Source organism: Oncorhynchus mykiss, chromosome 23 (assembly GCF_013265735.2).
Source record: "Oncorhynchus mykiss isolate Arlee chromosome 23, USDA_OmykA_1.1, whole genome shotgun sequence".
Taxonomy (NCBI): Eukaryota; Metazoa; Chordata; class Actinopteri; order Salmoniformes; family Salmonidae; genus Oncorhynchus; species Oncorhynchus mykiss.
In genome coordinates, this window is record NC_048587.1 from 40,341,655 (window position 1) to 40,471,625 (window position 129,971).

Sequence of the window (129,971 nt, forward strand, 5' to 3'; positions counted from 1 at the left end):
TTGCCCCAGTTGTGGCACAGTGGTATAAGGCACTGTATCTCAGTGCAAGAGGTGTCACTACAGTCCCTGGTTTCGAATCAAGGCTGTATCACATCTGGCTGTGATTGGGAGTCCCATAGGGCAGCACACATTTGGCCCAGCGTTGGCCGGGGTAAGCTGTCAATATAAATAAGAATTTGTTCCTAACTGAATTGCCTAGTTAAATTTTAAAAAGTTGGGTGGTGGACCATTCTTTATACACATGAGAAATTGTTGAGTGTGAAAAACCCAGCAGCTTTGCAGTTCTTGACACAAACCAGGGTGCATGGCACTTACTATCATACCCCATTCAAAGGCACTCAAATATGTTGTCTTGCTCAATCACTCTCTGATTGGCACACATACACAATCCATGTCTCAAGGCTTAGAAATCCTTCTTTAACTTGTGTCCTCCCCTCAATAAGGGATCTTAGCTTTCACTTGGTCAGTATATGTCATGGAAAGAGCAGGTGCTCTTAATTGTTTTTATACTCAGTGTGTGTCTCTATAATGCGTGAGAATACTTTGGAACAGATTAAAAAAATTCAAATCAATCGGAGCTGATATGTTGTTTTTACAGTATTTTATGTCCAAAAATAAATAATACTTTTATTCTGGCTCAGAAAACTTTGGGGGGGGGGGCAAATAAAATCACTTGCGGGGCAAATTCTTTCATTACTATGCGTGGGAATACTTCGGAACATATTTTGCTAAATTAAATACATGTTTTATTTTTGACTCAGAAAATTTGGGGAACCCTTGCCAGTTTGGGAACTCTGGTTCTAGTTTCAAACATGTATTTTTAAACCTAAACCTCGTATAAAACAGCGTTTTCCTAAAGGAGATAACTGATTGGTCTTGTCACCTGTCAGACCAGAACGCGTCACCGTCAACTTTAAAAACTTAGCCCAGTTGATTTGAACACACATGCAAGACTTCTTTTGTGGGTGCAGTTCAAGCACAGTTACTTGATTTCAACGTTTCTGTGAGGACCTTACTCGAAGCACAAGTGAAAGGTTTCAGCTAACAGAAAGTAAATTGTCACAGTGACACGCCGTGCGAATTAGTCTGTCTAATTTATTTTCGCTTGTTTATTGACCACGTTTCATTTCTTTGTTGTGACTGTATCTGTGGGAATATTTGATCAGCGGCAATATTATGTCAAATCTCCGGCCTAGACTTTGTGTTTTAGGAAAGGGGTCGAATGGCTACGGCTTTCATCTGCACGGTGAGAAAGGGAAAACCGGACAGTTTATCCGACTCGTAGAACCAGACTCTCCCGCCGCCGCCGCCGGTCTCTTCGCCGGGGACCTACTGACGTTCGTTAACGGGGACAGCGTGGAGAGCGAGAGCCACCAGCAGGTCGTTGCCCGGATACGAGCCACAGTGGGCAGCCTCGAGCTGATCGTGGTAGACGCTAAAACGGCAGAGGTACTAAATAAGCACAGCTTAAAGTGCCGTAAAGAGTATGTCACGGAGGGCATCCCGTTACCAGGGGAAGCAGCGAAAAGCAACGGGACCTCGAGAGAGACGACCCCTATACCGGCAGAGAACGGAAACCTCTCCCTACAGAGGCTAAGTGTCAACACCAAGGTAAAAGGGACTTCAAGAAAAGTTTTTTATTTATTTTTATCTCCCTTAGGTTAATTTCGCGGAATTACATTTTATGTGGGCAATTTTCATAGGCCCTGTCATGGGATTGGATAGCTGACCAGGGGGCTACCACTTGCTGTCAACACATTGAACTGCAATAGAGATGTAGCCTACATCCTACCCTTGTAGTATGTAGGCTACATTGTGAACCATATTTTACCTACAGTGTTATGAATTAAGTGTGGTTTCCACTGCACACACAACGTTAGCCTTTCTAAGGTCCAACAGGTGCCTGCCTATATTTTACTTACTCTCATTTTACTTACTCTTACTCTCCACCCTGCACAGCCAGAAGAGGACTGGCCACCCCTCATAGCCTGGTTCCTCTAGGTTTCTTCCTAGGTTTTGGCCTTTCTATGGAGTTTTTCCTAGCCACTGTGCTTCTACACCTGCATTGCTTGCTGTTTGGGGGTTTAGGCTGGGTTTCTGTACAGCACTTTGATATATCAGCTAATGTAAGGGCTATATAAATAAATTAGATTTGATTGTGTGACAAGGACAGACACGGGTAGTGATGTATGCATATTTCTATCTAATTTGATCTATCGAAACATTTTTATAAAAGCTTTTAATCTCTTATCAGAAGGCTATACAGACAACAACCACATACCTGATATTTCCTTATCTGAGCTGGAGTGTTTGGTTAAAAGGCATGCTTGTCAGAGACCTCAGTGGAATGCCACTGAACAGTTCTGTCTACCTGTTGGGTACTCATTGTGTTAAATGGGTTCCTATTCTCTTCTAAAGCCCATGTTCAGGTTTGGCTTGTCAGACCAGATCTAGAGCCATGGCCCTGATGTTCCAAGCACTCCTGATGTCATGTTCATGTCTTCTGTCGGGATTGTAACATGAGCTGTTTTATGAGCCTTTGGCTAAACTGGCAACACTTGAGATGCTGGTACAGCAGACCTATATCTGTTTTATGCAAATGATATTCCCTCTGGGTATGCTGTCTAAATCTAGGGTTTGTTGGTTCTGTGTCTGTCACTAGAAGCTAGGCCATATTTGTAAGCTCCAAATGTCGCGTTGAAGTCAGAAGTTTAAATGCACTTAGGTTGGAGCCTTCTGATAGACTAATTCACATCATTTGAGTCAATTGGAGGTGTACCTGTGGATGTATTTCAAGGCCTACCTTCAAACTCAGTGCCTCTTTGTTTGACATCATGGGAAAATTAAAAGAAATCAGCCAAGACCTCAGAACATTTTTTTAGACCGCAAGTCTGGTTCATCGTTGGGAGCAATTCCCAAATGCCTGAAGGTACCACATTCCTCTGCACAAACAATAGTACGCAAGTATAAACACCATGGGACCACGCAGCCGTCATACCGCTCAGGAAGGAGACGTGTTCTGTCTCCTAGAGATGAATGTGCTTTGGTGCAAAAAGTGCAAATCAATCCCAGAACAACAGCAAAGGACCTTGTGAAGATGCTGGAGGAAACGGGTACAAAAGTATCTATATCCACAGTAAAACGAGTCCTATGTCGACACAACCTGAAAGGCCGCTCACTGCTCAAAAACCGCCATTAAAAAAGCCAGACTACAGTTTGCAACTGCACATGGGGACAAAGATGGTACTTTTTGGAGAAATGTCCTCTGGTCTGATGAAACTAAAATAGAACTGTTTGGCCATAATGACCAATGTTATGTTTGGAGGAAAAAGGGGGAGGCTTGCAAGCCCGAAGACCACCATCCCAACCGTGAAGCACAGGGGTGGCAGCATCATGTTGTGTGGGTGCTTTGCTGCAGGAGGGACTGGTGCACTTCACAAAATAGATGGCATCATGAGGCAGGAAAATTATGTGGAGCTATTGAAGCAACATCTCAAGACATCAGTTAAAGCTTGGTCGCAAATGGGTCTTCCAAATGGACAATGACCCCAAGCATACTTCCACAGTTGTGGCAAAAGGGCTTAAGGACAACAAAGTCAAGGTATTGGAATGGCCATCACAATGCCCTGACCTCAATCTCAAAGAAAATGTGTGGGCAGAACTGAAAAAGCGAGTGCGAGCAAGGAGGCCTACAAACCTGACTCAGTAACACCAGCTCTGTCAGGAGGAATGGGCCAAAATTCACCCAACTTATTGTGGAATGCTACCCAAAACTTTTGACCCAAGTTAAACAATGTATAGGCAATGCTACCAAATACTAATTGAGTGTATGTAAACTTCTGACCCACTGGGAATGTGATTAAAGAAATAAATAAAAGCTGAAATCATTATCTTTACTATTATTCTGACATTTCACATTCTTAAAATAAAGTGGTGACCCTAACTGCCCTAAAACAGGGAATTTTTACTAGGATTAAATGTCAGGAATTGTGAAACTGAGTTTAAATGTTTTTAGCTGTGTGTGTATATAAACTTCTGACTTCAACTGTATGTTTGTATTGTGTAGAGCATCAACAGACCGATATGCTTACAGGGCTGTTATTCTGTTAGAGAGAACTGAACCGACCACATAACCATCATGTCCCTTAACAGTCCATAAAGTTAGAGACAACACCTGTCTGCTTACTGTCCCAATAAGCAATGTGATCAGCACAACACAGACACTATGAATATGGCTCTTATTTCCTGAGTCGGAATGCTCATTTAGGATCAGGTCCCCCCCCAGTCCATGTCGTCTTATTCAATTTAATCTAAAAGGCAACTTTGATCACAGATCAGCACTAGTACTTTGAGATGGTTTATGAATATGTGCCCAGCACAAAATGGCTATCAATCCATCTTTAACGATCATATTTTTTTTTTTTTTTTTTATTTTTTTTTAACCTTTATTTAACCAGGCAAGTCAGTTAAGAACAAATTCTTATTTTCAATGACGGCCTAGGAACAGTGGGTTAACTGCCTGTTCAGGGGCAGAACGACAGATTTGTACCATGTCAGCTCGGGGGTTTGAACTCGCAACCTTCCGGTTACTAGTCCAACGCTCTAACCACTAGGCTACCCTACATTTGTCAGCCAGAAAGCTCCTTGTTTTCCCAAGGTCGGAATATCAGGAAACTTTTATCTCTGAGAAAGTGACAGCTGAGCTCTAACATACTGACTCCTCCCTGGCTCCATCCCTCAACCTCTGTACCTCACCAGCCTCATACAGTGGGTTATGAAATACCTTTTTTTATATTGTAATTCATCTGTGAGTGTGCAGAGGTCAGTCACATAGGCAGATCTTGTACAACGTATTTGTGTATCCGTGTTAGGCAGTGCAAGGTCTACCTTCCTGATTTATAGTTATTGTGCCACTGTTGCACAAATGGGAAATGAAGAAATCAGATCACTCTCGGGCTTGCCTTGATGTGTAGCTAGTGTTTCCCCTGAATCATAGTTTGCATCCCAAATGGCACACTATTCATGTACTGTAGGGATTAGTGTGCCATTTGGGACAAACACGAAAGGTCTTGTAAATAGTGGGTCCCACAAGGGCCTTGAGTTTTTCCTTACCACATGACCTGAACAGAACAAACTCTGGCTTCTGTAAATAGGAGGGTTTCCTGGTCTGTTCATCCTGATCTGTCAGATTCTGTCTCTGATGTGTTCCGACCATAGAGATCTCTACTTGGAAATAATCTGTTTTTGCATGGGCATTGCCATTGACAGCTTCCACAATTTTTTTTAAGTAGTCAACTGGGTGGAGATTCCTATGGGTTGGGAGCGATCAGCCAATAATCAAAGCATTGTCTTCAAATTGGTTTGTCTAGTTTGTAAATGGCTTTAAGCTATATTACATTTTAGTCATTTAGCAGATGCTCTTATTCAGAGGGACTTAGTTAATGCATTCATTTTAAGATAGCTAACTAGGCGTATGGCGCAAGTCACTACTTCACAGGAGATGGATTTGCACATAAACTGTTTATTTTTGATCAAAATGTGTTTTTTTTTGGCAGGAATGCCTTCTGGAACATGTGAATGTTCATGTGCCTTAATAACAAACTTGTATGGCATTTGTAGCTAGCTACATGTCTAACCAAGAATCCACTATGCAAGTAACAATTTTACTGTACCGTTTACACCTGTATCCTGTGCATGTGACGACTAAACTTTTAAAAATTTGATCTAGTGTGTGTTTACCAGAGATGGTATTGTGAAGAACAACATGCACCAAAGTCAAATTAGGATATAACGTTAGGCGGTGGCCAAGTTCTAAAATTCTCTGGTTGAATGCCCTGCTTTTTATTTTGTCACACTCACAACAGTAAGCTATTTTCTGTAGTTAACTTGTAATTAATGATCTTGTTGTGTTTATTTTCCTGTAATAATGAAAACAAATTAGCTGAAGTTAAGACGTTGTCCACTATGATATGGGCATTATTTGAACTGGCTAACCAGTTAACTTAACATGAGCTAACTAACAAGCTAGAAACAAACCAGAACATTGTTTAGAAAGTTGCTTTTAGTTGCCTGGTTTGCTAGATTGACATACTAAATTCACTTTTAAATAGATGGGTTAATTTGTGTTAAAATACAGATATGCTATTTTGGACCACCAGGCTGCTGATGTCATGCAGCCTGTCGTTTTTGTGTTTTATACTTTTTCATAACGACAAGTTGGATGTTGGACGGCAATAGAATGTTCATGTCGATTTTAGAAGTAGTATCAACCAGCCTTTAGTCTTAATCTTTGGTTGTTTAGTACACTACCATACTCACTCTGTTTAGCACATGGCCTCATGTTAGTCCTTAAAGAGATGGGTGGGGCTAAGGCTTAAGAGGGTGTGAATGATGCTGAATGGGTATAGACAAAGAAGAGCTCTCCAGTAGGTGTACCAAAACAGTCACGGGCCAAGTGGGGTTACAAGTTTATCACCTTTCAAAGCAGAATACTTTCCCATTATTTTATCAACTGTAGTGTTTGATATACAATTTTCAGTCTGAGTCGATACTTTTATCAAATGTAATAAATAAATCAAAAACTTTAGATTGAGCTGGTCGGTCATATCAGTCATAGTAAGTACATTTTTCCTCAAAGTAGCTATCAGCAAAGTCCGAGCTAGAAAGGGGGTAAAATGGTAGTATTAATGGTTGTAGCTTTTTTTTTTTGGGGGGGGGGGAGGGAAAGTGTTCTATGGTATTATTTAGGATACTCTTTGAAGAGGTAGGGTTTCAGTTTCTGGAAGATTGGTAGGGACCTGTCCTAGCTTCAGGGGAAAACTGGTTCCACCGTTGAGGTGCCAGGACAGGAAAGAGCTTGGACTGGGCTGAGCAGGAGCTGCTGTCCTGTAGGGGTGGGAGGGCCAGGAGATCAGAGGTGACAGACCGGCGTACTCCAGTTGGGGTGTAGGGTTTGAGCATAGCCTGAAGGTATGGAGGGGCAGTTCCTCTTGCTGCTCCGTAGGCAAGTACCATGGTCTTGTTGTGGATGCGAGCTTCAACTGGAAGCCAGTGGAGTGTGTGTGGAAGAGAGCGATGACATGGTAGAACTTGAAGGTGTTACCAGGCAGGCTGCAGCATTCTGGAGAAGTTCCATTTAACCCTTGCAACAAGTGGGCAGCCCAGCCAACAGCGAATTGCTGTAGTTCAGACGAGAGATGACAAGTGCCTGGATTAGGACCTGTGCCGCTTCATGTGAGGTAGGGTCGTACTTTACGGATGTTGTAGTACATGAACCTGCAGTAGGGAGTCACTGATTTGATGTTAACAGAGAACGTTAGGGTGTTGTCCAGGGCCACGCCCTGGACAAAACCCACGGTGAGTGACTTGATGTATAGAGCGAAGAAGAGGGTCTAGAGCTGAGGCCTCTCCTCGTCACCTGGTATGAGCGGTCTGCCAGGTAGGATGCATTCCAAGAGTGTGCAGAGCTTGAGACACCCAGCCCTGGGGAGGGAGAGCTCTCAAGTGTTTTGTGAAGAAAATAAAGGAGACTGCTCATCTCTGTATCACAGAGGCTTTCTGCACTGACAAAGCGTACTCTCCTCTTTTCTCATCCTTCTAGGTTTGTAGTTTTTCACGTCAGAGGAGTCGAGTGTTGGTTTCTTGAGGTGAGTGACTCGGGCCATTTTAAAGTCTGAGGGTACGCAGCCTCTGGTCAGCGATGAGGGAAGTGAGGAATGGGATTTGGTCTCTGGAAGAGGGAATGGTGTCAAGCGGGCAGGTTGCCGGGTGGCCTGACCTCACTAGTTGCAGGATTTCATCTGGAGAAAGAGGTCAAGTGTGAATGGGACCAGTGGACTCAATATGCTGAGTAAATGAAGAGCGGATGTTGTCAACCTTCTTTTCAAAGTGGTTGACAAAGTCATCCGTGGAGGATTAAGGCAGGAGGAGAAGGTGGAAAATACTTTCCAAGGGCTAGAGGCAGAACCCTTGACATTTAGGGTGATTTAAAAAGTGTCTTTAGCAGCTGATGGAGGATGAGAAGTTAGGGAGTAAAAGGGTGATGGGTCCTCCGGATGTCTAGTTTTCCTCCAATTTCACTCAGCTGCCCGCAGCCCTGTTCTGTAAGTTTGCAATGAGTCACTCCGCAACAGAGCAGAAGGGCCGAGTCGGCCGGGAGGAGAGTAGAGTCGAAGGGGCAGAATCAGAAGACTGGGAGGAGAAGGGAGAGAATGAAGATTGCGACGGCCTTATTACCATCTGGGTAGGGGCTGAGTGGCTAGGGTTGGAGGAGACAGAAAAGGAAGCAAAGTACTGACCAGAGACCTAGAGGTTGCAGTGAGATGACGAATAGCCTCTAGTAAAGATGAGGTAAAGCATATTGCCAGCCTTGGGAGGGAACTGGGAAAGGGTTAGGTCAAGAGGCAAGGAGGGGAAAGAGTTTGAAATAATTGAATCGAAGGCGGACGTCTGGAGGTTGATGTCGCCAAGTACAAAGAGTGGTGATCCATGTCTCCGTTAGAGCGAAGTCAAGGGACTGAAGGTCAGCATAGTCTGAAATGAACTTGGCGTTCTTGACCGCAGGTCGGCAGTTCCAAATGCTGCCAGTGACCAGGAATTCCACATGGGTTATGTGCAGGGTACACTAAATATCACCATCTAATGGCCACTAAGTAAATGACAAGATTTGGTTCAAGACCCCAATGCTGCAATATCAAAAGAAGAAAATGAACTACTTTAAAATGGAGATAGCCTCAATGGAGCTGCCCATTCTCTTACAGATGCCATAATGGGACGGATACAAAGTTGGGACCTCTATCCATATCTATGATTCTGACCTTACCTTGATCCATGGCTCTGTCCAAAATGGCACCCTATTTTTAATTTTAATTTAACCTTAACTGACTTGCCTAGTTAAATAATAACGTTCTTATTTACAATGACGGCCTAGAAACAGTGGGTTAACTGCCTTGTTCAGGGGCAGAACGACAGATTTTTACCATGTCAGCTCAGGGATTCGATCTAGCAACCTTTTGGTTACTAGTCCAAAACTCTAACTACTAACCACCAGTGCAACTAATGCACTGATACCTTTAACTAATCTTCTGTGATCAAGTGACCGGAGGCCCAGAAAGGCCGTGGCTCTCTAAAGGTGCTGCATTCCTTCCTGATGGGACACTTGGTAGGACCTGGCTGATACTGGTCTAATATGGCCTACAATCCAAATGGTACCCTATTTCCTACAATGGTGCACTACTTTTGACCAGCTCCCATTGGTCACTAGTCAGAAGTAGTACATTTTAATTGGGAATAGGGTGCAATTTGGGACAAAACCTGATTGTGTTTATCAATGGTGTCAAGTTTACTGCATGGAAATGATGACTAATAATAACTGCCACCTTGGACTTTCTCTTGGTTTCCCTGTAGAACCCCGAGGAGAAGAATGTGGCATTATCTGTGGTGTTTGTTTGGGGATAAAAGGAGGAAAGGAGGACTCATGCCTTTCTAAGCACCTAAGGCTGACACTGAAATACCTTACCCCTTTCTCACCACACACACACACACTCAATAGGGTCTCGTACTCAACCGTGTGCGAGCCTGAGGGATTAAACCGCATTAGTCTTTGAAAGAAAAAACGTCAAAGACCGATGCTCATTAGTTTGAGTAAGATGAAGGCAGAAGAGAGCTGTTAAGATGGTATGACCATTACATAATCAAACGAAGGGATGACCATGACAAGGCCTTTCTCCTCTTTAAAAAAATTAAATAAAAATAAACAATTATTTTCATGAAATGTCTTTCTTCCTTCATCCTGAGTATACTGCCTCCCAGTAGTGTGTGTCCCAAATGGCACCCTATTTGACCAGTGCCCTCAAAAGTAGTGCACTATATAGGGGTCCATTTGAGACGCAGACCCAGTCTCTACTGGCTATGGTGGCTCTGGAGGACCTTAGACTTCAGACTGAGGGAGACACGGAGGGTGCACTATCTAACCGCATTGTTGGTCAATCTGAGATGGCACCCTATTGCCTATTTAGCGCACTAGGGACTATAGGGTTCTGGTAAATAGTTGTACACCATGGGAATAGGGTGCTGTTTGGGAGTTGGCATTCGGTGACATCAACCTTTGTCCTATTGCCATTATGTACTCCTAAAACATTGGGATATACGATGGTATTGACCCCTATTGGCCACCCCCTATGAGTTTTTAAGTTAAAACCACTGGTCTGTAGTGCGAAATCGCATGCTACAACTGGACTAATCATGACGATATAATGTTGTTGAAAGCCTGGGCAGCAGCTTTGTGTAGGCAAATCTTTTCTAATATTCCTTTCTCCACCCTTTAGAAAAAAGGTGCTACGTAGAACGATATAGGGTTCTTTGTTTTTTCCCCTTGTGTAGAGTTTTACCTAGGACCCTTTATCAAAGGAGGCTGGTGGGAGAAGCATAAGGAGGACAGGCTTATTGCAATGGCTGGATATTAGCTTTTAAGTTAACTCTTTATGACAATACATTACTTATCATAAGGCCTTTCTTTAATGGCCTAGTTATTCCCGAACAGTGGTGTTAGGAAACTCTTGGTTTACAGGCTTGCAAGTCACATATATGCTGGCTTGCAAAGTGATGTGTAATTTCCAGAGTGAGGATATCCAAAAATGTGAACTTTTAATCACCCACAACCTGCATTCAGAATGACTGCCAGGGTAGGGCAGATTGATTAGTGGGACTACCTAAATCATTTAAACTGGAACAAACATCTCAGTAACAACGGGTGCAAAAAAAAGTCCAACTAGAAGTCCAACTTTATCTTTGCGTAGCATAAGATTAATCAACCAACCGGTGTACATGCAAACAGATGTTGACACAAACAATTCTGAAAATCAACCTTCAATAGAGCATGCTGGGAAATATGATAATAACGGGCGTGGTTTTGTGTTGTACTCTACACAGAGTAAAAATCACACCATCACATGACTTTGGTTATTAACACCAACACGGGTTATTTTACACCACTGAGTGTGAAGTTAATTTAACTCCTGAAACAACGCTAGAAATGTTACACAGAAAAATCAACAGTAGGTTAAACTTGTTGCTGTGTACCATACAATATACTGCTGGTTCACTCATACTCCCTTTTTTCCTTCTCCATGCTCAATAAAATCACAGAAAATATACATTTGAAAGACCAAAATCATGGCAAACATGTCAGTACTGTATGTAAAATGATTCCTAGAGTACCAGAAGCATGCAAATATTTCCATATAGGTACGGTTTAAAACATTGATGCCTATTTTTACTCAAACTCCTGATGTTAATGTTTAAACACTGAGGTAAACACTAATGCTCAGGCACTATTTAAAAGATACAAATAGAACCCATCTGAATTGGCATTTTTATGTAGAAACCTTGCCTTCCAAACAATCATCAAAGAACCCTTTCTTCCAAAAATGTCAGCTTGCCTTTAACTGACCTCTCTTTTGAAACGGCTATGTCAAGCTTGGACGCAGTGTTGCAGTGAGATAATCTCAAGCAAATTTGCTGATGCACAAAGCAACACGAACAACATTTGAAGTTCCATAAATTATGTATACAAATAATTTTGTCATCTCCTGTTTTCGCATGTCTCTTCTGTTGCAGTTCGTAGCAGCGCTGATCGATGTGTTGACATGACAACTGCGTCAGTTTTGAACTACCCACCACCCGTTTGTTCCGTGCTGGCTGAAGACCTAGCTAGCCAGTAACTAGCGAACACCAGACACAAAAGAAAGGGGAAACCTTCAATACATGACCAAAAATATACATGAACACCTGCTCGTCAAACAACTCATTACAAAATCATGGAGTTGGTCCCCCTTTGCTTCTAAAAAAGCATCCACTCCTCTGGGAAGGCTTTCCACTAGATGTTGGAACATTGCTGCGGGGACTTAGTGAGGTTGGGCACTGATGTTGGGCGATTAGGCCTGGCTCGCAGTTTGCGGTCCAGTTCATCCCAAAGGTGTTTGATGAGGTCAGGGTTCAGTGCAGGCCAATCAAGTTCTTCCACACTGATCTCGACAAACCATTTCTGTATGGACCTCGCTTTGTGCACGGGCGCATTGTCATGCTGAAACCGGAAAGGGCCTTCCCCAAAATATTACCACAAAGTTGGAAGCAAAGAATCGTCTAGAATGTAATTGTATACTACAGCGTTACTGGAACTAAGGGGCCTACCATGGAAAAACAGCCCAAGCCCTTTATTCCTCATCCACCAAACTTTATAGTTGGCATACATTTGCGCAGGTAGCGTTCTCCTGGCATCCTCCAAACCCATATTCATCTGTCGGACTGCCAGATGGTGAAGCGAACTGACTTGTTGGAAAGGTGGCATCCTATGACGGTGCCATGTTGCAAGTTACTGAGCTCTTCTTTTTGAAATTGGGTAGGGGCCAGCAAGTTAATGATCAAACTTTATCGATATAGTCATTTTTCATGTTCTGCTTTCATCAAAATATCACCCAACTTGTTAATCTTGATTTTGACTGTTCAGGACCTTTTAAGTTGCCCTTTTACCTATGTACCGACAGTTATAACTGTAGTAACATTGTATTAACATGCAGTTACCTAATAATACAAAAGTGGGTCTTTTGTGTGGTACCCATGGATTTTAATGTGTAGAAATAAACTTGAACTTGATTGACCCGTCTTGTCTCTTATATCCAAGGTGGCAAAGAGTTGACATGCTGTGTAACCTGTTACCATGGAGATCTTTATTTGTGTCACTATAACAACTAGTACCCACAAGCCCCTGGACAATGTTGACATCATCTCACGGAGCTATTTACTGCTCTGGGTTGTTTACTCAGTGACACACAACACACGCGCACACTGGGCTGAGTGCCAGGAGATCACTACCAAAGAGGGTTCAACACACTCCTCCCAGACTGTTCTGTTACTCATAACAACCTCAAACAAATCATGTCATTGTATTACTCATTCATTTGTGTAATGGTAAGGTTTTTGTTTTGATTTTCAACTTTGAGGCCCTCCATTTGAGAGTTCATCAACACTTGCCGCACCACACACTCTACGGCCCTTCATTTAACCCAGGCTCACCTTTGGTTGTCCAACTGGTCGTCTACTAGAGATGGAGAATTACTACATCCAGTTTAATGGTGATTTCACTTGGCTTAGATTAGGCTGTAAGTTCTTAATGAGAGTGGAGCCTTGGTTCTCTGTTTTTCTGTGAGGTTTCAGGCTCTGTACACGGCTCCTCTAATCATTCAGAAGTAACACTGCTAAATTGAGCGTTTACAAAATGTCACTGTCAACATCACTAAGCAGGCGTTGTTTGCCACTTTGTATGTGTACAGTTGCAATATTGTAAGTGTGTGACTGTTTGGCGAAAGGCATGTGGTTTGCTGGTAGTATTGCTCTGTGGAGATTCTAGGGCCAGTAGGGAGTACAGTAGGTTAGGCCATGTGCTGTACATGCTGCTTGCTAGAGATTTTCTGGGCCAATGATAACTATTTGGTTCATAGGAGATGCCATTCATTTGTATCTGACTGTCTAGACTGTTTGAATTGTCAGCTTTCATTATGTTCTCTACAGGTATTAACCTTGTTTGAAGCCAACTCAGAACCATGTATAAAGACAGTCCGTTGATAATGAGCCATCTAGCTTCTGGTGTTTGAGGTTTAGGGTGGAGCTGCATCATCAGTCTATCTGAGAGCGAAATAAACACTTCCTGTGTGTTCTGAGCTGGTTGCCATGGCGCCAGAACAGGAAAGAAAAGACTGAGTGAGACAGACAATGTTTGTTCTGCTGGTTGATTGATAGACAGGAGATGGTAGTCATAATGTATATTGTGTCAGAACACACAGCTCTCTGTGTGGGTAAGCAGATTGTCTGATATGAGTCACAACAAAGGAAGATAAAGTCCATGGTAGTTCAAGTTGTGTTTATCATATAGTATAACATGTACAGTGCATTTGGAAATTATTTAGACCCCTTTTTTCCACATTTTGTAACGTTACAGCTGTATTCTAAACTTGATTAAATCATTTTATTTTTCCTTGTCAAGCTTCACACAATACCCCATAATGACAAAGTGAAAATATTTGCAAATGTGTTAAAAATAAAAACATAAGTATGTGTATCCTGTTTCCATTGGTCATCCTTGATGTTTCTACAACTTGATTGGTGTCCACCTGTGGTAAATTCAATTGATTGGACATGATTTGGAAAGGTGCACACCTGTACAGTTGCATGTCGGAGCAAAAACCAAGCCGTGAGGTTGAAGGAATTGTCCATAGAGCTCAGAGACAGGAGTGTGTCAAGGCACAGCTCTGGGGAAGGATACGAAAAAATGTCTGCAGCATTGAAGTCCTCCAATAACACAGGCCTCCATCATTCTTAAATGGAAGCAATTTGGAACCGCCAAGACTCTACCTAGAGCTGGCTGCCTAGCCAAACTCTGCAATCGGGGGGGAAAGGCCTTGGTCAGGGAGGTGCCAAGAACCTGATGGTCACTCTTACAGAGCTCCGGAGTTCCTCTGTGGAGATGGGACAAACTTCCAGAACATCAAACCATCTCAGCAGCACACTACCAATCAGGCCTTTATGATAGAAAGGCCTAACGGAAGCCAGCCAGTAACTGGAACATGACAGCCCACTTGGAGTTTGCCAAAAGGCACCTAAAGGACTCTCAGACCATGAAAAACAAGATTCTCTGGTCTGATGAAACCAAGATTGAACTCTTTGGCCTGAATGCCAAGCGTCCTGTCGGGAGGAAACCTGGCACCATCCCTATGGTGAAGCATGGTGGTGGCAGCATCATGCTGTGGGGATGTTTTTCAGCGGCAAGAACTGTGAGACTAGTCAGGATCGAGGGAAAGATGAATGGAGAAAATTTAGAGATCCTTGATGAAAACCTGCTCCAGAGCACTCAGGTGACGGTTCACCTTCCAACCTGACAACGAACCTAAGCACAGAGCCAATACAACGCAGGGGTGGCTTCTGGACAGGTCTCAATGTCCATGAGTGGACTTGAACCAGATCGAATATCTCTGGAGAGACCTGTAAATAGCTGTGCAGCGAAATTCCCGATCCAACCTGACGGAGCTTGAGATCTCCAAATACAGGTGTACTAAGCTTGTAGCGTCATACCCAAGATGACTCGAGGCTGTAATTTCTGCCAAAGGTGCTTCAACAAAGTACTGAGTAAAGGTTCTGAATACTTATGTACTTACATTTTTTTATTTTTTTAACACTGTCAAACGTCTATAAACCAGTTATTGCTTTGTCATTATGGGGCATTGTGTGTAGATTGAGGGGGGGAAAAACAATTTAATCAATTTTAGAATAAGGCTGTAATGTGGAAAAAGTCAAGAAGTCTAAATACTTTCCGACTGCACTATATATGGGTTTAGTTCTGAAAAGCCAGCTTCTCTTGTGAACTTCAGACTTGTTTTCAGAGAGTGAGACTAAATGTTATGTGATGTAAGAGGCATGGTAATGTTGTGGTCATGACATGTAGCTCCAACAGGCTGTTCCTGTTTACTGCATTTTCTCTTTGACTGGAGCACAGGTGAAAGGACTCGCTGTAGCTAGCAGCACATTGTTGCTCTGTTCAGATTCAGTCGACCATGAGGCCATGCCCAGTTAGATGGCCTGCTCTAGGTATGATCTAAAAGGATGGGAGAGACCCACCCCCAGTCCTCCTGTCTGACTCTGTCCCCCTGTCTACCTGCCTGTGTGTCTGATGCATTGATACGGACACTCATATTTTCGAACACAGGCCTAATCAGTGCTCTATCCTCAGATGTTACCAGGTGGTGTCAGATAAGAGGTGCTTTTGGATGACTGACTGTGTTGAATTATTGTTGAAGAAGTGTCTTATGGATGCCTCCCAAATGGCACCCTTTTCCTTACGCAGTGCCCTATGGGCCCTGGTCAAAAGTAGTACATTATATAGGGAATAGGATACCATTTGGGGACAACCTGTGTCTTCACTTGACACTAACTTGTCTACTGCTATAAGCACATATCTCTTCGAAGAAGGTCCTCTCTAGTGTGGACTAGACTGTCAGGCTGATTTGACTTGGATTTGCATCTTTCTGTAGTTAGTTGATTTCTATCTGGGTGGTTATGCAAGATGACAGTGCAGATCTAAGTTCAATGGTTTCACACAAACTCTTAATACTCAACACTAATAAAACACCCCAAAAATCTTCAAGTATGGGCTAAATGTTTGTTTGCCCTCTTGCCACTGTAGATATCCATCTCTTTCTTCACAATGATAGTCATAAAGACTCATTAAAACAACAGGACTTTAGAATTCCCCCAATGAGAACTGTAAGACATAACTTCACACATCTCTTGTGGCTAAGTTTGGTGTGTGTGTGGTCTCCAGTCCTGTGTCCCCTAGATCATGGGTTTTCAAACTGTTCTCCCATGTACCCCTGCCCTGGCAAACTGGCAACTAATGGAACCACATCACATGTTAGCAAAAAAAAACAGTTGCAAGTAAAAGTAATCAACATTTATTTAAAATTAATAGATTTTGGTAGGCTATTTATTTTGACTTCACCAAAGTTCATTGGTAGAGAAAGTGTAAACTAAACCGTCTATTAGCTAGAAAGGTATCTTGGCGGCGTAGAGAAAAAATTGCTTTTGTAAATCCCTTTATCTACTTCCCCAGAGTCGGATGAACAAGAACAGCTAGCATGCTAACTGTTCCTGTCGACTTCGTCATTGCGCTAACGCTAGTTAGCTTTTGGCTCATGAAACTACTTCTAACTTTCTTCATACTGGATACAGGGACATACAAATTATATCCACAATGGTATTCTGTTGCAGATAGCGATATTCATTTTTCACAAAATAAATAGTTAAAAATATCCCAGTTTGAAGACACCATCCTGTGCAGAGCGATAGTTAGCAAGGTAGGGATAGAGATCTCTGGTGAGTCAGTGTTAACATTAACCTTTGAGATGCAGGACAAAGGAATGTTTGACATCCGCAGGTGACACACACTCTAGTATTATGAAGACACTCTGCCACAATAAGGGAAGTGAAGTCAGTCGTTTTGACACAGCCCCCAATGCTTCCTGTTAGCAGTAGGCCTACTACTGTACCTGACCCAATAAGTGCTCTGTTCTGTGGTTTTACGCCCTGATGCTCAGCGCCTATGAGCAGACAGAGAGAATGAGAGCAAGAGAGAAGTGGGTGAGAGGGTGAAAGAGATGTGTTGCGATGTTACACCCCTGTTACTGGCTACAGGGTGGAGTGTGAGAGAGTGATGTAGGCCCATGTGTACTAGTGCTTCCTTTTATATTTCCTATGTGTGGCACAAAGACTGCAAACAGCATCATTTTCAGTTGAAAGAAACCAATTAAAGCCTACAAAATGTATGGTAAACAAAATGCAACCTAGAAGCTAAGTGGGGGAGCTTGCATAATGGTAGGGGAAAGACTCTTTATCTTCACTCCGTACATCACAAACACAAAACAACTATTTGTCTTGTCTTCCTCTCATCTTGTTCTGATATCTCATTGTATTTAACGACTGTTTTGAAAGTGTGGGATTCTCCTTAGAGCATTACAGCAATGTAACACACTTCCTGACGTGGCTGGATGGTAGTTATATTCTCCTTTTTCAATAAAGCCTGTAGAGGAATAGAGGGCTATCTGGGTTTACTTTAGTCCGCTTCAGCAAACACTACTACAGTGTTTTCAGGACCAGGACAAATACTACAGAGTAATATTTTCCTGAAAATCTACCAAGTTTCAATACCGGGATTAATTCATATTTATCCTGGGAAATACAGCAAAAATTGGAATTGCACTAGATATGAACAAGATATGTTCACTATGCCAGGGTTCTCCCCAAAAGAGGGGCGCTGTGTCACCTTGTAAGCTTAGCTGTGCCACTATTTTAAAGATTTCAGAGCGAACTAAACTGATAGAGTAACTATCATTACTAAATATTTTGATTGCCAATAACATTATGAACAGCCTGTTCTGCAATTCGCAAATTCAGAGTGTTATGTTCCACAATTAATTCCACGCATTTCAAGTAGTAGGCTATCGACACAGCGTGCACTCAGGACGCACAGAGTGCACTCTGTGTATAGTGTTGTCTAATCATACACACTTTGTAACGGCAGTCAAACAAAAGTCAAATGGACCAAATTTGCTAAGCTTACTAGATATTCTGTCATTATTTGGAGGTTATCTCCTAATTGAGTTAATGATACCAGATCAGCTCTTGAAAAAAACGGGTATTAAGAGAACTTGATATTTTCACAATTTAATCTTAACGGGGACCAACTCTGTTTAAAAAAAACAGTATCTACACTCATACCGTTTGTCGATCTCACACGTACTGGGCGTATGTTAATGTGTTCCCAGGACAGGCCTGGGATCCCAGTTATCCATGTTAATCCATATAGTGGACTACTTTTGACCAGAGCCCTATGACAATATATAGGGAATAGGGTGCAATTTGGGACACCAAGAGACAGTCATACTGCTGCTGGCTGGTTGACTGCATATGAGCTCAGTGCCCTGTTACTCTGCTATAAAGTGCATTGAAATTGAATGTGATCTTTAATAGACAAGCAGTTGTTTTTGGATGATTTTAGCTTTGTTTGAGCATTGTCATTTAAATCTGCACTTCTAGCATTACGAAAGTTCAAAGCAAACAGCTCAAATCATCCCCCAAAACATCAATCCATTTACAACCGTTTGCCTATCAAAGATTGAGAATCTTTGCTGTAGCTGTCTGAGGACACAACTCTCGGTGTTTAGAGTGCAGGTCTTTGCTGTGACAGCGGCTGGCTAGGGATCATAGGCTCAGGCCCCTTCGTCTCCCCAGGACAAAGCATCTTATTGTCAGCCTCCCAGACCCCCTGAGGACCGCCTGAGGCTGGAGCTGGGCGTGGTGACGGACACTAGCAGGATGTGTGGGGGGTGTAAAGTCCTTGTGGTGTGTAATTATAAGAGCCAGTGTTATTCTATCTTTCCTTGGGCAGAATTATTCTCTAAGCCAACATCAATGTCTGAGAGTCCCAGCAAGGACCTACACCAACAGTACCAACCTTAACCTGTCTATCTGCCAAACATGGTCATACTGACATAGTGAAGAGAATGATGAAAGAATGCGAGAGATGCACTATATATACAAAGGTATGTGGACACCCCTTCAAATGAGTGGATTTGACTATTTCAGGCACATATAAAATGGAGCACACAGCCATGCAATCTCCATAGACCAACGTTGGCAGTAGAATGGCCTTACTGAGAGCTCAGTGATTTTCAACGTGGCACCGTCATAGGATGCCACCTTTCGGGGTTGGGTTAATTGCGGAAGACACATTTCAGTTAAAGGCATTCAGTTGTACAACTGACAAGTTATCCTTGTTTTCCCTTTCCAACAAGTCAGTTTGTCAAATTTCTGTCCAGCAAGCGCTGTCCCAGTCAACTGTAATTGCTGTTATTGTGATGTGGAAATGTCTAGGAGCAAAAACGGCTAAGCTGAGAAGTGGTAGGTCACCCAATATCACAGAACGGGACCACCGAGTGCTGAAGCGCGTAGTTTGTAAAAATCATCTGTCCTCCATTGCAACACTCCCTATCGAGTTCCAAACTGCCTCTGGAAGCAACGTCAGCACAAGAACTGTTCATTGGGAGATTCATGAAATGGGTTTCTGTGGCCGAGAAGCCGCACACAAGCCTAAGATCACCATGTGCAATTCCAAGCGTCGGCTGGGATGGTGTAAAGCTCGCCGCCATTGGACTCTGGAGCAGTGGAAACGCCTTCTCTGGAGTGATGAATCACGCTTCACCATCTGGCAGTCTGATGGACGAATCTGGGTTTGGTGGATGCTAGGAGAACGCTACCTGCCCTAATGCATAGTGCTAACTGGAAAGTTGGAGGAATAATGATCTGGGGCTGTTTTTCATGTTTCGGGCTAGGCCCCTTAGTTCCAGTGAAGGGAAATCTTAACGCTACAGCATACATTGACATTCTAGATTATTTTGTGCTTCCAACTTTGTGGCAACAGTTGAGGAAGCCCATTCCTGTCTCAGCATGACAATGCACCCATGCACAAAGCAAGTTCCATACAGAAATGGTTTGTCAAGATCGGTGTGGAAGAACTGCACAGCATATACCCATCAAATACCTTTTGGGATGAATTGGAACGCCGACTGCGAGCCAGGCCTAATCGCCCAACATCAGTGCCCGACCTCACTAATGATCTTGTGACTGCTGCAGGGACTTGCTTCCATTCAATGTTCCAACAACTGGTGGAAAGCCTTCCCAGAAGAGTGGAGGCTGTTTATAGCAGGAAAGGGGGGACCAAGTTCATATTAATGCCCATGATTTTGGAATGAGATTATTGATGAGCAGGTGTCTACATACTTGTTTACAACAGTTTGCAGTTCTCCCAGGGTCAGCTCGATGAGTTGAAACAGGAGAACGGCAAGATTACAGCAATTGGTAAGTCATTTCTGTGAATGTGAATCCATGATAACAATGACGGATAAATCAGACTCGAGGGACAATCAAGGCAAAACAACAGGGTTCTGGACGGAAATGCAGAATCTCCACACGAGACCTGAACTGAGTCTGAGGACAAAGTGAGGGAAATTACCTCTGATAACTTGAAGATTGACCATAGGAAGATTTGAGGTGGAACGCGCCCACATGACTGGAAAACCTACCACTGTAATTAGTGCTTGCAATCTGGTTCAGGTTATTCATTAACACTACAGGAACAAGATCATCCACATGAATCGATCACATTTTTATAAATACTGTAGATCTTTGTTCTAAAGCTGTATCCTTACCCACTGGATGCAGTGGCTATATCCAGGAAAGCCACAGATCTGAAAGCTGGGCCTAAAATGGTATATAAGAGATCATACCAAGGATTTTGCTGTGACACTCATGTGGATGACAATAAAAATGTGTTTTATGAAATTGCTTATTCCAATTATTAATAAACATGCACCTGTTAAGAAGCTGTTAAGGCTCAATGGATTGATGAGGAATTGAAAAACTGTATAGTTGAACGAGATTGCCCTAAAGGAGTGGCTAATAAGTCTGGCTGCACATCTGACTGGCTGACTTCCTGCAAATTGAGAAATTGTGACTAAACTCAACAAAAATAAAACTATTTTGAAGCCAAGATCAATGATGGAACAAAAACTTGAGTACTTTTTAAATTAAATTATGGGAAGAAAGACATTGAACTCCGTCTTTCATTGAATCAGATGGCTTATTCATCACAACCATTTGTTGCCAATTATTTGAATGATTACTTCATTGGCAAACAGGCAGAAAATGCCAACAATGAACAAGTGAGCTGTCGTATTCATGCATTAGAAGGAAAAAAAAATGAAAAAAGCTTTGGAAGTTTGAGTTTTGTGAAGTTAGTGTGGGAGAGCTGTAAATTGTATCGGTCAAAAATGACAAAAGTCCCAGGATTGAGAACTTAGATGAAAAGCTACTGAGGATGGAAGCTGACTCTATAGCCACTCATATCTGTCATATCTAATTAATCTGACCACTTCTAATAAGAATGTGGTCAGATGAAGCAGATGCTAAGCTACAGGACTGTTTTGCTATCACAGACTGGAATATGTTCCGGGATTCTTCCGATGGCATTGAGTACACCACATCTGTCACTGGCTTCATCAGTAAGTGCATAGATGATGTCGTCCCCATGGTGACCGTATGTGCATACCCCAACCAGAAGCCATGGATTAGAGGCAACATTCACACTGAGCTAAAGGGTACAGCTACCACTTTCAAGGAGTGGGTCTCTAACCTGGAAGCTTATAAGAAATCCCGCTATACCTTCTGACGAACCATCAAACAGGCAAAGCGTCAATACAGAACTAACATCGAAGCGTACTACACTGGCTCTGACACTCGTCGGATGTGGCAGGGCTTGCAAACTATTACAGACTACAAAGGGAAGCACAACCGAGCGCTGCCCAGTGACACAAGCCTACCAGGCGAGCTAAATAACTTCTATGCTCACTTCGAGGCAAGTAACACTGAAACATGCATGAGAACATCAGCTGTTCCGGACGACTGTGTGATCACGTTCTCCGTAGCCGACGTGAGTAAGACCTTTAAACAGGCCAACATTCACAAGGCCGCAGGGCCAGACAGATTACCAGGACGTGTACTCTGAGCATGCGCTGACCAACTAGCAAGTGTCTTCACTGACATTTTCAAACTGTCCCTGACGGATTCTGTAATACCAACATGTTTCAAACAGACCACTATAGTCCCTGTGCCCAAGAACATGAAGGTAACCTGCCTAAATGACTACCGACCCATAGCACTCACGTCTGTAGCCATGAAGTGCATTGAAAAGCTGGTCATGGCTCACAACACCATTAACCCAGAAACACTAAACCCATTCCAATTTGCATACCACCCCAACAGATCCACAGATGATGCAATCTCTATTGCACTCAACACTTCCCTTTTCCACCTGGACAAAAGGAACACCTATGAGAATGCTAATCATTGACTACAGCTCAGCGTGCCCTCAAAGCTCATCACTAAGCTAAGACCCTGGGACTAAACACCCCCCCCCCCCCCCTCTGCAACTGGATCCTGGACTTCCTTATGGGCAGCCCCTAGGTTGTAAGGTTCGGTAACAACACATCCGCCACTCTGATCCTCAACATGGGGGCCCCTTAGGGGTGCGTGCGCAGTCCCCTCCTGTACTCCCTGTTGACTCATGACTGCATGGCCAGGCACAACTCCAACACCAGCATCAAATTTGCTCATGACACAACTGTGGTAGGCCTGATCACCAACAATGATGAGACCGCCTATAGGAAGGAGGTCCGAGACCTGGCAGTGTGGTGCCAGGACAACAACCTCTCCCTCAACATGATCAAGACAAAGGAGATTGTGGAATACAGGAAAAAGAGGACCAAGCACACCCCCATTCTCATCGACGTGGCTGCAATGGAGACTATTGAGAGCTTCCAGTTCCTTGGTGTCCACATCACCAACAACCTATCATGGTCCAAACACACTAAGACAGTTGTAAAGAGGGCACGACAAAACCTATTCATTGACTACAGCTCAGCGTTCAACACCATAGTAACCTCAAAGCTTATCACCAAGCTAAGGACCCTGGGACTAAACACCTCCCTCTGCAACTGGATCCTGGACTTCCTGACCGACCTCGTCCTCTGCGTTGCTTCCTTTTGCGAATAATCGGGATGTCTGCCCTGTGGGGTGTTTGGAGAATATCTTGTGAGTCCTGCTTGTTGTTGCTGAAGAAATCTTTGTCTAATCCGAGGTGAGTGATCGCTGTCCTGATATCCAAAAGCTATTTTCTTCCGTAAAATACGGTTGCAGGAACATTATGTACAAAATAATTTACAAATATTGCGAAAAAACACCACATAATAACACAATTGGTTAGGAGACTGTAAAACGGCGGCCATCTCCTCTGGCACCATTTCTACTTTGACTCTCTTCTGGTACCCCCTGTATATAGCCTAGCTATTGCTATTGTTATTTTACTGCTGCTGTTAAATTATTTGTTACTTAAAAATGTGTTAAGTTAACCAACAATGCTTTAAGTAACTTTTTTTTTTAAGTAAGAATTTCACTATACTGTTGTATTCGGTGCATGTGACAAATAAAATTTGTATTTGATTTATTTTTAGTCTGAGTCGAGAGAAAAGTCTTTGTCCTCAGGCCTAGAGGGAACCCAAAGTAATTATATTACCCAAGAGTGGTAAAGCGGCCTTTACTGGTTCTATCAGCAGACCTATAAGCTTGCTGCCAGCTCTTAGCAAACTGTTGGGAAAAACTTGCAGTCCTCATGACATCTGCAGTCCTCATGACTCCTTGGAGCATGTTCACGCAGATGAGCAGGGACCCTGGGCATCTTTCTTTTGGTGTTTTTCAGAGTCCGTAGAAAGGCCTCTTTAGTGTCCTAAGTTTTCATAACTGACCTTAATTGCCTACCATCTGTAAGCTGTTAGTATCTTAACGACCGTTCCACAGGTGCATGTTCATTAATTGTTTATGATTCATTGAACAAGCATGGGAAACCGTGTTTAAACCCTTTACAATGAAGATCTGTGAAGTTATTTGGATTTTTACTAATTGTCTTTGAACGACAGGGTCCTGAAACGTTTTCATTTTTTGCTGAGTTTATAAAAATACAATTTATTTGCAGGATCCATGTCCTGACTTTCAAGAATGGCTGAATTGTTTAGCCTTTTCTGGTTGGCTGGATGCAAGTTTCACCATCTAATTATTTCAGATCTACAGGAGTGCAAATTTCACCATGGCCCGTGGCAATATGTTTGCACATGAGAATTATTCAAATATGGCAAATAAGAGTTCATTCTTGCATTCAATCCATGTTGGCTTTCACGGACTACCTGAGACATGAAACAGGTGGGTGGGAGGGCATACAGGCTATCGCCAATGTATTAATGCGCAATTGGCCTAAAATGGGTAATGTAAACACTTCAACTACTTAATTTTTATTTGACACTGGGTTTCTGTGAAGAAGTACCATTTTTTTTAGGTGTGACATCATTACCTCCATCTGTTTTTATCGACAGAAGTTTCTAAAATGGAAATGCACCGCAACAGGCAATTGTCACATCTGTTTTCTATGCAAACTGTCTAAATGTCTTCAAAAAGTTAATAGAAACATGGCTACTGTTTCCCTTTTGAAATGTGATCACGCCCCTGTAAAGAAAATGTTGTGAACATTGTTAACAAACTTTTCTGATATTAGTGAAATCAAGCAACAATATTATTTTCATGGATATATCCAATTACATTTCTATAGAAAAGCTATGAAAACAGAGGAACACTGAGCATTTGCTGCCCTTCCAGCTGTATAGTTTGTAGCTTTAGTTAGCTAAATGAGATTAGTTACTCAGCCTGCATAGGAACCATTTTTTAAAAGCATAGCAACCAATTTTTAAAAGCATAGGAACCAATGTTTTAAAGCATAGCAACCATTTTTTAAATGTTTTTTTGGTTTTGGTCCTCAAATGGAAGGTTTAAAGCTGCTATTTAACCTTTTGGGCTATTTGATGAAATTCACATTGACTGAGCTATAACACACATTCTTTCTCAATGAAAGCAAGTCTTAGAAGCGGGAGATCTGTTCTGTGTGGTATTTCTATACTTCCTGTTTTAAATTTAGTTTGTCTGACTTTCAGTTTTGTACAACAGCTTCAAACAGTTGAAAATACATTATTTTTGGTTATTGAATAGGTGTTGTACAACACAGCGGTTTAGATGCAATGTATAGTATAGCGAATCATTGTATGTTTTGTCACAAACTGAAATTAGGCAAACTAGGAAATGGAGGAGCGATTTCTGCATTTTGGACTTTAATTTTTGTTTGTTTTAAATCGTATGAATTTACTTATCAAACATGCAGAAAGCATTACAGGCATCAGGAGCAAATGTAAATGAAGTGAAAGTGCCGCTTTTGATTGGACAGTGAGTTTGAGGCATTGTTCTTGATCTGTTTCACATTGAGGAGGCTCTAAGGATGCTCTTAGCCCAGGGCTAAGGTGCAGTGTGAACATGCCTGTTGTGTATTTGCTCTCCTGCTGTGTGTCTGTCTTGGGCTGATTCTCTCTATAGTGGTGGTGGTAGTAGTAACTGGATTAAAGAGCTCACATTGCCTTCAGGTGTCCATTTCAAACACCTTTCCAGAAACCATGCTGCTAAGAGATTTTAGATGGCTCTCGGTGCTTTCTTCTGCGTTTTGTGTACACCAGCAAACTGTGTCTCCCACACATTCAAAGTCTTGTTTGTTTGACATCATTGCTGTTGAAATGACAGTCTGGGATATGAGGTTTTCCGGGCCTCCACCCATTCTATTGTGAGTTCTAATAATTTATCATTCAGTACTGAAGCTGTCATTCTGCCCATGTTGATTTTCCTCAACAGTCAATGATTATGAAGCCAAGTGTGACTCAATAAAACATAAAATAATGACCTTCCATATTCATCCCAGGCAAACTGTCTCCATTTCATATATACTGAGTTTATTTTCTACAAGTGTACAAGTATTCTACAGCAGGGAGACACCCATCATGGGTGGCCGATCAGGATGCAAAGGTTGCTCTTAAGTGTTGGTAACAGAGAATCATTAACAGGTGACTAACAAGAACACAGCTGTAATCTCTGGAACAACCCTCTTTATCAGTAAATGGGAGGAGGGACGCTTCATTTTTATTAGGGCTCATGATGTTCTCCACTATTGCTTATATATCCTCTGGTCATAAAATGTCTCCAACTTTCCCTTATCTGTTCTTTTAGGGAAGACTGAAATGGAATGTATCATTATTACAGGATCCTCCAAGATGTCGCTAATAACCAGCGTGTTTTTGTTTCACAACGTTTTGTCCTCTATCTGACTACCTGTCTTCCCTTGCTATTCCCATTTAATGTTTAGCCGTATATATTTAAAGAATTCGCCAATCTTTGTTTGGGATTTAGAAATCTAATTGATGCCATATTGGCACCAAAAGTTCAAAGATGAACTGTATTGTAGTCTGGTTCTAAATGAGAATGTTTGCCATAGAGGGTTTGGTTGGTGCCAACATGGAGGTTAGGTTTCCAACATCTCTCTGGCCCTGGTAATGATGACCTCATTCCCCTTTCTGCTGCTACACAGTAGAATCTCCTATGTAGCTGTTATCCTGTCTCTAGTTGGATTAAATGCTTAACCCAGCGTATGGCCACTCCTGGATTAGCCCGTTATACTAAACATCAGTCAGTGCTCAGCTAGACACTCCTGGAAGCCTTGTCACTCACGAGTTTAACATACATGCTGTACTGTGTGGACTATTTGCATTGACCCCCACACACTTTACACTATGCATGGATACTTTACCCCCATCTACAGTTGCAGTCGGAAGTTTACATACACTTAGATTGGAGTCATTAAAACTCGTTTTTCAACCACTCCACAGATTTCTTGTTAACAAACTATAGTTTTGGAAAGTCTGTGTCATGCAAAGTGAATGACCCAAGTCATTTTTCCAATAATTGTTTACAGACAGATTATTTCACATATAATTCAGTGTATCACAATTCCAGTGGGTCAGAAGTTTACATACACTAAGTAGATTGTGCCTTTAAACAACTTTGAAAATGTCAGAAAATGATGTCATGGCTTTAGAAGCTTCTGATAGGCTAATTGACATAATTTGAGTCAATTGCAGGTGTACCTGTGGATGTATTTCAAGGCCTACCTTCAAACTCTGTGTCTATTTGCTTGACATCATGGGGAAATCAAAAGAAATCAGACACAACCTCAGGAAAAAAATGGTAGATCTCCACAAGTCTGGTTTATCCTAGAGATAAACGTTCTTTGGTGCGAAAAGTGCAAATCAATTCCAGAACAACAGCAAAGGACCCTGTGAAGATGCTGGAGGAAACGGGTACAAAAATACCTATATCCACAGTAAAGAGTCCTATATTGGCATAACCTGAAAGGCCGATCAGCAAGGAAAAAGCCACTGCTCCAAAACCGCCAGCCAGACTACGGTTTGCAACTGCACATGGGGACAAAGATCGTTCTTTTTGGAGAAATGTCCTCTGGTCTGATGAAACAAATTAGACCTGTTTGGCCATAATGACCATTTTATGTTTTGAAGGAAAAAGGGGAAGGCTTGCAAGCCGAAGACCACCATCCCAACCGGGAAGCACGGGGGTGGCAACATGTTGTGGGGGTGCTTTGCTGCAGGAGGGACTGGTGCACTTCACAAAATAGATGACATCATTAGGAAGGAAAATTATGTGGATATATTGAAGCAACATCTCAAGACATCAGTCAGCAAGTTAAAAGCTTGGTCTCAAATGGGTCTTCCAAATGGACAATGACCCCATGCATACTTCCAAAGTTGTGGCAAAATGGCCTAAGGACAACTCAGTCAAGGTATTGGAGTGGCCATCACAAAGCCCTGACCTAAACCCTACAGAAAATGTGTGGGCAGAACTGAAAAAGCGTGTGCGAGTAAGTTACACCAGCTCTGTCAGGAGGAATGGGCCAAAATTCACCCAACTTATTGTGGGAAGCTTGTGGAAGGCTACCCGACACGTTTGAGTGTTAAACTATTTAAAGGCAACGCTACCAAATACTAATTGAGTGCATGTAAACTTCTGACCCACTGGGAATATGATGAAAGAAATAAAAGCTGAAATAAATCATTCTCTGTACTATTATTCTGACATTTCACATTCTTCAAATAGTGGTGATCCTAACTGACCTAAAACAGGGAATGTTTACTAGGATTAAATGTCAGGAATTGTGAAACTGAGTTTAAATGTATTTGGCTAAGGTGTATATAAACTTCTGACTTCAACTGTACATATTACCTTGACTAACCTATACCCCTTTACTTGGTATATAGCCTCTTTTATTTTACTTGAAAAAATATTTACTAATATAATAAATAAATAAAACATAACTGCATTGTTGGTTAATAAGAGCTTTTAAGCATTTCACGGTAAGGTAATACCTGTTGTATTGGGCGTATGTGACAAATAAAATTTAGATTTGATAGTATGTAGAAGCAAGTACAGTGGGGCAAAAAAGTATTTAGTCAGCCACCAATTGTGCAAGTTCTCCCACTTAAAAAGATGAGGCCTGTAATTTTCATCATAGGTACACTTCAACTATAACAGACAAAATGAGGAAAAAAAATCCAGGAAATCACATTGTAGGATTTTTAATGAATTTATTTGCAAATTATGGTGGAAAATAAGTATTTGGTCACCTACAAACAAGCAAGATTTCTGGCTCTCACAGACCTGTAACTTCTTTAAGAGGCTCCTCTGTCCTCCACTCGTTACCTGTATTAATGGCACCTGTTTGAACTTGTTATCAGGATAAAAGACGCCTGTCCACAATCTCAAACAGTCACACTCCAAACTCCACTATGGCCAAGACCAAAGAGCTGTCAAAGAACACCAGAAACAAAATTGTAGACCTGCACCAAGCTGGGAAGACTGAATCTGCAATAGGTAAGCAGCTTAGTTTGAAGAAATCAACTGTGGAAGCAATTATTAGGAAATGGAAGACATACAAGACCACTGATAATCTCCCTCGATCTGGGGCTCCATGCAAGGTCTCACCCCGTGGGGTCAAAATGATCACAAGAACGGTGAGCAAACATCCCAGAACTACACGGGGGGACCTAGTGAATGACCTGCAGAGAGCTGGGTCAAAAGTAACAAAGCCTACTATCAGTAACACACTACGCCGCCAGGGACTCAAATCCTGCAGTGCCAGATGTGTCCTCCTGCTTAAGCCAGTACATGTCCAGGTCCGTCTGAAGTTTGCTAGAGAGCATTTGGGTGATCCAGAAGAAGATTGGGAGAATGTCATATGGTCAGATGAAACCAAAATATAACTTTTTGGTAAAAACTCAACTCGTCGTGTTTGGAGGACAAAGAATGCTGAGTTGCATCCAAAGAACACCATACCTACTGTGAAGCATAGGGGTGGAAACATCATGCTTTGGGGCTGTTTTTCTGCAAAGAGACCAGGACGACTGATCCGTGTAAAGGAAAGAAGGAATGGGGTCATGTATCGTGAGATTTTGAGTGAAAACCTCCTTCCATCAGCAAGGGCATTGAAGATGAAATGTGGCTGGGTCTTTCAGCATGACAATGATCCCAAACACACCACCCGGGCAATGAAGGAGTGGCTTCGTAAGAAGCATTTCAAGGTCCTGGAGTGGCCTAGCCAGTCTCCAGATCTCAACCCCATAGAAAATCTTTGGAGGGAGTTGAAAGTCCGTGTTGCCCAGCAACAGCCCCAAAACATCACTGCTCTAGAGGAGTTCTGCATGGAGGAATGGGCCAAAATACCAGCAACAGTGTGTGAAAACCTTGTGAAGACTTACAGAAAACGTTTGACCTCTGTCATTGCCAACAAAGGGTATATAACATATTATTGAGAAACTTTTGTTATTGACCAAATACTTATTTTCCACCATAATTTGCAAGTAAATTCATTGTACGATTTTTAATGTGATTTTCTGGATTTTTTTTCCCTCATTTTGTCTGTCATAGTTGAAGTGTACCTATGATGAAAATTACAGGCCTCATCTTTTTTAAGTGGGAGAACTTGCACAATTGGTGGCTGACTAAATACTTTTTTTGCCCCACTGTATATAGCTTGGAGCAAGTATTCTTAGAATTAAACTGCACTATGCTTGCTTGGTCAGTGACTACTAACAGCAGTTGGTCCAATATTGTTAATGTCTATTTTCCTTGCTATCTGTCTCTGTTCCTCATTTCCACTAATAAAAAACTGGGGGAAGTTTTCCTTTTCCCAGATCCCTCTCTGTGGCGTCAACCTGTCAGGGAATGTTCCCTCTGTTCTTTAGTACATTGAGAACACAAACTTTGCTTCTTGGTCTTTGGATGGTTGCTGAATGCTACAACACTCTGTCTCTGGATATTTGTCACACTAATGGTGTTCTAACCTGATTTTAAGATCTCCATTTCATGTCAACTGTTGCTTTATCATTTGGAGTTGTTGGGTGCTTATTTTTTTTCTTTGCTAATCACAATCTGTTTTGAGGAATACGTCTCTGAGTGACAAGATGGGATATGTCTCTGATTGGCCAGATCTGCTCACTCCATGTAACAGTGTAGATGTGCTGAATTAGACATTCTCTCTCTCATCGATCTGTGTGCTTAACTAGATCTGTTTTCCCTGTCTGTCCGCAGGAATCGAAGGCAGAGCTGCGTCCTCGTCTTTGCTTGCTGAAGAAGGGTGCGACGGGCTATGGCTTCAACCTGCACAGTGAGAAGTCTAAACCAGGCCAGTACATCAGGGCTGTGGACGAGGACTCTCCTGCGGACAAGGCTGGCCTCAAACCCCAGGACAAGATATTACAGGTACATCTTTACTGTACATTTTCCTTTACACACACACACACACACACACAAAAACAGCGAATCTGTACATTATGTTTTTATAAACCCAACTACTTAGCAGCAGTATCCCTATCTCTAGGCCAGATTAGGAATGCAGGGCAATATTCTTCTGGTACGGTCTGTACCGGGGGGGGGGGGGTTGCCTGACTGGTGGGAACGTGGCTTGTGCTAGAGGAGGAATGTGTGTTATAATCCCATTACATCAGTGGCAGAGTGGTCAAATCAAAATCTAATTTTATTGGTCACATATATTTTGCAGATGTTATAACAGGTGCAGCGAAATGCTTATGTTTCGAGCTCCAATAGTGCAGTAATACCACACAATATACAGAAATCCCCCCCCTCCCCCCAAAATTAAAAAATTAAGAAATATCAGAATGAGCAATGTCATATTCCGGAATATAAATATCTATTTAATGTTGTGTATGGGCCGTATATCAATAGAAAGGTGTGTATGTGTGTACAGCAGTAGCTATCTAGGATGAGCTTAGACTAGAATACAGTATGTATTGAAGTGGGTGAAACACTATGTAAACATATAATTAAAGTGACCTATGTCTATACGGCAGCAGTCTCTAAGGTGCAGGTTTGAGTAACCGGAAGGTAGCCGGTTAGTGACAGTGACTAAAGTTCAGGGCAGGGTACTGGGCAGAGGCCGGCTAGTGACAGTGACTAAAGTTCAGGGCAGGGTACTGGGCAGAGGCTGGATAGTGGTGACTATTTAACAGTCTGATGGCCTGGAAATGGAAGCTGTTTTTTTTCAGTATCAGTAATAGCGATCAGTACTGGGATTAGGCAATGCACTACTGGGAAGTGTGTGAGAGTGAGGTAAAAATAGAGGGAAAGTAAGGTAGAGAGGGTTATACAAGGCCTGTGGTGTTAGTGTGTGTGAAGGGGAAACAGTCTTTTGTCCTTGGCCTTTTTTATTCTGTTTTTCGGGCTCTTGGTCCTCATGTTGTAATACTACCAGTTAATCCACTAACCGTGTCTCTGACCTGCATTACACTCCAGTTACACTGACTTCAGTTAATCCACTAACCGTGTCTCTGACCTGCATTACACTCCAGTTACACTGACTTCAGAGACACGGTTAGTGGATTAACTGACCTGCATTACACTCCAGTTACACTGACTTCAGTTAATCCACTAACCGTGTCTCTGACCTGCATTACACTCCAGTTACACTGACTTCAAACGGTGTGTAACAAAGGTCACGCTTTACGGCTAATGCTTTACACTAACCAGGGACATGTTAGTGAGCTACCATTCTTACGTATGGTAATACACACACATGGAGGAATGGGATCAGGGAGAGGGTGTATAATGGCTCTGTTGTTTGATCAAATGGTGGGAGTCTGTGAGAGATTCCAGATGGTATTTTCTCCCGCTGGAGTTCGACAGGCAGTCCTCCGTCTTGTGGCAGAGCTTAGTTCCTACAGCGCCCCGAACCGTTTAGTTCAGTTTAAACCTCCGTGGGAGGACTGGACTGTATGTTATAGTCCCTAACCACTACACCACCCACAGCATGGCTGCATTCACATCAAGTCTATTGTCTCACTGTTCTGGATGTACTGGACAGCTGTACTTTGATAACATAATTCTTTCCTCTTCTCTCCCCAACCCCCAGGTTAACAGTATGTCAGTAGTAGGGATGCAGCACAGTGAGGTGGTAGCAGCCATTAAGGCCGGGGGAGATGAGACCAGTCTACTGGTGGTGGATCGTGAGGCAGAGGCTTTCTTCAACAGCTGTGACATCATTCCTACTGAGGCCCACCTTACAGGTACACACGCATACACACTATTTAATTGGAAAAACAAGACAGACGGGGGGGGTAGGACACGCGGGTGGACACGCGGTCGGTAGGACGGGCGGCCGGGCGGTCGGTACGACGGGCGGGCGGGCGGTAGGACGGAAGGACACGCGGACGGACGGGCGGACGGAAGGACATGCGGGCGGGTGGGAGGGACGGACACGCGGGTGGTCACGCGGACGGACGCAGACAGACAGGCAGAGGGACGGACAAGCGGGTGGTCATGCGGGACAGGCGGGCGGACGGACGCAGACAGACAGACAGACAGGCGGACGGACGCAGACGGGTGGAGGGACGGACACGCGGGCGGGCGGGCGGATGGACGGGCGGACGGACGGACGCAGACAGACAGGCGGACAGACATGCAGGCAGGCACACATCTCTCTCTCTCTGTGTGTGTAACATACATACATACATACATACATACATACATACATACATACATACATACATACAGTGGGACAAAAAAGTATTTAGTCAGCCACCAATTGTGCAAGTTCTCCCACTTAAAAAGATGAGTAATTATAATTTTCATCATAGGTACAATTCAACTATGACAGACAAAATTAGAAAAAAAATCCAGAAAATCACATTGTAGGATTTTTAATGAATTTATTTGCAAATTATGGTGGAAAATAAGTATTTGGTCACCTACAAACAAGCAAGATTTCTGGCTCTCACAGACCTGTAACTTCTTCTTTAAGAGGCTCCTCTGTCCTCCACTCGTTACCTGTATTAATGGTACCTGTTTGAACTTCTTATCAGTATAAAAGACACCTGTCCACAACCTCAAACAGTCACACTCCAAACTCCACTATGGCCAAGACCAAAGAGCTGTCAAAGGACACCAGAAACTAAATTGTAGACCTGCACCAGGCTGGGAAGACTGAATCTGCAATAGGTAAGCAGCTTGGTTTGAAGAAATCGACTGTGGGAGCAATTATTAGGAAATGGAAGACATAATCTCCCTCGATCTGGGGCTCCATGCAAGATCTCACCCCGTGGGGGTCAAAATGATCACAAGAACGGTGAGCAAAAATCCCAGAACCACACGGGGGGACCTAGTGAATGACCTGCAGAGAGCTGGGACCAAAGTAAAAAAGCCTACTATCAGTAAAACACTACGCCGCCAGGGACTCAAATCCTGCAGTGCCAGACGTGTGCCCCTGCTTAAGCCAGTACATGTCCAGGCCCGTCTGAAGTTTGCTAGAAAGCATTTGGATAATCCAGAAGAAGATTGGGAGAATGTCATATGGTCAGATGAAACCAAAATATAACTTTTTGGTAAAAACTCAACTCGTTGTGTTTGGAGGCCAAATAATGCTGAGTTGCATCCAAAGAACACCATACCTACTGTGAAGCATGGGGGTGGGAACATCATGCTTTGGGGCTGTTTTTCTGCAAAGGGACCAGGACGACTGATCCGTGTAAAGGAAAGAAGGAATGGGGTCATGTATCGTGAGATTTTGAGTGAAAACCTCCTTCCATCAGCAAGGGCATTGAAGATGAAATGTGGCTGGGTCTTTCAGCATGACAATGATCCCAAACACACCACCCGGGCAACGAAGGAGTGGCTTCGTAAGAAGCATTTCAAGGTCCTGGAGTGGCCTAGCCAGTCTCCAGATCTTAACCCCATAGAAAATCTTTGGAGGGAGTTGAAAGTCCGTGTTGCCCAGCAACAGCCCCAAAACATCACTGCTCTAGAGGAGTTCTGCATGGAGGAATGGGCCAAAATACCAGCAACAGTGTGTGAAAACCTTGTGAAGACTTACAGAAAACGTTTGACCTCTGTCATTGCCAACAAAGGGTATATAACAAAGTATTGAGACATTTTTGTTATTGACCAAATACTTATTTTCCATCATAATTTGCAAATAAATTCATTAAATATCGTACAATGTGATTTTCTGGATTTTTTTCCCTCATTTTGTCTGTCATAGTTGAAGTGTACCTATGATGGAAATTACAGGCCTCTCTCATCTTTTTAAGTAGGAGAACTTGCACAATTGGTGGCTGACTAAATACTTTTTTCCCCCACTGTACATACACACATACACACATACACACACAGTTATTCAGACAGAGCAGCCTTGTTGAAGTTAATGATTAAACTGAAGTTTGGGTGGAGGACTAGCTGGCTGGCATCAGAACTAGAACAAGCCAATAGCCTTCTCTTTAAATATGAAGTCATTGCAATCGTATCCACAGTGACAGCTGTGGTGTGGAGGAAGCAAAGGTCTCTAAAGATCCGGGACAGAGGAGTCAAACCCTTTATTCAGATATCTAATTTCCACAGTATTTATTAGTCCGATTAGTCAACAATACCACTGACCTGATACAGGAGTGAAGGGAGGACTGTGGTTCCAAATAAGGCGTTTATCTGCCGTTTGTGTCTCCATTCCTTATTAACAATGTCAATAAAAGAAAATATTGTCCCACTGTTTCCTCTAGGACCTCTTCCTGAACCTGTGTCGGATGGGGGAGCAGAAGAGGAGGTGAGGAGGACTGTGTGTATGTGGTGTGAGGGCAAATCCGCTCGCCTTGTCTGTCTTGCTCGCTCACTCTCTCTCTTTTCCGAACACTCACATTTCAGAGCTTTAATTATTTAATTGGTAAATCAGAAACCTAAATAAGTCTTTGGCTAGATAAGATGGGTGTGTGATGACAGTAGGATCATCCACTATAATCATACCTCATTGAGAGCAGACGGGCTGAATGTAGGGACACTAAGTCTAACACTAAGTGTCACAAATGGCACTCTATCCCCTTAAAAGGGCACTACTTTTGACCAGAGCCCATCTAGTGTCTGATTTAAAAGCACAATATTACTTTATAGGTAATAGGGTGTCTTTTGGGACAAAGCAGCCATGACACCTGGGAACAAGCGTAGGGGATTGGTAGCGATGACATCAGTAGTGGATATAGTGAGCCAGTGTGCTCTCTCTGCCCAGCCCTGAGGGACCATGAGATTGGGAGCCTCTATAATTCCTGAAGCCTACTGGTAATTCTGTTAATGAGATGAGATGGACGAGAACTAGTCAGATAATTAGCCATCTTGCTCACTCCTACTCACACTGACTCAGAGCTATAAAGCTGAAAGTAGAGAACAAAAGCACGTAGCACATCTCAGTGGTTCTGAGCAAGTGCTGGTAAAGTCAATATTCAGCAGCAAATAAGACTGCACACAGTGATCAGTGTTGTCAGAACCAGTTGATTGAATCACAGGTTACTGTGAGTAGGGCACTGCATGGTGAATCCTGACCCCTTGTGGCTGCTGGTGATTGGTGTGATTTCAATGTACTGGAATGTGTGTTTCATAGGTGTGTTTATCTGGTGTGTGTGTGTGTGATGCAGGTGAACGATAATGTGTGATTGTCTGTACAGGTGAACGATAAGGTGTGTTTCTAATGTGTGTGTGTCCCCCGATCTCTACAGGTGGGGGTAAAGCCTAAAGTGTCCGTCAGTTCGTCTACATCCAGCGCTTCCTCCACTGGCTCTCTACCAACAGCCACTGCCAGCACCCCTCCACCAGAGGTGTGTGTGTGTGGACGTGTGTGTGTGTGTGTGGACGTGTTTAACTATACTTGTAAGAGATCAGAAGTATCCACAGCAATAGTAAACAAACATTTGGCCAACTGGGGACATTTTATTAGTCCCTACAAGATAGAATTATATTTCTAGGGGGTTTATGGTAAAGGTTAGAATTAGTGTTAAGTTTAGGGTTAGGAGCTAGGGTTACAGTTAAGGAAAATAGGATTTGGAATGGGACTGAATCGTGTCCCCACAGACTGTCATTTATTTTTTATTTAACCTTAATTTAACTAGGCAAGTCAGTTAAGAACAAATTCTTATTTACAATGATGACCTAGTTCTTGGGCAGAACCACAGATTTTTACCTTGTCAGCTCTGGGATTCGATCGAGCAACATTTTGGTTACTGGCCCAGCGCTCTAACCACTAGGCTACTGCCGCCCCCAGCGGTGAACATTTTTATCAGTGGTGTGTGTATATATATATATATATATATATATATATATATATATTTATATATTTATTTATTTATTTAACCCCCTTTTCTCCCCAATTTCGTGGTATCCAATTGTTAGTATCTTGTCTCATCGCTACAACTCCCGTACGGGCTCGGGAGAGACGAAGGTTGAAAGTCATGTGTCCTCCGAAACACAACCCAACCAAGCCGCACTGCTTCTTAACACAGCGAGCATCCAACCCGGAAGCCACCCGTACCAATGTGTCATAGGAAACACCGTGCACCTGGCGACCTTGGTTAGCGCGCACTGCGCACGGCCCGCCACAGGAGTCGCTGGTGCGCGATGAGACAAGGAGATCCCTACCGGCCAAACCCTCCCTGACCCGGACGACGCTAGGCCAATTGTACGTCGCCCCACGGACCTCCCTGTCGCGGGTCAGTGGAATATCTAATGAGTAAATCTCTCTCTGTCTGTCTGTGCAGGCACAATTCCAGGTGGTTCCGGCTAAGGAGTCTGATGCAGGCCTAGCCCTCAGCATGTCTCTAGCCCAGGCCAAGGAGAGGGCTCACCAGAAACGTTCAGCCAAGAAAGTCCCTGCCATGGACTGGCGCAAGAGGAATGAACTCTTCAGTAACCTGTAAACCACATATTTCCTTCCTCCTTTTTGTCTACCTTTTGCTCTCTCCAAATGCGCGCATACACACACGTGAAAGTGTTATTGGTTGTGATTTCATTATTTTCATCGTGTTAATTTCGGGTTTTCCACTTTTTTAAAATTTAAACGCCACTCCTAAATAAGAAACAATGTAATTAACAATTTAGAAGCTGGAAAAACAATGTACAGTTGACCTCTAGTAGAGTAAGATGATGACAAAATAAGAGATTATGGGATGCAGGGAAAATTATAAAGGAATTAACATTGCTATAAAGTGTGTTGTCAGTCTTTTAATCTGCAATCTGGTTGGTTGGTGGTCGCAATGCTTCCTTTTAAAATCATGAGCTAGCCAATAGCAAGCTGGAACTGATGGAGCTTTGTGGATGACTGATTCATCTTCAATCTTATTTCCAGAGACTTTCATGCTTTAGTACTTCTGACTAGATGAACGACAGACGATCTGTTGAATTCTTAGCAATACAAGACCAAGCATTTATCACCTAAGTGGTCTACACGTCTGTTTGGCAAATATTACTGAATTTGTTCAGGAATTGTATCATTCTAATGCTGACCGCTGGTTTACTTTGTTGTGATGTTTACTACCCTGTCTATTTGAAGATTTTGTCATGTCAATTCTGTTCTAAATGTGACATGGTCATATATGTGGTTCTAGATTTTTGAATCCAAAGTGAACCATTCTATCTCAGTGTAAACATAAACATTCCTGGGTTAACAACCTGTCCAAACCGGAGTTCAATCACACCTATTGTAAAATTCTCAATTTTATTCCCCCTGCCATTGTCTCAACGTTTTAAAGAATGACATGAAAATATAATTTTTCATGTTTCTTTCATTAGATTTGTACATAGTGAAATATGTCTTAAAGAAAGAAATCCTCAGTTTGTTTGTTTCTGAATAGACTCTTGGTTGAATGGAATGTTAGCCAACTGTACAGTGTATCAGTAATTTCCTACTTTATGTGTCAGTTAAATCTGGTTCAGGGCGCCACTAGGCGCTATAGTATAGACCAGGGATCAACTCTGGTTCTGGAGAGCTACTGGGTGTGAAGGCTTTTGTACACTGTACACTGGTAGAAGGGCTGAGTTGTATTGATGAGGATGACAGCTATAAATTTCGGATCAAACATGTCTTTTTGTCCATCTTCTTTAACCCTTTTTGTGTGTGTGTCTCACCATGCATTCTCTGTGGGATCTCAAAGGAAAACAACTGTTTTAGATTCTCCCTTTTTAATGGTTTAAACAGTAAACTGATGAGTAAACAGGTGGGTGTGCATCACAAACAACACAGACCAATCAGCAAGTCAATAGCTAGTGCTCTAGAACAATGTTCTGACATTAGAATGAAGCCTAAAATAAACACTTTACAGTTTTTGCAATTCCTGTTTAGTAAAGTGTCATTGTTGTACTTTATCACTAGTTAAGGTTATGTACAGTAAGAGGTTTTAGGGCTCTATTCAATCCGTATTGCGGATGTTCAGCAGTACAGCGTGATTGAAATGTAACGGCAATATTTCCTAGTTAGTGCAGACTGCATTCACGGTAAACGCAGCATAGATCAGATCAATCAGAAAGTAACTTTTTAAATTTTTAGGGCTTCAGCCCTAAGAATGAGTGATCATTCACCCAAATTACATAAATTAACATTTATAGACAGTGGCCAGGCGAAGACAACTTTAATCATGGATTGTTGTCTTACCTTGTCCATAGACTGTTTTACAGGGTAAGGAAACCAATATGTAATTTGTGTGTGTGCACACCTACACACAGCTCTGGAAAAAATTAAGAGACCACTGCAAAAGGATTGTTTTTTCCAGCAGGACAATGCTCCGTGCCACACAGCCAGGTCAATCAAGGTGTGGATGATTGGACTACCAGATCAAGACCCTGTCATGGCCAGCCCAGTCTCCAGATCTGAACCCCATTAAAAACCTCTGGAATGTGATCAAGAGGAAGATGGATGGTCACAAGCCATCAAACAAAGCCAAGCTGCTTGATTTTTTTGCGCCAGGAGTAGCATAAAGTCACCCAACATCAATGTGAAAGACTGGTGGAGAGCATGAAAGCTGCGATTGAAAATCAGGGTTATTCCATTTAATCTTGATTTCTGAACTCTTCCTAAGTTAAAACATTATTGTATTGTTTAAAAATGAATATGAACCTATTTTCTTTGCGCTATTCTTTTTTGTTATTTTGACCAGTTGAAATTTTCTGCAAATAAATGCTCTAAATGACAATTTTGGGGGGAATTTGGGAAAACGTCGTAAGAAGTTTATAGAATAAAACAAAAATGTACATTTTACCCAAACACATACCTATAAATAGTAAAATCAGAGACACTGATCATTTTGCAGTGGTCTCCTAATTTATTCCAGAGCTCATATATATATATATATATATATATATATATATATATATATATTTCTGAACAAAAATATAAACGCAACATACGATTTCAAAGATTTACTGAGTTACAGTTAATGAGGAAATCAGTCAAATGAAATAAATTATGCCCTAATCTATGGATTTCACATGACTGGGAATTCAGATATGCAACTGTTGGTCACAGATACCTTAAAAAATGGGCCTCAGGATCTCATCACGGTATTTCTGTGCATTCAAATTGCCATCGATAAAATGCAATTGTGTTTGTTGTCTGTAGCTTATGCCTTCCCATACCATAACCCCACCGCCACCATGGGGCACTCTGTTTACAATGTTGACATCAGCAAACCGCTCGCCCACACGACGCCATACACGCGGTCTGCGGTTATGAGGCCGATTGGTCGTACTACCGAATTCTTGAAAATGACGGAGGGGGCTTATGGTAGAGAAATTAACATTAAATTATCTGGCAACAGCTCTGGTGGACATTCCTGCAGTCAGCATGCCAATTGCATGCTCCCTCAACTTGAGACATCTGTGGTGTTGTGTGATAAAACTGCACATTTTTGAGTGGCCTTTTATTGTGCCCAGCACAATGTGCACCTGTGTAATGATCATGCAGCTTAATCAGCTTCTTGATATGCCACACCTGTCAGGTGGATGGATTATCTTGGCAAAGGTGAAATGCTCAGTAACAGGAATGTATACAAATGTGTGAACCAAATTTAGTGTGTATGGAACATTTCTGGTGTCTTTTAATTCAGCTGATGAAACATAGGACCAATACTTTACATGTTGCGTTTTATATTTTTGTAAAGTGTATAATTGCAGTATTGATGGGTACTGTACTGTAGGACCTGAGTATACTGGTAATTTAATGCTTGAGTAAAAGTAACGATGTCTGTGTCCCAATTACAAAATGCCATCCTATTTCCAATGAAGTGCACTAAATAAAAAAATAGGGTGGCATTTGGGAGGCCCCCCTATCTGATGAAAGTAGTAAACACTGCATGAAGCAGAAGCAGCTACAGTTGAAGTCAGAACTCCTCCTAGATACAATATTATCCTACTGTACAGTGCTAATCAAATGGCTACCTGGACTATTTGCATTGACCCCCCCCACTTTACACTGCTGCTACTTGCGTTTTATTATCTATGCATGGTCACTTTTCCCCCATCTACAGTTGAAGTCGGAAGTTTACATACACTCAGGTTGGAGTCATTAAAACTCGTATTTCAACCACTCCACAAATTTCTTGTTAACAAACTATAGTTTTGGCAAGTCGGTTAGGACATCTACTTTGTGTATTTTCCAACAATTGTTTACAGATTATTTCACTTATAATTCTCTGTATCACAATTCCAATGGGTCAGAAGTTTCATACACTAAGTTGACTGTGCCTTTAAACAGCTTGGAAAATTCCAGAAAATTATGTCATGGCTTTAGAAGCTTCTGATAGGCTAATTTACATAATTTGAGTCAATTGGAGGTGTACCTGTGGATGTATTTCAAGGCCTACCTTCAAACTCACTGCATCTTTGCTTGACATCATGGGAAAATTAAAAGAAATCAGCCAAGAAAAACATTGTAGACTTCCACAAGTCTGGTTCATCCTTGGGAGCAATTTCCAAATGCCTGAAGGTACCACGTTCATCTGTACAAACAATTGTATGCAAGTATAAACACCATGGGACCACGCAGCCGTCATACTGTTCAGGAAGGAGACGCATTATGTCTCCTAGAGATTAATGTACTTTGGTGCGAAATGTGCAAATCAGTCCCAGAAAAACAGCAAATAACCTTGTGAAGATGCTGGAGGAAACAGGTACAAAAGTATCTGTATCCACAGTACAACGATTCCTATATCGACATAACCTGAAAGGCCACTCAGCAAGGAAGAAGCCACTGCTCCAAAACCACCATAAAAAAAGCCAGACTACGGTTTGCAACTGCACATGGGGACAAAGATGGTACTTTTTGGAGAAATGTCCTCTGGTCTGATGAAACAAAAATAGAACTGTTTGGCCATAATGACCATTTTATGTTTGGAGGAAATAGGGGGAGGCTCGCAAGCCGAAGACCACCATCCCAACCGTGAAGCACGGGGGTGGCAGCATCATGTTGTGTGGGTGCTTTGCTGCAGGAGGGACTGGTGCACTTCACAAAATAGATGGTATCATGTGGAAGGAATTTGATGTGGATATATTGAAGCAACATCTCAAGACATCAGTCAGCAAGTTAAAGCTTGGTCGCAAATGGGTCTTCAAAATGGACAATGACCCCAAGCATACTTCCAAAGTTGTGGCAAAATGGTTTAAGGACAACAAAGTCAAGGTATTGGAGTGGCCATCACAAAGCCCTGACCTCAATCACATAGAACATTTGTGGGCAGAACTGAAAAAGCGAGTGCGAGCAAGGAGGCCTACAAACCTGACTCAGTTACACCAGCTCTGTCAGGAGGAATGGGCCAAAATTCACCCAACTTATTGTGGGAAGCTTGTGGAAGGCTACCCGACATGTTTGACCCAAGTTAAACAATTTAAAGGCAATGCTACCAAATACTAATTGAGTGCATGTAAACTTCTGACCCACTGGGAATATGATGAAAGAAATAAAAGCTGAAATAAATCATTCTCTCTACTATTATTCTGACATTTCACATTCTTCAAATAGTGGTGATCCTAACTGACCTAAAACAGGGAATTTTTACTAGGATTAAATGTCAGAAATTGTGAAAAACTGAGTTTAAATGTATTTGGCCAAGGTGTATGTAAACTTCCGACTTCAACTGTATACACATACAATATCACAGCTATATGACTACAAAACTATTATGGAATTGTATAATCATGGACTTTTGTTATATGAATGCTAATATAAATAATACAATGTTGTTGACATGACATATGACAGAGAAGGTGCATATATAAGTAAATATATATAAGTAAAAAAAAAAAATCTACAAAATAAAGTCAGTCGATGTGGTCATTGTAACAAGAACACTTTTTCAGAAACATTCATGAAAGTTAAATACATTCGAAACCATCACTGAAATGGGCCCAAATCAGCCCCCTTGTCTTTGGTTTTGGGGTGGCACTGGTTACCACAGAATTCAAATGACAGTTACATTTGCCAAGACCCACCCCACAGTTTCTGGTAACAATTGCTGGAACAGCATTGGAGAAACAAAGTTAGATTTTTTTCATGATACAGTATGTACCCATTGATTCTGGAATATAACTTATAAATGCCTCATGAGCTTTGAACCACTATCTTCAGAATCCAAAATATAAGCTTGTTTTACTCAAATGTTTGTAAACAAAGTAAATGTAAACAAACACTATATAGCCTTAAAACATGGTTAAAACAACACTGAGTACACCAAACAGGAACCCCCTCCCCTGTCCTCAGAATAGCCTCAATTTGTTGGGGCATGGTCTCTACAAGGTGTCAAGCGTTCCACAGAGATGCTGGCCCATGTCGACACCAATGCTGGCTGGATGTCTCTTGGGTGGTGGACCATTCTTGAAACTGTTGAGCATGAAAAACCCAGCAGCGTTGCAGTTGTTGACACACTGACACCGGTGCACCTGGCACCTACTACCATACCCCGTTGAAAGACACTTCAATCAACGGCACACTTACACAATCCATGTCTCAATTTTCCTTCTTTAACGTGGCTCCTCCCATTCATGTACACTACTTGAAGTGGATTTAACAAGTGACATTGATAAAGAGATCATAGCTTTCACCTGATTAGTCTATGTCATGGAAAGAGGTGTTCTTAATGTTTTGTATACTCAGTGTATAATGTTGATATCATGGATGGTCAGTGCTTGCCATCCATAGCTCTGTCTATACATTTGAGTGGTTAGATTTATCAAGCCCCATCCATCCCTCATATTTTTTACCAAAACAGGGGCGCTTTGTTATTGTTTCAACTGCTGATTGCTGTTTTAACTAGGTCAGGGTTTACTGTAGGTTACATTACTACAGTCCAGTTCAATGTACAGTACTCTGAGGCTATGCAGTAGACTTCTGTGCAGGGGTGGGCAACTCCAGTCCTCGAGGGCCTGATTGGTGTCACACTTTTTCTCCATCCCTTGCAAACACAGCTGATTAATCCAATTGGATTCTAAATTGAAGATCATGATTAGGTGATTATTGGAGTAAGGTGTTTTAGCTGGGGCAAAACTGTGGCACCAATCAGGCCCCTAAAGACTGGAGTTGCCCACCCCTGCAAGAGCCATCCAGGCCTGTTATAATGTTAAGGTGAGTATCAGTGGAGGCTGTTGAGGGGAGGACGGCTCCTAATAATGGCTGGAATGGAGCTTTTGCTGTATTCGATACCATTCCACTGATTCTGCTTCAACTATTACCACGATCCGGTCCTCCCCAATCTGGTGCCACCAACCTCATGTGGTGTGTATACTACCCACCTCACAGCCTATACAGTGGCAAGAAAAAGTATGTGAACCCTTTGAAATTACTGGGATTTCTGAATAAATTGGTCATCAAATTTGATCTGATCCTCTAAGTCACAACATTAGAAAATATAGTGTGCTAATAACACAAATTATTGTATTTTTCTTGTCTATATTGAATACATAATTTAAACATTCACTGTGTAGGTTGGAAAAAGTATGTGAACCCTTAGGCTAATGACTTCTCCAAAAGCTAATTGGAGTCAGGAGTCAGCTAACCTGGAGTCCAATCAATGAGACGAGATTGGAGCTGCCTTGCCCTATAAAAAACACTCACAAATTTTGAGTGTGCTATTCACAAGAAGCATTGCGTGATGTGAACCATGCCTTGAACAAACGAGATCTCAGAAGACCTAAGATTAAGAATTGTTGACTTGCATAAAGCTGGAAAGGGTTACACAATTATCTCTAAAAGCCTTGATGTTCATCAGTCCACGGTAAGACAAAGTGTCTATAAATGGAGAAAGTTCAGCACTGTTGCTACTCTCCCTAGGAGGGGCCATCCTTCAAAGATGATTGCCAAAGCACAATGCAGAATGCTCAGTGAGGTTAAGAAGAATCCTAGAGTGTCAGCTAAAGACTTATAGAAATCTGGAACATGCTAACAGCTCTGTTGACGAGTCCACAATACGTAAAACACTAAACAAGAATGGTGTTCATGGGAGGACACGTTACTGGAAAAATATTCTGTGTACAGATGAAACTACAGTTGAGTTGTTTGGAAGGAACACACAACACTATGTGTCGGGAGAAAAAAGGCCCAGCACACCAACATCAGAAACTCATCCCAACCCTAAAGTATGGTGATGAGAGCATCATGGTTTGGGGCTGCTTTGCTGCCTCAGGGCCTGGACAGCTTGCTATCATCGGCGGAAAAATGAATTCCCAAGTTTATCAAGACACTTAACACAGAGGAAACACTTATCTCCCTCACTGGCTTTAAGCACCAACTGTCAGAGCAGCTCACAGATTACTGCACCTGTACATAGCCCACCTAGAATTTAGCCCTATCAACTACCTCTTTCCCAACTGTATTTTATTTATTTATTTATTTTGCTCCTTTGCACCCCATTTATTTTTATTTCTACTTTGCACATTCTCCCATTGCAAAACTACCATTCCAGTGTTTTACTTGTTATATTGTATTTACCTTGCCACCAAGGCCTTTTTTGCCTTGACTGTATGTTTGTTTTACTCCATGTGTAACTCTGTGTTGTTGTATCTGTCGAACTGCTTTGCTTTATCTTGGCCAGGTCGCAATTGTAAATGAGAACTTGTTCTCAACTTGCCTACCGGGTAAATAAAGGTAAAATAAAAATAAATAAATAAATAAATAAAGACATTTTGCAGGAGAATGTTAGGCTATTTGTCCACTAACTGAAGCTCAACAGAAGTTGGATGATGCAACAGGTCAACAACCCAAAACACAGAAGAAAATACGCCTTCTGGAGTGGCCCAGTCAGTCTCCTGACCTCAACCTGATTTGAGATGCTGTGGCATGACTTCAAGAAAGCGGTTCACACCAGACATCCCAAGAATATTGCTGAACTGAAACAGTTTTGTAAAGAGGAATGGTCCTAAATTCCTCCAGACTGTTATGCAGGTCTGATCCGCAACTACAGAAAACATTTGGTTGAGGTTATTGCTGCCAAAGGAGGGTCAACCAGTTATTAAATCCAAGGGTTCACATACTTCTTCCACCCTGCACTGTGAATGTTTACAGGGTGTGTTCAATAAAATACATGATTTTTTGTTTGTTTGTGTTATTAGTTTAAGCAGACTGTTTGTCTATTGTTGTGACCTTGATGAAGTTCAGATCAAATTTTATGACCAATTTCTGCAGAAATCCAGACATTTCCAAAGGGTTCACATACTTTTTCTTGCCACTGTACATGTCAGTAGTATAAACACCTGTACAGTTGATTACTGCTATTTGGGTTGTTAATCAGATTCATCCCGCCATTCTTGATCTTCTTTTTCCCCTTCTTACATTTTAATTGTCTAACATTTGTCTGCATTGTTAGGTGCTAGAAACATAAGTATTTTGCTGCACCTGCTAAACTGTGTTTGCGACCAAAACTTATAACATTATAACATACTGTAACACCTTCACTACACAGCTGCGCTTTACACTCCCCACATGTTGTTTAGAAGCCTTTGGAGAGCTAACACTGGATTTCCACTTTGGTAAACCATAAACAAATACATATGCATGGAATTTAATTCAGATAATATGTCATCTTATAGATACTTACCCAACTCCAACAATAATGAACCAAACTGTAGTATATTACATGTTAAATAACATAAGATAAAACAAATTAAAGTACTTTTGAAATGCCATAGTTACACTTAACATTGAAGTAAATAGGTGCTCCCTTTGTTAAAGCAAATCCAAAGTAAACTAAATTCTCAGTTTTCAGGAACGTTAAAGATTTATCTCATGTTAAAAATATTGACACACTTTTTTAACGTAACATTGGGTAAAGTTTAAGACGAGAATATAATACAACATACAATACATACATGTTGAAAATGGACCCTTATTCCCATTGGTAAAATCTGGTTGGTCCAGCGCAAAGCCACGCATGCTCTGTCATAAACCTGTGCTCGATGTCATAAATCACAGTACACTTTTCTGTGTTATTGTGCTGTCTGCCTAGCAAAACCATTCATCCAGGGTTATGTGCTTCAGTTTAGATAAGTCCTGGTGTGTGTGCCTCTCACTGATGCTATTCCAACAACACAACCCACAGGTGTATCCCTCAGTAAGGTGTATCCCTCAGTAAGGTGTATGCCTCAGTAAGGTGTATCCCTCAGTAAGGTGTATGCCTCAGTAAGGTGTATCCCTCAGTAAGTGCTTGCGTAAAAAATTCTGATGACAAAGTGTTTGTGTAAGATATCTGCTCTCCTCAACCCTACAGCTCCCCTCTCCCTACAGCTCCCATCTCCCTTCTCTCACATTCCCTCACCCTTCCTTTCCCCTCTCTCTTCACCTCCCTCATACTTTCTGTCATCCACCCTATGAGAGTGGATGTTGGAAACATGCAGATCAGTCTAAGCAAGTTTAGGGCACCGTTCTGCATGGCTCGCTAATTCCCTATATAGTGAAATACTTTGACCAGGACATGTAGGGCTCTGGTCCAAAGTAGTGCACTATATAGTGAATAGGGTGCCATTTGGGTCAAAGCCTAGGTATCTAGGCAACCCAACCCAATCCATTAAACCCAGCTGATCCTATTCAGTTTGCCTTGAGTGAAATGAAGAGGATTTAATCCAACATGGCATCCAGCTGGTCAGCGAGGTCACCAAACATGTTGCCGATGTCATCCAGAATATTCCCTGCTGCTTTCACTGTGCCGCTGCCACTGGAATAGAGAGAGGAGAGTGTTAATACAGTGAGTGTGTGTGTGTATGTGTCTGCCACATGTGTGTGTGTCTTACCCGTCAGTGTCGTCCTGAGCCAGTTTCCTCTCTACATCTTTCAGCGCTTCCTCAAGTGACGTGCTGGTCTCATCCAGCCTCCTCTGAACCAGTACCTCCGAGCAGGCCTTACCAGCCTGGGCCTTTACTGCTCGCCCTGCCTGGCCTGGAGGCCCTAAGGTGCGGTAGGATGAAATGGGGGCTGCCTGGGCTGGGGAAGTGAAAACCACACTCTGGACCACATTGAGAGTCACACCAGGGGAACGGGCTGTAGGGGCTGACGTTATGGATGTGCTGCGCTGGGGAAGTCTAGAGACAGTAGCAGGCGTCTGGTGATTTACTGGCTTGGATGTTATTGTTTTCTGTGGACTGGCTGGTTTTGCTGCTGTTACTAGTTTCTGTGGATTGATCGGTATGGAGTTGGTTGTGCGTGTATTTTGTGGGCTAGCTGGTATATGGATAGTTGCCCGTGTCTGTTGACTGGCTGGTCTTGAAGAAGTTGTGTGTATTTGTTGATTGGCTGGTATAGGAGTGGTTATATGGTTGTGTGTGCTACCTAATTTGGACATTGGTGCTGTCTTCTGTTGACTGCCTGGTTTAGATGTAGTTGTGTGTATCTGTTGACTGCCTGGTTTAGATGTAGTTGTGTGTATCTGTTGACCAGCTGGTTTGAGGGGAGTGCTGGTTGGTTTGGAGGACAGAGGTGGTTTCTGGCATTTCCCTGTCGATCCTACTCTCTGTAAACTGCGCTCTGACCTCACACCTGCTTCCTCCTCACTCTTTATGTCTCTGTTTGTGTGTGTGTGGAAGCCGTTGGACCGGCTGTGTGTGTGCGGCTGTGTGTGTGCGTCATCTTCGCTGGGGGTGAAGATCTCGTCCAGTGTGTGTGTGTCCCGGTCTTTAGGCTGACGCCGCCGTTTGACCGTGTCCGACTCTTTGAGGTTGAACTTTGGGATCTCCAGGGACTTTGGGGGCTGCATCTTTGGGTCGTCTAGAGAAGCCTGGGGTTGGATTTCAGGCTCTGCCCGGGAACCTGCTCCCAACCTGGGCCGCTGTTTGATGGTGAGGTTGCCCTCCTCCGCGAAAGGGAGGTTCTCACTGGAGCTCCTCTGAAGTGACGTAGAGCTTTCCAATACTGAACCACTCTTCCTCCCTCTCTCTCCCTCCTCTTCTGGGATTCTCTCGATCCCTCCATCTCTATCTCTCCGCTCGCTCCCCATCCTCCTCAGACCTTCCAGCCCCAGAGCGGGTACAGGTTTGTGGGAGGGGAGGGTGGAGGTGCGTGGGGAGGGTAATTCTACCCCCTTAGAGGGACTGCCCCTGGGCCCGGACCCCTGTAGCCTGGCTGCAATGCTCCTCACACTGCCTGCACTCTCAGTCTCCACCCCTGGCACCTCCACTGACACTACTGCTCCTCCTCCTGATTCGTTGGCCTGGCTGCCACTCACCGAGCTCAACCTCTTAGGTGGTGGTGGGGGCGGGCCTTTGCGGCGAGAGCGCACAGCGAATGTGTGGCTCCGGCTGATGTGGCGTTGGACGGCGGAGGATTGGCCGCGGCCTGGTTTGCGTCCTAGTGTGGCGTACGAGGGCATGGTCACCGGGGGAACGGATTCTTGCGCCGATAACTCGTCATCTTCCGGTTCTCCATCTGACAGGGAATAGTGGGTCAGACTCTGGGTGCGTTTCTTAGGGCCCTTAAGGGCCTCTGTGTTGAGGCCTAGTCCTGGGAGGGGGACAGCTCCAGCATGGGGCTTGGGTAGACCACGCTGGCCCAGATCGGTACCTCCTCCCTGGGTGTGGAGGTAACTGAAGGTCCTCTGTGTGGGGGAGGCCTGGGGAGAGAAGGAGGGGCGGTGGGGGTGGGCAGGGGACTGGCAGGGTTTGGGTTTACTGGGCACGGGCACGGCTGGGTAGGCGAAGCGGGGCATCTTGCTGGGGGTGAGAGGAGGGGTGATGGGGGTGATGGGTAGTTTAGTGGGGGGCTGGCGCAGCTGGTCTGACCACAACTCTGTGGGTCTCTGCCTGTCTCTCTCTGGACTCCCTCCTCCCCCCTGTCTCGCCCATCTGCCTCCCACTCCCCCCAGGCTCTCGTCCGAGCGACTGTACACTCCAGCCGATGCCAGAGTCTGTTGGTGAAGCTCTTGGGAACATCCCGAAAAATTCCCAGAATTCCCAGATCCGCGGGAGCGCGTTCCAATGCTCTCCTGGCTGAGCGACATCGGCGACACCACACCCCTCACCACACCTCTCACACACATCCCAAACCCCCCTATCCCCACCCCTCCTCCTCCTGCCCTGCCCATCATGGCGTTTTGTAGCTCTGTGCTCAGCTCGCTGTCCTGAAAGGAAAGTAGGGGTGTCCTGGGAGTGTGGGGGGATGGGGGGCAGCAGTCGGCAGGGGGCTCGGGGGGCTCGATAGCCACCAGCTCCAGAGCCGCGAGGGGTTTACTACACCGTAGCGTGCCGGAGCCATTGGCATGGTGACGGGAACGATGCAGGTCGCATAAACGCTTCACGGCTAACATCAGCTTCTTCTGATGACCTGGGAGAGACAAAAATAAATTCAACACAAATTGAAGAAAAAGAACTATGGAAAATAATGATAAAAAGTGGTTAAAAGGGTTGACCATTGGTTGTCGACACCAAGGCTGTTATATTGGTGAGGGGGAATGTGTCCAAGAGCTCTCACACACCCTTCTGACAGACAGATGACCTTGCTTAGTGTCAGTGCATCTGCAGTGTGTGTCCCCGTGCGTGTGAAAATCCCTTACCCAGTTTAGTGATTCCTATCTCTGATAAGTCTTCCCATGTGATATCCTTGACGATGCTGATGGTGTCATAACCGTTCTCACACAGTCTTTTCTGGTACTGAGGGAGACCAATCGCACTCAACCACTCTGACAGCTCAGACTGACATAGAGAATGAGAGAGAGATGGCGAGGAAACAAAGAAACAGAATTTATTCAATAGAGTGAGAGAGAGAGAGTGAGACAGAGAGAGAAAGACAGAGGGACAGAGGGTGTACTTCTTGTCCAATGGTTGTACGACAAAACACAGTTACTGCTGATTGTAAAGGTGTACATGAAACACAAAGAACAAATTATTATTAATGACATAGAGAGAGAGAGATGTGCAGTCTATCAAAGGCTTGTTGTTATCAGCCATAACTGTGTACAGAGTGCAAAGGTCATGTGAAAGTCTCTTACAGGGATGTAGTCAGGTAGCCATTCTGGGATGTTTAGGTTGCCTATCTCCATGGAGATCTTCTTACGGTGGCCTGGCTTGGTCACACCGATAGCTGTCAGGTCCTGGAGAGAGACACACCAGGTTAGAAAGCCCCACGACTAGGCTGTCAATGATAAAAATGACTACAGAACACATTCATCCATGCCCGTTAATTATGTTGACCTAAAAAGAGGTAAATGTGTGAATGGGGTAATACAATCCAGCGTCTGACCTCTGGGGTCATCCTACTGATAGTAGGCACATCGTATCCTGTTGTAAGGAAGTTAGCAGTGTAGCTCTCCAGCTGGAACTCACACAGCCATTGGTAGATGGCCTCAGAGTCCTATAGACAGAGAACAGAAGGTTATCACACATCCACAACCAAACCACATGAGGTTGGTGGCACCTTAATTGGGGAGGACGGGCTCTTAGTATTGGCTGGAACAGAATAAATGTATTGGTAATTGCACTCATCAAATCAAATGGTTTCCATGTGTTTGATACCATTCCATACCACTCCCCTCAGCAGCCTCATGTGACACACATACACACACACACACACACACACACACACTCAACTCACCCTGCCCTCCAGGAACTGATCTGGACGCATGAAGCCACCCTGCTCCCCTGACCGAGTACCACCGCTGACCTGATGACGCGGACCACCTGGGAAAGAGAGAGAGAGAGATAGGGAAAGATTCCAAAATCACCAAAATCAATGCACAGAAGTCACAGATCAGTTGGTAGAGCATGGCAACCCCTGGATAGTGGGTTTGATACTTGGGACCACCCATAGGTAAAAAATGTATGCACGCATTACTTTGTCCCTTTGGATAAAAGTGTCTGCTAAAATGGCATATACATTGAGTACACCAAACATTAGGAACGCCTTCCCAATATTGCCATCAAAACAGCCTCATGTCATCTGAATGGCACACATACACAATCCATGTCTCAATTGTCTCAAGGCTTAAAAATCCTTCTTTAAACTGCCTCCTCTCTTTCATCTGCACTGATTGAAGTGGATTTAACAAGTGACATCAATAAGGGATCCTAGCTTTCACCTGGATTCACCTGGTTAGTCTATGTCCAGGAAAAAGCAGGTGTTCTTAATGTTTTGTACACTCAGCGGTGTATCACTAACAGCCTACTACTGTAACAGCAAGCTGAATGAAGGACCAAGGTAAGGGTGTATTATCTTGTAGATCTGTAGGATCAGTCAACAGATTACTGCAGCTCACTGAAGAATGCATCTTCACCATTCCTCTCTGTCTCTCTCTCTTTCCCCTGGGGCAATGGTTTTGATCCCAACCTCTCTCCTCCCTCCCTCCCTTCCCTCTCTCCTTCATTCCAAACATGTCTGGGCCCCATCCCCCCTCCAGAGGTGAAGAAAGCACCTGAGTGAGAGGTATTTGGCCCATGTGTTTGTGTCTGTACGCACCTCATCAACCCCTACATCCAAAACACACACATGCTTCTACTCACAAGGCTGACAAAGTAGTGTAGCACACCTTTATCGGTTTATAAGAACGCTGCCTGAACAGCACCCCCCTCATGTATCACATCTACCGGTTCTGAAAACAGAACATGACACTTGAATGAAAGGACTACAGTGCAGGACTGACTGAATAGGACCCTGTCTGTGTCAGTCTTACACACAGACATGACCATACCCACACTAAAAATGTTGCTGTAAACTTACATCAATGTTACAGTTAGCTACTGGAATTATATATTACAGTACTGTAAAGAGCAATGCATTGTGGGGCTCAATGGCACAACAATACTGCTGATCAGAAATGTGTATCCTAATTATCCAGCACTGTCTCACTACAAAAACCCGGAGTAAAAACATATTCACCGCAGAACAGCAGAAAAAAAATGCTCAGGTGAAGAAGTAAACAAACAAAACACACTTTAGTAAACACAACTCTATGGGTCCATACTTAAGAACATTAGAAATGTTTAAAATAAGCATCTAACAATTAAAATTCTCCACGTAGTTGCACGTGATAAAACGCTACATAGTTGTTCCCATTACATAACCTGTCACATTTAGCACTATGCTAACCTGGCCAAGGGGCAGTGATTATGTCCGGTAACAAATTCTGCATCAGCCAATTACACATGTTTACGTGGATGGACACGATAGAAGACTTGTCAAATGACACCAACACACACATTTCTACTGGACCAATAACTCGCAGTGTAGCATGCTATTTTTTGCCGTAAATTTGAATCCCCGGTGAGATATAGCTTTATCCTTTGAAATGTAGAATTACATTTATTTTCATAGTTTGTTGAGAAGGGAAGTGCAGCCAAAACCTTGTATATAAATATATTTAATGAGGAGCTTCTTGGAGTCCCTCTTGTAGACCGATACCTACAGAGGTGAAACGTTAGAACTGCCGGAGAGCACCAGAGCGATACTCTGTCACTTCTGAGAATGCTGGTCTTTAATAAAGTTTAGATCAAAGCTGAATAAATGTCCCGCAATAACTTAATGATTCATTTGTATTCTGCCAAGGCCGAACATACCGAATATAATAGCATAGTGTAACGTTACTGTTAGACTAAAAACACCACTTAATTTCTTATGTAGGCTACACTTACATGTAAAACGTTTTATATGCATTATTAAATTAATCACATATGCGTTATTTGAATTGAGCATCAAGGACCAGCAGTGAACAGTTTTTTCCTTAATAATCAAGCTTGACGCGAAGGGTCTCGAACCCACGTCTAGTGTGGATGGACAAAATCAATATGCCTTCGGTGGCGCGTTCACGGTCTACTTAGCATGTTACTGCACCCCGAAGATACAGTCAATCACCTTAGCGGAATACGCCATCCAGTAGCGATGGTATTAGTGGTACATGACAGATATTTGAGTAACTTAAATGTTGTGTAGACCTTTATGTTTTTCCAGTAAAAGCACATGGATGTGTGTTAAGCAAAAGGGTGCGACTTTTGTCATATATGTGAGAACATGCCTTTCGAATTGTGCCTAATGCATCTGGCAATATTGGGACTAAACTTTCTAGACCAAGTAAACCTTGAATGTGGAGGTTTAAAATATCCCTCTGGTGACCAAATTGACCTATTTTAAGAAATGCCATTGGTTGGTGGATATAAAGTCTAAGATCTTTGATAGGCTGATGAGGAATTTGTTACAGCATAGAACTAAATGAGCCAGACAGCTAACATATAGCGTTGTATCACGTGCATCTCAAACTTTGAATAATGTTTGCAAGTATGGACCCCATGTATTTAGCTACAATAATGAAGGTTAGCGTTTTTCGTCATTTAATATTTTGGAGGCAGCTCTGCAGAGTTGTCACGAGCTGGCACGGCCACAACATCTCATTTGAAAACTAACCCTAACCACACTGCTAACCGTAATGCTTAACCCTAACCTTAAATTATGGCAAAAAGCAATATTTTGTTTTCATTCATCTTTACAATATAGCCAATTTTTACTTTAAAAGCTGGCCCATCTAGCGGATATCGCTCAGTTCTGCCTCCAGGACAAGACTCATCCCAATAAACGTCAACCTGCCAAAATAACCTTATCTTCTAACTTGCTACATTTAGCCTGAAAATAGAGATGAAACCTTTTCACCCTGGCTCTCTGCCTCACTACATTTGAGGACTTTCCCCCCCCTGTTTCTCCAAGTTGTTTAGATCAAACAACAAACACTGGTAAACGTCTCCAGTAAAATTATAATCACACTAAAATAAGAGTAATTAATAGCTGAAGAGATTGTAGATAATAACAAGGACTGGCCAGGAGAACTAAGTCTTACCCCTCTGGAACAAGGAAAGTGGTGGAGCTCCTGTCTTTTTGCACCTCATCTCTCTGCCTCTGTGAAACTGAGTCATAAACATCTCTCTCTCTCTCTCTCTCTCTCTCTCATCTGGCTTCTGTAATTCTCTTTCTTCTCTTTCAACCCATCTCCAATGTCTCCCTCTACTCTGACTCTCTGTCACACACACAGACTATGTTTTGTTATTCTCTCTCACTGACTTTCTCTGTCTGTCTCCTCCCCTTTCTCTCTTAACCACTCCCTCTCTCTGTCTGGTGAAGTATTTCTGTTGTTGTCTCTCTCCATCCCTTCCTCCTCCCTTCCAGGTCAGGAGCAGCTGATAGCGGTTTGTTCAGGCCTTACTCAGCAGAACACTGTAAGCTGACAGAATACCTGTATCTCTCTTTCCTCTTGTCCTACCCCAAACCCACAGATGAGAGACCAAAGACTCACTGTGTCTCTTTTTATTGCTTCTGTAGAGAGCTGAGCTTCTGTCTGTATCCCAAATGGTAACCTATTTCCTATATAGTGCACTACTTTTGACCAGAGACCTATGGGCAATGCCATTTGGGACCCAACCTCTGTCTTTTATGTTTTGCAGTGAGGTGAGCTGGAGCTGAAATCTCCTCATGTATTTTATTGGTTTATAGTGAGGAGATCCGTTGTCTATATTGGTTTGTGGAGAGGTAAGTTTCTGTGTTTATCGGCTGTGTAGAAAGCTGGTTTATGAATTGTTGATGTAGAGGGGTAAGCACTGTATTTCTTTCTCATTTCCCCACTGCCCTGTGGCTGTAGCTAGCTACTATTGGCCTGGCCTGGGCTAGAAGGTGGATCGTCTGACCTCGTAGACTGAATACAGCTAGTTAACAGACAAAAAGGCATACAGAATATACTGTATTGACTGAAAATTACAGACAAAATGTCTGTGGGGTTGGCATGGGAAAATGCTGAGTATAAATAGATAAAGAGTTGAAGGGAAAGGGAAGAGATTAGAGGAGGGTAGAGCAGAAGGGTAAGTAGTGTAAAGTAGCGTTGTGGTCAATTCCATTTCAATTCAGAAAGAAAATCTAATTCTATTTCCAAATGTTGCTAATTGAAAAGTATTCAAGAGAATTGGAATTGCAGTGTACTTCCGGAATTGAAATGGAATTGACCCTTACCCTGGTGCACAGTAGTGTAACTAACCTGTAGATCCATCAGGTTGTTTGCTGTGGACTGGTCCTACTGAGCGAAACTGCTGTTCTGATTCACCAGCAGAGGGAGCCAGCTACAAACAGAAAGAGGAAGACCTTGTTCAGCTATTTGTGGTTTATATATATATATATATATATATATATATATGACTGTTAATAAGGTGAATATACTTTCTATATTTTTTTCCTGCAACCAAGTGTAACCTTTATTTCAGCTAGTGATATCTATAACATTTCAAAAATAATTGCCAGGTCACTGTGCTCACCTTGGCCATGTAGGAACCCAATGTGGCTGCGGTTTGGCGAGTGTGTGACCCGTTCTGTCCAAAACTGTTCTCGGAGCTCTGCCCGCTGCCAGCACTACGACTGCTGCCCACACTACCTGCACTGCTGCCTGCACTGCCAACACTGTTCCTGTCTCCTGCTAGAGGGAGAATGAGGAGAGAGGGAGGGAGTATAACATTGTGGCAAAGTTTGCTTCCATGGGCACTGTCACCCCTCGCCAGGGAGGGAGAGAAAGGAAGACAGAAAGAGAGGATCAGTGGAGAAGTGTACAGTACACGATTGGGTCAAGATCAGGGAATCAGCTGGGAATGGACTGGACACTTGGACAGGACACTTGGAGGGGAACAGGTCGGCAGCATGGGTCTTTAGGTGGGGATGGAGGCATTAATTTGGACTTTATGATGGGGAGAGGGTGGTACATCTAGCAGAGTGGGTAAACAGAGGGGCACGAGGTAGTCTGGGTAATTGGGTAGCTGGGTACACACACTCTTACCAGTGTGAGAGTTCCTGAGGACCCATATGTCCTCACTGGGGCTAGCAGGACTAGCTGGGGCTGAAAGGAGACTGCCAGGTGTACAGGTACCTAACAAAAACACATACTGTAAGCCAGGGCTGGTGGAGGTGTGCTGGGGAGTGGGGGTCATGGGGGAGAGCGGGGTCAGAGGACTCCAGGGTGACTCTCAGCGGGACTAAGGCGGGTATGGAGTAGGGGGTGGGGGTATTGGGGGGTTGTCAGGGCCCCAATGGAAACAATAGGCTACTTTGTTTCCACAAAATTGACTTAGTGGATGGAGAGAAGTAGTAGAGGTCGAGAACATCTGTAAATAACTGTCACCTATTTTAGATTTAGTTTGAGTCTTTATGATTAAAATACATTTTAGTCTTAGTCCCATTTCACCCTTCTTAGTTTTAGTTATTATCAGTTGACTAAAACTCTGGACAATTTTAGTCTAGTTTTAGTCTGTAATTTCTGTCCTATTTTAGGCATTGTAGATTTCACATAAACCTCTAACTTAACTTCCAACATGCACATAATAGCTTCCACTCCCTTAGTCACAGCCATTTTAGTAAATTCATGGTCAGTGATTTTTTTTCTATTAAATAATTAATATTTAGACCACGTCTAACTTCCATCATGTGCACATTCAGATAGCCTTGTCCAACTAGGCCAACTATCTCCTTGTATACCTTAGCTGGCAACATTGGTATTGTGACAGATTGTAACCAATGCCAGCTATAATTAACCACATACTACAAAGCCTTGGCTACAGGTTAAACAATTTACAGCTCTGATTTTTCCCCAATCATAACTGTCATGGGAGTAAATAATATTGGTTTCCTTGAAAAGAGGATCATTTGATCTTTCAAGAAATGCCAGAAGTATTACTGTACTCCTGATTTCCAACAAATAACAAATATATGTTTTTCCCATAGGAAAAAAGCAACCGCAACTCACGTTTGTGGACGGCGAGAAACCGCATCTGAATGAATAACAAAAAGTAGAGCTTCTGAAGTGATCAAAGCAAAAATAGCCTACATGATAGTAAGATAGAGAGTAAACATGATTGTTTCTAGTTGAGGTTAGTTACAAGTCAAGTGTCCTGGCTTTGCATCAGTTCAAAAGATTTAGGGGTGACTGAAGAGAACGCCTGGGAGCTGTGTGGAAGAGCCGCGCAGATCAGCTCAATCAAATCAGATGTCAATTCTGCCAATGAGAGGATTGCATTCAATGATTGGGCCAAACAGATGAAAAGGAGCTTCATGTCAAATGCACCTTAGTCTCACGTGGAATTATTGTCTCGTCACATTTTCCGTGACTAAAATGAAAAGTAATTTGTAATAGTTAGTGATTTTTCCAGGGCATCTCTTCTCATGATTGTCATAGTTTTAGTCAGGAAAAATTGGTCGTTGAAAAGCATTTTTTGACATAGTTATTGTTGATGGAATTAACACTGGCGTGTGTGTGAAGGTGTGTGCATGCTTGTGTTTACCTGCGTGGCCGTAGTACAAGGTGTAGGAGTCATCAGTCTGGGGGGTAGAGCCAATACTGGTGGGAGGAGCTCTGGACAGGAAGTGCTGCTGCCGTTGGCTTGGCAATGAGACCTGACGTGAGAGAGTACCCCCTGCAGACCAGAAGCAAAACACAACCACAGAGCTTAAAGCGGTGGTATTCAAATTGTTTCTGTGGGGACGCCATTTTTTTCGCCAGAATTTCTGGTGACCCCAAAACACCCCAAATCTAATGACAACCTTAAAATCAGCACATTTACATTTTCATCTCTCTTATCAACATGAAAATAAAACAGTAAGTACATTTACTCAAGAAAATAGTATTTTTCAAATGATCTTCAAAAAAAGAAATTGTATGTCTCGTAAAATAATTTTGTCGAACGCACAGCAATTCCCCCGCGACCTCACTAAGGATACCACAAGTTTGGATACCACTAGTGGTACCCCGACTTTGAATAACACTGGCTAAATTAAAGGACGGAGAAGGTGTGTGTGTTTGCAACTAGTACACACCGAGGATATGTATCCTGCATTCTTTCCTTACAGATTCATAAAACCGCCAAGGCAGCTAAATATATGTATGAATCCCCAAGCTCCTTATGTATAGCTAGTGAATGAATGTGACAAAATGGTGGTAGCAAAGTGGTTCAGCAGGAGCTTTCATTCCCATAGAGCCATAGAGAGGGCTTTCATATCAGCACTTATGCTGAGGGAGGCTTACCAGGCTCTCAGTGTGTGTGTGTCCACGAAAGCAGCGTGATGCTGACATATCAGCATACACACACACACACTCAAAGGCGAACACACGCACATTTATGACTTCGCCTCTGATAAGTTTGCTCTCGTAGCAAGGACCTGTCAACGACTCAACTGAGCTTTCAACTGGGATTTCCCTTCACACACACACAAACTTGTGCACTCACACTCCTAACGCAGTCTCGGGGGTTTAGAACTGAGCTGACACTACCCAATCTGGCCCTGCTAATCTGATTAAACGGTGTGTGTGAGTTTGTGAGTCTGCCTCCGTGAGTGTGTGTGTATGTACTGTGTGTGTATGTAATTTCAGAGTTTATTTCAGGACCTCTAGCTGTTTGGTATACCGATGGGTATTTACAGCTGTACAGTTGGTGTGGTATTCTATTGTTGAACCAAGCTACAGTGGCAAGAAAAAGTATGTGAACCCTTTGGAAATACCTGGATTTTTTTGCATAAATTGGTCATAAAATTGGATCTGATCTTCATCTAGGTCAAAACAATAGACAAACACAGTCTGCTTAAACTAATAACACACAAACAATTATACGTTTTCAGGTCTTTATTGAACACACTGTGTAAACATTCAAAGTGCAGGGTGGAAAAGTATGTGAACCCTTGGACCCTCCTTTGGCAGCAACCAAATGTTTTCTGTAGTTGCGGATCAGACCTGCACAACAGTCAGGAGAAATTTAGGACCATTCCTCTTTACAAAACTTTCAGTTCAGCAATATTCTTGGGATGTCTGGTGTGAACTGCTCTCTTGAGGTCATGCCACATCATCTCAATCGGGTTGAAGTCAGGACTCTGACTGGGCCACTCCAGAAGGCGTATTTTCTTCTGTTGAATCCATTCTGTTGTTGATCTACTTCTGTGTTTTGGGTTGTTGTACTGTTGCATCACCCAACTTCTGTTGAGCTTCAATTGGCGGTCAGATAGCCTAACATTCTCCTGCAAAATGTCTTGATAAACTTGGGAATTCATTTTGCCGTCAATGATAGCAAGCTGTCCAGGCCCTGAGGCAGCAAAGCAGCCCCAAACCATGATGCTCCCATCCACCATACTTTACAGTTGGGATGAGGTTTTGATGTTGGTGTGCTGTGCCTTTTTTCTCCTGACACATAGTGTTGTGTGTTCCTTCCCTACAACTCAACTGTAGTTTCATCATGTGGAACATCCAGGTACACTTCTGCAAACTTCAGACGTGCAGCAATGGTTTTTGGTCCACAGTGGCTTCTTCTGTGATGTCCTCCCATGAACACCATTCTTGTTTAGTGTTTTACGTATTGTAGACTCGTCAACAGGGCTGTTAGCATGTTCCAGAGATTTCTGTAAGTCTTTAGCTGACACTCTAGGATTCTTCTTAATCTCACTGAGCATTCTGCACTGTGCTCTTGCAGTCATCTTTGAAGGATGGCCACTCCTAGGGAGAGTAGCAACAGTGCTAAAATTTCTAAATTTCTAGACAATTTGTCTTACCGTGGACTGATGAACATCAAGGCTTTTAGAGATAATTGTGTAACCCTTTCCAGCTTTATGCAAGTCAACAATTCTTAATATTATGTCTTCTGAGATCTTGTTTGTTCGAGGCATGGTTCACATCAGACAATGCTTCTTGTGAATAGCAAACAAAAAATTTGGAGCGTTTTTTATAGGGCAAGACAGCTCTAACCAACATCTCCAATCTCGTGTCATTGATTGGACTCCAGGTTAGCTGACTCCTGACTCCAATTAGCTTTTGGAGTCAGGCCTAAGGGTTCAACTACTTTTTCCAACCTATGAATGTTTAAATGATGTATTTAATATAGTCAAGAAAAATACAATAATTTAGTTTAACCACACTTTGTTGGTGTATTGTTGTGACTTAGACAAAGATCAGATCAAATTTTATGACCAATTTATGCAGAAATCCAGATACTTCCAAAGGGTTCACATACTTTTTCTTGCCACTGTAAATGTGAAGGTATGTGTTTGTGGCTGCATACAGGCACGTGAGTGTCTGGTGTATACTCTATGGCATGTGTGATTTATGTGTGTGTGTGTGTGTGTGTGTGTATACCTGCTCTCCTGCTGATGACCTCCACTACAGACGGAGGGAAGTATCCAATCCGGTCCGTTCCTCTCTGGTTGTCATGAATATAACCTTTCCACCTCCCGTCCATGTGCTGCTCCAACACCTGAAATCAACCATTCATCATTCAGCATTATAGCTGTGCTATTTGTGATTATAAGTGGTTATTGGTCAACTTCTACCCACAGAATGGTTGCACCACCTGATGTGAGAGCTGTTACATTGAAGTCTAGGTCGTAGTCATTAGTGCACACAGTAGCAAACAGTTTTAGAACAATAACAAGAGTTTCTTATTGACAAGTTCAGGTAGTCCCTCCCCATTTCATTCTGTTTTCTTCTGTTTGTTAAGTGAATACAACCCTGCTTGTGCTGTACACATGAAGCCCAACATATGCATAATATCTAGTCTTCTATGCCTAATCTATCTCTATATGAGTAACGGAAATGGGCTTATTAACATTCCAATGAGGGCAGGGTGTGTGTGCAAAGCTTTTGTGTGTGTGTACAGGGTTAGAGATGGCTAGGGCAGACAGGGTTGGCACAGGACAGGGTACAGTACACAGCATCCTCACTGTGTATGTGTGCCAGGCCAGCTGAGTGGATCTATGGAAGACATGCCCCAGGGAACACTACAATAGAAGGGCTAACACACACAAACACACACACTTTCTGAGCGAGCACATACACAAACACACACACTTTCTGGTCGAGCACATACACAAACACACACACTTTCTGAGCGAGCACATACACAAACACACACACTTTCTGAGCGAGCACATACACAAACACACACACTTTCTGAGCGAGCACATACACAAACACACACACTTTCTGAGTGAGCACATACACACACACATTCTGAGCGAGCACATACACAAACACACACACTTTCTGAGCGAGCACATACACAAACACACGCAATTTCTGAGCGTGTCTTAACAAATGCCCAGAGGGGCCAAAAACAAATATCAGACAGTGTAGCTAGCACACTGAAGGAATGACACACACACATAGCTTGCAAATGGGGATGTCTCAAGCTATGGAATGCACTAACTAATGACAGACTGACAGGAGCGTGTCTTTGCCTGCTAGGTACCTCAGAACAACCTCCAACTCTACTCTAACTTCTTACACGGTGTAGTCAATTAACCCTAGACATACCGCCATCAGAGCAGCATACCTCACACCATAATTACAAACAAACCGTTGACAACAAGAGTACACCAAATTGCCACAAAACTCCACACCTCACTCCACAAACAAAACGTCCACAATGTACAGACTTACACGCTTAACAGTAGGGTACACCAAATTACCGTCAGACACTTTAAAATACCTCACACCATAACCACAAACCTCTAGAAACAAACTCACAAGTACACAGATTTCCCCCTCACAATGCAGCTACCTCAAGACAGTAGTCCTCCTCATTCAATCTAGTTCTGAAAACAGCTCAGCCTCCAGGGCAGGAACAAATGTGATTGTTTACTTTTAGGCACGAACACAGATGCATGCTAGTGTACCATAATGAGGTCTCCTGCTCGGAGGTTGAGGGCTGTAGGGTCATGAAGGTTCCAGTAGTCCTTCACCGCTCTCACCTGGAGAGACCCTAATGCTTCTAGAGAGAGAGAGAGATGATAGAGAGAGACGGAGACAGCGAGAGACAGAAAGAGAGAGAGAGAGAGAGAGGAATTACATATTATAGACCAAATCAGAACAAAGCAATACTCCCAGGGGGATAACGTCTAAAAGCATGAACTGGAGAATGCATAAGAAACAATACACCACCCTGGGGAAATATACACTGGAGCGGTAGGTCCAGAAATCCAAGAGAGTAATATGTAGGAGAGGAGGCCTATCTATCTCACCTCGCAATAGTATCTTGATGTCCTTGCTGGCTGATGTGGTGGTGAACTGGTTAACGTTGTCCAGAGCTGTCTGGTTGTACGTGTTACATAGGTTTACATCAATACCAGCCTGCATGGGCGGGCACACACACAAACACACACACACACACATCGTTAGTCTCCAAGACACAGCATGCACACACTCCCTAAAAATGATGGGTAGCTGCAGCCCATTATGGTGACTGGAGTATGGGTGAGTGGATGTGTCGAAAGGAGTGGGTGTATGGAAAGCGAATCAGCTAATTGGGCAGATGTGTTGCCATTCAAGACCATGTTGCGTGGCTGATTGGGCTGCACTATGAGTGGATAGAGGCGACCGACGCGCCGGTGTTGTGCCTGCCTTCCTACTGGGTATCACGGTCATGTCGCCAGAGGTAGCTAACATGCCATTTTTTTTTCTCTCATATGATTTTATTTCAAATAGGAAAGCAGCCTACACAAGAAATAACTAATATTGATAACCATCTAGATGTCACCTTGATACATACATACAGTCTATTGGTCAATGGGGAGGGCATGAACAGCAACTACACAGCAACAACACCGGGACACACTGGGACACAGTGCCCTTTGCTCCCACTTAACAAGCACTACTGTCTGGCAACGGTAAGCACAAGCATACAACGCATGAAGCAACAGTACACCCATCATCAATACTTAAATAAAAAAGAAACAACCGTCAGTTTTATGACTGAAAATAGCTCACATTATTTCTTAACTCCTTTGTCTGTGTCATGTTTGGATAAGACAGAAACTGCATCCAGTCTTATGCTTCTTCAGCAGATACCTCAGTGGATGGCACCCTATTCCCTATATACGTTACCTTTATTTTACTAGGCAAATCAGTCAAGAACAAATTCTTATTTTCAATGACAGCCTAGGAACAGTGCCCCCGAACAACTGCCTTGTTCGGGGGCAGAACGACAGATTTTTACCTTGTCAGCTCAGGGATTTGATCTTGCAACCTTGCAGTTACTAATCCAACACTCTAACCACTAGGCTACCTGCCGCCCCATATACAGTAGTGCACTTATTTTTTTGTCCAGAGCCTGTTGAAAGCAGTGCACTAAATAAGGAATAGGGTGCCATTTGGGATGCATCCAGTAAGGAGATTCAGATGGTAGTGTTAAGTATTACGTCCAGCAGCAGGTGCACTACTTCCGTCTTGCCATAGAGGGCAGCCTCGTGCAGAGAGGTCCCAGCCTTAGTGGCTCTGTTGATGTCTATACCAGCCTTCAGTAGCAACCTGAAAACGAAATACACACAGACAGGAGGTTTTACACACAACATACATTACTAACAACACACACACACACACACACACACACACACACACACACACACACACACACACACACACACACACACACACACACACACACACACACACACACACACACACACACACACACGAGCCCAGCTGTAGGAATGCTTAAGGTATCAGATCCAGACAGTTGTGGATGTGGTGGAGGAAATCTGGGGTTACGTCCTACATGGCAACCTATTCTCTACATAATGCATTACTTTTGACCAGGGCCCATTGCTCTGCACTATGTGGAAAATTTGGGACACAGACTGGGAACCTGGGTGTTCCTCTGGGAATGCCTGGCATGGGGAGGGAATGTCAAAGAGATTATCCACAGACTCCCACACCATTGGGAAAATAAGGGAGGGGAGGAGAGGGTAGAGGAGAAAAGAGGAGAAGAGGAGGAGAGGGTAGAGGGGAAGGAGAGGAGGGGAGAGGAGAGGAGGGGAGAGGAGGGTAGAGGAGATGAGGGTAGAGGAGGAGAGGGTAGAGGAGGAGAGGGTAGAGGAGGAGAGGAGGGTAGAGGAGATGAGGGTACAGGAGGAGATGAGGATAGAGGAGAGGAGTAGAGGAGGGTAGAGGAGGAGAGGGTAGAGGGGATAAGTAGAGGAGAGGAGTAGAGGAGAGGGGTAGAGGAGGGTAGAGGAGGAGAGGAGAGTAGAGGAGAGGAGGATAGAGGAGAGAGGAGAGGAGGGAAAAATAAGAGAGGAAGGATAGAAGAAGAGGAGAGAGAAAGAGGAGGAGGAGAGGGAAGAGCAGAGGTGAGAAGTAGGAAGCAGTGGGAAAAGAGTGGAGGAGAAAAGGAGTGAGGAGATGGAAGAAGAGGAGGAATGAAGAAAGGAGTAAAGAGGAGGAGAGCTGGTTACTCAACATCTTTATAAGAGTATACTAATCAGTATAATCATCAGTATAATAATCACATTGGGCTGAAGTAAAAGAGAAGCTGAAAACAGACTGCAAACGGACAATAATTAATAATAATAATTTTGCACGCCCAATTTTTCAGTTTTTGATTTGTTAAAAAAGTTTGAAATATCCAATAAATGTCGTTCCACTTCATGATTGTGTCCCACTTGTTGTTGATTCTTCACAAAAAAATACAGTTTTATATCTTTATGTTTGAAGCCTGAAATGTGGCAAAAGGTCGCAAAGTTCAAGGGGGCCGAATACTTTCGCAAGGCACTGTATATATATAGCAGAATGTGTAACACGGATGGAGGGAACCCCATAACCTCCTGGGAATGTGGTGATTTAAGTAGGAAGGGAATCATTAACAGCATGTAAGAGACCCTGGAGGTCATGGGGTTCGAGGGTGGATATCCCATTTACGCAATGTCAACACACACATGCACACACACACGGTCAAGGACAGCAACTCCTCTCACCTGATGATGTCTTTGTGTCCATTGCGAGCGGCCAGGTGAAGGGGTGTGTTGGAGGAGGTAGAGTCTAGACCCTCCCCCTCCAACAGAGCTACCACCATGTTACTGCTCAATAACAACTGAGCCACCTGAGAGAAAGAGAATGAGGGAGAGAGAGACAGATGGAGTGAGACAAAGAGAGACAGAGCAAGACAGAAAGACACAGAAAGACAGAAAGACACAGAGAGAGAGAGAAAGGGAGAGAGAGAGAGAGACAAGTGAGAGAGAGAATGATAGTAGAAATATAGAAGAGGTAAAGTGTAAAGGAGCCAAAGAGAGAGATGGAAGGATGGAGAAAGAGAGACATTAAACAGAGAGAGAGATAAGCTTAGTATCAGTGAAAGTCTAAATGGATACCTTTCATTTGTGTATTCCAGTGGTGGAAAAAGTACCCAATTGCCATAAAATAACTCAAGTAAAAGTGAAAGTCACCCAGTAATATAAGAGTACATATAACTGCTAATAAACTCAGCAAAAAAAGAAATGTCTCTTTTTCAGGACCCAGTCTTTCAAATATCTTCATTGTAAAGGGCTTAAACACTGTTTCCCATGCTTTTATAATGAACCATAAACCATTTCCCAGGCGTTTCTACTGACTCTGAAAAACACCAAAAGGAAGATGCCCAGGGTCCCTGCTCATCTGTGTGAACGTGCCTTAGGCATGCTGCAAGGAGGCATGAGGACTGCAGATTTGGCCAGGGCAATAAATTGCAATGTCCGTACTGTGAGACACCTAAGACAGCGCTACAGGGAGACAGGACGGACAGCTGATTGTCCTCACAGTGGCAGACCACGTGTAACAACACCTGCACAGGATCTGTACATCCAAACATCACACCTGCAGGATAGGTACAGGATGGCAACAACAACTGCCGGAGTTACACCAGGAACGCACAATCCCTCCATCAGTACTCAGACTGTCCGCAATAGGCTGAGAGAGGCTGGACTGAGGGCTTGTAGGCCTGTTGTAAGGCAGGTCCTCACCAGACATCACCGGCAACTACGTTGCCTATGGGCACAAACCTATCGTCGCTGGACCAGACAGGACTGGCAAAATGTGCTCTTCACTGATGAGTCGCGGGTTTGTCTCACCAGGGGTGATGGTCGGATTTGCGTTTATCATCGAAGGAATGAGCGTTACACCGAGGCCTGTACTCTGAAGCGGGATTGATTTGGAGGTGGAGGGTCCGTCATGGTCTGAGGCGGTGTGTCAGTCACAGCATCATCGGACTGAGCTTGTTGTCATTGCAGGATATCTCAACTCTGTGCGTTACAGGAAAGACATCCTCCTCCCTCATGTGGTATCCTTCCCGCAGGCTCATCCTGACATGACCCTCCAGCATGACAATGCAGAGCCCGGATCTCAATCCCATTGAGCACGTCTCGGGACCTGTTGGATCGGAGGGTGAGGGCTATGGCCATTCCCCCCAGAATGTCCGGGAACTTGCAGGTGCCTTGGTGGAAGAGTGGAGTAGCATCTCACAGCAAGAATTGGCAAATCTGGTGCAGTCCATGAGGAGGAGATGCACTGCAGTACAGCTGGTGGCCAAACCAGATATTGACTGTTACTTTTGATTTTGACCCCCCCTTTGTTCAGGGACACATTATTCCATTTCTGTTAGCCACATGTCTGTGGAACTTGTTCAGTTTATGTCTCAGTTGTTGAATCTTGTTATGTTCATACAAATATTTACACATGTTAAGTTTGCTAAAAAGAAACGCAGTTGACAGTGAGAGGACGTTTCTTTTTTTGCTGAGTTAATTTACTTAAGTATCAAAAGTAAAAGTATAAATAATTTCACATTCTTTATATTAAGAAAACCAAACTGCACAAATTCCTTGTTATTTAAATTTACGGATAGCGAGGGGAACATTCCAACACTCAGACTTCATGTGTTTAGTGAGTCCATCAGATCAGAGGCAGTAGGGGTGACCAGGGATGTTCTCTTGATAAGTGTGTGAACTGGACCATTTTCCTGTCCTGCTAAGCATTCGAAATATAACGAGTACTTTTGGTTATCAGGGATGTATGGAGTAAAATGTACATTGTTTTCTTAAGGAATGTTGGGAAGTAAAAGTAAAAGTAAAAGTTGTCAAAAATATCATTAGTAAAGTACAGATACCCCCCAAAACGACTTAAGTAGTACTTTAAAGTATTTTTACTTAAATACTTTACACCACTTGTGTATTTCATACATGTACATTTTATGGGGCAACCTAAGTGCACATAAAACCTGCCTAGCAACTGTCCATGCGCTGGGTGTCTAAAGATACCCCTATTACCGTAACAAAGACGCTTACTGAGAGGGGGAGAAGGAGAGGGAAAGGGGGAAAAGAGAGAGAGACTACAGTAATAAAGACCTTAACTGACTCAGCGTTACAGCCTAAAGCCTGTTGTTATGCTATTCACAGGGCCAGAAGATTACTGACGTGTCTGTCTGTCTTGCGTGCGTGCGTGCGTAAATTCAACTTTGGCTAAACCTAAAAAAGAAAACAACTAAAAAACAGGGACAACTGTAACAGAGAAACATACTGCACTGCAAAATGTATCTCACTCGTGTGTGTGTGTGTGTGTGTGTGTGTGTACGCCTGTGTGCATGCATCGGTGTGTGTGTTTGTGTGAGAGAGTGTGTATGTGCGTGCGTGTATGCGCGTTTGTGTGTGCCTGTCCGGGGAGCAGAACCGAAACCCATTTCCCTTTAGCTGAAACAGGCTTATTTTAGCTGCTAGTTCAGTTTAGCTGCTAGTTCATTTTAGCTGGTAATTCATCTAAGCTATGTGAGATGTTTGACATTGGCCTACCCCCTCTATCCATCACACACCCTCTATCCCTCTACCCCCTCTATCCATCACACACCCTCTATCCCTCTACCCCCTCTATCCCTCTACCCCCTCTATCCATCACACACCCGCTATCTCTCTACCCCCTCTATCCATCACACACCCTCTATCCCTCTACCCCCTCTATCCCTCTACCCCCTCTATCCATCACACACCCTCTATCCCTCTACCCCCTCTATCCCTCTACCCCCTCTAACCCCCCACACACCCTCTGTGAGACATGGACAAATACACACACACTATCACCACTTACACTGGCCTTTGATCATTGTAATGTCTATGGGATGTGCATGTTAAGTGTGGGTTAAACAGGGAGGTATTGTGGCATATGCACTGCTCAAAAAAATAAAGGGAACACTTAAACAACACAATGTAACTCCAAGTCAATCACACTTCTGTGAAATCAAACTGTCCACTTAAGAAGCAACACTGATTGACAAAACATTTCACATGCTGTTGTTCAAATGGAATAGACAACAGGTGGAAATTATAGGCAATTAGCAAGACACCCCCAATAAAGGAGTGGTTCTGAAGGTGGTGACCACAGACCACTTCTCAGTTCCTATGCTTCCTGGCTGATGTTTTGGTCACTTTTGAATGCTGGCGGTGCTTTCACTCTAGTGGTAGCATGATACGGAGTCTACAACCCACATAAGTGGCTCAGGTAGTGCAGCTCATCCAGGATGGCACATCAATGCAAGCCGTGGCAAGAAGGTTTACTGTGTCTGTCAGCGTAGTGTCCAGAGCATGGAGGCGCTACCAGGAGACAGGCCGGTACATCAGGAGACGTGGAGGAGGCCGTAGGAGGGCAACAACCCAGCAGCAGGACCGCTACCTCCGCCTTTGTGCAAGGAGGAGCAGGAGGAGCACTGCCAGAGCCCTGCAAAATGACCTCCAGCAGGCCACAAATGTGCATGTGTCTGCTCAAACGGTCAGAAACAGACTCCATGAGGGTGGTATGTTGTGCTTACAGCCCAACACCGTGCAGGATGTTTGGCATTTGCCAGAGAACACCAAGATTGGCAAATTCGCCACTGGCGCCCTGTGCTCTTTACAGATGAAAGCAGGTTCACACTGAGCACATGTGACAGACGTGACAGAGTCTGGAGATGCCGTGGAGAACGTTCTGCTGCCTGCAACATCCTCCAGCATGACCGGTTTGGTGGTGGGTCAGTCATGGTGTGGGGTGGCATTTATTTGGGGGGCCGCACAGCCCTCCATGTGCTCGCCAGAGGTAGCCTGACTGCCATTAGGTACCGAGATGAGATCCTCAGACCCCTTGTGAGACCATATGCTGGTGCGGTTGGGCCTGGGTTCCTCCTAATGCAAGACAATGCTAGACCTCATGTGGCTGGAGTGTGTCAGCAGTTCCTGCAAGAGGAAGGCATTGATGCTATGGACTGACCCGCCCGTTCCCCAGACCTGAATCCAATTGAGCACATCTGGGACATCATGTCTCGCTCCATCCACCAACGCCACGTTGCACCACAGACTGTCCAGGAGTTGGCGGGTGCTTTAGTCCAGGTCTGGGAGGAGATCCCTCAGGAGACCATCCGCCACCACATCAGGAGCATGCCCAGGCGTTATAGGGAGGTCATACAGGCACGTGGAGGCCACACACACTACTGAGCCTCATTTTGACTTGTTTTAAGGACATTATATCAAAGTTGGATCAGCCTGTAGTGTGGTTTTCCACTTTAATTTTGAGTGTGACTCCAAATCCAGACCTCCATGGGTTGATAAATTTGATTTTCATTGATCATTTTTGTGTGATTTTGTTGTCAGCACATTCAACTATGTAAAGAAAAAAGTATTTAATAAGAATATTTCATTCATTCAGATCTAGGATGTGTTATTTTAGTGTTCCCTTTATTTTTTTGAGCAGTGTATATCTACAGTTTATTACAGTTTTTCTCAATCGCGTACACACATTTTTTGGTACAACATTTTCAATTTTCAAAACAGAGTTCACAAGACACAGAAGTTTTTGGCCTTTTGCAAAACAAAATGCGTTTTCAAAATGTAGTTGCCTTCTCAAATATATACATTCATCAAAACTATATTATACCGTCACAATACATTCATCAAAACTATATTATATCGTCATAATACATTCATCAAAACTATATTATACAGTCATAATAGATGCATCAAAACTATATTATACCGTCATAATAGATTCATCAAAACTATATTATATCGTCATAATACATTCATCAAAACTATATTATACCGTCATAATACATTCATCAAAACTATATTATACCGTCATAATAGATGCATCAAAACTATATTATACCGTCATAATACATTCATCAAAACTATATTATACCGTCATAATACATTCATCAAAACTATATTATACCGTCATAATAGATGCATCAAAACTATATTATACCGTCATAATACATTCATCAAAACTATATTATACCGTCATAATATATTCATCAAAACTATATTATACCGTCATAATACATTCATCAAAACTATATTATACCGTCATAATAGATGCATCAAAACTATATTATACCGTCATAATATATTCATCAAAACTATATTATACCGTCATAATACATTCATCAAAACTATATTATACCGTCATAATAGATTCATCAAAACTATATTATACCGTCATAATAGATGCATCAAAACTATATTATACAGTCATAATACATTCATCAAAACTATATTATACCGTCATAATAGATTCATCAAAACTATATTATACCGTCATAATAGATGCATCAAAACTATATTATACAGTCATAATACATTCATCAAAACTATATTATACCGTCATAATATATTCATCAAAACTATATTATACCGTCATAATAGATGCATCAAAACTATATTATACCGTCATAATACATTCATCAAAACTATATTATACCGTCATAATACATTCATCAAAACTATATTATACCGTCATAATAGATTCATCAAAACTATATTATACCGTCATAATACATTCATCAAAACTATATTATACCGTCATAATAGATGCATCAAAACTATATTATACCGTCATAATACATTCATCAAAACTATATTATACCGTCATAATACATTCATCAAAACTATATTATACCGTCATAATAGATTCATCAAAACTATATTATACCGTCATAATACATTCATCAAAACTATATTATACCGTCATAATACATTCATCAAAACTATATTATACCGTCATAATAGATGCATCAAAACTATATTATACCGTCATAATACATTCATCAAAACTATATTATACCGTCATAATACATTCATTAAAACTATATTATACCGTCATAATACATTCATCAAAACTATATTATACCGTCATAATAGATGCATCAAAACTATATTATACAGTCATAATAGATGCATCAAAACTATATTATACAGTCATAATACATTCATCAAAACTATATTATACCGTCATAATAGATTCATCAAAACTATATTATACCGTCATAATACATTCATCAAAACTATATTATACCGTCATAATACATTCATCAAAACTATATTATACCGTCATAATAGATGCATCAAAACTATATTATACCGTCATAATAGATGCATCAAAACTATATTATACCGTCATAATACATTCATCAAAACTATATTATACCGTCATAATAGATGCATCAAAACTATATTATACCGTCATAATAGATGCATCAAAACTATATTATACCGTCATAATACATTCATCAAAACTATATTATACCGTCATAATAGATGCATCAAAACTATATTATACCGTCATAATACATTCATCAAAACTATATTATACCGTCATAATAGATGCATCAAAACTATATTATACCGTCATAATAGATGCATCAAAACTATATTATACCGTCATAATATATTCATCAAAACTATATTATACCGTCATAATACATTCATCAAAACTATATTATACCGTCATAATAGATGCATCAAAACTATATTATACCGTCATAATACATTCATCAAAACTATATTATACCGTCATAATATATTCATCAAAACTATATTATACCGTCATAATATATTCATCAAAACTATATTATACCGTCATAATACATTCATCAAAACTATATTATACCGTCATAATATATTCATCAAAACTATATTATACCGTCATAATATATTCATCAAAACTATATTATACCGTCATAATACATTCATCAAAACTATATTATACCGTCATAATATATTCATCAAAACTATATTATACCGTCATAATACATTCATCAAAACTATATTATACCGTCATAATAGATGCATCAAAACTATATTATACCGTCATAATACATTCATCAAAACTATATTATACCGTCATAATAGATGCATCAAAACTATATTATACCGTCATAATACATTCATCAAAACTATATTATACCGTCATAATACATTCATCAAAACTATATTATACCGTCATAATAGATGCATCAAAACTATATTATACCGTCATAATACATTCATCAAAACTATATTATACCGTCATAATAGATGCATCAAAACTATATTATACCGTCATAATAGATTCATCAAAACTATATTATACCGTCATAATAGATGCATCAAAACTATATTATACCGTCATAATACATTCATCAAAACTATATTATACAGTCATAATAGATTCATCAAAACTATATTATACCGTCATAATAGATGCATCAAAACTATATTATACCGTCATAATACATTCATCAAAACTATATTATACCGTCATAATACATTCATCAAAACTATATTATACCGTCATAATATATTCATCAAAACTATATTATACCGTCATAATAGATTCATCAAAACTATATTATAACTGCCTGCCAAAAGATTAACGCAACCTTTTTTATTTATTTTTTTAAATCTACTTTTACCCAGTAGATCAATACATTTTCTAAGCGGTCACCAAATCATGATGATCAAAATTGGAAGTACATCTATCCAAAGCTGCAGAATTATGGGAAATTACTCTCCTTTTTTGCATATCTCACTAAACAAATGTAATACACATCCAATCAAATATTATTCCAATAAAAAAATAAGCACATTGTGAGCAGGGTTCATTTAGGATTCATTAATCACAATCCAATTCCATGTATTCAATACAAAGGCTGGTTTGCTCATCATTTTGTAGACATTCCATTGGCACAAGGAGACACTATCCACAACAGAAATAAGGAAAGGTGAATACAATGGAGGAACACAACTGACATGAATGTATAGGCCTCAATCCACACCAAAGCAAAGCTCTGTAATGGAATGTTGAAGATGATGAATTTTATTCTCTGCGTGTCTGCATGTCCGGACTATTGTAAAAAAATCTGAACAATTAGACGGTCCCCATTGCCTAGAGATCTTTCCTGGCTACCCCTACCCCGGTCAACAGCTCTGCACCCCCACATCAACTTGCCAAAGCCTCCCCCATTTCTACTTCACACAAATCCAGACAGCTGATGTTCTGAAAGAGCTGCAATATCTGGATCCCTACAAATCAGCTGGGCTAGACAATCTGGACCCTCTCTTTCTAAAACTTTCCAACGCAATTGTTGCAACCCCTATTACTAGCCTGTTCAACCTCTCTTTCGTATCGTCTGAGATCCCTAAAGATTGGAAAGATGCCGCGGTCATCCCCCTCTTCAAAGGGGGTGACACTCTAGACCCAAACTGTTACAGACCTATATCTATCCTACCCTGCCTATCTAAAGTCTTCAAAAGCCAAGTTAACAAACAGATCACTGACCATTTCGAATCCCACCGTACCTTCTCCGCTATGCAATCTTTTTTTCCGAGCTGGTCATGGGTGCACCTCAGCCACGTTCAAGGTGAAGGTACGAAGGTACGGTGGGATTCGAAATGGTCGGTGATCTGTTTGTTAACTTTGCTTTAGTTGGTTCACCAACTACTTCTCAGATAGAGTTCAGTGTGTCAAATTGGAGGGCCTGTTGTCCGGACCTCTGGCAGTCTCTATGGGGGTGCCACAGGGTTCAATTCTCGGGCCGACTCTTTTCTCTGTATACATCAATGATGTTGGTGATTCTCTGCTCCACCATTCTGTATACATCTGTCTCTTCTTTGGACACTGTGTTAACTAACCTCCAGACAAGCTTCAACGCCATACAACACTCCTTCCGTGGCCTCAACAGCTCTAAAATGCAAGCAAAACTAAATACATGCTCTTCAACTGATCACTGCCTGCACCCGCTTCTCTAGCATCACTACTCTGGACGGTACTGACATAGAATATGTGGACAACTACAAATACCTAGATGTCTGGTTAGACTGTAAAGATGTCTGGTTAGACTGTAAACTCTCCTTCCAGACTCACATTAAGCATCTCCAATCCAAAATTAAATCTAGAATCGGCTTCCTATTTTGCAACAAAGCATCCTTCACTCATGCTGCCAAACATACCCTCGTAAAACTGACTATTCTACCGATCTTTGACTTTGGCGATGTCATCTACAAAATAGCCTCCAACACTACTCAGCAAATTGGATGCAGTCTATCACAGTGCCATCCGTTTTGTCACCAAAGCCCCATATACTACCTACCACTGTGACCTGTACGCTCTCGTTGGCTGGTCCTCACTTCATTTTCGTTGCCAAACCCACTGGCTACAGGTTATCTACAAGTCACTGCTATGTAAAGCCCCACCTTATCTCAGCTCACTGGTCACCATAGCAGCGCCCACCCGTAGCACGTGCTCCAGCAGGTATATTTATTTCACTGGTCACCCCCAAAGCCAACTTCTACTTTGGCCGCCTTTCCTTCCAGTTCTCTGCTACCAATGACCGGAACGAATTGCAAAAATCACTGAAGCTGGAGACTTATATCTCCCTCACTAACTTTAAGCATCAGCTGTCAGAGCAGCTTACCGATCATTGCACTTGTACATAGCACATCTGTAAATAGCCCACCCAACTACCTCATCCCCATATTGTTATTCTTTGTTTGCTCCTTTGCACCCCAGTATCTCTACTTGCACATTCATTTCTGCACATCTATCACTCCAGTGTTTAATTGCTAAATTGTAATTATTTCGCCACTATGGCATATTCATTGCCTTACCTCCCTAATCTTACTACATTTGCACACGCTGTATATAGACTTTTCTATTGTGTTATTGACTGTACGTTTGTTTATCCCATGTGTAACTCTGGGTTATTTGTGTCGCACTGCTTTGCTCTATCTTGGCTAGGTCGCAGTTGTAAATGAGAACTTGTCCTCAACTGGCCTACCTGGTTAAATAAAGGTAAAATAAAAATAAATTGTACTTGGTATGATACTGATGGGATGCTTTAGAATTTCATGCAGTAGTATTTACTGATTGCCGGAAACAGTGAATACTATTGCACACATTTCTCTTCTGATGAAAATAACGTGTTAATATTCTGTGAACATAACACTTAACAGTGCATTTTGTAGTCACTGGTGACATTTGTATTTAATGTTTTTCAAAATGTGGTCTAAGATATGCAAGTCAGATACAAGGGCAAGAAAAGGATCCGAAGTTCTGTAAATGTATTTGAACATTTGATCATTGCTGTTCTGCTATAGATACGTTTCAACAGATCCAAAAAGTGCTTGTACGCGATTGAGAAAAACTGTAACTAGCATATAAGAAAATATGTCCTTTAGTGAAGGCGGGTGGGTGGAGATGTAGGAGGAACATTATCTAACACATGAAAACCATGAGTTAGGTGTGTTTGATACCTTTCCATACTATCCATTCCATTCATTGCAATGAGCCCGTCCTCCTACATCTCTACCCACCAGCCTCCTCTGCCACACACACATATGCTTACCATAAAATACACAAACACACTCACTGACTCACCTTGAGTCTGCCAAACTCGCAGGCCAGGTCCAGAGGGGTCTTGTTGGCTTTGTTCAACAGACATGGATTAGACTGGTGCTGGAGTAACATCTCAGACTGATGGAGAGAGTGGGGAGGAGAGAGAGAGAGAGAGAGAGGAGGTAAATAAACATAACATTCTGACATTTCATCACCACAGCAAGCAGAGAGAGGCATCAGGATCTTAGCTCAGGGCTAAAGAAGTAGTCCTAACAGGGCTTCCATTACTAGGGTCAGTAAATTCCCTGGTTTTCCCGAAATCCCGGTTGGAGGATTCCCGGAATCAGAAGGGAATAAGCAGGAAATCCAGATTCCTCCAACCAAGACTTTTATAGAAAATTCTTGTAATTTTGCGACCCTATCCATTACAGAGAAATACCTCTGGCTTTGTTAATGTTCCTGCTTTGTCCACACACAATACAATACAATACCATACCTCAGTAGTCTCCATAACCAGTTATGCTGCTGCGTGTATGTTTGTGCGTTTCGTGTGTGTGTGCATGTGTGTGGGTGCGTGTTGGTGTGTGTGTGAACACACCTCTCAGGTAGACTCCCTACTTGTGTATTAAAGACACCCAATACACATATTCCTCCTTCCTCCCATTAGTCTCAATATGTCACCCAGGGAACCCACTGCTGACCTGATCATGTCATGTAGTTACTATAGAGCCCTCTCTTTTCACTCACCCTGACACCTAACGTACACAATCTGTGTCACACTGTCACACCTGAAAACACTATATATACACTGATACTGAGTGAAGGTGTGTGTGGTGAGGCCTCTTACCAGTGTGCAATCCTTCCAAATATTGAACCATGTCTCTGAGTTGATAAGGGTCAATTGTGTGTGTGTGTGCGTGCATGTGTCTGTCTGCGTTTGTGTGTTCATTGTGTGTACTCACCACCTGGTAGTGTCCATACTGTGCAGACAGGTGTAGAGGTATCTGTCCGTCTTGTGACGGTGTGTTAACTGATGCGCCAGCTCTTAGTAGCAGCAACACAGAGTCAGCTTTACCCTGCCACGCTGCATAGTGGAGCGGACGCATACCTAGAGAGAGAGACAGAGAGACAGAGAGAGACAGAAGTAGGGAGGGAGAGAGAGAGAAAGAGGTAGGGAGGGAGGCAGAGAGGAGATGGAAGAAGAGAGAGAAATAAAAATAGTAAAAAAAGAACAAGAGAAGGTTAGTTAGGAAAATATAGAGTTGAAAAGAGATAGACAGAGGGGAGTCCAACAAGAATCCCATGAAAGCTCATGAAGGAGCCAAACAATGTAAGGTGTAATCCAGGACTGGCTTTTGTTCTGTTTGCCAAAACAAGTGGCAGAGTGACCGCTTTGGAGTGTTTTCGAATCCCAGATTGCCCCTTTAATGACTTGTGCTGTTGTATTACCTGTTAATAACTGTTCATAAGTGTTTATACCTACTTATAAGAGCTTATAACTTCTCACCATTGGTGTCTTTGATGTCCACAGTGGCTTGAGCCTCCAGTAGTAGAGACAGCAGTTCAGTGGTGCCCGTTAGAGCTGCATGGTGTAATGCTGAAAACCTGGGGAAGAGAGAGAGATAAAGAGAGGTGGGGGGTAGAGAGAGAGAGAGAGACGGGGAGAGGGACAGAGAGAGAGAGAGAGAGATGGAGCATTAATATTGTTCCATCCACTCTGTTGTTACTACTACAGTAATTGTCTAGAAATATTCTGGAAGCGTGTGCAGCCTCCATACTCCAAACAGACTCTATATTTCCAGTACTGTCCAACAGTGCCTGGTGTAAGGAGTCCTTCCCCTCTTAGGTAGTTGTGGAGGTTTTCCAGGGTGAAATGAGTCTGCCATAGTCTGGACAGAGAGACTATAAATCTACCTGATGACTTTACAGGAGGTGAGCCTTCATCAGAACACACTAGCAGATGATGGCAGGATGGTGTGTGTGTGCGTTTGTTTGTGTGTGTGTGTCAGGGGGCAGTATATCCCACGAGGGACAAATTAAATGCATAAATTTGGGCCCTTCATTCCTGGAGAGCAGGGTGTTCTAGACAACAGTCAACTGTTGAATTACTGCCAGCCATGGAACACAGACACCTCCACTGTTCCAGCTCCAACCTTAAACCAAGGACCTGGGTCCAAACATAGCCATCTATACAGGGTACAAACTCTGACCAAGGTGCGTCCCAAATGGCAACCTATTCCCTATGTGGGCCCTGGTCAAAAGTAGTGCTCCATTCAGGTAATAGGGTGCCATTTAAGATGCCACCCAAGAACCACAACATCCCTATCAATTTAGTATCAATAAGCTGGGAGGAAAATGTATTTGGTTTTTAGTATTTAAACTCAAGTATGGGAGAGTACTATGAAATGTGCTTGTGCATAGGTATGTGTGTGTGTCAGGGGACTGGGTTCAGTGCTGGTTCACTGAATACCTGGAGTATCAAGGACAGTAATACAGCACTCACTCAGAGCTGTTCTTCTAAAATACAAGTCATTAGAAGACGCTTTTATGCAAAGCGATTTACAGTCATACATTTTACGTACAGGTGGTCCCGGGAATCAAACCCCACTTCTGGCATTGCAAGTGCCATGCTCTGCCAACTGAGCTACAGAAGACCACGCACACAAGCTCTGATTATTTCATATCCACTTAAAAAACTATATTCTGTGAATCTGTGACGATGGTTGGGAATGGGATCCAGTCATGTAAGGTCTGAGTGTGTATGGCTGCATCCCAAATGGCATCCTATTCCCCTAGGGGTCCTGGTGAGAAATAGGACCCTACATAGGGAACCATTTAGGATGAAGCCTGAGTGTGTGTATCAGTATCTGACTGCTGATTTCCAGACTTGAAGGCACAATGTTTGGACCTGCCGGGTATTTAGTCAGATACACATCCATCCATCTATCCAACTATGTCTCATCTGTCTGTTTTCACTCCTTTATTTATTTCTTTACAACCGTGTGTATCTCTCACTCCAACTTTCACTTTTACTTGAGTCCTTTTCTGTTAAGGTATCTTTACTTTAACTCAAGTATGACAATTGGGTACTTTTTCCACCACTGGAATACACAAAGGAAAGGTATCCATTTAGACTTTCACTGATACTAAGCTTATCTCTCTCTCTGTTTAATGTCTCTCTTTCTCCATCCTTCCATCTCTCTCATTGCCTCCTTTACTCTCTCTCTCTCTCTCTCTCTCTCTCTCTCTCTCTCTCTCTCTCCCTCTCCCTCTCTCTCCCTCTCTCTCCCTCTCTCTCCCTCTCTCTCCCTCTCTCTCCCTCTCTCTCCCTCCCTCCCTCCCTCCCTCCCTCCCTCCCTCCCTCCCTCCCTCCCTCCGCTGACAGAGTGTTGACTCATGGTGACTGGTCACTGTTAGCTCACCTCTCATTTCTTCCTTTCAGTCTCTCAGCACCACTATCATATATCACATCCCCCTCTCTCTTAAACAAATACACACCCACACACAGTCTGGTCTGTCTGTGTACAGGTGTGACTGGGTGGTGAGTAAATCTACATCGACACAAGATACAGATTAAATAACCGACCACAGGCCACACCAGGTATGTACTTTCAATAGTCACATTAGCGATAATGACCATGTCAATCAAACTAAATGTTATTGAGTGAGTCTTGCTCTACAAACATTGATTGCATTCCTCTGAGAAAAGAAAGTGTTCAGAGAGGAAAAACTACAAGTCCATCTAACTGACTCACGTACCTCAGTAAACAAAGACTAATGCTTGCTAGGCTTGGGCGGTATACCGTATACTGGGGTATTTTGAAATATACGGCAGGTCAATTTATCCCCAGCTCAGGGTTCCAAGCTATACATTTGGTTTGTTAACTTAATAGCTAAGTGGCTAACTAAAAAAAAAAATCTAGTGGCTAAAAAAGAAAGAAAATAGTGCCCCTTGTGTGCACTGTCGGTAATAATGGTACAGGAACGGTATAAAGTTATGAAAATCTGGATACCACCCAACGCATGCACACACTAATGTCTTACCCATCTGAGTCCTGATAGTTGATGTTCAGCCTCTTTGTGGAACTCAGCAACTCTGAAAAACAAAAGGAGGGAGGGAAGGAAGGAAGGAGGGAAAAACAACATAAGGACATATTTGTCTTTTCAACAGAATGCCTTAGTGAGCTTCCATCATGGAAAGGTCTCTGCTCACGTTTCTCTTTTTTCGCTTTTTCTTCATCACTCGTTCCTGAAATAACAAGTCAGAATCATTGGAGGATGCTCCCCAAACTCTTTCTCTCTCTTCGATTTCATATGGTATTATGACAGAAATTTGCCAGCTGACAAATTACATCTCAGTAATTCCCTATGAGAATGAAACACAGCAATTCAACCTTCTTACTTGGCTTTTAGTCTGGCTCCAGATCTGTTGCTGAAGCAAACTCCTCTCTGGTGTTTTTATCCGCTACAATTGCAAACAAATATAAAGTAAAAATCAAAAATGATTGGTGCCCTTGATAAAGATGAGCAAAAAAGACTGTATGAAATAAATAATACAAATACTGAGCTATATTGTATGCACATAAAATGTGGATTATACAGTGACCTCCAAAAGTATAGGGACAGTGACACATTTGTATTTGAAATTATACAATGACTATGAGGTTAAAGTGCAGACTGTCAGCTTTAATCTGAGGCTATTTTCATCCATTACAGCACTTTTTGTACATAGTCCCCCCATTTTAGGGTACCAGAATTATTGAGACAAATTCACATACAGCATGTGTATTAAAGTAGTCAAAAGTTGAGTATTTGGTCCCATATTCCTAGCACGCAAGCTTGAATGCATTTGGATGCATTTGCATATATGTGCCCAATAGAAATGAATGGTAAATCATGTAGTGTCATTTTGGAGTCACTTTTATTGTAAATAAGAATAGAGCATGTTTCTAAACACTCCTACATTAATGTGGATGCTACCATGATTACGGATTGTCCTGAATGACTCGTAAATAATGATGAGTGAGAAAGTTAAAGATGCCATTTTAATGTAATGGTGAGAGGTTAGCATGTCTTGGCGGTATACTATTTGTGCGTCTGTAACTTTCTCATTCAATGGGGCGGCAGGGTAGCCTAGTGGTTAGAGTGTTGGACTAGTAACCGGAAGGTTGCGAGTTCAAACCCCCGAGCTGACAAGGTACAAATCTGTCGTTCTGCCCCTGAACAGGCAGAACAACCCACTGTTCCCAGGCCGTCATTGAAAATAAGAATTTGTTCTTAACTGACTTGCCTGGTTAAATAAAGGTTAAATAAAAAATAAATAAATAAAAATTCAAGAAGAATACATATGTTGAGTGTACAAAACATTAAGAATACCTTCCTAATATTGAGTCACACACCCCTTTTGCACTCTGAACAGCCTCAATTCGTTGGGCCTTGGACTCTGCAAGGTGTTGAAAACGTTCCACAGGGATGTTGGCCCATGTTGACTCCAATGCTTCCAACAGTTGTGTCCAAATGGGTTGGATGTTATTTGGGTGGTGGACCATTCTTGATACACATGGGAAACTGTTGAGCATGGGGGTGGGGCGGCTACGAAGCTAACATATCGAATTGTTTTAAGATGGTCAGACCATGGAACATTTAGCCATTTGATTTGGAATTTTACGACCCCTTTAGGTATCAAAAAATATACAGTGCCTTGCGAAAGTATTCGGCCCCCTTGAACTTTGCGACCTTTTGCCACATTTCAGGCTTCAAACATAAAGATATAAAACTGTATTTTTTTGTGAAGAATCAACAACAAGTGGGACACAATCATGAAGTGGAACGACATTTATTGGATATTTCAAACTTTTTTAACAAATCAAAAACTGAAAAATTCGGCGTGCAAAATTATTCAGCCCCCTTAAGTTAATACTTTGTAGCGCCACCTTTTGATGCGATTACAGCTGTAAGTCGCTTGGGGTATGTCTCTATCAGTTTTGCACATCGAGAGACTGAAATATTTTCCCATTCCTCCTTGCAAAACAGCTCGAGCTCAGTGAGGTTGGATGGAGAGCATTTGTGAACAGCAGTTTTCAGTTCTTTCCACAGATTCTCGATTGGATTCAGGTCTGGACTTTGACTTGGCCATTCTAACACCTGGATATGTTTATTTTTGAACCATTCCATTGTAGATTTTGCTTTATGTTTTGGATCATTGTCTTGTTGGAAGACAAATCTCCGTTCCAGTCTCAGGTTTTTTGCAGACTCCATCAGGTTTTCTTCCAGAATGGTCCTGTATTTGGCTCCATCCATCTTCCCATCAATTTTAACCATCTTCCCTGTCCCTGCTGAAGAAAAGCAGGCCCAAACCATGATGCTGCCACCACCATGTTTGACAGTGGGGATGGTGTGTTCAGCTGTGTTGCTTTTACGCCAAACATAACGTTTTGCATTGTTGCCAAAAAGTTCAATTTTGGTTTCATCTGACCAGAGCACCTTCTTCCACATGTTTGGTGTGTCTCCCAGGTGGCTTGTGGCAAACTTTAAACGACACTTTTTATGGATATCTTTAAGAAATGGCTTTCTTCTTGCCACTCTTCCATAAAGGCCAGATTTGTGCAATATACGACTGATTGTTGTCCTATGGACAGCGTCTCCCACCTCAGCTGTAGATCTCTGCAGTTCATCCAGAGTGATCATGGGCCTCTTGGCTGCATCTCTGATCAGTCTTCTCCTTGTATGAGCTGAAAGTTTAGAGGGACGGCCAGGTCTTGGTAGATTTGCAGTGGTCTGATACTCCTTCCATTTCAATATTATCGCTTGCACAGTGCTCCTTGGGATGTTTAAAGCTTGGGAAATCTTTTTGTATCCAAATCCGGCTTTAAACTTCTTCACAACAGTATCTCGGACCTGCCTGGTGTGTTCCTTGTTCTTCATGATGCTCTCTGCGCTTTTAATGGACCTCTGAGACTTTCACAGTGCAGGTGCATTTATACGGAGACTTGATTACACACAGGTGGATTGTATTTATCATCATTAGTCATTTAGGTCAACATTGGATCATTCAGAGATCCTCACTGAACTTCTGGAGAGAGTTTGCTGCACTGAAAGTAAAGGGGCTGAATAATTTTGCACGCCCAATTTTTCAGTTTTTGATTTGTTAAAAAAGTTTGAAATATCCAATAAATGTCGTTCCACTTCATGATTGTGTCCCACTTGTTGTTGATTCTTCACAAAAAAATACAGTTTTATATCTTTATGTTTGAAGCCTGAAATGTGGCAAAAGGTCGCAAAGTTCAAGGGGGCCGAATACTTTCGCAAGGCACTGTATTTACTACTATAGCCCATAGAAATGCATTGAATAACACCTTCATAAATTGCAAAAAATACAGTATAACATTTTATCATAAGGAATACGATTTTGAAGTGTTTGTCCTATATTTAGGAGATAAAAGAAAGCTCAGGAAATATATAGATTTCTTCAGACGAGTCCTGTGACACTTGTGGGGGGTCGTAGAGCATAACAGAGAACAACATTGTGTTTGTGAGTCTCCCCTTCAAAATAGTTTGTAGGCCAAACCGATGACCGATTTTTGGGATGATCTGACAAACACAGCTGTAGCTCCACATAGGCAGATGTGGATTGAGCCCATGCAAAAAAACAGATTTCTCTAGCTTAAACTGAAGGATTTTTATGGAGATTTTTTTATTATGTTTCTTAGATTGACTCACGGGTTCGTCAACAGACTCTTAAGGATTAACCTGTCTCCTCCCCTTCATCTACACTGATTAAAGTGGATTTTACAAGTAACATCAATAAGGGATCATAGCTTTCAACTGGTGAGTCTATGTCATGGAAAGTGCAGGTGTTTTTAATATTTTGTACACTTAGTGTATAGCAGTGGTCACCAACCTTTTCTGAGTCAAGATCACTTTCTGAGTCAAAATGCAAGCTGAGATCTAAACATGACTAAAAAAGTAAGCATGTGCAACATTAACCGATTAAAAACAGTTCTGTATCAATGAGGTTTGTGCAGTAGGCTATAGGCCCAACACATTGTAACTTGGCTATGCATGAATTGCACCTGCCAATGTTGTTATTCTCAGACCATTTAGAAATTATATTATATACATATTCATTAATTGTTTATGGTTCATTGAACAAGCATGGGAAACAGTGTATAAACCCTTTACAATGAAGATCTGTGAAGTTATTTGAATTTTTACGAATTATCTTTGAAAGACAGGGTCCTGAAAAAGGGCTGTTTCTTTTTTTGCTGAGTTTATTACTTGTGAGGCACAGCTGAGTGAGCATAATATTTTTGTATTACATTTTTCCTGGACTAATGGCCTGCATCTGATGGTCAGTCTGAGGGCAGGGAGGGAGCAGTGTTGATGCTGCCTCTAACCAGACTCACCGTCCCTCCTATCTCCCTCCCTCCGCTGAGAAAAGGGGACACAGTCTTTCAGCTGATGGCGAACTCCAATGTTGCACAGCATTATTTCTGCCTCATGCACCAATTCAAGTTGTTACTTCTATGACCAGAGAATGTGAAATATTTCTCGATATAAAAAAATACAGCTGCTACTAATAATAACGCTAGCTTATCGGAACACTGTGCGTTTGAGGCTTCTTTTTATCTTTTTACCGTCTATGGCTCGAGGAAACTGTGCAAACAGGGTGATCTGAGCTATCTTATTGGCCAGCGTTAGGCCTATAGGTGCTACGACTGCTGAATCAAGTGCACCTACCACCAACAGCACGAAGCTAATAAAATAGGAAAGCGAGGCTTTGTCGTTGTCGTTTTTTACAAAAATGTTTGGTGATCGACTAGAAATCGAGATTGACCGGTTGGTGACCATTGGTGCATAGCCTAGTGGTCTTTGATGTTATGGGGCTGTTTTGTTCTGGAAAGATTCTGTTTGGAGGAATGGTTTAATATCCCTCCCAATGTGTTCTCCAATCTCATAAAACATTTTAGAAAAAGGCTCAGTGCAGGAGGAGAGTGCCCTAGTATTGAAAACAGGGTTTCCAATCATTGACACCTATCTTGTTGAGAAGTTTTGTTATTGTTATTTTGTTGTTAAACAAAATCTATTTAGCTGAGAAATTGTATTAGTATAAAATAATATAGTGTTAAAAAAAATTGGAGCATATAATATATACAGTCTTTTCCCCTCATCTTCATCAAAGATGCCAATAATCTGGGATGTGACTGTACATACGAATAGTCAGAGGAACTGATTGGCTAAAGCCCATACAGATCTTTGACTAGGCTGAGTGTCCGAATAGTTGACTTACCCCAAAGACACATTGCCACTTGCCCCATAACCTTATCTACAGGTATTGGGTGCAAGTGTCTGGTGAACGACAGTACTTGCCCCATGCCTTCTCCTCTCAGTCTTCCTTTAGCCAATCATTTTAGTCACGTTATCCGTATTCCTCCATTCCAGTCCCACCTTCACTGTCCTACACCCAGTCCTACTTTCTACCCCCCAGCTCCAGTTCCAGGGTCGTTTGCAGGCTCTCCCACCTCGTCTAAAGCCTCTCTCTCTCTGGGCATGGACTTCTCTGCTAGACCTGCTCTCAGACCCCAGCTCCAGCCTCACTGAGCCCAAACCCAGCCTTATGTTCGGCAGGGACCATTCTGCCTGGCCCACTGGCCTCTCTCTCTCCCTCACTGGACCATGCACAAAAATGTGCACACACACACACATCACAGTGTGAATCTGTCCCCCAGTAGAGTGGGAGAAGTAGTGAACAGAAGAATAGATTGATTGTCAGAAAAACTCTCCTGGCATTGGTTTCAATCATTGGAACAGAGAACTTCTATTCTATTCCATCTGAATACTAACCAAATTCCTCCTCCATATGACTCACTCTGTAAATGTGGATACGGTCTCACCAACTGCTATAGGACGACCCATAATATTAAACCCAACCAAAGGTTATCATATTTTCTTAACGGCAGTATGAATGAGGTGTGTCATATAAGCCAGCCTTTCATGTATGATGATTTCATGCTTCTACAGCGACAGGATAGTTCAAATGTAGGGCAGTGTTCCACTCACACTTTAACTGGACCAAATCTAAAGGCCAGACAAGACAATGTGTTAGCACATGCATGTACACGCACACGCACACGCACATGCACACGCACATGCACACACACGCCTTAGGGATGGGGTCAATTTAGAAGTTGGGGTCAATTCTGAATTGAGTAGCGAAATACTCTTTATTTCCTATTACATTTTTTAAACATAATTGAATTTGAATTGGCCACATCTCACAGGAAGCAGAATTTGAATTGAATTTGAATTAAAGGATGTTGAATTTATTTAAATGAAATTAAAAAGGTGTCACGTTCTGACCTTTATTTCCTTTGTTTTGTCTTTATTTAGTATGGTCAGGGCGTGAGTTGGGGTGGGCAGTCTATGTTTGTTTTTCTATGTTGGTTTCTGTGTTCAGCCTAGTATGGTTCTCAATCAGAGGCAGGTGTCGTTAGTTGTCTCTGATTGAGAATCATACTTAGGTAGCCTGGGTTTCACTGTTGGTTGGTGGGTGTTTGTTTCTGTGTGAGTGTTTGCCGCCACACGGTACTGTTTCGGGTTTTCGTTTTCATCACATCGTTTATTGTTTTGTATTTCAGTGTTCAGTTCGTTTTTAATAAATCGTCATGAACACTTACCACGCTGCATCTTGGTCCGATCCTTACTCCTCTTCAGATGAAGAAGAAATCTGCCGTTACAAAAGGCTTATTTATTTAAGACATGCAGTGATGTAAAGTACTTAAATAAAAATACTTTAAAGTACTTAAGTCGTTTTTGGGGGGTATCTGTACTTTACTAATTATATTTTTGACAACTTTGACTTTTACTTCACAACATTCCCAAAGAAAATAATGTACTTTTTACTCCTTACATTTTCCCTGACACCGAAAAGCACTTGTTACATTTTGAATGCTTAGCAGGACAGAAAATGGTCCAATTCACACACTTATCAACACTCCCAACAGTCACCGCTACTGCCTCTGATCTGGCTGACTCATTAAACATAAATGCATCGTTTGTAAATGATGTCTGACTGTTGGAGTGTGCCCCTGACTATCCGTAAATTTAAAAAACAGAAAATTGGTTTAGAGGTCGACCGATTATGATTTTTCAATACCGATACCGATTATTGGAGGATCAGAAAAAGCCGGTATCGGCGTTGATATATATATATATAATATTTTTCAACGCCGATACCGATACCGATTATTGGAGGACCAAAAAAAGCCGATACCGATATCGGCCATTTTTTTTTAAATGTATTTGTAATAATGACAATTACAACAATACTGAATTAACTCTTATTTTTTTATTTAAATAATAATAATAATATTTTTATTTATTTTTAATTTTACCCCCTTTTCTCCCCAATTTCATGGTATCCAATTGTTAGTAGTTACTATCTTGTCTCATAGCTACAACTCCCGTACGGGCTCGGGAGAGACGAAGGTCGAAAGCCATGCGTCCTCCGAAACACAACCCAACCAAGCCGCACTGCTTCTTAATACAGCGCACATCCAACCCGGAAGCCAGCCGCACCAATGTGTCGGAGGAAACACCGTGCACCTGGCGAACTGGTTAGCGTGCACTGCGCCCGTCCCGCAACAGGAGTCGCTAGTGCGCGATGAGACAAGGATATTCCTACCGGCCAAACCCTCCCTAACCCGGACGACGCTAGGCCAATTGTGCGTCGCCCCATGGATCTCCCGGTCGCAGCCAGCTGAGCCTGGGATCGAAACCAGCGATGCAGTACCCTAGACCACTGCGCCACCCGGGAGGCCCCACTTATTTTAACTTAATATAATACATCAATAAAAATCCATTTAGCCTCAAATAAATAATTAAACGTTCAATTTGGTTTAAATAATGCAAAAACAAAGTGTTGGAGAAAAAGTAAAAGTGCAATATGTGCCATGTAAAAAAGCTAACGTTTAAGTTCCTTGCTCAGAACATGAGAACATATGAAAGCTGGTGGTTCAATATTCCCAGTTCTTCAATATTCCCAGTTAAGAACTTTTAGGTTGTAGTTATTATAGGAATTATGACGCGTTGACTATTTCTCTCTATACCATTTGTATTTCATATACCTTTGACTATTGGATGTTCTAATAGTCACTTTAGTATTGCCAGCCTAATCTCAGGAGTTGATAGGCTTGAAGTAATAAACAGCGCTGTGATCAAGCATTGCTAAGAGCTGCTGGCAAACTCAGTAAAGTGCTGTTTCAATGAATGCTTACGAGCCTGCTGCCGCCTACCACCGCTCAGTCAGACTGCTCTATCAAATCATAGACTTAATTATAATATAATAAACACAGAAAGTTGGTCATTAATATGGTAAAATCCGGAAACGATCATTTTGGAAACAAAACGTTTATTATTTCAGTGAAATATGGAACCGTTCCATATTTTATCGAACAGGTGGCAACCCTAAGTCTAAATATTGCTGTTACATTGCACAACCTTCAATGTTATGTCATAATTATGTAAAATTCTGGCAAATTAGTTCGCAACAAGCCAGGCGGCCCAAACCTTTGGATATACCCTGACTCTGCGTGCAATGAAGGCAAGAGAAGTGACACAATTTCCCTAGTTAATATTGCCTGCTAACATGAATCTCTTTAACTAAATATGCAGGTTTAAAAATATATACTTCTGTGTACTGATTTTAAGAAAGGCATTGATGTTTATGATTAGGTACATTCGTGCAACGATTGTGCTTTTTTCGCTAATGCGCTTTTGTTAAATCATCCCCCGTTTGGCAAAGTACGGTGTGATTAGATGATAAATTGATTATACGCAATGCAGGACAAGCTAGTTAACCTACTAATATCATCAACCATGTGTAGTTAACTAGTGATTATGTTAAGATTGATTGTTTTTTATAAGATAAGTTTAATGCTAGCTAGCAACTTACCTTGGCTCCTTGCTGCACTCGCGTAACAGGTGGTCAGCCTGCCGCGCAGTCTCCTCGTTGAGTGCAATGTAACCAGCCATAATAGGCGTCCAAAAATGATGATTACCGATTGTTATGAAAACTTGAAATCTGGAAATATTCTAAAAACATGTTGTGGGTTGTGTATAATAATTCATAGTTCATAAACGAATTGTTCACTATTTTGCAAAATTATGTTAGATGGTGCCTCACCCTTAAAGTAGTCTATGGGCCAGGAGAAACTGTAATCCATGGTAAAAAATAAATAAAACAGCCATTACAAACTTCAGCTAACTTTAGTCACCGCTAGCTAATAATCTATGGAACTGATCGGGTATGTGAGCATGATTTGTTTTAAAATGGCCAAATCACCTTTAAGTAACATAAAACCAAAAAATGGAGTGGATTTCTGGTGATTTAGACATTTTTTTAAAATCATGCTCACACGCCCCACTACAATAGATTGTAAGCTAGTGGCAGCTAAAGTTAGCTGGAGTTTGTAATGGCTGTTTAAAGAAAACTGAACCATCGAATACAGTTTCATCCAGCACATAGACTACTTTTAGGGCGAGGAAGCATCTAACATCAAGTTATTTAATAGTGGACTACTCCTTTAATGTTTTAATATCAGATTTCTTTCTCCCCAGTATGCATTAGATCAAACACTACAGTATGAAAGGGAACAATCTAACATCTCATGACAATAAAAAAAACTGTTTGACATCTGAGTTATAATCAAACTAACATTTGAAATGGTATGGGTATTCTATTCATTAATAAGTGGCAGATCCTTTTGATAAAAGTTTCATGTCTCAGTTGAAATGATTTGGATCGCTTTGAATAAATTTGATTTACTTCGATTCAAATTCTGCTTCCTGTGGGTTGTAGTCAATTGAAATTCAATTCAAATGTATGGTTTGAATTGAATTAAATTCCGAAAGAACCTCAACCCTGACAGACACAGAGGCACACACTGGGCAGCTTGCCAAGTGGGGCCTAAACTGCCCTAAGGACAGTGAGGACAAACAGAGCCTTTAGAGTTCCAGTTCAAACATGAGCTAACATTCCAGACATAGTACACCCACCACCACCTCCTACCCTCTCTATCTCTCCACCACCATCTCCTTCTCTCCCTCTATTCGTCTCTCTCGCTCTCTCTCTCTCTCTCACACACACACATTCCCTCCCTTTATCAATGACTATCTTGTGTTCTGTCAACCCCTCTCTTTCTCGTCATCCCTCCATCCACTCCCTCTCTTCATTCTCTGAAAACAATTGCTTCCCTCTCAATAAACGTTGGTGGGCTGTGGCTGACATCACAGTACAGTAAATTACTGCATGTGGACAGACTGTGTGTGTCTGTCCGTCTCTCCCCCTATAGTGCCCCACATACCACACACCCAATATCATAATCCTGCCAACAAAACCCCTCTATTACCATGGCCTGCAGGTGTGTTTAACACTAGGGGGTTCAGACAGACACACACACACACACAGAGATGCCCCCACATTCTATCTATAGAAATCCGACATCAAAAAGGTCTGTTGAATACATAACTTACTGGCTACAACAGGGCAACAGAGATGGCACCCAAAACAGTAGAACATAATGAGACAGTGAAATGTAACCCAGTCAAGCGTCATTGGCCTTCAATCACCTCACCTAAAAGGCTGAGTGTGTGTCAGGCTTGGGCGGTATAACGTATATATACCGTATACCTAGAGATTTGGAAATAGCCACAGGATTGTTTTTCAATACCGTTGAAAGTTTTTTTTTGTAGCTACTTTTTAAATTCCTGCAGTCAACTTGTGCAATACGTTAGGAGATAAAGCAGATTGAGTTGTTCATTACACCTGTCATATTCTTTTTCATTATGAAGCTTACCGATAGTCCCCAGTCACATGGTGTTTGATTACAAGCACACATAGACGAGAGACCTGGAGCCTTGTGACTCACTCACTGTTGTGCAGCACACACCAGGTGATCTAGTTACAGTATGTTAGTCATAACTCATTGTTTGCCAGCTAGATATCTTATAACTATTAAGTTAACTGTCAAAAATGTGCTAAATGCTCCGCAATTGTGCATTTAGTTTGCTAATTTAGTAGCTAGTTATCTAGCTAAGTGGTTAGCTTCTTGCAAAAATAAAGCTTCTCTTGGTAACAGAAGAGAATCCCCTTCTGGATCTAATAATTGTGTTGTGCAAACTGAGTAGCTTTTTGAGTTTCTTGTATAACTTTATGAGCTGAGACGTCTGTCCTGCAAATAGTTTATGCCAGAGACTGTATAAAATGTTTGCAATGTGCTCGTTAGCATTTAACTAGCATTTGCTATGGGATTACAGAGGCTCAGTGGGGTTCGAAAATAGCACCCACTTGTGTTCAGTGCCCAGCATTACAGAATATCCCGGCATGGCACAATGTCGGTTTTAAGGTATGATACTCTGGATACCGCCCAAGCCTAGTGTGTGTGTGTGTGTGTGTGTGTGTGTGTGTGTGTGTGTGTGTGTGTGTGTGTACGTATGTGTGTGTGTGTGTGTGTGTCTGTGTGTCTGTGTGTGTACGTATGTGTGTGTGTGTGTTGGTGTGTGTGTGTGTGCGTGCGTGCGTATGTATGTATAACCCAGTGTTTATGTTGGCGCAGCAGAAAGATCACTGGTTTCCAGTGTCTCTCCATGCAAATGCCTGGCTGTAAACACGGCATAGCACATTACTAACACCCACACACACAAAAGCACTGGGCACCACAAACAGTCAGACCACTGGGGCCCCTGCAAGGAGTACTGTAGCCTAGAGACTAGCCATAGAGATGCTATTCATGTCTACAACCACACATTGAAAGAAATCATAGAAAATCATTTGCATTTCACATAGGGCTACAGTGACTGGGTGTTTCTCAACTAGGGAGTTTTTCCTTTGCCAGGATACGTGGTCAGCAAAAACGATTGGACCTAGTCATAACACATGTTGCAGAAAATGTTAACAAGCATATTATGTCCTTACACTATTCTAGTAGGCTAGCCTATAATAGGTCATTGTCATCATCTTCCTTGTTGTTTTTAATACACAACGACAGGTGTAAATGTGTTCAGAACTGGACAAAATATATGTCTGTACTTTGATCTTTAAACAGAACTCTTTGAAACATCGTGGCACATTGACAGAGAGCAGAAAGAGAGTGGAAAACCCCATTGGAAAGAAACGGAAGTATCCCTCACTTATCCATTCATCTCTCTATTCAGACCTACGGCATTCTCTGTCAGGTGGGTAGACGAAAAAAATAACCAAGGGTGCATCCCAAATGGCACCCTATTCCCTATAAAGTGCACAACTTTTGACCAAAACTAGTGCACTATTGGGAATAGGGTGCCATTTGGGCGCAGCGTAAGGCTGAAAGATCAAAAAGGATCTCCCGCATTATGAACAAACTGGATAGCCTAGCTACAGAAATGTGTTTTAGCACTGAAGCACCCAACTGTTGCTCTGCAACTGAAGTAGACAGGCAGCCCTCAGACAGTTGACTGTTGCCCTTTTCTTTGCCTTAAGGGTATGTCTGAGCTGCCCTGTCAGGGTCAATAACAGGACACAACAGAAGGGCTGCCTGGATGTATGGCCTAGGTATGGCCTCTGTAGGTTCTCTCCAATTCCTTGTTTTGATGTAAAACGTCGTCTCCATTCACACTAAGCATCTGAGACTCTATTATGGCGGTTTTTGCAAAAGAAACATATGCTCCAACACACACACACACACACACACACACGGTTTGAGAAAATAGACTGAATGGCTTTCTTTGGCCACATAGTAAACCACACAGACATCCATTCCGGTTTCTGCTGTTTTAAGGAAGAGTAAAAACCACAAAAGCAGAAACGACAGAGGCCTTTCTACACAGAGAATACCAAACATTAGGAACACCTTCCTAATATTGACATGACTAACAGATCAATCGACTTCACTGATTAGCCTACTAAAAGATGAAACACTCTCCAACCAGACCTCAGGAATCTGTCCAGGTGCAGCTTCCTAAAGCTAGCTTGATGGGCGTTCTCCGGTCCGCAAAACTGTTTCTGGATCTGCTCCAGTTTGCGATGCAGAAAAAGGATGGGAACCCCTGTTCTATAAGAACCTTCTCCAAGAGCAGCTGTAGCTGAATGTCAGCGTGATACAGACTCTTAGTCATACGCAGTTCCAGATATGACTAAAGAGTCCATGTAAAAGATGATGTAGCACCTGCAAGGTCTCAGGGTCTAAGAAGTGTTCTGAGCCACTCTAACAACATGGTCCGTCCTTCAGGCTAACTTCATATCTCTTGCAGATTCAATTTCTTCAACTCAGCCACCTTGATTGGGATAGCAAGAGGATACCTTCTCCTTTGAGTGAATTAATTAAGCACTTTCAGCCTAAGCGAAACTGGCAAAGCAGCTAGGCAAAGCAGCTAGGACGTTGTCCTTACTTATGAGAATATGCTATGCCCTTGCATGCACTGTAGCTAACCTAAAATGTTACACGTAGCTAGCCTATATACAGTAGCATACAGCCTATATAAGGACACAGCCAGGCAGTGGCAGCCAAACGCCAGGGCAGGTGATAGCACTAAGTGGTGCTGGGCTGGCATGACTGTGGGCAGACTGAGTCTCAGGGCTGGCTGGAAGCCTGGAGAAGTCACAAAATCCCTGTGGCTCTCTGGCAATGTGATTATACTGTAGCCTAAGCCTTGTACAGAAGAGTTGCAGTACCAGTTCACTGCCTACAATTATACACTACACAGCCAAAATTATGTGGACACCTTGCTCGTCGAACATCTCATTCCAAAATCATGGGCATTAATATAGAGTTGGTCCCACCTTTGCTGCTATAACAGCCTCTACTCTTCTGGGAAGGTTTTCCACTAGATTTTGGAACATTGCTGCGAGGACTTGCTTCCATTCAGCCACAAGAGCATTAGTGAGGTCGGGCACTGATTTTGGGCGATTATGCCCGACTCGCAGTCGGCTTTCCAATTCATCCCAAAGGTGTTAGATGGAGTTGATGTCAGGGCTCTGTGCAGGCCAGTCAAGTTCTTCCACACCGATCTTGACAAACCATTTCTATATGCACCTCGCTTTGTCCATCTGAAACAGGAAAGGGCCTTCCCCAAACTGTTGCCACAAAGTTGGAAGCACAAAATTGTCTAGAATGTCATTGTATGCTGTGGCGTTAAGATTTTCCTTCACTAGAACTACAAGAGGCCTAGCCCGAACCATGAAAAACATCACCAGACCATTATTCCACCAAACGTTACAGTTGGCCCTATGCATTTGGGCATCTAGCGTTCTCCTGGCATCTGCCAAACCCAGATTTGTCCGTTGGAATGCCAGATGGTGAAGCATGATTCATCACTCCAGAGAACGCGTTTCCACTGCTCCAGAGTCCAATGGCGGTAAACTTTACACAACTCCAGCCAACGCTTGACATTGCGCATGGTAATCTTAGGCTTGTGTGCGGCTGTTCGGCCATGGAAACCTTTTGTGGCAACATTTCACGAAGCTCGCGATAAACAGTTATTGTGCTAACGTTGCTTCCAGAGGCAGTTTGGAACTCGGAAGTGTTGCAACCGAGGACAGATGGTTTTTACACGCTACGTGCTTCAGCACTCGGCGGTCCCGTTCTGTGAGCTTGTGTGGCCTACTACTTCATTGAAAGTAACTGAGTGTGTGTGTGTGATGTGTTGAAAGTCACTGAGCTCTTCAGTAGGACATTCTACTACCAATGTTCCCTATGGAGATTGCATGGCTGTGTGCTTGATTTAATACACCTGTCAGCAACGGGTGTGGCTGAAATAGCCAAATCCACTCATTTGAAGGGGTGTATATATAGTGTAGTTACCAAAGCACTAGCTATGTCTCAACCAAGGGATCGGAGTTAGCCTAACACAATATACAGGCAGACATTCTATTGGGACAATACATCGTTCTTTCCATAAGGATATTGAAGGACGGGAGCAGAGAGAGTGGGGAGAGGAGATGCAGAGAGAGAGAGATGCAGAGAGAGAGAGAGAGAGAGAGAGAGAGAGAAAGAAAGAAAGAGAGAGAAAGAGAGAGAGAGATGCAAAGAGAGAGAGATGCAGAGAGAGAGAGACATAGACAGAGACATAGAAGGGGAAGATAAACAAGGAGAATGAGAAGGAGACAGATAGTAAATTGCCATTCTGCCTCATTATCCTCCATTGATTAGCCAGAGTCATTATTAGGATAGAGTCCTCCGTCTGTCTGGGACTGGTTGTTCTGAGTCTGATCGATCGCCATGATTGGCAGCCTGAGTGTCACCATGGTCAAGGGGGACCAATGATAACATAGACCTCTAGTATCCCAAAAACCCTTTCAGTGCTACACAGGCGCTCCAAAACTGAGAACCAGACAAACCAGGATAAAATAGTTACATCATGAATCAACTCTTTTAACTGGGAATCTGGAAACTAGATTATTCCAGAAGTAGGATATATCTGTGAGCCAAACAGAACTCCTACTGAATAGAACTGAATGAAATGATTAGAACAGTTGGCTCACATATGCATTTCCTCTGTAGAAATAGTATCATTGATTCTATTACTGGCCGTGTCTGAATACCCGTACTTGCATTCTAAATAGTAGGCATTTTGGGTAAGCGAAAACATTTTTTAAATTTAGTTTGTGAAATTAAAAACAATTGAGAATGCTTTAAATGCCAGGATGTCATACTCATTTTGGCTTTTCATTTAGTAAATTTGCTGCACACTATTAAGGAAGATAACCATATTTAGAGAGCTACATATGTCTGATAACAGCTGTCCCAAAATGAACAAACGGTGGGAATCATAGTAATTGCGTGACACATTCTGATTAGGATGAGCCTAACATGCTGTGATTTGTTTCTTACTACGTTCATTTTTACAAAACAGCACATTTTATTTACATTTGAGCTGTTGCTCTTATCCAAAGCCATTTTCAGTAGTGAGTGCATACATTTTCATACTGGTCCCCCATGGGAATCAAACCCACAACCTGGGCATTGCAAGCACCATGCTCTACCAACTGAGCTACACAGGACGAGTACATTCTAAACAGTACAGTAAGCAGTTTAAGTAGTAGGCAAGCCAAACTTCAGACATGGCCACTGTGATTTCCTTGTCTCTTTTATATAACAAGATTATCTCAATCTGTCTCATTCTAGTCCAGAACAGATCGATGTAACACACTATAACAGGAGCACCATTTTAATGAACATTTAAGGTTTCGCCAAGTCTAGATCATCATTTAACTGCTCCTGTTTCAGCGCTACATGAGCTCAGGTAGCATCCCAAATGGCACCCTATTACCTAGTGCACTACTTCTGACCAGGATCCATAGGGATAGGGTGCCATTTGGGACGTAGATATTTCCCATAAAAAAACTCAACTGTTGACTGTTCTGGCAGTGGCTCTTCAGTGCCACTGAGAAAAGACATGCCCGATAAACTGGTGCAGATTCTGGAGCTAGTTCTTCGTCTACCTTGTCAGCATCCCAAATTGCACCCTATTCCCTTTAAAGTGCACTACTTTCGACCAGGGACTCGGCTCAGCTCAGCTCAAAGGCAGTGCACTAGGGAAAGGGTGCACATGGTGCTTGCAATGCCAGGGTTGTGAGTTTGATTCCCACGGGGACCAGTATGAAAATGCATGCACTCGCTACTGAAAGTTGCCCTGGATAAGAGCATCTGATAAATGAATAAATGTAAATATAAAAATGTGTGTGTATGGAAAAAGGGGCAGGCCAGTGAGTGTGCTTGTTATTGTTATGGTGTCAGTATAAACAGAGAGAGTCCTAGTAGGGGGAAGAGGATCTGTTGATGCAGCTGAACTTTACTGACAGAGACCTATTAACACCACAGAGACAGAGAGGAACAGTTTGCAACGTTCAGACTTGTAAGCGCAAACACACACCAAAAAGCAACAGAGGCCTGCCACGGGAAGAACACTTGGAAGGCAGAAGAGACATTTCAAAATGCAGGAGCCTTTAATCAGATAGACGCAAGTCTAATATCTGCTCCCAGAGACAATGAGCTTCTATTGAGAACATGTTCTTTATCAATTGTTTATCAAAATCTTGATCATTCAGTAGCCTAAGACGGCACAATAACAAATGTACGCACACGGGCACACAATACATTGAAAACTTCGGCTTTGGTTTGCTGTACTACCCATTTGTCGAAATCATAACGTGGCTCGAGCACCTTCACGAGGTGTTGAAATTAGAGGTCGACCGATTATGATTTTTCAACGCCGATACCAATACCGATTATTGGAGGACCAAAAAAGCCGACACCGATTAATCGGGTGATTTTTTTTTTGTTTTATTTGTAATAATGACAATTACAACAATACTGAATGAACACTTATTTTAACTTAATATACTACATCAATAAAATCAATTTAGCCTCAAATAAATAATGAAACATGTTCAATTTGGTTTAAATAATGCAAAAACAAAGTGTTGGAGAAGAAAGTAAAAGTGCAATATTTGCCATGTAAGAAAGCTAACGTTTAAGCTCCTTGCTCAGAACATATGAAAGCTTTCCTTTTAACATGAGTCTTCAATATTCCCAGGTTATAAGTTTTAGGTTGTAGTTATTATAGGAATTATAGAACTATTTCTCTCTATACCATTTGTATTTAATTAACCTTTGCCTATTATATGTTTTTATAGGCACTATATTATTGCCAGTGTAACAGTATAGCTTCTGTCCCTCTCCTCGCTCCTCCCTGGGCTCGAACCAGGAACACAACGACAACAGCCACCTTCGAAGCAGCGTTACCCATGCAGAGCAAGGGGAACAACCACTCCAAGGCTCAGAGCGAGCGAGTGACGTTTGAAACGCTATTAGCGCGCGTTAACTAGCCAGCCATTTCACTTCGGTTACACCAGCCTCATCTCGGGAGTTGATAGACTTGAAGTCATAAACAGCGCAATGCTTGACGCACAACGAAGAGCTGCTGGCAAAACGCCTGATAGTGCTGTTTGAATGAATGTTTATGCGCCTGCTTCTGCATACCACCGCTCAGTCAGATACTTAGATACTTGTATGCTCAGTCAGATTATATGCAACGCAGGACACGCTAGATAATATCTAATAATATCATCAACCATGTGTAGTTAACTCGTGATTATGATTGATTGATTGTTTTTTATAAGATAAGTTTAATGCTAGCTAGTAACTTACCTTGGTTTACTGCATTCGCGTAACAGGCAGTCAGTCTCCTTGTGGAGTGCAACAAGAGGCAGGTCGTTATTGCGTTGAACTAGTTAACTGTAAGGTTGCAAGATTGGATCCCTGAGCTGACAAGGTGAAAATCTGTCGTTCTGCCACTGAATGAGGCAGTTAACCCACCGTTCCTAGGCCGTCATTGAAAATAAGAATGTGTTCCTAACGGACTTGCCTAGTTAAATAAAGATTAAATAAAGGTGTAAAAAAAATACAGATTTCCGATTGTTACAAAAACTTGAAATAGGCCCTAATTAATCGTCCATTCCGATTAATCGGTCGACCTCTAGTTGAAATGCCCTATTCTCAACCACAGAGAAAGTGAGAATGGGTGAATATCCGCAGCTATAAACCAAAGACAGTAAAAAAGACAAACATGGGCCTCCCAGGTGGCGCAGTGGCTCTGTGCCACCAGAGACTCTGGGTTCGAGGCTCTGTCGCAGTCGGCCGCGACCGGGAGGTCCATGGGGCAACGCACAATTGGCCTATCGTCGTCCGGGTTAGGGAGGGTTTGGCCGGTAGGGATAGCCCTGTCTCATCGCACACTAGCGACTCCTGTGGCTGGCCGGGCGCAGTGCACGCTAACCAGGTCGCCAGGTGCACAGTGTTTCCTCCGACACATTGGTGCGGCTGGCTTCCGGGTTGGATGTGCGCTGTGATAAGAAGCAGTGCGGCTTGGTTGGGTTGTGTTTCGGAGGACGCATGGCTTTTGACCTTCGTCTCTCCCGAGCCTGTACGGGAGTTGTAGCAATGAGACAAGATAGTAACTACTAACAATTGGATACCATGAAATTGGGGAGAAAGGGGGGTAAAAAAAACATAGCCTACAAATCGCTATTGTAATTTGGCCTGGTCAAAATCAGCTGCCAAGGAGAGAAGGTGTTGTTGTTTATTTGCATTTCAGTCTTGCTCCGGTTATACCGGGGTGATGTCTGTGTAAATGTATCAACATATTTGAGGTGTTGGAAGCTGCATAGGCTATTCTCGTTGAGAGTGGCGACTTAATGTTAACGTTTTATCCACAACTCTCTACCCAGTTCAAATAAGGAAATCAGTCAATGGAAATAACTTCATTAGGCCCTTTCAAAGGGAATAACGGATCTATAACTTACATTTATTTCTATGTTAATTTGGTCGGGTGCCCAAAAAGTTACATATTGCAGCTTTAAGAGTAATATGTATTGGTCCAGAGGGAGTAGTGATGTTTTTACTGGCTGTGCTTAGGCCTGTATAGATTAAACAGGTGATCGGCAATGATTTAAGGCTGCAATGAATAATACAATATATGATTTATAGGTGAAGTTAACTACTAGCCTATATTTATTATAGCGGGAGAGAGAGAGGGAGAAAGAGAGAGAGAGAGAGAGAGAAACTGAGAAGGGGAAGATAAACAAGGAGGAGACAGATAGTAAATTGTCAAACTTGCATGGCCTAATTGCCATTCTGCCTCATTATCCTCCATTGATTAGCTAGAGTCATTATTAGGATAGAGTCCTCCGTCTCTCTGGGACTGGTTGTTCAGAGTCTGATCGATCGCCATGATTGGCAGCCTGCGTGTCACAATCAGGTCAAGGGGGACTAATGGAAACATAGACCTCCAGTATCCAAACAAAAAGAATAGTTCAAGGAGAGAACATTGTGTTTTTTCCAGTGGTCATCATGTTAGAACATGCTAGGACAAATGCAGATTATCGTGTGGACAAGGATACAGGATACACTCTTGTACACAATCTACATCTTATTATGATTTAATTATTCTTTCCTTTTCATTAGATTTGTCCCAAATAGCACCCTATTCCCTATATAGTGTACTACTTGTAGTGTACCCTGGGCTCTGGTCAAAAGGCATGCACAACAGTGCATTCGGAGTATACAGACTCCTTCAGTTTGTCCACATTTTTTACATTACAGTTCTAAAATGTTTTTGTTTTTTTATCCCCTCAAACTACACATAATACCCAACAATCACAAAGCACGATTTTTAAAAATGTTTGCTAATTTATTAAACATTTTAAACAGAAATACAATTTTACAGTTGAAGTCGGAAATTAACATACACTATGTTGGAGTCATTAAAACTTGTTTTTCAACCACTCCACAAACTTCTTGTTAACAAACTATAGTTTACAGTAAGTCGGTTAGGACATCTACTTTGTGCATGACACAAGTCATTTTTCCAACAATTGTTTACAGACAGACTATTTCACTTATAATTCACTGTCACAATTCCAGTGGGTAAGAAGTTTACATACACTAAGTTGACTGTGCCTTTAAACAGTTTGGAAAATTCCAGAAAATGATGTCATGGCTTTAGAAGCTCCTGATAGGCTAATTGACATCATTTGAGTCAATTGGAGGTGTACCTGTGGATGTATTTCAAGGCCTACCTTCAAACTCAGTGCCTCTATGCATGACATCATGGGAAATCTAAAGAAATCAGCCAAGACCTCAGAAACAAAATTGTAGACCTCCACAAGTCTGGTTCATACTTGGGAGCAATGTCCAAATGCCTGAAGGTACCATGTTCAACTGTACAAACAATAGTATGCAAGTATAAACACCATGGGACCACGCAGCCGTCATACTGCTCAGGAAGGAGACGCATTCTGTCTCCTAGAGATGAACGTACTTTGGTGTGAAAAGTGCAAATCAATCCCAGAAAAACAGCAAAGGACCTTGTGAAGATGCTGGAGGAAACAGGTACAAAGGTATCTATATCCACAGTAAAACAAGTCCTATATCGACATAACCTGAAAGGCCGCTCAGCAAGGAAGAAGCCACTGCTCCAAAACCACCATAACAAAAGCCAGACTACGGTTTGCAACTGCACATGGGGCCAAAGATCGTACTTTTTGGAGAAATGTACTCTGGTCTGATGAAACAAAAATAGAACTGTTTGGCCATAATGACCATCGTTATGTTTGGAGGAAAAAGGGGGATGCCCAACCGTGAAGCACAGGGGTGGCAGCATCATGTTGTGGTGGTGCTTTTCTGCAGGAGGGACTGGTGCACTACACAAAATAGATGGCATCATGAGGTAGGAAAATGATGTGGATATATTGAAGCAACATCTCAAGACATCAGTCAGGAAGTTAAAGCTTGGTCGTGAATGGGTCTTCCAAATGGACAATGACTCCAAGCATACTTCCAAAGTTGTGGCAAAATGGCTTAAGGACAACAAAGTCAAGGTATTGGAGTGGCCATCACAAAGCCTTGACCTCAATCCTATAGAACATTTGTGGGCAGAACTGAAAAAGCGTGTGTGAGCGAGGAGGCCTACAAACCTGATTCAGTTACACCAGCTCTGTCAGGAGGAATTGGACAAAATTCACCCAACTTATTGTGGGAAGCTGGTGGAAGGTTACCCGAAATGTTTGACCCAAGTTAAACAATTTAAAGGCAATGCTACCAAATACTATTTGACTGTATGTAAACTTCTGACTCACTGGGAATGTGATGAAAAAAATAAAAATAAATCTGAAATAAATCATTGTCTACTATTATTCTGACATGTCACATTCTTAAAATAAAGTGGTGATTCTAACTGACCTAAAACAGGGACTTTTTACTTGGATTAAATGTCAGGAATTGTGAATTGTTTCTACAACTTGATTGGAGTCCACCTGTGGTAAATTCAATTGATCGGACATGATTTGGAAAAGCACACATCTGTCTTTATAAGGTCCCACAGTTGACAGTGCATGTCAGAGCAAAAACAAAGCCATAAGGTCGAAGGACTTGTCCGTAGAGCTCTGAGACAGGATTATGTTGAGGCACAGATCTGGGGAAGGATACCAAAACAATTCTGCAGCATCGAAGGTCCCCAAGAATACAGGGGACTCCATTATCTTTAAATGGAAGAAGTTTGGGACCACCAAGACTCTTCATTGAGCAGGCCCCCCAGACAAACTGAGCAATCGAGCGAGAAGGGCCTTGGTCAAGGAGGTGACCAAGAACACGATGGTCACTCTGACAGAGCTCCAGAGTTCCGCAGCACTCCACCAATCAGGCCTTTATGGTAGAGTGGCCAGACAGAAGCCACTCCTCAGTACAAGGCACATGACAGCCTGCTTGGAGTTTGCCAAAAGGCACCTAAAGGACTCTCAGATCATGAGAAACAAGATTCTCTGGTCTGATGAAACCAAGATTGAACTCTTTGGCCTGAATGCCAAGTGTCACATCTGGAGGAAACCAGGCACTGCTCATCACCTGACCAATACCATCCCTACAGTGAAGCATGGTGGTTGCAGCGTCATGCTGTGGGGATGTTTTTCAGCGGTAGGGATTAGGAGACTAGACAGGATCAAGGGAAAGATGAACGGCACAAAGTGGAGAGAGAATCTTGAAGAAAACCTGCTCCAGATCGCTCAGGACCTTGGAAGGCAAACCTTCGCCCCAGTCTAACAAGACAACGACCCTAAGCACACAGCCAAGACAACGCAGGAGTGGCTTTGGGGTAAGTTTCTGAATGTCCTTAAGCGGCCCAGGCAGAGCACGGACTTGAACCCAATCGAACATCTCTGGAGAGACCTGTGCAGCAACGCTCCCCATCCAACCTGACAGAGCTTGAGAGGATCAGCAGAGGAGAATGGGAGAAACTCCCCAAATACAGGTGTGCCTAGCTTGTAGCGTCATACCCAAGAAGACTCAAGGCTGTAATCGCTGCCAAAGGTGCTTCAACAAAGTACTGAGTAAAGGGTCTGAATACTTATGCAAATGTGATATTTCCTGGGGGGGGGGGTTATACATTTGCAAACATTTCTAAAAACCTGTTTTTGCTTTGTCATTATGCGGTATTGTGTGTAGATTGATGAGGGGGGAAAACTATTTTAAGCAATTTTAGAATAAGGCTGTAAAGTAAGAAAATGTGGAAAAGGTGAAGGGGTCTGAATTCTTTCCCAATGCACGGTATATAGGGAATAGGGTGCCATTTGGGACACAGACATTGTCCTCTCATTGTCCTCTGCATGTCTCTGTGTATGGTGGCAGGCAAGCAGCACATGCTTTGTTCCAGCACAATAACTCCATCAGTACCAGAAAAGATACAAAGGGAAATAGTGCAAGAAAGAAAGAGAACAAAGAGTACATAGAGAGAGAGAAAGTTCAAGGAGAGTTCACCTGTCTACCAAACTCTTGTTTGGACTTGTCCTGGTTATTATAGTTTGTCTGTCTGTTGTAATAGGGTTGTTTTTCCTAAGTGTATCTGTAAACAAGTCTGGTGAAACAGTGCTGTCTGGTTTTTATCTCACAGAAAGATCTCATGTCATAGTACTAGGGCCACTACCAACCAGACAAAACTGGGTTAAAACCAAGAGTTTGCTATAACATCTGCATGGGGACCTCAGATAAGAACTAATCTGACTTTAGGTTATACATTGATGTCAATTCTGAACATTAATTGTCCCTGTATCCCAGGATTTAACAAAACTCTGTCTTCGAGACCCCAAGTGGTGCACGTATTGGTTTTTGCCTTAACACTACACAGCTGATTCAAATGAACAAAGCTTGATGATTAGTTGATTATTTGAATCGGCTGTGTAGTGCTAGGGCAAAAAAACAAACGTGCTGTATCCTACCATAAGACGTATCTAGAATATCTATTTGAGGCAATTCCACGGTAGACTCAGATTTTTCCAGTAAAATGTATGCCAAACAAAAATCATTGATTTCAAAGTTCAACAAACCATACAACTCTATGCCATAAGCACTACTTTTAAGAATTGAGTGACAATTTTACAAAAACACATTTACTGGAAGAACTGTGCAGATGCAAAGTTTGGTAACAGAATTTTGGTGAAATCTCCCGCTGTTTTTTATGTGACCACGTTTTCCCAAAACTCTACTCCTAAGATTCAAATATGTCTGCCAAAAACAATGTCAGCTATGATATGATTTTTTTGTTTTCATTATTTAAATACAGTAAGTGGGTGACGCAGTGGTTAAGGGCGCTGTACTGCAGCGCCAGCTGTGCCATCAGATTCCCTGGTTTCGCGCCCAGGCTCTGTCGTAACCGGCCGCGACCGGGAGGTCCGTGGGGGCGACGCACAATTGGCCTAGCGTCGTCCGGGTTAGGGAGGGATTGGTCGGTAGGGATCTCCTTGTCTCATTGCGCACCAGCGACTCTTGTGGCGGGCCGGGTGCAGTGCGCGCTAGCCAAGGTTGCCAGGTGCACGGTGTAGCCTCCGACACATTGGTGCGGCTGGCTTCCGGGTTGGATGCGCGCTGTGTTAAGAAGCAGTACGGCTGGTTGGGTTGTGTATCGGAGGACGCATGACATTCAGCCTTCGTCTCTCCTGAGCCCGTACGGGAGTTGTAGCAATGAGACAAGATAGTAGCTACTACAACAATTTGATACCACGAAATTGGGGAGAAAAAGGGGTAAAATTAAAAGAAAACTAACAAAAAAAAAGAAATACAGTAAGTCAATGCATATTTATTGATAGGATTGTCATTCTCTTCATGGTGATGTATCCTAAATAAGTACAGAAAGTTATAAATATGCAATATCCTCTTTTGCATTTTATATATATATATATTTTTACCCCTTTTTCGTGATATCTAATTGGTAGGTACAGTCTTGTCCCATCGCTGCAACTCCCGTACGGACTCGGTAGAGGCGAAGGTCGAGAGCCATGCGTCCTCTGAAACACGACTAGCCAAGCCGCACTGCGTCTTGACACACTACTCGCTTAATTCGGAAGCCAGCCACACCAATGTGTCGGAGGAAACACCGTACAGCTGGCAACCGAAGTGCATGTGCCCGGCCACCACAAGGAGTTGCTAGTGTGCCATGGGACAAGGACATCCCAGCCAGCCAAACCCTCCCATAACTCGGACGATTCTGGGCCAATTGTACACGGACCTCATGGGTCTCCCGGTCGCGGCCGGCTGCATATCTCAATAACCAAAAAGACAATAATGGATGTCTGTTTGGGCCAAATTAAGGCCGGTCCAGACGTCTGTGGAAGTTGAAATCAAGGCAGCTTCTGGACCAGACCAAAAAACAACATCTTTGGACGTTGAAATTAAGGCCAGGGCGGACTGAACCAATTTCAACTACTTTTCAACATCCATGGACGTCCAGTGTCTGTCAGTGCTCAGTGGGTGAAGATGCTGGTTACAGTATATTGAAAGAGAGGGGGCTTATGGGTAGGTGTCAGTAAGAGCCGGGAGAGGTGACATTAATTGGAGAAAGAGAAGAGAGAAAAGAAGAGCAGAGAAGAGAGCGAGCGAGAGGATGTCCAGACTTCGAGTTGTTTCATCTTACCGTCCAAAGGGAATGCATGCAGCCGGCTATACACTTGTATCCCCTGTGGACCGGTTCGTACATAAAACATTCTCCATTCAGTTATTTTCCTCCTTAACTCGATTTAATGGTTAGAAGGCAAATTGAAACATAATTTTCCACCACCATACTAAAGTAGCTAATGCTAGTCCGGGTTGTTGATTATCGTGTTCAGCTAATTGGGTTGCAGACCAGGGGTGAAAAAAATAGACTGCTGCAACCTGACTAGAATTAGCAACTCTAGCATGGTGGTGGAAAATGGTGTTTCATAAAGAAAGTATGCATATTTTCCACTTATATTTACGATTATGCTAATAATAACCTTCTGGGAGAGATGAAAATACTTAAAAAGTGGTCTCCTTAAAGCACCTACTCCCAAGCCATAAGTCTGCTGAAGAGTTAATAAAATGGCTACCTGAAAAATGTGCACTGGCCCCCCCCCCTCTATTTTTATTTACAGTTGAAGTTGGAAATGTACATACACTTAGGTTGGAGTCATTAAAACTTGTTTTTCAACCACTCCATACATTTCTTGTTAACAAACTACAGCTTTGGCAAGTCGGTTAGGACATCTACTTTGTGCATGACACAAGTCATTTTTCAAACAATTGTTTACAGACAGATTATTTCACTTATAATTCACTGTACCACAATTCCAGTGGGTCAGAAGTTTACATACACTAAGTTGACTGTGCCTTTAAACAGCTTGGAGAATTCCAGAAAATTATGTCATGGCTTCTGATAGGCTAATTGACATAATTTGAGTCAATTGGAGGTGTACCTGTGGATGTATTTCAAGGCCTACCTTCAAACTCAGTGTCTCTATGCATGACATCATGGGAAATTCAAAAGAAAATCAGCCAAAAATTGTAGACCTCCACAAGTCTGGTACGTCCTTGGGAGCAATTTCCAAACGCCTGAAGGTACCACGTTCATCTGTACAAACAATAGTAAGCAAGTATAAACACCATGGGACCACGCAGCCATCATACTGCTCAGGAAGGAGACACATTCTGTCTCCTAGAGATGAACGTGCTTTGGTGCGAAAAGTGCAAATCAGTCCCAGAATAACAGCAAAAAACCTTGCGAAGATGCTGTAGGAAACAGGTACAAAAGTATCTATATCCGGGCCTCCCGGGTGGCGCAGTGGTTAAGGGCGCTGTACTACCACTGGACTCTGTGCCATCAGAGTCCCTGGGTTCGCGCCCAGGCTCTGTCGTAACCGGCCGCGACCGGGAGGTCCGTGGGGCGACGCACAATTGGCCTAGCGTCGTCCGGGTTAGGGAGGGATTGGTCGGTAGGGATCTCCTTGTCTCATCGCGCACCAGCGACTCCTGTGGCGGGCCGGGTGCAGTGCTGGCAACCTTGGCTAGTGCACGGTGTAGCCTCCGACACATTGGTGCGGCTGGCTTCTGGGTTGGATGCGCGCTGTGTTAAGAAGCAGTACGGCTGGTTGGGTTGTGTATCGGAGGACGCATGACATTCAGCCTTCGTCTCTCCCAAGCCTGTACGGGAGTTGTAGCAATGAGACAAGATAGTAGCTACTACAACAATTGGATACCATGAAATTGGGGAGAAAAAGGGGTCAAATTTAAAAAAAAATAATAATAATAAAAAAGAATCAAGTCCTTTATCGACATAACGTAAAAGGCTTTTTGGAGAAATGTCCTGATGAAACAAAAATAGAACTGTTTGGCCATAATCGTTATCGTTATGTTTGGAGGAAAAAGGCTGAAAAACACCATCCACCCCCACCATCATTTTTCTTAAAACTGCATTTCTCGGTAAGGTACCTGTTGTATTCGGCGCATGTAACCATTAACATTTTATTGGATTTTGATGTGGTTTAAGCATTGCTGTGGACTTAGAACATCCAATTTCTTGTTTTTTCTGTTGAATTTATTTTAAATTAGATGTTTTAAAATAAAAAGTACGGGGAAAAACAGAAACCTGGAGAAAAAAACCCTGGAGAAAACGGAACTTGGGAAAAAAACGGAATCTCAGCCCCCTCTCCTTTACTAAGGTAAAGTAGCCCAATTATACAGTATGTCTAAGCTGAGAAGAGCCCTGAGTGGATTACCATCCATGCCTGACTTCACTGTACTAGGCACATGATGTGTGTACTGTACTAGGCCTACCACAGAGATAAAACCATCCATCGGCCCCTTTGGAAATGACTGAGGGAATAAGCAAAAGTGTGTCGACCCCGCAATATGAACTCAACACAACTATGCAGAACGCCAGTTTGTGTAGCTAATTTCACTCTCGCGTTACGTACATGTGAAGGGTATAAATGTGGCTTCAGTCAGACTCCCAGTGTTTCTCATCCTTTATCAGAACAAGACAAGAGATTTTGCCTTTTAAACGTTTAGCCTTTTAAAACATCTAAAAGTGGGAACAGATGACGGTGCTTTAATAACCTCCGTCTCTATATCTAACATCAAGTCTGAGTAACAGAACAATCAGAGGGCATAGCAGATCAAAGCAGCAGCTCTTCTACAAAAACAAAAGCAGCATCCTGCTGATTCTCATTAAAATGACTGATACAGCCCTATTCCCTAAGGAGCACACACACACACACACACACACACACACACACACACACACACACGTATCAGTCTTATCAAAGCTATTTTGTCAGACAATAACATAAACCTAGACCATCCATACATGCATAAACAATACCAAAATCCCTGTATACCACGCTTACAGACAAGGTTTAGTCTTTGTCTGTCCCCAGCTGTATCGGGCAGACAAATCATGAAAACAGTTCTAGGGCAAGTACAGATAGGGGCTACAGAAATTGGTGACTTAGTTTTTGGCATACAATATGACTGAGTGCTAGTCAGATACTGGAGATAGAAAAAAGAGAAGAAGAGAGAGAAAAGAGAGACTAACCTAATGAAGAGACAGAGAGAGAGAGAGACTAACCTAATGGAGAGAGAGAGAGAAAAGAGAGACTAACCTAATGAAGAGAGAGAGAGTAAAGAGAGACTAACCTAATGAAGAGAGAGAGAAAAGGGATACTAACCTAATGAAGAGAGAGAAAAGGGATACTAACCTAATGGAGAGAGAGAGAGAAAAGAGAGACTAACCTAATGAAGAGAGAGAGAGAAAAGAGAGACTAACCTAATGAAGAGAGAGAGAGTAAAGAGAGACTAACCTAATGAAGAGAGAGAGAAAATGGATACTAACCTAATGAAGAGAGAGAAAATAGATACTAACCTAATGAAGAGAGAGAAAATAGATACTAACCTAATGAAGAGAGAGAAAAGAGAGACTAACCTAATGAAGAGAGAGAGTGAAAAGAGAGACTAACCTAATGAAGAGAGAGAAAAGAGATACTAACCTAATGAAGAGAGAGAAAAGAGAGACTAACCTACTGAAGAGAGAGAGAAGAGAGATACTAACCTAATGAAGAGAGAGAGAAAATAGATACTAACCTAATGAAGAGAGAGAAAAGAGAGACTAACCTAATGAAGAGAGAGAGAAAAGAGATACTAACCTAATGAAGAGAGAGAGAAAAGAGAGACTAACCTAATGAAGAGAGAGAAAAGAGAGACTAACCTAATGAAGAGAGAGAAAAGAGAGACTAACCTAATGAAGAAAGAGAGAGAAAAGAGATACTAACCTAATGAAGAGAGAGAGAAAAGAGAGACTAACCTATTGAAGAGAGAGAAAAGAGATACTAACCTAATGAAGAGAGAGAGAAAATAGACTAGAAGGGTGCATACGCTGCCTGGAAGCAAGGTGCTCTGAGTTTCCTGGCATATACTTTCTGAATGATACATCTCTACTGTCTGATTAATGGTAAGACTCTTATTAGAGAGAGAGAGAGAGAGAGAGAGAGAGAGAGAGAGAGAGAGAGAGAGAGAGAGAGAGAGGAGAGAGAGAGAGAGGAGAGAGAGAGAGAGAGACTATAGAAGGTTAAGAGAAGATAGGGAAGACTGAAAATCAAATGTTATTGGAATGGATGAATCCACTGCTTGCATGCTAGCTACGGTAGGTAATATAATAACACTTATGCTGGATTAAGTGACGTTATCACACACACATTCACACACACTTAACCCCTTCAGTTAAATTCCTTGGCAATCCCAGACAAGCTCCTCCATCTGTCCTGGGAAGAAGGGGGTCAGGATTAAAGTGTGTGTGTGTGTGTGTGTGTGTGTGTGTGTGTGTGTGTGTGTGTGTGTGTGTGTGTGTGTGCGTATTTGCTGTACTAGCATGTTTGGCTGACATGACGAGACAATGAGTCGACAACCTCAATTATATCTTTAGCCCAGTTAGCTAACAAGTTGACTACTGTTAGCTAATAATAAGATAACTACTGTCAGCTAATAACAAGTTGACTACTGTTAGCTAATAATAAGATAACTACTGTCAGCTAATAACAAGTTGACTACTGTTAGCTAATAATAAGATAACTACTGTTAGCTAATAACAAGCTGACTACTGATCGCTAATAATAAGATAACTACTGTTAGCTAATAGGGTACTCTAGTTGGCGACCCATAGCTTCATACTGTAGGATAAATGGAACAGTGGTATTAGTGGAACACACACACCACACACACCCCTCTGTCCAGTAATCTCACCCTGGGCCATCTGGGATATCCCTGATTTGAGCAGAGGAATGAGGGAGCGAAGGAGGGAGGAGGTAAAGATGAAGAGAGGGAGCTAGAGAACTAGCAGATGTTAAAAAGAACAGGATGGTTTGTAAAGGAGTGTGAGCTTTAACATCAGGGGTTATGTTGCATTAATATGTGAAGGTGAAGGACTGTGTTGTGAACTTTAGTTTTTCAGATTTAAAATTCACCTCTGTTCTGCATGAAACTTCAGTCATTTGTATAGATGTAGTGACAGACTACTAGGATTATATAGCACGAACACCAGCATGTATCTAGAAGACAATAGAAATGGTAATAATGAGGAGCTATACTAACAATAGTCTTCCTTTAAGGAGGAGTGTTAGGGCAACGGACGAACAGCACCCATGAGGAGCAAGAACCTCCCACAGTCATATAATTCAAGCTGTCACTGGGGGCATGTAAATTCAAATCAAATTAAATTGTATTTGTCACATGCACTGAATACAACTAGTGTAGACTTTACTGTGAAATGCTTGCTTACGAGCCTTTCCCAACGATGCAGAGTTAAAAAATATGTAATAGTAACACAAGAGGAATAAAATAAAATGGACAAGAATGGAGCTACACTATATACACAAAAGTATGTGGACATCCCTTCAAATTAGTGGTTTCGGCTATTTCAGTCACACACGTTGTTGAAAGGTACATATAATCGAGCACACAGCCATGCAATCTCCATAGAGAAACATTGGCATCAGAATGGCCTTACTGAAGAGCTCAGTGACTTTCAATGTGGCATCATCATAGGACCTTTCCAACAAGTCAGTTGGTAAAATTTCTGCCCTGCTAGAGCTGCCCCGGTCAACTGTAAGTGCTGTTATTGTGAAGTGAAAACATCTAGGACAGGGATCATCAACTAGATTAATCCGTGGGATGATTTTTTGTTGAGCGGAAGTTCGGGGGGCTGGAACATAATTACAAATAATTTGTAGACTGCAAATTGACCGCAAGAAGCCCAAACAGATATAATGTTTGACGAAAACATTATCATTTCAAACCTTGATTACATTTGTATATGACCACTTGTCTCTCTATTATGCGTGGGAATACTTGGGAATAGATTTCTTAAATTAAAATTACTTGGAGCTGATTTCCTGGTGTATTTACAGTCTTTTATGTCCAACATTTAAATGTATTAAAACATATTATTATAAAAAGATTTGCTCAGAAATCTTGGGGGGCCAAATAAAACCACCCGTGGGCCAATAGTTCGGGAACCCTGGTCTAGGAGAAAAAACAGCTCAGCCGCGAAGTGGTAGGCCACACCAGCTCACAGAACAGCCGAGGAGTGCTGACCTCAACCCTATTGAACACCTTTGAGATGAATTGGAATGCCGACAGTGAGTCAGGCCTAATCGGCCAACATCAGTGCCCAACCTCAATAACACTCATGGCTGAATGGAGGCAAGTCCCCCAGCAATGTTCCAACTTCTACTGGAAAGCCTTCCCAGAAGAGTGGAGGCTGTTATAGTAGCAAAGGGGGGACCAACTCCATATTAATGCCCATGATTTTGGAATGAGTATTGATAGCTAGCATAGCATTAAGCCTAGCATTCAGCAGGCAACATTTTCACAAAAACAAGAAAAGCATTCAAATAAAGTAATTTACCTTTGAAGAACTTCGGATGTTTTTTATTTTTTTTTATATATATATTTTTGAATTTTACCCCTTTTTCTCCCCAATTTCATGGTATCCAATTGTTGTAGTAGCTACTATCTTGTCTCATCGCTACAACTCCCGTACGGGCTCGGGAGAGACGAAGGTTGAAAGTCATGCGTCCTCCGATACACAACCCAACCAAGCCGCACTGCTTCTTAACACAGCACGCATCCAACCCGGAAGCCAGCCGCACCAATGCGCCGGAGGAAACACCGTGCACCTGGCAACCTTGGTTAGCGCACACTGCGCCCAGCCCGCCACAGGAGTCGCTGGTGCGCGATGAGACAAGGACACCCCTACCGACCAAGCCCTCCCTAACCCGGGCGACGCTAGGCCAATTGTGCGTCGCCCCACGGACCTCCCGGTCGCGGCCAGTTACGACAGAGCCTGGGCGCGAACCCAGGAACTCTGATGGCACAGCTGGCGCTGCAGTACAGCGCCCTTAACCACTGCGCCACCCGGGAGGCTCCGAACTTCGGATGTTTTCATTGAGGAGACTCTCAGTTAGATAGCAAATGTTCAGTTTTTCCAAAAAGATTATTTGTGTAGGAGAAATCGCTCCGTTTTGTTCATCACGTTTGGCTAAGAAAAAAAAACGTATCCGGGAGCCTAATTATAGCCTCAAGCTCATTACCATAACGCAACGTTAACTATTCATGAAAATCGCAAATGCAATGAAATAAATATATTAGCTCACAAGCTTAGCCTTTTGTTAACAACACTGTCACCTCAGATTTTCAAAAAATGCTTTTCAACCATGTGGAAAGAAACATGTGGAAGAAGTGGAAGAAGGTGCTCTGGTCAGATGAAACCAAAATTGAACTTTTTGGCAACAATGCAAAATGTTATGTTTGGCGTAAAAGCAACACAGCTGAACACACCATCCCCACTGTCAAACATGGTGGTGGCAGCATCATAGTTTGGGCCTGCTTTTCTTCAGCAGGGACAGGGAAGATGGTTGAAATTGATGGGAAGATGGATGGAGCCAAATACAGGACCATTCTGGAAGAAAACCTGATGGAGTCTGCAAAAGACCTGAGACTGGGACGGAGATTTGTCTTCCAACAAGACAATGATCCAAAACATAAAGCAAAATCTACAATGAAATGGTTCAAAAATAAACATATTCAGGTGTTAGAATGACCAAGTCAAAGTCCAGACCTGAATCCAATCGAGAATCTGTGGAAAGAACTGAAAACTGCTGTTCACAAATGCTCTCCATCCAACCTCACTGAGCTCGAGCTGTTTTGCAAGGAGGAATGGGAAAAAATGTCAGTCTCTCGATGTGCAAAACTGATAGAGACATACCCCAAGCGACTTACAGCTGTAATCGCAGCAAAAGGTGGCGCTACAAAGTATTAACTTAAGGGGGCTGAATAATTTTGCACGCCCAATTTTTCACTTTTTGATTTGTTAAAAAAGTTTGAAATATCCAATAAATGTCGTTCCACTTCATGATTGTGTCCCACTTGTTGTTGATTCTTCACAAAAAAATACAGTTTTATATCTTTATGTTTGAAGCCTGAAATGTGGCAAAAGGTCGCAAAGTTCAAGGGGGCCGAATACTTTCGCAAGGCACTGTATGCCTACAAATACGTCACAATGCTGCAAACACCTTGGGGAAACGACAGAAAGTGTAGGCTCATTCCTTGCGCATTCACAGCCATATAAGGAGACATTGGAACACAGCGCCTCCAAAATCTGGGGCATTTCCTGTTTGAATTTTCATCTTGGTTTTGCCTGTAGCATCAGTTCTGTGGCACTCACAGATAATATCTTTGCAGTTTTGGAAACGTCAGAGTGTTTTCTTTCCAAAGCTGTCAATTATATGCATAGTCGAGCATCTTTTCGTGACAAAATATCTTGTTTAAAACGGGAACGTTTTTCATCCAAAAATGAAATAGCGCCCCCAGAGTTTCAAGAGGTTATTAAGTACTTAGTGATATGGACGCCAAGGAACTTGAAGCGCTCGTCCTGCTCCACAACAGCTCTGTCGATGTGGTTGGGGACGTGCTCTCCATTCTGTCTCCTATAGTCCACTATCAGCTTACTGAATAAAATAGTTCACTGTGAGTATGTCTATCGCCATGATGAATCGGTCACCTCCACAAAAAAGTTGTGCCTGCATTTTTGGACCTTCTTTGGGTCAATAATAGCGGGTCTTAGTGGACGACCAGACTAGGGTAGCGTACCAAATGACACCCTATCCCCTACATAGTACACTATCCTATGGCCCTGGTCAAAAGTTGTGCCCTATGTAGCTCTGATCAAAAGTTGTGCACTATGCAGGGAATAGCGTGTCATTTGGGATGTAGCCTGGGCTAGTCTAGGAGAGGACAGAGAGACAGGACCTGTCAGCAGATGGTCAGTCAGACTCAGGATAAAGCCATACTCTGGTCTACCAGCTCTCTGACCACTGGGCTGCATCCAAAATGGCAACCTATTCCCTATTTAGTGCACAACTTTTTACTAGAGCCCTACGGGCTCTCAATAGGACATGGATCAAAAGTAGTGCACTATATAGGAAATATTATGAAATGTGTGTGTGTGTATATATATATATATATATATATATATATATATATGAAATACGGTGAAATTTGGGACGCAGTCCTGGTCTATGGCCCTATGGTGACCTACTACCACCTGTTCCCTTTCTTTCTGATTGGCCCTCACACCTTGACTAACAGACAGACAGACCTTTTACAGCTCCACATAATCAATAGGCATGCTATTCAACTTCATTGACTCCTAGCCAGGGCTATACCAGCCAGTGTAGACCAGAGCATCTGGGATTCTGTCATTCTTACAGCTCTCCTGCGGTGATGAACGACTGTAGCATTGACCAGATCCTTAACCCCTCCACTAGGGTCAATGGTGATGACATGGTGTGTGTGTGTGTGTGTGTGTGTGCGCGTCAAATCAAATAAAATATTATTTGTCACATGCACCGAACACAATGGGTGTAGACGTTTCTGTGATATGCTTACTTATGAGCCCTTCCCAACAATGCAGAGTTAAATAATATTTAAAATTACTAGTAACACAAGAGGAATAATATCCACAAGAATGGAGTTATATACAAGGCATACCAGTATCAGATCAATGTGGAGCTATTTACAGGGAGTAACAGTACCAGATCACTGTGGAGCAAAATACAAGGAGCACCAGTACCAGATCACTGTGGAACAACATACAGGGAGTACCAGTACCAGATCACTGTGGAGCAATATGCAAGGAGCACCAGTACCAGATCACTGTAGAACAACATACAGGGAGTACCAGTACCAGATCATTGTGGCGCAATATACAGGGAGTACCAGTTCCAGATCACTGCGGCTCTATATACAGGAAGTAACAGTACCAGATCACTGTGGAGCTATATACGCTGATAGGGATATTTAAGACGAACCAAAAGCTGGTTTTAGCGTCAGCAGTTGGTTATGGCTTGAATTTTTACAGCTGAAACACAGCCTATGACGCACACTGCCCATATGCAAGTGGAACAAAAGCATTCTAATTTGCTTTTTATGCCTGTATACTTTGTATTTAGAAACATTTTATTACAACCAAACTTATTAGAATGATTCACCGTCCTGGTTTTATGGTGCCAACTCTGTGGTGCCCATGCAATGCAACTCCTGGAGATGTGAGAATACGATCTGATCTGTAAGATCCGATTATGTTAATAAAATATATTTGGGAGCAGTATACAGACTTTCTCCCTTTCTCTTTATATTGGATCTATACTGGATCCAGCTACTGTGAAAAGTGTGGATGTCCTGTACATAAAACCCTCCATAGTCTGCTCTGTTTTAATGTTACATACCCTCCATAGTCTGCTCTGTTTTAATGTTACATACCCTCCATAGTCTGCTCTGTTTTAATGTTACATACCCTCCATAGTCTGCTCTGTTTTAATGTTACATACCCTCCATAGTCTGCTCTGTTTTAATGTTACATACCCTCCATAGTCTGCTCTGTTTTAATGTTACATACCCTCCATAGTCTGCTCTGTTTTAATGTTACATACCCTCCATAGTCTGCTCTGTTTTAATGTTACATACCCACAGGGAGAAACGATGGTGCCTGTAAGTGTATATAGACATAGCCTATTTAATACAAGTTGTGGTTGATTTTTGTTTCGAATTTGATTTGAATTATTGGTTCTCTTTTTAGGCCTCATTAATAGGGAATTTAATCTGGCTTATTGGCAATGTTTGGCATGTACATGGTCAGCCATAATGTAATTTACAGTAGGCCTAGCCCCTATATCAGTGTGAATGCTATTGAAGCCATGCAATTACTTAGAACAATGTGGACTGCAAAATGGGTTCAAGTTAATGTATTTAGCAAAGATAGGATACCTCTACATTTTGTTATTTCATTTCGGTAAGGCATTTGACAAACTATAAACGGACTAACATTGGAATTGGAGTTGATTCCAAGGGAATACATAAAAGACTGGAAATACACAACTTGAAGCAACCACATATTTAGCCATGGAGCACATTCTGATTGGCCAGTGAGGGCACAAGCCTCAACACACCCACAACTTGTTTGTTCATGAAAACCCAGCCCTTTCACGCCGATAATTGTAGTTGTGAAAATAGCAAAAATATTTCTGACACACCCCTGAACCTATAGCGCTAACGCCTGCGCTTAGATTTACCATTGCATTAGGTTTGTTAAAATAGAGCACTTCAAATGTTAAGTCTTATCGTCCTGAGATACTAAACTACTCGTTTACAAATGGAAAATATTACAGACAAAGCATCAGAAAGTAGCCTATTTCTCCAGTCAGGGTAGAGTACTCACACAAGCATATTCCAAGAGTGAAACTGGCTAATTTCACTTTGATGAATGCATTACATCCGGAAAGTTGGTAAAGTGAAATAAACCACACTGCAAATTAATAGTGACGGGGGGAACAATTGAAACAGTTACATATTGGGATATTATTTTGGATGATATACCGTATCGTTTTGACAATATCTCGAATATTTGGTGCCTACACCAAAAGTCCAGTATTTTTTCTTCATGGCTTGTTCACCATCTACTTTTTAAAAAGGTATCCAATTTGTTTTCAGCAATTTTATTAACATGACTGATCAACAGCAAATAAATCTCATGACTCCCACTTGTCCCTGTGCAGCAGACATATGGTGAGCAATATATTTGGAAAAGTTTGTGGTCATACGCACATCCTTAAAATCATAGGTGCTGGACTAATAAAGAATACTAGTATAAAACAAGAAGACCCACATACTGTTAAAGCTCCTAATCCACTGCTTTATTGACAACGTTTCGGTCTGAAACAGATCTTCGTCAGGTAAAAAAATATATATATTTTTGGAACATCGAATCACAATAAAATCCCAGTATTGAATCGTAACACATATAGAATCATGACAATCGTAAGAATTGCAATACATATCGTATCGGCACCTAAGTATCGTGAAAATATAATATTGTGAGGTCCATGGCAATTCCCAGCCCTACAAATTTAAAAATGAAAGCAACAACTACGCCACTAATTTCCTTTCCCGAGAATTGAAACATTTAGCCCATGAGTGTTTGACTGTTGAAAGGCATTAGCAGCATGTCATGATGTGTAGGGATAACGCTAACCCCATGTGCTAGGGACAGGCCCTTGTTCCTCTGAGCCTGCCACCGAACAGAGCAGAACAGCAGCCACGATGTAAGCACAGCACAGGCACATAACAGCAAGAAAGAGGTTTCATAGAGAGAGAGAGAGAGATGGCACCCTATTCCCTATACAGTACACTACTTTTGACCAGGCACACCCTGAGACATATTGTACAGTACCAGCATCTGTGTTTTGGAGATTAGGTCATATTGTTAGGGGTTTGACTACATTTAAATTCAAATTGTCCGACCCCTAGATGGATCATTGGTTGTGGTGGATGGTTGAACCTGATACTGCTATTTTAAATACAATGTTTTTCTTTTGATATAGATACAGAGAACAATATCACTCAGATAAGGGACAGGCTATCAATGCTTCTGCTGTACATTGCATCAAGCCAACAGATACACATGCTCTGAACACAAACACAGGCAGACATGGGCTGCATCAGGAATTGAAAGAGAAAGCAGATGTGTGTGTGTGTGTGTGTGTGTGTGTGTGTGTGTGTGTGTGTGTGTGTGTGTGTGTCTAGGTACTCACTGGTTTTGTTGCATTTAACCTTAGCCAGAAGTTTGTGTGCCAGGAGGATGTCTCCACTCTTCACTGCCACCAGGAAGTCCTGTTCCTTACCCATAACTGACCACCACACCAGTGACGAGTAACCACACACGGTCCTTACGAGGTCAGTTGTCGCAACCGCGTCTAAGTGGTCCTTGGCATTCGAGGCCTCAACCTTACCCAGTCAGGTGCATGTTGATTCCTTCGGATACACAATGATGATGAACGTACAGAAGAGCGTCACAAAACGCCCAAACCAGCCAGTCTGTCTGCCTGCGTGTGTCAGTCAGATAGGAATCAACCAGAACAGCCAGCAGAGAACATTTTTATCTCCGGGCCTACGTTAGGCTAGGCATCAACTGGGTGAGATGGTGAGATAGGTGGGGTAGTTGGTTGTTAGAGGCTGTGTTCCTCTGCCTTCTGTTGCTTGGTTTCCAGAGTGTGTGTTTGTGTATGGGGCCTGGTTGTCTGTCCCGATGTAAATCAAATGGAGTCTGCCTGGAATTGTCCTTAGGGCAAGGTGTGTGTTGGGTTCTCAGCTGTTTCCGCCAACCTGAAACAGTAAAACCTACCAGAACACACAGACATGTCATCATGAGCTGGGCATTCACTACTATTTAATAAAAGCATTAGCAAAGCACTGGGTGTTATTACAAGTTGTAACTACAACATAATTAAGGATGGGTGGCTCTCTAAAACCAATCTAATGTGTTTGTTTTTCTTTCACTCAGGAAGCCTATTCACCATGGAATGTTATCTTTGGATCATTCCCTGTCAGAATACTACTCCTTAACTCCTTCCACTTTCCTTCAACTTCTAGGAAATGTCTTTTTCACTTGGAGCTGTCTGGAACTCTGCCAATTGTCAGGGAAAAAGCTGCAAACTTTTCCCGACAGAAGTAAACTGGGGGCTCTGTCCCAGATGTCACCCTATTCCCTACATAGTGTAAGCCTACTACTTTTGACCAAAGCCCTACGGGCCCTGGTCAAATGTAGTACACTATATAGGGAATAGGGTGACATTTGGGGGCGCACACTGAAAGGCAGAAGTGACCGCATCTTAATACCATCCCCCGAATTCTACATCACAGGGGACACAGCCAGCAGCACTTACGGGACAAAACATATCCAGGATAAATGTTTTATGAGAAAAATACATTAGTCTGGTTTTTGGATTGTACAGCTGCAAGTGAATGAGGCATATCTGAGATCACACACAGAGCTGCAGCCACACAGATCCAATTAAAATAGGAGTTTTCTGGGCGAAAACAAAACAGCAATTAAGACACCCAATGGAGCTGGGAGGCAAAGTGTTGGGCTAAAACACGAAAATATTGTACCGCCTTTGTACCTCCAACTGAATGTGTTTTTTTTTTGTGTCACCTGTGCAAGACTTTGCAAAGAAATGTCCTTCTGAAGGACAATGTTTTCTATTCTACTCTATCCCATTCTATTCAATTATATTCAAATTCCTCCCATTCTTGTGAAAGGTTGTGCTGGGAGGGACTGTTATTGGTGTGTCTCTCTGTCTACAGCAGGGCTTCTGTTTACCATCAGGTTGTGGGGCTAAGTTATCACATATGCTGTCATTGTAGAGACTACACAATAATAGGCAGTAGACACGGTCAAGTACAATAACAGATCACATCATATTAGCTATGATAATATGGAATGATAGGCGCTACATGTGTGTGAAGGGAGGAGGCATCATGTAAGGCAGCAATCATGAATCCATTTTTATTCCAATCAGAAGTTACCCCATACGAGTTCTGTTCTGGATAACTAGTGGCTAGTAATGGCATACATGTCAATGTGTCACAGACTCAGTCACCTTGCCTGCCAGCTAGTACATGACCCTCCTCTTGATTGCCATCAAGCCCAGTACACAGAGTTCAGAGGGTGTCATAACAACATCATAACAAACTGAGCAGCTGTCCATTGAGGGAGGCACATGAGCATTTGTAAACAAACACGGAGCTGCTATAGCTAGAGGGCTTCCCTGTAGTTAGGAAAACAAACTGGTACAGTAACGGTATATCAAATAAATGGAACGTCTGGGGGGTCCCCGAGGAGAGGTTTGAAAACCTTGCCACACTTCGAAGGAATAGACTAGAACCCCAATAGAACAGAACCAAATGAACAGAATAGGACAGAACATGATATAAATTATTATTATTATTATAATAACGGTAGATCTGGCTAGATAGAAAATAACTAATTAATAGAACGTCGGACGTTGCTGCTAGCTAGATTTGGGCTCGTTTTATCGACAAGTTGTATCAAATTTGAAAATTGGTTAGTCCGATTTTGATTTGTGGTCTTCCAAGACCGCTCAATAATAACCAAACGAAGAGGTCAAAGACAGAACATCTTACCAGTATTGTAAATGTGTTCACAGGTTGTCCGGTCCCTGTTGAAGGATTGGAGGAGTGTAAAGTAGTGCTCAGCTAGCGTTTGTCAGGTGCTTGGAGCCGAGGCTCAAGGAGCAGACCGCACAGAAGATCTGTGTATAAAGAAGTTATGTTGCTAGCGAAACAATATCCAGAAGACTTTCTGATAAGTGGTTGAAAGTCAAACTCTGACTTCATTCAGTTCTTTTCCTACTCCCTGTTTTACTGAAGGTCAAGAAAATAATGTCACCCTCGCCAGGCAGTTCGACTGAATCGTGCGCGCGCTAGGAGACCTGATCTGACACATTTTCAATTTAGACTAATCCCTCTGCGACCTCGAGCGAATCTGACACCTTTTCAATTTAGACTAATCCCTCTGCGACCTCGAGCGGATCTGACACCTTTTCAATTTGACTAATCCCTCTGCGACCTCGAGCGGAACGAGCGACTCCTCGACGTTTTGGCTCCGCCTCCGCACGCATCAAAACTCTGGGGAAGAACTTCGGAGGGAGACGACTCGTATGCTACTGTACCACAGATCTAGGATAGGATTACTTTACTCCCATACTATCCTTAATCACCAGGGGAGTGAAAGGTATCTGACTCCGTATCAGTAGTTAGGCTATATGGATAATTTATTGGAGACAGAATGAAGTTTGCCAGTAGACAAGACAAGGTCGGTTTACCATATTGCATCGATCCTTGCTATGAGTCACTTTACAATTCATACCAAATGTGTTAACCTTATGGTGTTTGCCTTTCATGCCTGAGACACGGGTTCGCTTCCCGCTCCGTCAGTTCGCTACGATGGTGTCAGAAATGGAATGGTGGCCAATGTGTAGGATTTTTGCCTTTCACGCTGATGCGGGTTCACTTCCCACTCCCTCCGTTTGCTACAATATACACTGATTATACGCACAGCCTCAATTTGTCGGGGCATACACTCTACAAGGTGTCAAAAGCGTTCCACATGGATGTTGGCCTATGTTGACTCCAATGCTTTCCACAGTTGTGTCAAGGTGGGTGGATGGCCTTTGGGTGGTGGACCATTCTTGATACACACGGGAAACTGTTGAGCGTGAAAAACTCAGCGTTTCAGTTCTCGACACAAACCGATGCACCTAGAACCTACTACCTTACCCGGTTCAAAGGCACTTCAATATTTTGTCTTGCCCATTCACCCTCTGAAAGGCACACATACACAATCCATGTCTCAAGGCTTGAAAATCCTTCTTTAACCTGTCTCTTCCCCTTCATCTACACTGATTGAAGTGGATTTAACAAGTATCATCAATAAGGGATCATAGTTTTCACCTGGATTCACCTGGTCAGTTTATGTCATGGAAAAAGCAGGTGTTCTTAATGTTTTGTATCCTCTGTGTATATACATCTTCAAAAGCAGCGTCTGTATTAAAATAGTCTGAAAGGATTTGGAAAGGAGTTTATGTGTATGTAACCCAAATAACATAATTCGACCGGGCCACAGTTTGAAGTTGTGTTTGGTTTTAGCGACACTTGGTGGTATGACTGGGTATCATGAGTAATGCACATGTTGCAGACAATACTGCAGAGTGTGCTTTCAAACAAAAGTAACCAAATAAAATACATGTTTTATAATCTTGTTTGAACAATGAATAATTTACACTTGGCGGTTTATTTTCTCTTACAGAGAGAATAAACGGTCAGAAGCAGATTCATTAAACCATTTTACAATTGTAACATTTAAAATAACAATAGTTATTGTATCATTCAAACATGAGTGGGAGGGAGTGTTACAATGGATCTTATATTCTTGACTCATTGTTTTCTCTTTCAGTACCATTCACAGTGTATTCAACACAGAAACAGGAGAAACTTTAAATGTCTAGAAATGTCCGGAGCTACGGTATGTTCAGCTTTTTTCCTTTAGCCCCTGGTTGAAAGTAGTGCACCAAAAGGGAATATGGTTCCATTTCAGACACACAGAAGAATGGTATTTCCTCTTCATTCTCCCTGTCATCATCATTTCTCCACGTGTTCCCTCCCCTTATGGAAAACCATTTCACATGTGACATTTCCACATGTTTTGCACAAAACTTCACATGTGATGACGTGGATTTTCACGTGTGAAATCATGTCAAACCATGTGTTTTTGGAACACTTCACATATGATGGACTTTCAAAAACCTTTCACATGTAGATGAACATTTTCACGTGAAATTTCACAGGTGATGAACTGCAAATAAAAAAAGAGTTGTGATCAAATCAGATTTGATTTGTCACATGTGCCAAATACAGCAGATGTAGACCTTCCCGTGAAAGCTTTCTTACAAGCCCTTAACCAACAATGCAGTTAGAGAAATAGAGTTGATAAAATATTTACTAAATAACCTAAAGTTAAAAAAATCTAATCAATGTAACACAATACATAACAAGGCTAAATACACAGTGCTTTCAACTAACTTTTTCAACATGTCTTTACGTTGGGTTTGAACTCACAACCTCTTGGTTCACCTCGTGCCAATATTCTTGCTATGCCACCATATCTGTCAGATACTGATTTCACCTATATTCCTACACTTTAGACTTCAAAGTGAATCTCAGCTTTGTTAAAAATACACTCAAGAAAAACTATTATATTTATCATAGTGATTCAGGAGTATCATTAAAACAGAATAATATGCCACACCAACATTAGACACCTGTACAGCAAACCCTGAAATTTCTGAAATAAGTCAAATAAATCAATGACGAGAGAATAGTCAGAATAACTGATAGCTAAAATAGCAGTGCAGATGGCACGCTTCTGATAAGTGCAGAGATGTATTATAGATCATGAATGTTTAAAGGACTGCTAAAGGCTTTGTGGTGCTGCAGAAAGATCAGCATACGTCAAATCCAGCGGTTGTGAGTGAGTTCAAATCACAGGTGGGGTAATATTTTAGCTGAACAGCGATAACATGGAATTGCACATTTAAAAACATGTAAAGTGCTTCAAAAGCAGACGCGTTCACCACATGTGAAATGTCACATGTAAAGTGTTCCAAAAACACTTTTTCACATGTGAAATGTCACATGTAAAGTGTTCCAAAAACACTTTTTCACATGTGAAATATCATGTGAAGTGTTCCAAAACACGTTTTCACATGATTTTAGATTCGATATGTCACATGTGAAGTGTTCCAAAAACAAGTTTTTACATGATTTCCCTTGTGAAATGTCATGTTTCACATGTGAAATCATGCAATTTTCCACATGTGAAATCATGTGGTTCAACATGTGATAACATGAAACTACACTGTTAGCCATTGCTATTAATTTTGGGGTAAATGTTATGGTCATTATAAGATACATTTTTACAGTAATAGGATAATGTATTATTAGAGTTTTTCTATATAAATTCGTCAAAAAAAGAAACGTCCCTTTTTCAGGACCCTGTCGTTCAAAGATAATTCGTAAAAATCCAAATAACTTCACAGAGCTTCATTGTAAAGGGTTTAAACACTGTTTCCCATGCTTGTTCAATGAACCATAAACAATTAATGAACATGCACCTGTGGAACGGTCGTTAAGACACTAACAGCTTACAGACGGTAGGCAATTAAGGTCACAGTTATGAAAACTTAGGACACTAAAGAGGTCTTTCTACTGACTCTGAAAAACACCAAAATAAAGATGCCTGGGGTCCCTGCTCATCTGCGTGAATGTGCCTTAGGCATGCTACAAGGAGGCATGAGGACTGCAGATGTGGCCAGGGCAATAAATTGCAATTTGTGTTTATCGTCAAAGGAATGAGCGTTACACCGAGGCCTGTACTCTAGAGCGGGATCGATTTGGAGGTGGAGGGTCCGTCATGGTCTGAGGCGGTGTGTCACAGCATCATCGGACTGGACTTGTTGTCATTGCAGGCAATCTCAACGCTGTGCGTTATAGGGAAGACATCCTCCTCCCTCATGTGGTACTCTTCCCGCAGGCTCCTCCTGACATGACCCTCCAGCATGACAATGACAGCAGCCATACTGCTTGTTCTTTGCCTGATTTCCTGCAATACAGGAATGTCAGTGTTCTGTCATGGCCAGCAGATTTTGACTCCCCCTTTGTTCAGGGACACATTATTCCGTTTCTGTTAGTCACATGTCTGTGGAACTTGTTCGGTTTATATCTCAGTTGTTGAATCTTCTTATCTTCATACAAATATTTACACATGTTAAGTTTGCTGAAAATAAACGCAGTTGACAGTGAGAGGACGTTTCTTTTTTTGCTGAGTTTATTTACTGTCAATTGCAATGCACTTGGGTACTTTTTGGCCCTTCCTGCAAATTAACTTGGTATGCCTGACTTGCAATTGCATTTAAAGGTAGATGCGCTATTGCACAACATGTTTATTTATTTTTTTATCCTGTAATTTTATAGTAATTTTCCAGCTACTGCGTTGCGGTGAAAATAGTGGAAAAACTGTTAAGGTATTTCTACAGCTGAACTGTATTTTGTCAGTAGATATACAACAACAAACTGTATTCAGGAAGTACACATCAATTCAAATTCTAATTAAAATAATTTTTAAATTAGGAATTGGAACATAAATGGAAATAATCTCAACATCGGTTAGCACACTTGGGATGCAACCACATCTGGGATTTGAACTCACCTCTTACATGTAAGCAAATCTGAATTTCCTGCTTCGCCATCAGGTTTTTGGCCATGACAGAAATAGCCCACAGATTTATTGGCAAGAATACATTTCTGCACTTTGTTAAATGCAGCCCGGAATTAAGTCAATAATTGTGTGATTATCTGATAACACCAAATAAAAAGTAGCAGTGCTCAGGGACACTTGACATTAATGCCTAGATTCAATCAGATCAAGCATAAATACGTGCTAGCTGACACTTGCATAGCTGGTGTCTTGGCAGTGTCGGAGATGTACAGTGCATTCGGAAAGTATTCAGACCCTTTGACTTTTTCCACATTTTGTTACGTTAGTCATATTCTAAATTTGATGAAATAATTAAATAATTTTCCCCCTCTCAATCTACACACAATACCCCATAATGACAAAGCAAAAACAGGTTTTTAGAAATGTTTGCAAATGTATGTGTATGTATATATATATATATATATATATATATATATATATATATATATATATAAAAAAAATTGGACATAAGCACCTTTGGCAGTGATTACAGCCTTGAGTCTTCTTGGGTATGACGCTACAAGCTTGGCACACCTGTATGTGGGGAGTTTCTCCCATTCTCCCACAATTATTACACATATGAATGTATGTAAAATGCTAATATGTATTAGATCCAGTACAATGGAATAATTTAGACCAGAATTTGAATGCAGCGTGTTCTGATTCCTCCTTCTCTTTCTGTCCAACAGGGTCAACCAAAAACACTTGTAACCCCCGTCGGAAGAAGTGGACCAAGGTGCACCGTGTTCATGATTCTTTAATTAATCCGAACACCAACCAAAACAACGTCACATTCTGACGGCTACACAGAGCTAAAAAAAAAAAAAAAAATTACAAATAAAACAACATCCCACAACCTAAGGTGGCCAAACAGGCTGCCTAAGTATGATTTCCAATCAGAGACAACGATAGACAGCTGTCCCTGATTGAGAACCATACCCGGCAAAAACATAGAAACACAAAACATAGAAATAAAGAACATAGAATGCCCACCCAAATCACACTCTGACCAGACCAAAATAGAGACATAAAAAGGCTTTCTAAGGTCAGGGCGTGACAACACTTGGCCTGATGGTTCATGCAGATACTTGGGAAGCAATATAGAAATGTATTGACACCTTAAATTATTTTACTATTAAATTACCCATATTACAACCCTCATACCCCTTCACAAAAATATACCTAAATCAATTTTGGAAAAAGGATTTTACTCACAATGACCTTCCAGTGGTTCTGGTTCACATTCAAGAAACTCATGATAGCATTGTAGTTACCGAAGTTCACCTGAAATAAATAATTTCACATGCTTGCCACTAAGCCAAAAAATATATATCAATAGTTAATCCTTTCAAATTCCACTAACAGATTATATTAGTACTGTTGGCAGACTTTGCTTGCGCACAAAACTTCTTTCTCCATTTAGAATGACTTGGGCTGAGTAATGATTTAGGATGTAAATCTTTGTCCCGTGACTGCAGCTTTTTGTGGTTGCTTGAAAGTACCATTCGATTGTCAGTATAAGGAGAGAAAGTAAAACCACAAATGCATTGAATATGAAGAACATTTTACAAATAATTAAGCATAAACTAAAGTACATAGACATTTCAGAGAATATTGGTTAGTTAGAAGGATTGTTTATTGAGATTTAAAATAAATGTAATTACATTTGCCTTTGTTTTTATTTGTCTAATATATTCTGGCTACATGCAATTTAATTGGTCATTGTCACATTATCTCCCTAACAAGGCATATATAAGTATCATACATAAGGTGTTATGTTGTCAAAAAAGTGTGTTATTGCTGACAATACTGTGTTTACATGATGACACATCTTCACTATTTACTTTAAAGTCTCAGAATAAAGGCCATAAATAGTGTACGTCATCAGAAACATTCAGTTAGCTGTGAGCCAGGCGCATCTCCCAGATAGAAAACTAAATTACTACAACTACAATACCTCTTTCGCCATCTGGCTTGCTGCACCACCACGGCAGGTCTGCCGACGAATACTCCATCCGCTGTGCCTTCAACCGGCCTCCGTCGGACGTCGGAGAAGACGCTTCTACTAGCCCCGGACTACTAACTTTAAACGCTGCGTCGCCCGTGTGATAGCGTGGTAACGACTACTCCGCGGCTTCCCTGTTCCTTCTATTGCTGCCCCCTGGACCCTATGATCACTTGATTACATAGCTGATGCCCGCTGGACTGTCCATTAATCACGGTACTCTATTCTGTTTGTTTATTTATATATATCTATATATATATATATATATATATATATATTTTTTTTTTTCATCTGTCGGCCCCAGCCGTGAATTCATGTTCTGTGTGTAGTTAACCGACCTTCTCTGCCCAGTCATCAGCATTTTACCTTTTAGCTGATTAGCTGTTGTTGTCTCACCCGTTGTTGTCGAGGTTAGCTCTCCAAATCAACACCTGTGATTACTTTATGCCTCGCTGTATGTCTCTCTCATATGTCAATATATATATATGTATACTGTTGTTTAAGTTAGTTATCATTCTTTTAGTTTAGTGTGGAGCCCCTAGTTCCACTCCTTATACCTCTGATACCTCCTTTGTCCCACCTCCTACACATGCGGTGACCTCACCCATTACAACCAGCATGTCCAGAGATACAACCTCTCTTATCACCCAGTGCCTGGGCTTACCTCCGCTGTACCCGCACCCCACCATACCCCTGTCTGCACATTATGCCCTGAATCTATTCTACCATGCCCAGAAATCTGCTCCTTTTAGTCTTTGTCCATGACGCTCTAGGCGACCAGTTTTGATAGCCTTTAGCCATACCCTCATCCTACTCCTCCTCTGTTCCTCGGGTGATGTGGAGGTAAACCCATGCCCTGCGTGTCCCCAGGCACCCTCATTTGTTGACTTCTGTGATCGAAAAAGCCTTGGTTTCATGCATGTCAACATCAGAAGCCTCCTCCCTAAGTTTGTTTTACTCACTGCTTTAGCACACTCTGCCAACCCTGATGTCCTTGCCGTGTCTGAATCCTGGCTTAGGAAGGCCACCAACAATTCAGAGATTTCCAAACCCAGCTACAACATTTTCCGTCTAGATAGAACTGCCAAAGGGGGAGGAGTTGCAATCTACTACAGCGATAGCTTGCAAAGTTCTGTCATACTTTCCAGGTCTATACCCAAACAGTTTGAACTTCTTATTTAAAAAAATGTACCTCTCCAGAAATAAGTCTCTCACTGTTGCCGCCTGCTATCAACCCCCCTCTGCTCCCAGTTGTGCTCTGGACACCATTTGTGAATTGATCGCTCCCCATCTATCTTCAGAGTTCGTTCTGTTAGGTGACCTAAACTGGGATATGCTTAACACCCCGGCAGTCCTACAATCTAAGCTAGATGCCCTCAATCTCACACAAATCATCAAGGAACCCACCAGGTACAACCCTAAATCCATTAACATGGGCACCCTCATAGCCATTATCCTGACCAACTTGCCCTCCAAATACACCTCCACTGTTTTCAATCAGGATCTCAGTGATCACTGCCTCATTGCCTGTATCCGCTATGGGTCTGCGGTCAAACGACCACCCCTCATCACTGTCAAACGTTCCCTAAATCACTTCTGCCAGCAGGCCTTTCTAATCGACCTGGCCCGGGTATCCTGGAAGGATATCGACTTCATCCCGTCAGTCGAGGATGCCTGGTCATTCTTTAAAAGTAATTTCTTCATCATCTTAGATAAGCATGCCCCGTTCAAAAAATGCAGAACTAAGAACAGATATAGCCCTTGGTTCACTCCAGACCTGGCTGCCCTTGACCAGCAAAAAAACATCCTGTGGCAGACTGCAATAGCATCGAATAGTCCCCATGATATGCAACTGTTCAGGGAAGTCAGGAACCATTACATGCAGTCAGTCAGGAAAGCAAAGGCTAGCTTTTTCAAGCAGAAATTCGCATCCTGTAGCTCTAACTCCAAAAAGTTTTGGGACACTGTAAAGTCCATGGAGAACAAGAGCACCTCCTCCCAGCTGCCCACTGCACTGAGGCTAGGTAACACGGTCACCACTGATAAATCCATGATAATCGAACATTTCAATAAGCATTTCTCAGTGGCTGGCCATGCCTGCCTCATGGCTAATCCAACCCCGGCCAACAGCTCCGGCCCAAGCCTCCCCAGCTTCTCCTTCACCCAAATCCAGACAGCAGATGTTCTGAAAGAGCTGCAAAACCTGGACCCGTACAAATCAGCTGGGCTAGACATTCTGGAACTTCTCTTTCTAAAACAATCCGCCGCCAAACCCTATTACCAGTCTGTTCAACCTCTTTCGTATCGTCCAGGATCCCTAAAGATTGGAAAGCTGCTGCGGTCATCCCCCTCTTCAAAGGGGGTGACACCCTAGACCCAAACTGTTACAGACCTATGTCCATCCTGCCCTGCCTATCTAAAGTCTTCAAAAGCCAAGTTAATAAACAGATCACTGACCATTTCGAATCCCACCGTACCTTCTCCGCTGTGGAATCCTGCTTCCGAGCCGGTCACAGGTGCACCTCAGCCACGCTCAAGGTACTAAACGATAT

At 42.3% G+C, this 129,971-nt stretch overlaps 2 protein-coding genes across 5 annotated transcripts; one reads left to right on the forward strand and one right to left on the reverse strand.

The window, feature by feature from the left end:
- Positions 1-909: 909 nt before the first annotated feature.
- slc9a3r1a (SLC9A3 regulator 1a) lies at positions 910-38,547 on the forward strand. Its single transcript, XM_021581026.2, has 6 exons — positions 910-1,611; positions 30,736-30,906; positions 32,573-32,726; positions 35,208-35,251; positions 36,192-36,290; positions 37,227-38,547. Exons 1-6 carry the CDS (start codon positions 1,177-1,179, stop codon positions 37,383-37,385), a joined length of 1,062 nt encoding a protein of 353 aa, XP_021436701.2. The 5' UTR covers positions 910-1,176; the 3' UTR covers positions 37,386-38,547.
- A 7,944-nt stretch (positions 38,548-46,491) lies between these two features.
- Positions 46,492-121,193, reverse strand: LOC110502760 (caskin-2). 4 transcript variants are annotated; one of them, XM_021581027.2, is made up of 21 exons: positions 120,725-121,193; positions 118,333-118,918; positions 80,364-80,415; positions 77,827-77,924; positions 77,282-77,427; positions 76,362-76,457; positions 65,657-65,781; positions 64,103-64,211; positions 62,927-63,035; positions 62,582-62,676; positions 61,044-61,161; positions 58,213-58,344; positions 56,715-56,804; positions 56,203-56,360; positions 55,929-56,010; positions 51,518-51,603; positions 51,167-51,277; positions 50,916-51,017; positions 50,481-50,619; positions 47,731-50,251; positions 46,492-47,654 (listed from the first exon to the last, which is right to left on the reverse strand). In XM_021581027.2, the coding sequence occupies exons 2-21, from the start codon at positions 118,424-118,426 to the stop codon at positions 47,558-47,560; spliced, it is 4,560 nt and encodes a 1,519-aa protein (XP_021436702.2). In that variant the 5' UTR covers positions 118,427-118,918; positions 120,725-121,193; the 3' UTR covers positions 46,492-47,557. The 4 variants fall into 4 exon arrangements, with proteins under 4 accessions (XP_021436702.2, XP_021436704.2, XP_021436703.2 ...); XM_021581029.2 differs by lacking the exon at positions 56,715-56,804 and having other exon boundaries at positions 56,203-56,357; XM_021581028.2 differs by lacking the exon at positions 56,715-56,804 and having other exon boundaries at positions 120,725-121,192.
- Positions 121,194-129,971: the final 8,778 nt, after the last annotated feature.

What these genes read in the sequence shown, in the direction of transcription:
- slc9a3r1a (XM_021581026.2), top strand. Translation starts at nt 1,177, where the DNA reads ATGTCAAATCTCCGGCCTAGACTTTGTGTTTTAGGAAAGGGGTCGAAT. An exon ending in GGCTAAGTGTCAACACCAAG is followed by an intron (nt 1,612 to 30,735) that starts GTAAAAGGGACT and finishes GTCTGTCCGCAG; the next exon opens with GAATCGAAGGCAGAGCTGCG. An exon ending in CCAGCACCCCTCCACCAGAG is followed by an intron (nt 36,291 to 37,226) that starts GTGTGTGTGTGT and finishes CTGTCTGTGCAG; the next exon opens with GCACAATTCCAGGTGGTTCC.
- LOC110502760 (XM_021581027.2), bottom strand. Translation starts at nt 118,426, where the DNA reads ATGGGTAAGGAACAGGACTTCCTGGTGGCAGTGAAGAGTGGAGACATC. An exon ending in GGACATCAAAGACACCAATG is followed by an intron (nt 77,428 to 77,826) that starts GTGAGAAGTTAT and finishes CTCTCTCTCTAG; the next exon opens with GTATGCGTCCGCTCCACTAT. An exon ending in GCGAGTTTGGCAGACTCAAG is followed by an intron (nt 65,782 to 76,361) that starts GTGAGTCAGTGA and finishes TCTTTCTCTCAG; the next exon opens with GTGGCTCAGTTGTTATTGAG.